This window comes from Psittacula echo (genome assembly GCF_963264785.1).
Source record: "Psittacula echo genome assembly, chromosome: 4".
Lineage (NCBI taxonomy): Eukaryota > Metazoa > Chordata > Aves > Psittaciformes > Psittacidae > Psittacula > Psittacula echo.
The window spans coordinates 87,773,886-87,918,064 of NC_137738.1; the positions used below are offsets into that span (position 1 = coordinate 87,773,886).

The following is a 144,179-nucleotide window of genomic DNA, read 5'->3' on the forward strand; positions in this document are numbered from 1 at the left end:
GTGGAGTCACCATCCCTGGATGTGTTTAAAAAGAGATTGGATGTGGCACTTGGTGACATGGTTTAGTCGAGGTGTAGGGCATGGGTTGGACTCGATGATCTTGAAGGTCCCTTCCAACCTGGTAATTCTGATTCTGATTCTGATCATATAACACCACCTAGCTGCTGATCTCCACTGCTCCCAGCCCTGGGTGGCTCTTATGGGACCAGGCACCTCTGAGATAGAAAAGAGCACAAAGTGTGGGCAAGCTGCGTGGGAAAGTAACTTCATATAAGATAGATAAAGGATGGGTTTCCAGAAGCACTGAAGGAACAGGAGTTTTCCCTTTTGGTTGAGAAGCTGCTAGGACAGGCTTCAAGTCACCTCCTGTAGACGCAAGCCACCTGGGAGGTCTAACAGAGCCCAGGAGCAAACCCAGCTATCTGCTAGCATTGGCGCTCAAGCAGCTCAGTGTGCTTTAGCTTTCCTAATTCTCAACATGTGATTATTTCACCACCGAAATGGAAGGACGAAATGCAAAAGAAGGTTAAAAATTTGAAAGCAGTAATTTTCCAGCCAGTGGGAATACATCGTGTCTCCAGAGCTAAAATTGCTCATCTGTTGCAAACCACCTTCATGTTTAAAGCAGCCGTGGTATTTAGTGACATCTAGGGACTATCTTCGAGTATTGCATTTTCTGGAAACCATGTATCTCCCTGTCTCTCCAAACAGCAACGAGAGGTTTGAACTGTAAACCATTACGTCCAGCCGTGGTGGTAAATACTGAGCTCTGTGGACGGGCACTTCCATTTTTAAGTGACTAGGAAATGCAATAGGTCACGACCTGTGGAAACAGATAAATGCTGATGCACTACTTTGTTTCCAATGGAACATGATTCTGAGTTACTTAGATACTGCAGATTTTTGCCAGAATCGGAAATTTTTGTCATAACTCTGCTTACACCCTTTTCCTCCTATGAAATTACATGCTATTCACCACTTGTGTGCACTTCTGCAGGCTGAGGCAGTGTGTCCACTGTGTCTCGGGGTGGTGTTGGTGGCATCTGTCCCTTGGTGTCTGTGGATGGCCAGGCATCCCCCATGAGCAGTGTCCCATCCTGGATGCGATGGCCCAGCCTCTGCTGGGTTTGCCTTGGGCTGTGCTCACCCCTCCACAAGGCACTGTGGTCAGGGAGAGACTTATTTACTAAATAGAAATAAGGGGGAGTGCAGGCAGAGTGTGCTAGATCACATTTTAGAGTATCTAAGTTATGAAATAACTTAAAGCATTATTAAGAAACAATATTCTTGTTGATGCACTTCTTATTTGCATGTGTTCAACAAGTATAAGTCACAAACATCAGTTTCTTCTTAACCAGCGTTTCTCCTCTTTCAATCCCACTTTGGTGAGTTGGGGAAGCTGGTTCTAATTCAGTTTACCCTTTGAGACCCCTGCCATTGGTATTGCAAGGCATCAGCCCCTGAGGAAGTGACTGCTGAGCTGGAGGACCAGGTCTGACCATCACATAACCTACAGTCTCGTACTGCATCACCAGCTATTCCTGGTGGCATGGGAGGAACTATGTTGGGTATTTCAGGACAAGAGGGAAGGGCTAGCACCAAGCTGCTTGTCCTGAGCAGTGGGGGCTCCTGGGGGTCCCAGCTGTGCTTGTCATGGGAGTGCAGCAGCAGCAGGTCATGGGCAGCACAGGAGTTAGGGCCATCAGTCCCTTGCTTAAACACACTGCTGTGGGAGCCAATGTGAATAGGGCAAGATATGGCCCAAACTAAGATACGTCTACTAAAGATTCCTCCTTTTCTCCCACTCATACCCACTTGGGATTACAGAAATTAATGCAAAAGCCAGAGACCTTTGTTCATGCCATTCTGCACAAAGAAAATACTCTGGAAGTTTAGATCTCACAACAGGATTCTTTCAAACTCGGTGTCGTGGTTTAAGCCAGTCGGCAAGTCAGCCACGCAGTTTCTACTCCCCCCCCCCCCCCCCCGAGGGATGGGGAGGAGAATCGAAAGAATGTAACTCCCATGGGTTGAGATAAGAACAGTCCCGTAACTAAGGTATAACACAAATCACTACTGCTACCACCAATAATAATGATAAGAGAAATAACAAGGGAAGAGAATATGATACCACCTGCCGAAAATGAGCCCGACAGAGCAGACAGCATGTCCTTCCAGGTAACTCCCAGTTACACCCCCCGCTATGGTATGGAATACCTCTTTGGCTAGTTTGGGTCAGGTGTCCTCTCCCTGCTTCCTCCCGGCTTCCCCTCCTCCCTGGCACAGCATGAGACTCACAAAGTCCTTGGTCAGGGTAAACATTCTGACCAGCAACTGAAAACATCGGCTTTATCAGTATTATTCCCAGGCCGAAAGTCAAAAACACAGCACTGCACCAGCTACTAAGAAGGAGGAAAGGTGACTGCTGCTGCTGAACCCAGAACACTCGGGATCACAGAACCAGATGTGCTGTAAAAGCAAAAGAGTCCATGCTTGGTGGGCTGGACAGTGGGATGAGCCATTGTGACATTGTGAGAACTTGCACTGTCAGAGTAATTGTGTTGCCAGCACCTGTGATTCCTGGTAACTGTACCAAAGGCTGTTCGTGAGTGGAAGTCTACTAGTTAAATAGAAAGAAGGGCAAGAAGATGCACAAAAGGCCCTTGTATTCTAAAGTTCCAGATTAGGCTCTAAGTAAGGGCACTAGATTCCATATCTATCCCCCTTCCCAAACTTAGTGAGGGATGTCAGAGCATCTCTGTGGTTCTCAGCTATCTTAGCCGTGGAGGAGTCTCCTCTGGTACATGATTTGGATATGTGGTGGGCAGCATTTTCTCTGGCTATCAGAGGAGCTCAGCTGAGATTATATGTAACTCTGGTACCTCAATCTCCAAAAATATGGTGTGAATTTCAACCTACATTGCTGGTGTGGCAATCTCAATAGCCAGCTCTACTGACAGTTCATTTCTCAGTAAGAGGTTACATACCAAGGAGTGGTGGTGGGTGACATGCTTACTTGTTTATTTGCTTTATTTTTAAACTTGGATGTGTTTTTTAAGTGTTGCCTGTAACACTACACGGTTGGGAGGGATCCCAGTGCCTTTCATTCCTTGAGGTTTTTGTATCTGTAGTTACTCTCCTGGTCTCTGGAAAGCATTTACTACACATGCTTATGACCAGGGAGCCATTTGTGCTATTGCAAACATATTGCTGACTAAATAACCCTACTCTGTTTTGAATTTCATATCACACATCTTCACAGGGATACCCTGGCTTTCAGTGCGCACCAGGCAGACCATGGCGATGCTGCCTGCTCCTGGACTGCTCAGCTAAGCACCATGGGTCCGGGCAGTTTTGCACCCAGTTTATTCTCCTGCTGCTCACTGAAAGCCGCACACAAGGATGTGGCTTCTGTACATTGCTAAGCAAAGCAGCTTGTGCCTGGTTGACCTTGGATGGAGGTGGAGAGGGCATGAGGCTGTTGCCACAACTCCACATGCCTTTGCCCTGCTGTTCAATGGTCACTTGAGGTTTCAGTTCTTCTCCCTTCTGCCATCTGCTTCATACAGGCTTTTCTCATGTTAATTACTAACCTAGTTATTTGCTTATGAATAGGATCAATTATATTTCTCCCTGGAGAAATCAACTGATCCCCATCTGAGGTTCCTTCAAAGAGAAACCTGTGTCCAGGCTTGACAGAAATAATTGCCTTTGCCCCAGTGTAATGACAAAGAGATAAGTAATCTCTATGGCCTGGCAGTTTAGTGAATCTATAGACTTTTCCTAATGGCTGGATTAGAGGCTTTGTGTTCCCAGGCTCTGGAGTAGTTTCCCTCTCTCAGAGAATACAAATAATTGCTAAGAACAAACCATGCTATCACAGTTGTCATGTATTTCTTGGTTGAGCTATCAGCAATAACTTATCTGTTGTCCAAGGTTTATTGTTTTGGCACCTTTGGGAAACGTACGCAAAGCACAATGAATATAAATTATGTTGCATTTTGACAGTATTTTAAGATTTATGGAGAAACTAAAGAGAAAATAGAACCACTTTGCATGTAGAAAGGATGGGAAAACTCTTGATTCAAAAAACACTTGAATGTTCTTGGTCTGGTAAGACAATGTGAGCTTAACTTCAGATCCATGGAATAATGCCAGTGACCTGAAAAGAGTCAGGGATTTTTAACCAGCTTCACGGAAGTCATTGGAGGGCAGGGAGGGAAATATTTTTGATTTCTAAAGTCCCAGGCAGACAGACTGAACTGACAGAGAATGCTTTTGAAAACCTGCCTGATTCGTACTGTTTAGAATCAGTTACCAGTCACAAGGAAGTCTTTTCTACTTGGTTTTCAGAGAAAAATGTTTGCCACCAGAACAGGGGGAACAGCTGAAATACAGGGAAGCTTGATTACACCATGAAGCTCTGTTCAGCCCAGATAACATGAAGCTATAACGACACTGCCATTTTCCCTTAAAAATATTTGAGTTTTAGTCTCTCTTGAGTAAATTCTTAATTTCCTCCTAGGTCTTATAATAGACCTCTAATCACTGAGATGATTGCCAGAGCATGGAAGTGAGTGACCTAATTCCTTATAAACTTTATTCAGCCCACCTGAGTCCTAGGCAAAGATTTCAACTTTTAATCAGATAGAAAATACCTTGTGGCAGAAGTAGGTGTTTCTGTTTCCCCAACACAAGATGAGGACAAGTTGGCTTTCAGTCTTGCCCCTGGCTGCCCGCCCAGCTAAAGGTGTTGTTCTCATCTCTGATGACAACACAAGTCTGCATCCTCAGGAAGTCACATCTTACCATTACATTATTGCTCCAGTAAACATCACCTAGAATACCAGGTGGGTGCACTTTGATTAATTAAAATTTTATTACAGCTGGAAAATGCCACTGTCATAAAACCTGGACAGTTTGAATCAAATTAAATGGCTTTGGGTTGGATTAATGCATAGTTTGAGTGAAAGTGCTTTTTTCAGTGTATGCCAATATTTCCACCTTCAAATTAGTAATTGTATTAGTCTGGCCATAAACTTTCATTAACCCACATTTTAAAGGTCAGCCATTAAACCAAGTTATTAATTAAGCACTTAGATATAATCCTTAGTTTCTAAAATAATGACAAAGTATAATTCAGAAAAAGAAGCCAAATGAAGAGAGGTTGATTAGAAAATTCTTAGAAAAAAACGTAAATCCGAACAGACAAATGTCTTAACTGGTGATTATCACAGAAAAACATGGCTGAAAATAACAAGTCCGTAAGTCAGAAAGAATACATATTGAGAAGAATATTTATATTAACAGCTAACAGGCATGAAATATTCTTGTGCTAATAAGGCCTTAAACACATATACTTCAATTTCCTGTCCTCTTAAAAAATACTGATGATCAACAACAGAAAAAGTGACGTTACAGATTTCCAACAGAACATTCAGAGAAGCACATGCATCACCAAGTATGGAACAGGTCCCAGGATAATCACTTCTCCAAAGGCTCTTGTACTGCATGAAACCAACAGTTTAGAAACACAAGACTAATGCTCCTTTGAAAAGAAATGATGACTGATGGTTCATTTAATGCACTACACAACCAGATCTTTGATCATCAGTGACAGAAGGTGCAAAAGTTTTCACTGCCTATAAAGGACAGTCTGAAAAGCAAACATCAAACATCACATTACCTACTCAATGGCAGTTCTGTTTACAAGATTATTCCCATTATTTCCACTATTTTATAATCCTTAGGTATTATAGGAACTAACATCTAGGTTTATCTAGACTCCTATTCTCACAAAAGATTGGACCAGATAGTTTTTCATGTTCTTTTCCAACCTCGGCTGTTCTGTGATTCTATGATGCTATGAAAACATTGTTTGTTCATTTTTTTCTTATACTTTAAGAAGTCCAGTTTATATGTACTATTAAAATAATGAAATTCCTCAAAAAAAATACAAACATCCTGGTTGTGTGCCATTCTGCAAACTTCTACACAGATGAAATAAACAAGCAGCACTTGGGATAAATAGTTTTTCTTTGGGTCTGAGGTAGAAGAAAATCTGAATTGAAGAAAGGTCAAGAACAGGTTGAGAAGTCTGAGAACAGAACAACTGCTCTGAGTATAATTTATTTTAATGAATAAGAAAATTTTGAAAAAAAAAGGAGTGATAGAGGATTTTAGAAGAGCACAGATGATAAGGTCATTAGTTTTGGTAGAATAAAAAGAGAAAAAGACTTGTGGGAGAGAAAGCTTGATAGCAAGAAGTATTTCTATTGTCTATAAAACAAGTGGAATTATTAATTTTAGTTTTCAAGTTCAGCCTTTGAAGGGGAACAGGGCTGATAGCTCAAAGTGTCTGCTTTATGAAATATATTCTCCCAATGCTAAACTGATGTTTATGTACATTAGTGAGGTTGTATTCACCTTGGTATATGCAGCTTGGTTGGTTTTGTCCTCCTAGCACCCACCATTCTCTGCTGGATGAAGCATTTCACATTCAGAAAAGGATCAGTGAACTGTCTATATATTTCTTTGGCTCTGTTGGCAAGGGACAATTACTGTGATGGCTGCAGGGTGGTGTTGACTGGTTTTAACACTTAAAGGCATAATTTGGCATATCTGTTAGGACTGTAACAAACAAAATGAGAATAAGATATTTAGTGTTTTTTCTCAAAGCAAATCCAAATATTTTCAGGTCAGCATCTCACCTTGTATCAAGGCATTGCAAAGAGAATAAGAGAGGAGCCAGGATCTGTCCTTACACATTCAGTTTGTTCTTGGAGAAGACAACAATTAATCAAAAAGCAAATCTTGATGTAAGACAACCCCATACATGGTCTCATTGTTTTAGGGGAAAACCGTATTTGTAACCCTTTTCATCAACAGTTTGAGCTATAAAAGCTGCATGCGTATTCATGAAACTCCACACAATTTACACATCCCATAGAGACTGGGCACTTCTTTAAAGAACCAAATCTTTCTCTTTTTCCACTAAACAGCACTAAGGATCTATGCTGACTTTGCTATAAATGGAAACCATGATGTATAAGACAGTTACAGCCTTATATTTGAAGAAGAATAATTTCTCAGAGGGGAAAACCCCAACCAAACACAAGTAGCATTGTTTCAGGTTAGGCTGTGCACTTCTGGCACAAACACTGTCCATTTGCTTGTAAATATTACCAGAAAATCCTCCCTGTGATGTAAACACTATGATTATTAAGTACTTTAAGTCTTTTATTTACATATGTCTGCACCAGGTATTTTTTTCAGTCTTTTTCACACCTCTACTTCCATTAAACTGTGCTCTCAATTCTCCTTAATTTTAGGCTATGAACTGAATTAAGATACATGTCTGTTTCCTTATGAGGCCATGAAGGACTCTTCGATGCCTCAGGCACAAGCCCAAGCAAAACTGGATGACTCTGGTTTAGTGCTGAAGTTACAGGGGAAGAAGGGACAGGGGTTGGGTTTTTTCCTTTCTTCTACACAAAACCTTTCTTTTGAGACTCTTGATTAACTCTGTAGTTGACAGCAGGCAGCATTTTCCTTCTTTAGACAACTGAAGTAACAGATTTCATGTGACCATGGAGGAACAATGTATACATAACTGTTTTCCTTCATTACCTCTTTAAAACACAGACTCCTGATGGATTCCTGATGGAATGGAACTTGGAATGGGGAGGAAGGGGAGAAATTTAAATGCACAAGGGATTCTAAAGACTTTTTATGTTCACTGTAACTTGACCCTCTTCAGGTTAAGCAAAAGAGCTGGTAAAGCTACAATCTAGTGTTGAACGCCTCTACATACCAGCCTGCAAACTTGCAACCTTCATTCAGGCTATGAATCAGATTGCGAAAGCTGATGTTCACATAACTAAACATTCTCCAAGCCAAATGCCATCCCTGGCTGCTGCCTGCCTCAGCATGCTGTGCTGGAGGGAATATTCATAGCACTGGCCCCAGGAGGGGCTTGGAGGGGAAAATATTCCCAGCAGCTGAGGAACAGCAATACAATTTCTTAGCATGAAATGCTATGTTGGTGCCTTATCCCTTTGGAAGGAACAACGGGGAATTTCTATAATAGTGGGTCCATTACCTTCATTCTCTGTGGCCTGCATTTCCTCCCACTTATAAAAATGAGCAGAGAATAGAATAGCAGTAGAGCATTACAACAGCTTGACTTCTGGGATGGGAAGATTTGTGTTTCCTTGCCCAGAATCTCACATTCTGGGTGCAGTGTAAACAGTGCCTACAGTGCCCTCTGCTCTCAAATGTGGTCCTGAGGCTTTGGTGCTCCCCTGTGTCTGTTGTTCCTGCATACTCCCAAATGCTAGGATGCTCTTTGTTCAGTTCCTTTGTCCTTGTGGAGGGGGCAGGATGAAGAAACTCAGGGCACAGCTGAATGCCTGAACTGTGATTTAAACTGAGGTCATTTGACTTAGAGCTAGGTAAACAAACTGGCTGAGGCTGTTAATAGGTCTTTTAAATGTTTGTTTATTTACTGCATTCCAGTGGTGTGGCTTACACACTATCAAATCTACTTTTGTCAAAAGCAAGAAGAAAAGAAAACCTTTCTCCTCTGCACCAAGAGTCTGGAAGCCAAGTTTCTGTCTGGAATGATCCTGAGGGGCTGATTTACACACATCCAGAAATACAGGCTTAGAAAGAAGAGGCAGAGTGTCCCAATGACATACATACAAGTGGGGATTGCTACATTGCCTTAAAAAGCAGAAACACAACACACAAAGTCCTCTAGAAGATGTTAATAATAAGTTTTAATCTGTTCAGTTTGAAGTAGTTCTTAAATGAAAAGGAGTGAGGGAGATCCATTATCTTGCTAGCCATCAAGCTTTCCTGCCTAAAAACTACTTTCATAATATTTTTGTTAGGGTTTGCATATCCTTACAAGTGTAACTGTTTTTCTCCCCAAAATGCAGTCTTTGGGTAGCAATATCACACAACTTCATGGGATGGTGTATGTGAACATAAATTCAGAATTGATTTTTCCCATGCTGAGAAACTTCTAAAATGAAGTGGTTCATCACTTTTCAATGGGAAGATCTGATAGAAAATGGAGAGAGCTGAATTATGGATATGAACATTACCGTATACAATAAGGCAGACAGTCTTCAATAGTTCACCACGGTTCAGCCAGAGGGATCAAATGATCCCAGAACACTGAGACAACTGGCACATGGAGCTGGAAGTCTGGTAGAAACCGTTATAAATACACTCATCACACTGACTGTGGTAGCTTTTGACTAGAGAATAATAAACTTACTAGCTATATTTAATGAAAGAAAAACACAAACCAGGCATCTACAGATCTATTTGTCAGTATTCATGAATTCAGAACAATTTTGAAGAAAAACATAAGTAAAGACATGGAAGAAGTGCAACAATACTTACCAAATATGGATAACGCAAGCCTTATCTGGCAGCTTTTGTGATAAACTATTCCTGGGTAAGGGTGATGAACCAGAGACAAACTGTCCAGACTTGTCTAAAACACTTGCTGTAGCCTTTGGTTATGTTCTACTTGAGAATTGAACTGAGATGGACAAGATGTGTAAAACTGAAAATGATCGTCAGAACAGGAATACTTACTAGGGAGAAAGTGAGGTGTTGCTTCGAGCAGGTATCTGTGGGGCTAAAAAGAGCTTTTTTTTGACAGAGGTTGGTCATGAGATGGTGCTGATTTAATATTTTAATTGATGGTCTTCCCATAAAATGGGTACTTACAAAATTGGCTAAAAAAGCGTAACACTAAGAAGCATTCAAGCATAGAGGGAGTCAGAATCTGGATAATCTTGGGACTTGGGTTTATAGAAACAGGGTGACAGTTAACAGCACAAAGTGGAACTTAGAGCACCAGGGAACTGTGAATCAGCTTCAGAAGTAACGTCTTTTAAAGATTAAGCAGTGGACGGTCCACTGACAAAAGCATAATATGACATATTATGACAAAACATATATGACAAAACATAAACTGACTTTAAAAGCCCAAAGGTGTGTTTTCTTTCTTGCTAAACTCTTCTCAAAAATGTGGTTTTGCTGAATAAGCTTGTTTTTACCTGCTATTCAGCTTTCCTTCTTCAGCAGTGTATTTTTCTGCTTCTCAGCTTCTGAGTGTTTTGAAGCTATCCTCATGACAATTACTGGGAAGGAAAATGGTAACCATAAAGAAATAAAAGGAAGAGCTTTTGCGTTTCAAGCTAGCAACAAAATAAGTAACACACTCAGTGCATTTGCCTTTTGGCAGGATTATGCAAAAGGCAGAAGAGGACTTTTTTTAAGAGGTCAGGCAGATGTTTGCTAGAAGAAGTAGCTCCTACACAGGGTTTCAGGCAGCTCGATGCGGTCACGCATTTTCACTGATGCACAAAAAGAAAACCTCAACATGGACCAGTAACACAGTTATTAAATAAGGGTGCCAATGAGTACATTTGACGTGCAGATGGGCCTAACCAGCAGCTTGTGCAGGGTGAGACTGAGGGAGTTGGGGAATGATCTTGCCACATTGTCCAGCTCTCATGGAACACAGTTCCTGGACCTCACTTGTGGGAAAACTAGTTTCTGGAGGTACCCACAGGCAGTCAGGAGGATTACACTAATCAGTGCAGGTGCAGGGGACAAGATCTGAGTAGCTTATTGAAGAACAAGCTCAGGGAGAATCAAGGGAGTGTGTTTTCTTCTGGTGGGGATTTTTTCAGGGCAACCTGCCAAGCATTTCAGCAGCTAATTATATTGGTCGTTTATATTTTGAAGTGTGTATCAGTGATCCAAAAAGAGGGAGGTTTGATTCTTCCACTTGACATGTGCCAAATATAATTGGAATGATCACACACTGGTCAATCTGTGAACAAATTGGATTTGCAATTTTGGCAATCACACGGCTTTTGAAAGGCCCTCTGGAAATCAGGATGGTTTGTTTCATGCAATGCTGGCAGTTTGTGCACAAAAAAAGAATAGAAAAATAAGCACTTTCTTGCTAAACAAATAAGATCAAGGATGAAATCTTACTCTTTTGAAGTTGATGGCACAATTCCCATTGGCCATGATTTCACCCCAAATCTTTCAACAGTGAACCTAGGAGATCTGCAGAAAAAACACTGTGAAAAGTAATCTGATAAAGTTATCTTTTCTCCTTGCAAACATTCTCAACTGTAAACACTTTGCATGGTGAAGCTGACATTGTCCTATCTGTAAAACCCCCATAATTTATATAAATTAGGAAGTGAAGGAAGTTATTAGGTTCTTTAAGTCAATAACATAACGGCAGGAGAACTGTCTAAAAGTGCTTAAAACAAAGGCTGAGTACTTTTTCTGTCCTTTTTTTGATATTTTTTTCTTGTCCATCTGTTCCTTTAACTTTAGCAGTCCATCATTCTGAAAAACTGATTTAAGGTCAGTTGTTTCTAGTAATTTCTTTGCTTGTACTCCTTATGCACTCTTCTGGATTGTTTTTATCCTTTCTGCTTTCAAAGTCTGTGGGGCTTACTTTTTAAAAACCTAGAAGGAGAAATCGGAAATAAGTAACAATTTCTTGTTCTAAATTTTGTCTATTTCCCCTTAAAAAAAAAAAATAAATTACAATTTCCCCAGTATCTTAATTAGAGATGAAAAATCTACAAGACTAAAAAGCTCTTTTTTTTTATTTTTTAGAACAATTTCATTTAGGTCCTCATTCAGCAAAGAAACCTAATTCTCTGTTAAATGTAAGCATTCATTAAAGTCTAGTGTGACTTAAGCATATTAAATGTATTTCTCAAAAGAAATGGAATATACCTATACATCTTTCACCTATACAGCATCAGACTATGCATTTTAGATTGCTACTGCCACTATCCAGAACCTTCACTCTAGATTCTCCTACTATCTGCTTGGTTCTTTTAACTCCAGTGGGGAGGTAGATACATTTCTTTAGTTACTTTTCTTCGCCAGATGTTAGTTGTTAGAACTCAGGACAAAATCCAAACTTCAAGAGAGGTCATTTAAACCTTTCTCTCTGATAGATATTTGTGTTTGTGACAAAAAGCAAAACTTCAACAATTACTTAGCCATGCTAAAAAGTGGCATTTACACATGGTATGCTCAAAACAAAGAAAATATACAAGTGTTTGTTCAAAGATAATAAAGGGAATCCAAACCAAAAAATGCTGTTTTAAATGCAACATATTTATACATCGACAATACAGACAGGACGATGCAAGATTCCTTTCTAATTCAAACTTTCAATTTCAGTGATCGTAAGTTTTTGTCAATGTAACAGTAGATAAAAAATGCTTTCAAAATTGTTTATTAACCCAGCTGGCTAGCAAGAAGCTCTATCTGTCAAAAGCTAAGTTAGCTATTACTCTGCTGGCTACCACTGACAACAGCTTAGACCGATTGAGAGCAAGGCTCCCACTGAAATGAACTGAGACATCAGAATTCGGCATTTTTGAATGGCAGCGAAACTATACTCAATATTTGCTTCTTTCGTAAGACTTTATCTCTTCTGTATATTATTTCCTTGGTAAATTTTATTCCCTAATGTGAAGTATAGATATGCAGTTAATTTCTAGGTAAACATAAAAATTCAAAAGCAAATTAAAATCTATGGAGCTCATACCAGTGTTAGCATTTTAACATCACATAAATTTGCAGAAAGGACTATCAGGTCATGTAAGCAAATAAATTGTGTTAATTTTCTGTAGTTATAGAATCATCTGAGATGTCAAGATACTCTGTGCTTCTCTTCCCAAGAAAATGTCTGGGTAGCTCGGTGTGGCCCCTGCAATCATAGCAGTGATGTGACACTGAAGTATCTAAGAAGAAAAGTAACAATAATTGCCTTTTTCCCTCTCTTGTCTGTGTGCTAAATTTTGTATTGAGCTTTAAAGCGTAATTTGCTTTGACTCTGAAAGGAATCGAATTGATATACCAGAAGACAGTGTGTGTATGAAGAATTCCAGGACAGGGAATGTGAAGAAATCAGACTAAGACTTTCTACTTAGTTCTCACAGGTTTTGGAAATGACACACATTAGGGATAGATGCACAAAGGCTGAAAGGAGAAGTGCTTCTTTGGGATTACTACAGTCTGTTGCTTACATATTTTCCCACTGCTGAACACTTTCTACTTACTGCTCATACCATTATCGTGGCACGTTCACCTTGGCCAGCGCTCAGAGCAGCTATTAATAATCCACAGGAGGGAAAGTTTTGCTATCAAACATTACAAACATTCTTGCTTGCGACATCACTTTTCTTGACAGGGCTTCCAAGTTTTGACCATGTTTCTGGCTTAGTAGAACACTTTGCAGATTTCTGTGTAATCCCTGTGTGGGGGCCTTGCTAATGTTTGTGTTGTGCTAATTTTATGCTTTTGGATTTATGGGAAGAGGATAAGGAGAAATAAAAGGATGTTTAATATCACTGGTAACTTAACAGAACAACAGACATCTTTTCCATTTATCCTTAGTTTATGAGAGCACATGGACTGTTCTTCCTCCTAAAAGACAACTCCCAGAATAAAATGAGGCTGACCCACCAACCACAAAACATTTGTGGTTAATTGGTGATGCAAATCACAGTATCACAGTATCACAGTATGTTAGAGATTGGAAGGGACCTCAAAAGATCATCTAGTCCAATCCCCCTGCCAGAGCAGGAACACCTAGATAAGGTTACACAGGAATGTGTCCAGGCGGGTTTTGAATGTCTCCAGAGAAGGAGACTCCACAACCTCCCTGGGCAGCCTGTTCCAGTGTTCTGTCACCCTCACTGAGAAGAAGTTTCTTCTCAAGTTTAAGTGGAACCTCTTGTGTTCCAGTTTATACCCATTACCCCTTGTCTTATCATTGTTAGCCATTGAGAAGAGCCTGGCTCCATCCTCATGACACTCCCCCTTTATATATTTATATACACTAATAAGGTCCCCCCGCAGTCTCCTCTTCTCCAAACTATAGAGACCCAGCTCCCTCAGCCTTTCCTCATAAGGGAGATGCTCCACTCCCTTAATCATCTTTGTCACCCTGCGCTGGACTCTCTCCAGCAGTTCCCTGTCCTTCTTGAACTGAGGGGCCCAGAACTGGACACAATATTCCAGGTGCGGTCTCACCAGGGCAGAGTAGAGGGGAAGGAGGACCTCTCTCGACCTACTGACCACCCCCCTTCTAATACACCCCAGGATGCCATTGGCCTTCTTGGCCACAAGGGCACAGTGTTGGCTCATGGTCATCCTGCCATCCACTAGGACCCCCAGGTCCCTCTCCCCTACACTGCTCTCTAACAGGTCGTTCCCCAACCTATACTGGAACCTGGGGTTGTTCCTGCCCAGATGCAGGACTCTGCACTTTCCCTTGTTATATTTCATTAAGTTTCTCCCTGCCCAACTCTCCAGCCTGTCCAGGTCCCGCTGGATGGCAGCACAGCCTTCTGGCGTGTCAGCCACTCCTCCCAGCTTAGTGTCATCAGCAAACTTGCTGACAGTACACTCAATTCCCTCATCTAAATCATTGATGAATATATTAAATAATACTGGTCCCAGTACTGACCCTTGAGGCACTCCACTAGATACAGGCCTCCAACTGGACTCCGCCCCATAGACTACAACTCTCTGGCTTCTGTCCTTCAGCCAGTTTGCAGTCCATCTCACTACCTGATCATCCAGGCCACACTTCCTCAATTTAGCTATGAGGATGCTGTGGGAGACTGTGTCAAATGCTTTGCAGAATCTTCTGATACAATCTTTTTTCACTCTGTTCGACAGCTTCTTCCCAAGCTTTCTCTTCCTATCTTCCCCAACCTCTCATTTTCTCACAAATTCCAGTGTTGTCTGGCAGTGCCACTGCAGTTACACTTTACTGAAGCAGACTGGTAAGACCACCTCAGCTGGTGCGATACTTATTTATTTATTTGGAATCACAAGATCTTCTTTCAGGAGTGACATATCCCTTTTCTCCTTTCCCTTTGTCCCTCACCAAGTTGGGCATTGACTCCTCCTGTTCCATATGCATGATGGAACTGGTATCTGGGCAGTAGTGTCTTCTATGTCACATAAATGCTTATCAAGAAGCCTTGATCAGCTTCTCATGTTGTCCCAATGAAATTGATTTAGAACATTTAAAATATCAGAAAGAAAACCCAAGAGGTAAGAAGATGGTAAACATAGCTACTCTTGAGCTAACGTACAGCCCACTGCTGTTCTTGCTGACATTGATGTTACCTTTTAATCTGTGATTTGCCTGGGGCTGTGACCACTGTAACTCTATGAATGTTGATACATTAGCCCACAGCTCTTCAAATTAATGCTTTTCATTTCACCCCAACCTCTTCAAGTCTGTTCAGTGAGGCAGCTCATTTATTATAAGAATGTCCTTAGGCATTCAGTATGAAACTCTCTAAAGTTAATTCCTTATGACTTCAAGAGCAATTGGATCAAACCTTTTTAGCATATAAACTGTTTTAATCTAGTCTCCGACGTTGAGTTTTTTTTTTTGTAGGGTTGTGTTGTTTTTTTTTTTTCCACTTGTAGGACCACAGTGGAAAAGCAGCAAAGAAATCAGCCTTTTCATTCTCTTTTTTTTCATTTCTGCATGAGAACCTCCTATTCTGTATTCATCGTTCATGTGTTACTTCTACTTTCCTCAGATGTTTCAAGTTAGATAGGATATGTAGCATCTGTATACTCTCACCAGCAGACAGTCCGCACCTAAACATGCCAAACTAGAAGGTGCATTTGCTCGGCCTGGTCTGCCATTGGCTCTGGACCTAGAAAGCACAAACTAAGGCCATTTTTATGGCCTATTTGCTGTCAGGTTGCTTTAGGGTAAGCCAGGCAGATGCTCAGGAAACAGTGCCTTTCTAAAGGATATGGACACGTATGAACCAGAACCTTGCAGAGACTTGCACTTTGCTGCGAAGGAGAGCTGCTGCCCTCACCACTCCTACCCCACCATATTCCCACAGTACAGATGCTTATTTTAAACCTTTTTTTTCCTTTCCCATGTTCCTGCTTCTTTTTGATACCATACATATAATTATGAAAATATAAAGGGGTCAAAGGTTTGCTTTTGGATTGATGGCTGCTCAGGACAGCTAGGGCTTACCCAAGATGGCAAGTCTTCTCCAGGATACAGCTTTGATTACTTTGCAGACACATAGCAGCATTACAACTAATTTGCTTTCAGTTTCTTTAACACCATAGAGACCAAAGAAAGCTCAGCATATTACTGTGCTGTCCCCTAAAATAAGTGGCTAGTCCAAAACAACTCCACACAAGCAGTAAGTTTAACCTTGCTGCCAAGTCACCAACATGGAGAATCTAACAGGAGTGGTTTAGAAATACACTTCCATCTTTTCAAACGTGCCTGTGTTTAGTTCCTTCCATGTACGAAGTGCTCTAAACACACAATATTCCCTCACATTGCACATGGGGAAGAATAAGCAGCAAGGCTGGCTCAACCAATAGACTGCACTCAGCAAGGGGCAGACTGGTGAGCTGCATGGGCACAAATGCCCAGCTTTTTTCTCTCTGCTTGCTGCTTTGCCATTTTCCCAGCCTGGCAGCTTGGTCCTTGATCACTTCTGCTTGCAAAACATGTGTGACCAAAACTTCAGCTTCTGGCTTAAGGAGATGATGCTTTATCTCATGCCCACTCTGAAGTGAAAGCTGCATATAACACCTCAATTCAGGACTATAAAAGATAAGGTTGTCAGACTTTGAGAACAAACTTACCATTTTTACCCAGAGATGACATAATTTTACTAATAGGGGTTACCTAAATTTCTATGCTGACTTTAAAAAATCACTTTATTCTTACTTAAAGGGGGAACTTTTCTGTGCCAGTTCACTTGACCTCCTTGCTGAGTACAATAACCTGTCATCTATGGGGACAAAATATACTTCTTATAATAGAAAGCAATATTATTTGTTTCCATTCTGTTTTGGATTCATGGGGTAACATCAGTGAAGGAATTATACCCAGGCACTCAAAAGCAGTCCTACATCATATCTGCACCCTGAGTTATATTTGGCTATATAGAAGTAATTTTAAAGTCATGGGAAGTGAGCAGACCTTGAGAAAAAATATGGATACTCCAAATGCTGATATCGCTGCTGTAAACTGCTCTGGTATTTGGAGTACTCTCCACTGTTTAATTTGGGCTATTAACATTCCAAAAGAAAGCAGCAAGAACTCCACCATAAGTTTATCTTTCTCTGACTAATCTTAACATGCACCCAAGTGTCTGTCTAGCTTTCTAAGAACCACATGGTACAGTTATATTTAAGAACCACATTATCTACGCTGTCTGCTTTAGCCATTTTACTGACACTGCCTAAGTGGCTCCCTGGAAGCACTTACCTCTCTCCAGTGACTATGCAGGGAGTTTGCTCTTCTCATTTTTCTCTTCTGAATCAGAGCAAAAACAGATCTTTCAGTAGATTAAACCAAACGATGCCAATATGTCCACCAGTGTCAAGTTAGATCCTTTAAATCTTATTCATGCAAGTAAATCAGTGGTTCTGTTTGTGGAGTGGAAGAGAAACTAAGCTATGTTATTAAAGGTCACAGGACCAGGGCTTCAGAATATCTCTAGCTTTTGCTGCACTAAGCCTTAAAATTCCCATGCTCAGCCCTCTCCCTCCATGGCTGTGTTTTAGCCAATTTCTAATATTCCTAGCACAATATAACCCTGAATTTCAAAGGAGGCTTTTATTTTTTTAGAGATGTAGTAAAAGACTGGTTATGAAAATAAACATTAGCTAATAATATAATAATGATGGAAAGGGCAAGATGCAATATAATCCAATCAACAAGGTTCAGTCCAAATACTTCTTCACCAAATCCTACTTCTAGATACATGCACATGCAGAGGCACACATAAAAACTTCTACACAGAATGTACCCTTATCTTACCCAGTGCCTCCACTTTATTACCTAGTGATGCAGTAAAGCTTTTTGGCATTAATTTAATAAATGAAATAAATACTTATAAAAAAGATACCCAATATCAGGACTCAGAAGAATATTCTTTCTCTGCAACAACATTTTCAGCTGGCTTCAGTGTGTGTTCCTCTAACATTTAAATCTGACACGTCAGTGCATAGGGGATAGTTTGCATTTTCCTTATACAGACAATTACTAGACTGCTGTACTGTTAATGGAAGAAAAGTAATGCCAGGTGAAGAAAAAAGGAAAGAAAGAACTATTATTACAAAGTGCACATTTACAGCTTCCTGTATCTCCGATGCACACATTGTACTGCAGGGATTTCAATCCCTTTTTATTTCAGTAAAGTTTCTTTGCTCTGAACAGCCATGAAATGCATTACACAAATCTAAGACCAGTATGTATGAAAATTACAGAAATACTGTAGGATGACAAAACTACTGGGAACTGTAGAAGAAAAGTCTCAAGGGGTTGGAACATGTGAAACATATTTGAAGAAAAATTAAATTTGCCTGATTTTTATTGAAATTATCCTTCAATCTTTATTTTTTTTTTTTTTGGGGGGGGTGGGAAGTAAATCTAACCACATCCTTTTTCAAAGAGTTAAAAAAATAGACAATTCTTGTGAAAGGGTGTATTTTGTGGAAAATTCCATTCTGCTGAAAAACTGACTTCTGGCAAAAACAAAAACCACAGCTGTGATTCAAAGAATCAGAGAAGACCACATACCAAGAAAAGCACATAACCCTTTCAGCACCCAGAAATTGGGACATTGGCCTCCATACAGTTCTCAATCCTTATGCAAGAATCGTTCCTTGTGTCATCATTTCAGTTAAGCAGGTCTGCACATGGTATGCAGATAGCTGTACATGTGGGGTGGTGCTTAGGTAAAAGGGGCAAAAGATCTGTGGATCTCAAGGTCCTTTCCAACCCTAACTATTCTATGATTCTATGATTCTATGGTTGGCCTAAGTGCTTATAGCATGCTCAGCTTATAATTGTACAGCTTTTATTCTGAGGAAACTAAAATTCATGAGCTGGGAAAAACAGATTTGAATAAACAGTAATTAACACATTCACCTTTCACACATAAATAGCAGAAATTCATGCTAACATACACTGACTTGTTTCACAAAGCACAGATACTATTGCCATCCCTGCGTGCAGTACTTCATTGAAGGTTACCTTGTTTCAGTACTAAGTAATGTAATAGATTCTTCACAATCTTTTCATTTAGATTTGGCCATCGTTTGAGTGGTACTTGGGCAAGTTTCATATACTTTCAGTAAAGGCTCATTGTTTTGCACCTCCTGAAGCATGTATGGGACGAAGACACTTCTAGCTTCCCTGCACTCAGAATACCTGCTAACCTCATCTTCTGAACTAAGGATCTATTCAAAATATATTGTCATTTAGATTAAAGTTAATTCTGACACAAAACAAAAACATACAGTATTATTCAAATTCCTTCTAGCAGTAGAAAGTAGTGGGATGCCCACAATATTATTTTACACAGTTATGCAAACTGAAAGGTTTTGTAGTGAGAAAAAGGTAACTATAGACAACTTCAGAGTTAAGTACAAGTGCTAGATTTAAAAGGGAAGATGCTGTTTCAGGATGCCAGCTATGTTGGGGTTTTATGTTTTATGTCTTCCAAGAAAAGAATGCAAGGGTTGAAAGGACCATACAAAATCCCCTTGTGAAAGAAAGGTGAATATGTGTCCACTGCCTGAGAGGAAATGAGGAGCCCACTTAATTAGGAGGAAAGGAAAAACGGCAGGCAGGCAATCTGACAAGCATGAAGGCAACACTACACAGACTGTGCAGAACATACAAGCAAAGGATAAAGACTTAAGTAAAAGAGAGGAATAAAGATTTCTTGACTTTTTAACCATTTCGTGCATGTATCTCTGCATAAAAGTCTGTCTGAAGAAAGCCAATTCCACATCACTGGCCATCAGTTCTTAGATGAAGAGACATTTTTTGCAGTGTCACATACACTGGAGTTTATCTTGTCACATGGGAGCAAAGAAGTGCAACCATGGGATTCAGTTTAAGTTTAAAATAACTGTGATGATATTCCTATTACAAAAGGATTAGAGTGTAGACTTCCGTGTAGCCCAGACGATCTTCAAAAGCCTTCCATAATTTTCATTCATCGCATTAAAATGTACATTGTTTCCCTAGACTTTCAGGTCGCACTGCAGAGGAATGATTCCATTTTCCTTCCTTATTCCAAAAATTACTAAGGGATGTAATATGTATTCAGGACCCAAGGCACGAGGAGGGATTAACCACATTGTCAATGCTTTCAATTGACCGCTTACTCTTTACCGAACCATGTAAACAAGTAAAAATACAGATTGCAAAGGATAATTCTATCATGGAAGCTAGAATCTGTATTCAGTTCCTCAGACACCAAGAAAATATCTGCATAGGAAGAAGACATCTTTGTGGTTCAGTAGAACGTGGAGTCCTCTAGTTTTCTAGCAACAAACAGGACAATTACAGAAATGTAGATCCCTGATGATGCAATTCCAGAAGAAAATATGAAAAAAGTCTTGAGGAAAACCTGCAAATCGTATTTTCTTCCAGGAAATCAGCTGGAAAAATCTTTACCAATTTTTCAAATAATCACTGATGTGTTCCACTGCCTCAAATCTACCAAAGCCAATGGCAATGGTCCTGAAGATTTCAGTGGCTATAAAATGAAGAGGTGACTGTTGATACAGAAGGCAGTGCTATATAATTAATTTTGTTCTTAAGAGATGTCAGATTAGACTTGTTAAGATACTTTCATTGCTCAGTTGCCATTGAACTAAGTAGAGACAGGGAGTGGAATAATACTCTTCTGTAACAGCTGAATCAGATTAGAGGATTTAAGTATTAAAGCCATTGTATGAATTCTTATGATCAACTAATACTTCAGATCACTTAAACTGATCATGTTCATATTTTTAATTCAAGCAATAGCCTCAAACATACAATGATTTTTTTCATCCAAAGTTATATATTTGCTATTGGTATCTATTTTCTTGGTTTAGCTTTTGCTACCTGCAGAAAACTTTGAAGAATGAACACAGCGCATCTATGGAAATGATGCATTTATTTAGATCTGTCAGAATTTTAAGACTTATTACCCTGGTAATTCCATTAACCTTTACTTACCTCCTAGTCTACATTGCTCAGACACCTATTCTGGTTTCCACGACAGCTTATAAAACACTTTCATTAAAATCCAGAAAGGTACTCTCCATATATCATGGAGGTGCACAACTTTCTTTAAAAACAACAGCCTAAGCTTTGCTAAGGAAGAATGTCTTTTTATCTCTGTGACACAAATCCCAGCTGACAGCCCTGTTTACGCTACAGAAAATAATGACTGCTGACAGTCTCTAAGACCACCCAGTGGGTTATTTACATTTGAAACATTTGAAATCAACTCTGTTTAGATAACGTTTCAATTTTGCATCTGGCTTGCCTGCATATGTTGCTTGTACACTGTATGAAAGTCAGTACATCTCATTGGAGCTGTAATCAATAATGTCCAAGTTGCATACTGTCAACCAGGATCTACTAATGTGAAACTGCTGAGTTTCATGTTAAATATTTTGTTAATTTGGATTTTGGAGCCCAGTTGTTAACAGAAAACTCTTCATGTTTAAGAAAACTGGCATTTTTAAAACGAAAGTGAATAACATTTAGGCTTTTTATTCTGACATGACCCCCAGGAGAATATAATTTTTTAACATAATAACATGTAAAAGAAAGATACTCCAGGCTATCTGAGCTCCTTAGTATGTATACTGTTGTTAGGTATGATCAACAATTAATACTGGTAAATTAAGAGTCCTAGATGAAGATAATCCATTTAGTAATGTATGATTTGAACAGATTTAAGAAATAACTTTTCATGAGATTTGTATTTTATTCAGTTCAGGGAGTTCTCTTTTCAGATCATTATTTTCTGTCTCTTTGTTTTGCCAAGACTATTTCTAAACTGATCAAAAGAAGAATAATTTAAAGGCTATTCTATTGATCTAAAACAATTCTCTGAAATTAGATTGACATGCATTTTTATTCAGCATTTGTCTTAGTACCAAAAAAGGGAATGATGAAATAAGCAGATAGCTTGGGCGTGTCAAAATTAGCAACTAAGATTAATATTCCGTATTAATTCCTATTACCTAAGTAGATATGAACTTAAATTGCTGTTAATTATATCTTTCCCTTTCTTAGATTCTTCCATTCTTCATTCACAGTGGCAGTCAGTGATCCATAGTTTCAGTTCATGTTCCAGTTTTGAAACTTTCTGTTAATAGGATTTGAAATTGTGTCTCCTTGCTTAATTTAGTAGGTCATGGAGAAAAAATCATCCTTATTTCTGAAATGAGAGAATAAAGTATTTATATACAGAGATCAGTCTGAAGGATTGCCAACAAAATGACATTAGGATGACAGTTTCAAGGAACAAGTTAATCTTCTCTAGTACATATTCTAGAAGGCATTTCATGCAACCTACCTCTCTTGACTGACTGCTTTGGAAAAACAGACATCTAACTTGGCAGTACTCGTAAACCTACCTGAACAGGTTCCCAAAAGCAGATGGCACAAAAATAGATATATTTTTAAAAATAAAAATGCTCTTTGGATGATGTGTTGGTTGGTGCTGAATAACCTTACCCTGCATTTTAACATTAATCAGAAGTGTGGCAATAAGAGCTACCCTACAGAAGGGGACCTCTGTGTATCAGAAGAAAAAGCCTTGCCACAAGAGGAAAATTCTTGACATCATGAAACACTCTAACTTAAGCTGAGGTAATGTTCCAAACCTTGAAAAGGCAAAACAACGAAATAGCTATAGGCTTTTACTTTTAATACAGCATTTATTTGTTTTTTAATATGCCATCCAAAGAGCAGTTGTGATTTGGAATCCTCACAAAGAAAGTCTGTTTCCTTTGGTTGCCATGTTCATGCCATGCTTCAGAGCTTCAGTTCTAACTGGCTTCAAACATGTGAGATGTATAGGGTGGCCTTTTCAATGACAGAAGTAAATGACCAGAAGAACACATAGATGGCAATACAGGAAGAAACCCCATACTTAGCATGGACTGATTCAAAGTCAGTATTGTTTCTGCTACAAATGTGAGCTACTGGAAAGCTACATTCAGAGTATTTATTGCTTCAGAGTGTGATGGCCATGGAGAAAATATTAATTGGATTGTTTTCAGAGGCATATATCAATAATCTGTTTTATACACAGTTTCAGCAGCAGCCTGGTTCCTAGTAAAGTCAGCAGAGTAACGTAGGTTTCAAGTAAATGTAACACCATGTAGTATTTAAAGTCTACCCCAAAGCTACCAAAAGAATCCTACTGATGTAAAATCAGATGGAACAGGCCCAAGTATTTTCAGCATTGCCAGAAGGAAACAAGGGGTTAGTATGAAAAGCATGAAATCAGATATGCAAAAGGAGTGATCCAAAGCACAACAAATACAATCTTTGGCTGCAAAATCTTAAAGCAGCTTGTCCTGGTTCACATTTGTAAGAATCTGATGGCTGACAAGAAACCAATTAGTGTAAGAGACTGATGTTTTGAATTTCTAGCTTAACTGTGGCCTTAATTTTGACATCAAATATGACAGAAGGAAATTTGGAAGATTAAAATACAAGACACACTGAAGGGAATACCAAGCTGAGAGCAAGTAATAGCCTGAGACAGTTTTAAAAGGTAATAGGTAGACCTAGTTTCCATTAAAAATGACCACCACAGAATGTATAACTCAAATCAAAACCAGTATTTTAACAGACCACCTTTGCTTAAGAAAAGTTCATTTTGCCCTGAATGTCTGCAGCTGATAAAACCTTACAGAATGGCACCTATTTAAGTGACTTAATACTTTAGTAATCAAAAATGTCTCCCAAGCAGCTGGAACTGTCAAGCTGTGACAATACTTTTGCATCCAGGTGCTTTATTTATTTCCTTCAACAGCATTATCTAAATTTATTGTGAGGCGTAACCCATTTAACTGCATGAAAATTAGAGTCTAAAATGATTTTTAACCCTTGGAGACAAGGATTTGACTAGTATTTGCATTTGGAAAATAAAATTAAAATGTTTAAACGAATAAAAGGCTCTTCAAATATTGTGAAAACAGGATGTTCAGAAACTCGGAATTCTAATGATGTTTGTTGTGAGACCATATATCTCATTTGACAGAACAACAACTCTCATTTACAGGAATGACGTGAGAATTTAGGCTGCCAAAGCTGGTCAAGTAGCCTCTTCTCCCCCTTGCCCCACCTATTTGATACAGTAGCTAGCATTACTCAGATGTTTCCAGGGAGGCCACAGGAAGGTCAGGTTTAATTGCCCTGGATACTGTCAAACATAGTCCTGAAGCATTCAGCAAGTCAGATACTTAAAGGCCATGCATAGCACAGGAGTAGTACAAGACTGGAGGAGGATACACAAGCAGAAAAGAAGAGAGGAAGGGAAATTTGCTTCAAACTTCTTAACCAATAAAATTACTTTAACTACGATTATTGGTTTTGTGAATTGAATTAATTGCATTACAGTAGTTTATGGAAACATTTCATATACTTAAAAAGACCTTCAGGCTTATATTACCACAACAGACAACATCCTCAGATTCAACAAGCAAGGAGCTCCTGGTCCTTCAGCTAGACAGATCTTCCATGTGGTAGACAGCTATGTTCTGTTCCTCTATGCACTGCCTGGCCTGCCTTCTCTGCTTCTCATACAGACCTTTGTATGAAACAAATTCTCAAGCCAAAAGACAGAAGTATGCATAAGTGTGCTAGGAGTATTTGCCTTTTCCATAACATTAAATGGAATGTGAACTTTGCCAGGGAAAAGGTTCAGGAACCACTGAAGAGAACTCCAAAGCTGATACTACCTACAAGCTTTATAAAGGCAGATGCAAAGTCTCATCCTAATGATGTAGATGGCAGAATTCCTCTGCAGTCTACAGTTAATCAGAATTTTTTTTTTTTCTACTGCTAAAAAACAGATGTAGGTAAAAAATCACAGGGTGGATCAAAAATATAGAAGAACACATGGATATCAATCTAGTGTTAGGGTTAGCATGCATTAGTTCATGCACTCCTGACATTTAAGGAACTATCTGCACTTAATTTTAGATGAAATTAGCTAAAACCTTTTCCAAAGAATGAAGCTTGCTATTTCTTTTTATTTATTTTTCTTACATTAGTTATGGCATGGGAAAAGCCCAAAAGATTTTTTCTGCAGTATTTCTAATTCAATTAAGAGCACGAACCAATTGAAAAGTCACAAATATTTTCCCATGAATGTTCAGACTGAAGATTTGGATAAATTTAGACTCTCAATACAACCCAATTTGATTTCAAAATGTTCTGGCTAAGTTTCTTAGAAATAGATGCCTATAGGTAAGATGCTGTGTCTAAATTTAGGTAATACAGAAAAAAGGTCTACATTTCAAAAGTTCTATGGATCTACATATCCACAATAAACCAACATAAACACCTGCAGTTCAGCTTCCTCTAGATCAGACAATTCTTTAAAAAGATTTACTGCAAAGGCTAGTAAACACTATTTTTGTCTTCCTTATGATCCTATTGGCATAAGTTATATATAGAATTCATAGAAATATATGTGATACTCATTTAAGACCGTAAAGTAGACACAATTGGTAAAAATCTGGTTTAGAAATTTGTGCAAGCATGATTAGAGCTGCTGTAGAAATTTATTGAGCTTTTCAATGAGAAAATAATTGTTCAAAGAGATACCAGTACTCAAACTTGAGGAATTTCCTCCTGCCATCCTGCTCCCAATTTATGGAGGCAAACAGAACAGAACATCACTGAGGAAGACCTTCAGTCAGGCTGAGCTGGCCCTTATCCAAACATGGATCCAAAATAACCACCCAGTGTGTGTGCATGTGCGCATGCGTGTACATACAGAAAGAATGAAACAGAACAGCTAATCAAGAAAGACTGTGCTGAGATGTAAAATGAGTGCTTTGGGTTTTCAGCTAATCCTAATGGTTTAAAGATAAACTTCAAAATGTACCATCCGGCCCTATTACCAAAAGCTGAATGCTTTTCTTATTTACATAATTTGTTGACAGATGGTTGCCTAAATACTCTGAATATTGAAAATTTCGGAAGCATGGAACTGTCAGATATTATTGTTTCACCAATACAAACTTGGTGTATTTAGTGATTATGATTGTTCGTTTTTGTTTTTGTTTTGTTTTGTTTTTTCTTCTGATTTCTTTCAATGGATTCTTCTTGCAAACCTGACAGAACCTGTAGTCAGCTAATGTAAATTTTGCTACATCCCAATATAAACCAGATATAATGTCATTTGAAGTTTTATTCCCTGGAAAGGACAGATTTGAAGAAACTAAGTTGTCATATGACTTGAAACCACATAAAATACAGAAGTAGGACAGCAAGTCTGGATCCAACAGCTGGTGAGTATATGCATTAGGATCTTCCTGTGAGTTGAACTCTTGCTGAGTAGACTTGGTAGATATAATTACCATCAACATATATTCCTCTGGTAGTAATTATCTTTTATTGTGGAAAAAGAGAATTTATGTGATGAACAGTGAACAGCCTCACAAGGAAAAGCTTGCATGCACTGAAAAAACTCACATCAGTGGAGAAGATCTGTCATCTTAACATGTCTGAGGCTCTACGAGTGCCTTCCTATAGGTGATAGAGGTTGCTTAGGAATGAATTCAAACTCGGGTTTGAAAATATGGGTGGGGGAAAACAGCTTAGGGAGACTATGGAAACTGTTAAAAGAGGATAACCACTATCTTCTTCCCTTTATCTTTTTCAAATTTAAGTAATGAAAGCTATCATAAATGGATAGAGATGGGAAAGCTTCAATCATCTTGGATTTACCTCAAAAAAAACCTTAGCCCTCTAAGCTATTATGAGGAATATCTTTGAGCCCAATAGAAACCAAGAAGACCCAAAATCATGCTAAGGGTGAGAAAGTTTCTATTTGTTTTGTCCTTCAACTGTGACATTTAATCAAGCATCTGGGTTTCTGAAAGGATGAACAGATACAGATAGCAGGGAAGATGCATTCAAATGCTTGAAACAGACAAATAATTTGATATTTATAAAAGACCAGAGTTGGTTAAAACTTGTAAACCTGCTATCAATATGCATACATGTGTTAGTGAATATACACCAGCAGAAGAAAGAGTCTTGGTAACGCACCTGTAACAATACTGACCTGCCCATCCAGTGAACCATCAGTAATCATATGCTGAGGAAAATGCTTAGATGCAAAATACTTAGACATACAGAGGAAAAAAGTATTTCTGGGCACCGTGAAATTCAAAATTTGAAGTTTACAATATGGTAAGATTTCCTCCAAGAAAGAATTCTACTTTGACTACTTAGGATGGTGAAACATTTAAGGTTAAGATGAATTATGATTAAGTTACCTGCTGACGTTGAACACAGAGCATACAGTCCTAACTATACTCTTTGGGAATTACCTTGATCAAAATAAAGCCTATGAAGACTGACAGGAAATTGGGCTGCCATATATAAAAATATAGTCCCAAAATAAATATGTAAAGTACTTGTATTATATATAAATTACTACTGTCCGATTAACTGCACTTCAGCAATAAAAACAGTTGGTTTATATGCTGAAGATAACTGCTTCTAAGAGTATGATGACAAATGTACCTGCTCAATGCCACAGCAGTACTTTGCCTGCAATCTCTGTTACTTTCATTAAAGTATTTCCTTCAGGGAAGCCCAGGGCTCTGTAACTCATTTTTTCTCTTCTAGTACAGATACCCACTGATTTGGTCCTATAGACATCTATTCTCCCAACTCCCCACCAAAAGCCAGATGCCAGGCCATAGCTGGTCTACAAACACAGTTAATGCTTTGCGCTAGAGGCACCACCTTCTTCAATATCTTTTTCTTCTGGATCTGACCAGGCATCCTACAGCAAAGGAACACATACATAGACTTTCTTTCATGGAAAACCCTCTCTTACCAGAACACAAGTGTCTCTTGGGTGACTCTTTATCTCTAGGTTTTTGTTTCTACACCTGCTTCAGGGAACCTTCCTATATAAACTACTGGTTTCTCACACATCTCTTAAAGTTTACTGAGTCGCGCAGACTGCCTTTTACTGTAAAATATTTTTAATGTAAGAACACTTTTGGAATTAGCCTGAGCCCACTGATGTGGGTTAATCCAGCCTGTGTCAAAGGCATGTAGGATCAGACAGTTCTGTATTGCTTTAGGAAGGTTTGGTTTTGACAGCCAATAGCTTTTCTTGCATTAGGTTAATCCACTGAATCCTCTCTTTCCTACATTATATTTAGATGAAGAAAGGAATGTTTCAGGTATGAGATGCACTTCCCATTCAATATTTCCTCCTAAAAATGCAGTTTGGATTTAGTAATTAGTTAATGCTATCCTGCAAAGTCTATAGACTATCATGAATACTTAGATTAGGCAATCCTCATTTTTCCCCAAACTCAGCTAAGGCAATCCAAGAAACTGAATTTACATAAACAATAAAAAGATTTTACTGTGCTAGTTCATAAATACTGACAGTTTCATGGAAGAAAACACTTGAGATGAACTAAGAAGCTTTAACAACCCCACACAAAGGCAAGTATACTGGTTGAAAAAGCAGCCAGCATTCTGGAAATGAGTAATGAGGTACTACAGCACAATTCAGCTAGTGGATGCTTCAGCTTTTACTGCACAACTAAAGTGCAGCAACATGGTATGATAAAGGCAGGAGTGATTCTTCATGAATATGAGGCATATTGAGCTTCTGGGACTATGATATTAATTCTGTTTGCTGAGTCTTCATATTGGACAATTTACTGTTTCCTTGCTTAATAAGCAATAGATGCAGCCTATGATAGGTAAACACAGAATTTGCTTTCTCACCTCAAATTGGCACATGCTACAACAGTCCTTCTAAAGCCATATATTAACACTTCCACTGAAGCTATGTAAGCCTATATAACTTTTTCCAGCTGGTTGGAAAATAACTTCTGAAAAAAATACCTGCAACAGTATGGATCTGTTTGGTGGCGGCATCTGTCTGAAGACAGATCACATACATCTGTCCTGTCTGTGAGGCAAAGAATATGAAGGATTTTCATTGAAAGCTAGTAAATACATTTCACTGTTCCTTCAGTCTCCTTTGTCTCATTTTGAGTTTCTCAAAAACCTGTGGCCCAGTCTGAAAGAAATCCAGAAACTTTTGCCAATGAGTGTAATGGAATGATTTCCTAATGATGTCTTCCTCTCTACAAGGCTAGAGGAAGTAAAATTTTCTGGGAGAGACTATTCATGCATTTGATTAAGCAAACTTTCAGAAGTGCTTAAATTCTCCAAAGATGAGGGCAATATAAACAAGCTATCAGGGAAGCTGAACTGCTTAACTGTTACAGAGTTGTCTAAAAAAAGGTCTTTGTATGCCTAACAAGGACAAATACTGGGAACAGGACCTACAGTAGTTACTAAGAAATACTGCAATGCCTAAAGTGATTTTTAAAACCAAGTATAATGGTAATTTCTTCTGCTATACCTGTGAATAAAAGATCTGTGTTTACTAAAAGTAACAAACTCCAACTCTGAAATGCTTTAAAGCAAAATTGAGAGCATTTATTAGAGACCATAATTTATAATTTAATAAATTAGTATTTATGTTTAGTTTGAAATTGTTCATAATTTTTCCCTCACGTGAAAAATAAATCCATATAGCAAGGCAGAATTGAAACAAGACACAAATTGGAGTAGATTTATACAGTAACTTGCTCAAAACTAAAACTTTGTCATAAATGGATTATCAACTACCGTTTATTTAAGAAATAAATTTAGAGGAAAGTTAAGGTCATTTGATGCATTTCAATTTTATGTTAGAATAGTCTTGATCAAGAATCTCATTTTAACAAGATCTGAAAAGTTAAAATATATTTTTCAGTGTAAATATACTACTGTTTCAACATTTTATTCTATATGAACTTAGTTGTTACTTATGGCAACATAATTGGCTGGAAAGATGCCAGTTTGTTCTCCTACTCTACCTTCCCACCAATCAAACTGGGAATCTGTTTTGGTTGTGACCATTATTTTGTCTCCAGCTTTGAAAGTCAAGTCACCTGGCTGTTGTCCTTCAAATGAATAAAGTGCTGTCACTTCTACCGGCTTACTCCAAGAGTTACCTGAAATGACAGAAATTAAATACAATTATTAAACTACAGATACAATAAGTCCTTAAATACAATATTCTTAAATGACAGTAGAAAGCTGTGACAAAGACACCAAAATAATTTATCTGAGCATATAAACCGCTGGTGAAAAAAACCCTCCATTTCCACTACAAGTGAATGGAATATGGATTCCAGCCTATCAGCACAGTCTATTTAATAATGTAGTATTCTATGCAAAATAAAGATCAGCAATTTTTTCTATATGCCTCATATATCAGAGATAGTGGGAACAGAAGCAGTGGGTTGAAGAAAGCACGAGTATTTTCTGAAAGACTGCTGAAAAGAAGCAGTTTTGGATTTTAGTTTTGGTATGTGTTCTCTGTGACATTTTCTTCACAGAATCTGCAAAACTTAAAACAGGGATTTGATTTTTTTATCAATACTCAGGATAGAAAATGGCAAAATACAACATCCACAGCACTTCCCTTCTTTTTCCACAGGGTTTGCAGCATCTAGATTGTGGTATACCTTGCAGGTTAAACAAAACACACAAAACATGCTAGCAGAAAGAACTGAGTACGGTTTGAGGTACGGGAAGTGACTTGGCTTGCATTGTGGCATTTTAGACCACATATACATGTGGCTTTTATTCTCTTCCCACCAGTCTCTTACATAACTCTTTCAGTCCTTAGCTGAGGTTGGAATCATGCCATGAGTTTTCTGATCTAGTTTTAAAGGGACCTAAATTCTTGGATACCATCATCCAGCCTCCATTCCTGCTGAGATATTTTAGCCAGCATCTCAATGTTTATTACTATTGAACTTTTAATCTAATTGAATATCTTTAATTTGCTAATAATTGTTTTTGCTATCAATTCCTTCAACTGTCTGAATTATAAGAGGTAGCTGTGTCTGCTTAATGTTGATGTAGAAAGCAGTTACATCTCTTGAATGAATGCATCTAAAAGTGAAAAATGGAAGGTGCAACGTAAGTGTAGTTAAGAGGAAATAATAAAGACGTTTACACAGTCAAGTGGAGAGATTTCAGGATGTATGGATTATATGGACATGATGGCTGCACAAACACTGAAGATTAAAGGCTTCTAGCATGACCTGCACGCGCTTGCTGCCAAAACTGTGCTGCAAGAGAGAAAATCCAAGCTCTTTTCAGTCTATATGTTGCAAGTACAGAGCAAGAAAGGATGGTGACAGAAGCACTGATACAACTTTTTTTTTGCTTGGAAGACTGTTGTCAACAACTGATACCCACAGAACTTTTCTTCTAGCTGCTTTCAGCATTTCAAATGAAAGAGGAAAAGTCCTTTCCCCTAGGCCTCACAAATATAAACTGTAGCCAAAACAGGACAGGCAGAGAAGAATAACGGACTACATATACATACATGAACACCACAGATTCCCCCCCCCCAGCATCTGTCAATATATATATTCATTCCATAGGCCAGTTCTTTGCCTTCATGATCTGCATTTGTAGCAATCATCAAAGATTTACGCAAAATTATTTGGTTGTGTGCTGGGAGAGTGCTGGTTGCAGAGAAGCCAAATCCTGTTTTCCTTGATCAGAGTCTGTTCCTCCTGATACCTATATTCATGACCTAAAGTCAGACACCAGTATTTATTTTAATGTGAAAACAAAACCAGATGAGAATATCCATGTTTATCAGGTCCTTACCTCCAGCAGTTACTCCGCTAAAAAAAAAAAGGCAGCAATACAGCTTTTCTAACTATCTTTTTTACTTTCATGCTTGAAACCCTGACAAGCTGAGTATTTAGCAATTTCATGATCTTCCTCCAAGAATTCAAGCACTTGATGCAGTCAGAATGATATACTGTGGTTCCACGCAGAGTGCAGTTTGAGGCTAGGTATTTTGATTGAGGAAATCACAACAAAAAAAACCAGGAATGTAAAAGACATTTTGACTTTTTACTCCTAGTTTTAAGGCATGAAAACCGCTATGACTTAGTTGCATACAAAAAAAGAAGAGGGGGTGTGTTTTATCCCTGTCCCATATTCAGGCAGCACACATGGGTAAAATTGCATTCTGTAAGTTACAATTAAGGCTACAAGTACTTATACTTTTGAGTTCTTAATCACATGTTTCCATCACCTAAGCATTCAAATAGATAATCACCCAAGGAGAATTAGAGTTATTATATATTTATAACTGCCCAAACTATATTAATATACTTGGAAAAATTAGATAATTGTCAGCACAAGAGACTGAAAGTGCTGAAAGTGATGGTGAGAGCTTCTTTTCATTACATTCAATAGAACAGTCACCACCATGTTAATATGCTGGACTTTTGGCAATGGCAGCAAGTAATAGGCATCTCATCCATGACTGAACTTGCTTTAATAGCAAGACTATAATTCCTCTCACACAAACTACCAAGTAACTGACATTGACTTGGTAAAAGTAGAGAGAAAAATGAAGGGAAACTAGACATAAGTTAAAGTGTGAAAAGGCAGAGGAAAAATGTGCACATGACAGATTAAAGTGTTAGAGTGCATTCAATGCACCACAATATTGCCTTCAATTATTATTTGCACTGTCATACTAAAAAGATTATTTTATGCATTTCCCTTCCCACTTTCTGCCTCTGTGTAAACACACAGAAACCTCAAAGCACTACAGCTAATTATGAACATTGAGTTCTGTGTCCTTGCTCCATTTGCTACTTGCTACCATTTAAAAGCATTTTCCAGCTTTATTCCTGTCAACTATTTCATAATAATTCCTATTTAATTTTCCCTAGCAGCTCTTTCCCATCCCATAGTTCATTTTATTTCTCAGAGATTCTAATCTCTGTGCTTTACTTCTGTATTTTTGTAGCATAAAACCAGATAAAATACACATTTATTCCCTCCTGATTGCAGTATCCCATGCCTCATATTTATGTGGATCACCCTGGCATATAGGTATCTTAAATGAATGCACTGTTATGAAATCTACCACATATATTATAAGGGGGGATTATTTCATGTTCCTGTTTCCCCAATTTCAGTTTTACATTAAAGAGTTTTAAATAAAATTGTTACAGTCAACATGAAGATTGCTGAATGCATATACTGAAAGCACATTTGCAGCTCACACAAGATGGTGCTACAGTGCTACATACAGGTTAAGATACTGAAATCATTGAGATTTATGAGTATGCACACTGAAATAAAAACAAATTACATTGTGGAAAATCATTAATTAATGATATCTGAATAAACACAGCACACTTCTACAAACAGTGGTCAAAACAGAAATACAGAAATTTTGGCTGAAGATCAATTAGCGCAGCTGCCAGCATACATACTCAATGCTCTAGCATACACAGGTATGGTGTATGCTTGATAACAAACTGCTTTGACCACAGTATCCTTTCATTTTTATTCATCTTTACATACCATAATGATTTGAACCTTTTGCTAAGGGCTACTGCTATAGATTAAGGACTTAATGGGGTATAAACTAGATTGAATTTACAACTTCTTGGCTGCGCTGCAGTACCAGTCCCAGAGTGCCTGAAAGAATGATAAAATTACCTTTAATTAGAGTACATTTAGCACAGAACAAAAACATTCTCTAGAAAGTTGCTATAGAACAGATACATGGGCTGCATTTCTAATGATCGGCTGAAGAGTGCCAGGAGCCTTTTTTTGACTTCAAGACCAATTGGCACAGACTGGCCGCATACCTACCAGTACACACTCACCATATAGGCGGGAGAGCCAAACTACCTACTGTTTCTACACTGGAGTAACTCCTAAATTACATCTGTGAATTATCTGGAAAAGTGCAAGGTGAGAATAACGCCAAAGAATTTTCTAACACCACAACCACACAGGTAACTGAGTTACAGTGCACGGGCCTATGCCTTCACACTCTTTAATTTAGTAGTAGATGTAGCCATTAGTTTCACATTCTAATGTAAACCTACAAAATATTAATAAAACCATCGGGTGTTTCTAAGAGTGTTTTTTAGAGAAGAACAGTCATTTTATATCATTTTAGGTTCAGCTTATTATGCTTCCAAAAACTAAATCTGAGTTGGAAGACAGAATAGTATAGCTCAGCTGTGGGTCCCAAATTTAATTTTACTGGCATAGATGTATATATACCCTAGCCACTGAATGTCTGATCTTGAAGAGCTTGCAGAAGAATTATATAAAAACTGTAAAGTGCTGCTTTTAGTCATTGGCACAGCAAACTGAAACAAATTTCACGTGCTTGAGATTAGTGGTGAGATTGCTAAACATCCACTTTGCAAAATTTACTAATTATTAGCAATTAGAGAGTTAGCATGATTTTGTGGGTCACGTGTGCACCTATGCCATGGTTCAACCACAGCTGGCAACTAAGCACCACACAGCATCTCACTCACTCCCCCCGATGGGATAGGAAAGAAAGAAGGGTAAAAGTAAGAAATTATGGGCCAAGAGAAGTTGTTTACTAGTAGAAATAATGATATAATGATAATAATTGTAATGAAAAGGAAAATAAGAAGAGAGAGAAACGAGCCCCCAAAAAAACAAGTAATGCAAATGAAAAACAATTGCTCACCGCCAACCGACTTATGCTCAGCCTGTTCAGAAGCAGCAGCCCCCTGGCCAGCTTTCCCTCTAGTTTATATGCTGAGCATGATGCCACATGGTATGGAATATCCCTTTAGCTAGTTGGGGTCAACTGTTCTGGCTGTGTCCCTTCCCAGCTTCTTGTGCAGCCCCAGCCTGCTCACTGGCAGAGCATGAGAAGCTGTAAAGTCCTTGACTTAATGTAAGCACTGCTCAGCAACAACTAAAACATTGGTGTCTTATCAGCATTATTCTCATTCTAAATCCAAAACACAGCACTGTACAGCTACTAGGAAGAAAATTAACTCTATCCCAGCTGAAACCAGGACAATCCATATGATAGAAATGATAACTGTACTAACTCAAACTATTATTTCTGGCTTTGGGTTAATCTAAACCATACTAAACAGCTTGCACAAAAGGAGCCCTGGGACTCAACCGCTACTGCCAACAAGCCATACGATCAAGGCGACTGATGACTGACAGTGTAATCCTATTGTTGACTGTCCATGAATTACACACTTCCTGCTAAATCTCTCCTTTGGTAAATGGGACTGGTTTCTTTTGAAGCTGAAAGCTCATAACATTGCTTCTATTGGGATGCAACATACCATATGGAAATATGATTATCTAGATAGATATATTTTTCCTTGGAACTGAATAGTCTATCATACTCATTTTTTTGTGCAACCTTTAGAATGCATGGCTAGTAGTTTTGGATATTTAAAAAACAGTGTGGATTAGTAACATTCTAAATACTAAATTCTACTTTCTCTGCATTTTGTGAAGAAATAGAAGTGACTGGAACTGCAATACAAAATGTTAAAAGTCAGATGAGTCTCCAGAATCAGAGAGGACAGAAGTTGTACACTGCTGCCATAAAAGCTCCACCAAAAAGTGTCAGCTTACAGAAAAGCTACAATAGAATTCTCATTGGTTAAATGGAAACATACAAAATTAAACAACCACATGAATCCTGTTTGTGCAGCAGAAGTAAGAAAAAACTGACAAACAGACCAAATCAAAGAAAACAACTAATGAATCTAGGCAGATGCAAACATCTATGCTTTTAAAAACAAATATATCAAGTATCAAAAAGGTTTACTATCACCACTACCGTGTTCAGAGACATTGAAAGCCTCAGTATTGCTTGTAGACTTAGGATGAGAGCTGTAACTAGCAGAGAATAGATAGAAATCTTAGTTCTTTACCTGTGATGGGACACTGGGCTTTTGTTTGGAAAGAATTAATACTGAGTTTATAATTAGAGTTCAGGAAAGGATTCAAGGCAGGCTAAAGAACTAAGTTAATTATAGTATCCTGAAAATCTTCAAGTAAAAACTGATAGTTGGTGCCAGCAACAATGAAGAGTTTATAGATTTTATTTATTATCCTTAGCAAATGGTCTGGACAACACCATCTGCTAAGATACTATTGCGAATATAAATACTTGGACGACATGGTCTAGGGTGAGGCATTCCTGCCCATGGCAGGGGGTTTGGAACTAGATGATCTTAAGGTCTTTTCCAACCCAAACCATCCTATGATTCTATCAAATACATATATTGATTATACTAAACTGCCTGAAGGATACTTGTCCCAAATTATCATATTAAAAAGAAAGACTATTATCAGGCCCCAAATGGACATGTTAAAGTGGAAGACAAACATCAACTTGATTCAACACCTTTAAATGAACCAGCAACACATCATTGCAGCAAAGAAGGTGAACAGTATCCTGAGCTGCATGAAGCGAGAGTCAGTGGAGGAATGTAAACGATGGGCAAAGTGATAGGGCAGGAAATTAGCTTTGAAGCAACAACTGAATCTAAATGAAAATAAAGGAATATTGAATTTGCAAAGGTCAGACAGAAGGATGCTGTAACAATTGAATCATAACAAGACAAAACCCTGGACAAAAGTGGAGACGGAAAGAAACGGCAGCATCTTTCAAATGGTATTGAAATGGTAGAGAACAATCTATAAGGCTTATTGCTCAGAAAGTGAAATTCCAACTTGATGATCACATGTGCTCTGCAGTGGTTAGGAACAGGCAGTTTCAGATTCTATTTGATCATTTTTAGCTTGAATTCATAATTAATTAACAAAAGAGTACCAGAGTAAGGGTGGAAGAGATAGATCTGCAAAAAAGACAGTTATGAATTGTCTGCAGAAAATGTTATTTAGCAAACGAAAACAGACAAAGGACAGGTAGCTGGGAAATCTTAACAGAAAAATAGAGGGCTGATAAGAATGCCTTCTCATTGAGACATTGGAAATATATATATAAAGGCAATTATAGACATAAGTCAGCAATGGAATTCAGGGAGCACGAGTATTACTGAAGAAAACCGAAGGTGACAATTTATCTATTAGGGCAAGGGAGGATGGAATGTGATTTCGAATATGTGGTTATAAAGAGGTCACCAGGGATTTGGAAGTAACATTTACATCAGTGAATGGAGTAGTAGTGAGGCCAACTGCTAGTCTGGCCTTGTCCATGCTGTTAAATTCCATGTCTCCGAATCAGAGTAGTTTCATTCACATTGACTACTAGGGACAGCCTCTGGCACACGAAACTTCCAAAATACTAAGAACAGCCCACTACATTTCCTAGATCAAAATCACACTGGGAACTTGCTAGCAATTTAATGGAATAAATGATAACATTTCAGTGCCAAAGCACATTCTCTGGCAATGTTTAATTTATTGGCATAGGTAGACCTGATATCTTGAACCACATGCAAAATAAACTGTTTTAAAGAGGGTCTAGCATAGTACTGAAAAGCTCCAAACCAACAACATAAAAGAAGATTAGGTTAACAGGATTCTGATCAACTATGGGCTTTATAAGACGAAAGAGGATGAGATGCTAACCCTGGGAAGAGATATCGCTAGATGAGATTGAAAGCTCAAAAGTCAAAAGGAGCAACAAGATATGATGGAAATCTGGAACAGGGAGGTGATAAAACAATGAGAATCTCCTGAATCTGTGAAAACTCAAAAGTTTATAGAAGATATGAGTTGAGGATGAATAGAACCATCATATCTGTATTAGCATTCTCCTGAAAGATACCTGGTATGTACTGCTAAGGACAGGAACTGGCTAGGATCTAAAGAATGGTATAGTGACGCAAGACCTGCATGCAGTGAGACTGGGAGCATGTAACTAAATAAAGCACATTCTCTGAGACACAGGTTGGAGTCTGGTGTGTTGCCACACATTAAACCACCTTTTTGGCCTGTCCTCTTTTTGCCCCCTTTATTCATTTGGAGAGGCTATTTCAGAGCTGTATTCCCCCCTGCTGGCAAAATTGCTTTCTTTATGTCTAGCTTCAAGTAATGCACTACTAGTTTACATCTAATTTTTTGTTTGTTGACACTGGCCTTCAGCTGAAAACTTGCTTTCTTGACAGTTACCTTTCTTATGTTTTTATAGTCAAACCCCATTTTATTTTATTTTATTTTTTTAACCTACAGCTTAGACCTGGATTTTTGAGGAGATCACTAGTTATTACTACATGCTAGCTTCCTGCAAGCTGTTCAATCCTTTAATTTTACAGATCTCATGCCTTGTATCACTATTACATTTTGTAATTGCTTTTAACTAAGGGTTTTAAACAAGAATGACTGCTAGTTTTAAATTCCAGGTATGTGAATTAACAGTGGTTTTCATCATAATAGTTCTTATGAATCACACTTGAATGACTTGGAACAAAGCATACTTATGAAAAAACAGAAAAAGATACTCTAGGATGTAAGGAAATAAAGGTAAAAAAGTACATAATTTTGTGTTTATTACTAACTACATGCACACATTCAAGAAAAAAAAATACTTTTTTTCTCTCAGATTTCAGAAAGCAATCAAGATCATTAAAACTACAGCAGAAAACAGGAATCTGTTATTGAAATAGAAAATATATGGCTTGCAATGTATGGGACTACCAGTTTGAATATTTCCTCGAATTTAAAAACTTCTTGCATATGTAACTTCTTAAAAAGGACTGGTTCCTTTATTTGCTAGAATGTAAACCAAGAAAAAAAATATTTTAAGTTTTATATTATAAAAAAAATTATATCCATGATGTTCTAAAATATTGAAAAAACACTGTCTTAAAATATCCACTTTATTGACCACATGCACTAATAAAACCACAACAGATACAACATCTTATTTCATGTGACTTTTGGAAAATAAGCACCTTGGAGATTAAGACTTCAACAGGTATAGATCAGTGGATCTTCATAATGTTTTATGGATGTGAGAATTTTAATGCAACTAATAGTCCATGCTTTGATGATATTTGAATTCCAATGCTTTACTATTCTTAAGTATTTTCTAAAAAATATTGTTTAGGTAATGTGAAATTTGGCTCAAAGTTGGGGTTCAGACCCACAAAGCAGATGCTGAGTTCCAGTTCACAACTAGGTTGAACAGAACTTAAGTCAGATAACTGAATTACCTAGGTTACAATGTCATGATAAGCAGAAAAAAATAATATCTGATAAAGTTAGATTCTCTTATTAGGCGACACCAGCTCCCAGGCTTTATCATTCACCATTCCTATCGACAGGCCTAAACCAGCAGCATTTCTGGAAAGTGACAAGTGGTCAGTGTTTAAAGACCTCACATGGAAGTGAAGTAAGGTAAGTCAGAGAAAGGATGAAAGGAAGTGCTATATGAGTGTCCTGTGTTCAGCAGTAGCAGTCATTTTTCTCCTTCTTAGTAGCTGGTGCAGTGCTGTGTTTTTTGACTTTCAGCTGGGGAACAACGCTGATAACACCAATGTTTTTAGTTGTTCCTTACTAATGTTTACTCTGACCAAGGACTTTCTGAGTCTCATACTCTGCCAGGGAGGAGGGGAAGCCGGGAGGAAGCAGAGGCAGGACACCTGACCCAAACTAACCAAAGAGGTATTCCATACCACAGCACATCATGCCCACTATATAAACTGGGGGCAGTTACACGGAACGGTCAGATCACTGCTTGGGTCTGGCTGGGTATCGGTCAGCAGATGGTGAGCAGCTGTATTCTCTTCCCTTGTTATTTCCCTTATCATTATTATTATTGGTGGTAGCAGTAGTGATTTGTGTTATACTTTAGTTACTGGACTGTTCTTATCTCAACCTGTGGGAGCTACATTCTTTCGATTCTCCTCCCCATCCCTCTGGGAGCCGGGGGAGGAAGGAGGGGGAGTGAGCGAGCGGCTGCGTGATTCTGGGTTGCCTGCTGGGCTTAAACCATGACAATGAGGAGGTGCTATAACACAAAAACTGGGCAGCAAACTAGAAGATGTTCTGGGTTTCTTCTCAAGACAAGATGAAACATCAACCAGGGGAGTGGGAAAAAGTAAAGCAGCAGTATACTGTAGCATATTACACAATGGGACCCTCTGAAGAAATTACCTTTTCAGGTCCTGCATAGCAATCAAATATTACATGTGCTAATATACCAAGAAAGAAAGTCTGCATGTAGCTCTCATTTAGAAAGAAAAATAGTAGACCAACTGTATCTTAAATACTAGAAGTCATGAAAATAATTTCAGTTCCTGAATAATACCAGTATACAGATCAGTTTTTTTTCAACCTAAGGTACTTTATTTTCCATATTCTTGGATCACACCTCTCAGCCTTTAACCTAAAAAGAAGGGGTTTTATCTCAGCTTTTAGAGCAGAACAGACATATACCTACTTACAAATTTCATTTTAATTGTTTCTGGACAAATTACAAAGTGTTTGTTCAACCTTAAAAATGAAATCTCAAATGTCCTATCCACATTAAGCTACTAATTTTCTTAATGGCTTTTATTTTGTTTGTTATATGTAGATTCACTTCAAAAAACCCTCAGCATACGCAACACAACAACATCAAATCTCACTGAACAGATGTTTGGGAAGGCCTAAATATGCACAGTAGGTTTGACATTTTATAGCCACAGGTACTAATCTGCTATAATCAGATATAAACATAAATCTTTCCATACAGGTACTTGAAGCATGTCATATGCCACCACTGATTCAATTAATCTCCAGTAATGCTCATCTGATCAAAGGTCAGGAGACATGATACTCAGCAAATCATGCTCAGAATAATTTCTTGCCTTAGCTGTTGCTCTGTCATGAAGTATAGCTTGTTTTGGGTAAGTAAACAAAACCTCTTGTCTTTCTCTACTTTGTGAAAAAAACAAACAAACAAACAAAAAACCACAAAACCCTCAACAAAATCAACTCCTTAAGATTCTCCAAGTATTTAAAGTTAACACTGAAATTCAAAAACAATTCCTTCTTCATAGCTAAGAAAACAAGGATGGATTTTTTTGGGATACCTGAGCTTCACTGACACTGCAGTAAAGGAGTACTCCTAAATGCCCACAGAAATGCCTCTTTGTGCTGTCAGTTACACAAACCTGCTCTGAAAGGGAAGTCAGGCACTAGCTGCTTCGCTCTATTCCACAATCACAGGCAAAGAAATGTCCTATATCCAGAAGACCTGATGTCTGTTTTGTTACAGCAGCTGTAGCTTTAAGGCAATTTCAAAATGTTCAGCATACCTTGGATAATACCAAGGAAGGCCTGTATCATTCCAGGAACTACACTCTTTAATACCTCTTGATAATAAATGTACACCTGTCATGGAAAAGAGTGCAAAACCAAGTGTTAAGCCCTCTTCGACTTCCATGGGAACTGTCTCAGCAAACCCTATTTTCTGAATTAGTTACAGAGCTAGATGTTATGTATTACTTCAACTAGGCAATTCCTTCAGATTTCCAGTGTTAAAAAGCCCTCCAGCTGATTTCTGGAATAACTTAATAACTACGTTCTACATTAACAAAGAAATGGCGTCTGGAAAAAACTACTCCATGCTGTTAAAGCCAGTACAAAGCAAAGTTAGCCACAGCTGTTCCATACAAGGAATGCCACCCTTAATTTTGCTCCAGAGCCTCAACAGATTCATCATTAGCTGCAAATCTGTTATGCACAGAACAGAGGTATTATACACACTTCTACAATAGACTCACAAAAACGAGAAAAAGGATTAAGTATTTTTGACCTCTTTCACATAAGCTAGAGATGGGCAATTTAAAAGCAGCTTCCAGGTCATCAACTTGTGTCACTAATTGAACAGTGTCAAGTCTAGCAAACGAAACCGGTGGTTTCATTGGTGGTTGAAACAAACCTTACTATATTTAAAGTTTAAGTTACTGTGCAAATTAAGCTCATTCAGTACGAAACATATTCACTGTTTTTGAGTTTCTGGCCCAGTAGGGAACATGCTGGCTCATCATCTGCTGATGGAATGCTTTCTATCTTTGTTTCAGCACAGTCAGCTTTTGCATTAAAGAAGTGCCTTTTCTGTTAAGCATCTGTGGATGTATTTGATATTTAGGGTACAAAAACCCCCCACCTCCTGCTTGCAAGAGTCAATTCCATAATAGTACTTCTGCTGACTACTTTTTTGATTTTTCTGTCTTTTCAAAAAGCATTTAAATTTTCATTCAAATTGAAATGGTCAAATAAACTGTATCAATACCAAGGGCATTATTATGTTCAAGACTACATTAATGCAAATAATGTCTGTGTTGAAATCATACTGCAAAAGCTGAAATGCAATGCTAAGTATAACCTTCATATTTTGAAAAGAAATAAGCACTCTTTTATTCAGGTCAAACTGACAATATAGGAATGATTTGTGGATCTTTTATTACATTGACAAGTTTCCCCATGTTTCCTCTACATATACTGAGTTAACATCTCAACTTGAATACACTGCCTCTGTATTTTGCTTCTCAAATCTCTATATTATTAGATTCAAAATTCTGATAATTAGTTACTTGCACATGATTCTTGATGTAAGTCTTAGCTTTTACCCCAGTCTGGGAAAGAAAAAAGAAGCCAAACCCAAACAACCTCATAACTAAAAAACTCTCCAAATGCCTAAACAAATCCCAAACCAAAAGGAGTAAACTCAAATTAATTCTATATAGTTTCTGCCAGTTTCTTAGGGTAATACCAATCTAAAATTATTTTCAGCCTTTCATAGAAAAAAACTTCTCTGCATTGGTTAGAAAAAATAGTTAAAAATAGCAAAGTTATATGAGACAAAGAGGCATCTCATATAGAAATATAAAAAAAAAATAAAAATAATATCATTGTACAAGGCGTCATTTGAAGTGCTGTTGACAACCCCCATTAACAATGTTTAAAACTGGACAAGGAACAGGATGACTAGGAACAGAAAACCTGTTTTCAAGGGGAAATGAAAATGAGCTTCACAGAATAAAACTCAGACGAAAGAGGTTACTACTACCAGATAAAGAAATAAGACAGAAAAGTATTTTTGTGAAAGCACATGAAACAGAAATGATTTAATCTTCCTAAGAATAAATTTAAATGAAAACCATAAAGACATGTCAAGTCATTCAAAATTAAAGATTCAGAAACTGCTTTCTGTGAAGAAAAAAAAGGAAAATTAAAAGAAAAAAAGCAGGAATCTAATCCCTATTTTAATTTAACTTATGTGAACACCTGCAATATATAGAAAAATCTTGTTAATGTTAGTTGGGTTAAAGGGCTCAGGGGCTGTTGTGATCTATGCTAGAATTTATTCTTGCCACAATTACCTATTCTCATTGCTGTTACATTACTCTACTGCAAGTACAGCTATTATTAACTCTACCTATACCATAGTCTCCATCAGCTTCTAAATTCAAAAGGTATTCAACAGATGTTTCCTTCCTTTGCCAAATGGTGACACAAGCAATTGTACTTCCACTTACAGCATCCCATGGCACAATCCTGTATCATCTGATTACTGTGTAAACTTGTAGGAGAAAGGCAGACACCCCTACTTCATCACAGAACAATTTCTGTAAACTGATGCTAGAAACAGCACATATCCATGAACTGATGCCTAAACTTGTAAGTGCAACTCATAAGTGCAAACATCGCAACTTACAACATTCACCCTCAGGATGAAGCATCTTGGACTGCCACCATCACCTAACTTGTGTTCACACTACGCTTCCCAAGCTAGCACTGTCAGCCTTCGCTGAATACTCACTGCATCAGTCTGGCCAAAAAGTACACAGCTATGACAAAGTTCACGAAATGAAACAGCAAACAGTTCTGAAGTTTTCAGTTAAAATTAAAAATGGTATTGACAGTTGTCCTGTGTTCAGCAGTAGCAGTCATTTTTCTCCTTCTTAGTAGCTGGTGCAGTGCTGTGTTTTTGACTTTCAGCTGGGGAACAACGCTGATAACACCAATGTTTTTAGTTGTTCCTTACTAATGTTTACTCTGACCAAGGACTTTCTGAGTCTCATACTCTGCCAGGGAGGAGGGGAAGCCAGGAGGAAGCAGAGGCAGGACACCTGACCCAAACTAACCAAAGAGGTATTCCATACCACAGCATGTCATGCCCACTATATAAACTGGGGGTAGTTACACGGAACGGTCAGATCACTGCTCGGGTCTGGCTGGGTATCGGTCAGCAGATGGTGAGCAGCTGTATTCTCTTCCCTTGTTATTTCCCTTATCATTATTATTATTGGTGGTAGCAGTAGTGATTTGTGTTATACCTTAGTTACTGGACTGTTCTTATCTCAACCTGTGGGAGCTACATTCTTTCGATTCTCCTCCCCCTCCCTCTGGGAGCGGGGGGAGGAAGGGAGCGGGGAGAGTGAGGAAGTGGCTGCATGGTTCTGAGTTACTGGCTGGGCTTAAACCATGACAACAGTATTCTTCATACTTTTTTGAACATGATGCAATGCTACATATGCTTTAGGTCAAGTGAAATATTGGATGTGTAGAGGCTCCTTCAAAAGCAAAAGCTTATAGTAATTACATTTGTGGGGGAAAAAAACCAAACTAAACCCCCAAAAAACAACCCACACAAAACAAATCAACAACAAAACCCAAACACAAAACAAACAAGCAAAAAAAAAAAAAAAACAAAACAACAAAATGAACCAAAAAAAAAAAATCCAAACCAAAACCAAAAACCATCCCCTAGTACAAATATGAGGAAATTCTGACTTGCAGGTGGGATTCAGCCACTAACTCCAATTCATCCAACGTGCAACAAACATGAAGGCAGATTTTGCCGCAACTCTACCTCCAAAGTTCCTCTGCTGCCCCATAGCTGTACCACTAATCCCAAATTCTTCCTCATCCTTCTATTGTAGTTGACAAATAACAGAACTGGTGGAGGGACTAGGGAAGAGACGGTCTTAACTTCATGGCAAGGGACCAATACATGAAATTGTGTACCAGAGCAAGTTTTTCCCTTCTATTTTTCTTTACAGAAGAGTCTATTTTCTTATTTTTTTTTTATTTTCCTTTGAGATCTTCCTTGCTAATAGCAAAGGGTCTGCTAAGAACACAAACATGAACCACTGAGAGGAAAGAGGGAAGACTGTTTCAAGCCTCAGTGTATGAACAGATTAATAATACCTCACACTTCGTTTCCATTAGAGGTCATTTCCAGTTGAGTTTCTTAACGAAACAACCAACTGGAAAAGGACTATTTGAAGGTTGCCTAAGATGGTGATAAAATTGTTAATGAGAAAGTGAAACTCAATGGAATATAACCACAGAAGTCTCAATTAAATCCCTGCCAGACCTCCCCATGATCAGGTAAGAAGTTCTTGAAACTGTAACTTTTTTCAAAAGTGAGAAGCATTATTACACCAGTTCTAGAACAGTTATTTGTCACACTAATTTAAGTTTGTATTAGTGTTTGCCTTATTGATTTATTTTTGCAAGGACTCCTATTTCTTATTCAGAAACAGACATTTTTTTTTTTGCAATATGTGAATGACCTTCTTGGGGCAATCAGCAATATCCAGCTGGCTGATCTGCACAATCTAACATTGAACTAGCACAGCCAAAGTAGAGGCAGGACCTCAGGTCCCTCCATGACAGAGAACACATCACTTTTTTGGGAATCATGGCACTTAATTTTACTGGTCATGGAAAAATATATTTAAAGTGGTTTTACCATCACGGCAAAAACTAATGAATTCCCAATGAAAGGAAAGTAGTATCAGAGTTTTCCCTTAGCACTTAGTATAAAGTAGATGTTCAGTATCCTTCCAGGAACTTATACACAGCATTTCCTTCCATCTCCTTCCTGCCTCTTAGCAAAGGGGACTACGTAGAAAACAAGATGTTCTCAAACATGCAGTTTTCAGATGTAGCAAAACTTGTTGTCCCTGCTATTGTGATGGATCTGTAAGCATCACCTTACCGTTATTGCAAAATTATCTCCGTTTCTTAGATCAGTGTTAGCTTTCATCTCAAGTTGATCAAAAACATGGCATTTTGCCAGAGTCTGGATAGAAATCCTGTATATCCATCACTTCCTTGAGGTACTTGAAAATCCTGTTTGGCTTCTACTAGTATTAATGAAGCAGAAGCTCCCATACTCCCAAAGACTTTTCCAGATAAATAGATAGGAAACCAATTTAAACTTGCCTTTGTCCTACTACTTGAATAATAAAGAAAATACTATCTAATGCAGGACACAGCATTGAAACAACTTTTTAAGCATCTATTTCATAAATATGCCAAAACATTAAGCTGCCTGATTGACAACGGCTTCAGATAAAGACTTTAACCCATACCATTTAACATTTATATGTTCACATGAACATTTTCATATTTTAACTGCTGTGAACCACACTTAAAAAATAAGTGTAGATTGCACTGAGATTTTCCTGTGATTTAGCTCCAGTTACCTAATTTTTATTCCAAAATGCCATGAAAAAATACTGTTCCCTGTGCCAATATATCTGGCTCATATTTAGCACAACAGCTCTCTGCCCCTGCATGCTCACATCAGAAAGACACCGATTTCATCCTAGCATGTCTGACCTCAATCTCTCTGTGCATTGTTGTATTTTGAGTTAGTTGATTAAACACAGTAATTTATTTGTTTCAGTGATCAGTGAAGTCCTGCATGCTACATATTTTCCTCTCAGCTTGCCACAACATAAGCCACAAGCAGCTTGATTATCTGACTTATTACATTCACATTAGTAATAGTATGAACCTAGTAAAAGTGAATCAGGGATAAAAATAGTCTCAAAAATAATTTCCTGGGATTTCCTAGGTTCGGTTAGTATTAAGAAAGAGCTCATAATAGCAAGAATATTAATACTGTAGGGGACTTCCAGATGGACGTTTTATTTTTCTAAAAATAAACATGTCACAAGCCTTGCTATGAAAAACAAAAATAGACCCAAGCTTAGCTAAAACTCTTAAAAACAAGCAAATAAACAAAAAAAACCCAAACAAAAACCCAGAACGAAAACAAATGGAAGTTGTTTTTTTTTTACTTTTCTGGGAGTTAACTTCTTCACATTTACTAAATTATTAGACAGTGTCATGAAGGATTATGACAGATACATCATGTATCTTATTTTGTAAAAATTTTCTACAGTAAATATCTATTAGTCACAATGAGCTGTCTTAACTGATTTTACAGTTTATAATCTCCTCGACTTTCTCCTCAAATTATAGCATAGAAGGAGCAGATTTCTGCACAGCTTGATGAGGGTTCTTGCTTACAATGTGAAATAGCTCAACTTGATCCTACAGCAAATCTCTGCCTTTCCTGGAAATGGAAAAGTTCATGAACTGAAAAATGAAGAGTGGCTTTTTATCAGTTCCAGATACACAGCATCTAAAGGAATATGCACCCATCTGATTTTATTATTTTATTCAGTTTTCAGTTAATTATTGAAATAATTATCTTTTATTCACCATAAAAAATGTCTACTCCACCCCATGAAGACACACAATGGGAGAATAATTTCATTAACCAGTTAACTTCCTTATCTACAAGGAGTGAGTAACAGCTCAGAAATAATCACAGGAAAATATGGAAAATTCAACTGAAAAGCTTCCTTTATCAACACTCCATCAGGTGGAGCAGATTTTTCTATTTATCTCCAAGTTATCATACATCCATTACTGAATAGACTTTTAAAGTGTACAGTCTAATGCCTATGAAAATGACTCGGGGCCAACATTTCTGAAATATCAGCTAGTGACAGAAATAAAACATATTTCCATGGATGACTTTATTTCCAGTTCAAAACCAAAATGCATTTTTTCCCTTATTGTGAACCATGCAGCCTTCCTTCATCCTTAAAACCAACAGATTTTGGATTCCTTGTTCCTTCCAGGTCTATACAGATAGCATGGTACAAACCTCATCTTTTATTCTCGCTTAACTAGAAGTTAAAAGCTTTGATTCATTTTTTCTTCAATTCAAGTTGGCAAATGAATCTCCAGAATGATGACACTATTTTAAATCAGCTTGATTCAGAATATACAGAAAGAAGCAAGACCTGCAATATTGTCAATATTCTAGAAAGACAGGCTTTAAGTATATGTTTTCTGACAACAAAGGAAAAGCAAAACTTCAGGTATTACAACACAAGAAAAGCAAAACTTCAGGTATTACAACAAAGGAAAAGCAAAGCTTCAGGTATTACACCAGAGAAAAAGTTAGCCTGAGATCACAGAGATACCTGATTTTTACTGACTTCCAAACTGATGAGATACTTTTACTTTACTGTTGCAGTGTTTAGTTTTAATTACCATAAAAATACATAACTCAAAAGTCACTCATCAAGCGGAGATTTGGGAACACTTACATTTCTCTTATAATTAAGTTGTCAGAATTTTTTTGTCAGTGGGAATTTCTAAATATGGAACTGCATAGCTGACATAAATAGCCGCATGTTAGATTTCCAGTTAAGTTTGCGTTCTTCTAAAATAGTATGAGTTTTGTTAGAACTAATTTGAGCTGCATATTAGAAAAACAAAGTGATTGCTTCAACACACATTATGTGCTTGCAACTTTAAAACAGTCTTGCTTTGCTTAGAGTGATGCTCTCTTTCAGCAGTTCGAACTAAAAATTACATCTTTTCACTACACTGTTTTTACATAAGCTCAGCAGTACACATGATTAGAGGTACTACTTAATGAAGAGATTGCTAGAATGCTGTCCACGTTCCAGGTTATATTTTGTCTTTTCCCTGAATTTGATCAATATTATTCTACAGGATAACAGCTCTAAGAATAACAAGATCATAAGTCAGATGGAAACTGAACTGCAGAACAAGCATGCATGTAAAATAAGAAATGGGAGATGAAGTTACAAGTAAAAATTATGCTATTGCCCTCAAAGAGCTGCAAAACAGAACAATAATAATGAAAAGAAGCATCTCTGAGAGGGTTTGAACAAATTGAGTTTACCGCAGCTTCATGGTACTGCCTAATCAAAAAGGGTTTCTTCACTATAGGAGTGGAGAGACACTGTAACAGGTTGCCCAGAGAAGCTGTGGCTGCCCTATCCCTGGCAGTGTTCAAGGTCAGGTTGGATGGGGTTTTGAGCAACCTGATTTAGTGGAAGGTGACCCTGCCCGTGGCAGGGAGGTTGGAACTAGATGATCTTGAGGTCCCTTCCAACCCAAACCTTTCTATGAAGCTGTGACATTGTCTCAACCGTTCTAACATAGAGTAGCAATATGTAAGAAGGTTAAAATTAAAAAAAAATTATAAATAAATAATAAAAAAGGTAAGGACTGGAGTTTTGTCCTTATTCATTTTGGCTTTTCAGAGCCCAAATCTTACTGAGCTTACATCTCAGATTTGCTATTCGTAACACTATTTAAAACTGGAGAAGAAAGAGAAAATTACTTATGACAAAGAGCTCATCAGTGTGTTTAGCAGTCAAAAGAAAGACCAAGGAAGATCAAAAGGTGAATTGATTACAGCACAAGTGTCTCAAAGGGAACAAGAGGGGAACAAAAAAACCCTGGGTAGGAAAGGACTCTATAATATAGTGAAGAAAGCCACAACAAATATCACTGTCTAAAAGATGAAGACAAATTCATATGGGAAGGCATGAATTTTCAATAATGAGGTTGGCAAATCACTCAAACTATCACTGAAGGAAGGAGGGAAACCAGTAACATTTCTCATTTGCCTCTGTGTCTTCATCAGTAGGCTTGATATAGCACTTCTTTTAGCATGTAAGAATACAGGCATATGCCTAATGGGGCAGTAACAATCTCTTAATATTTCCATGGTTTTTTCAAAGTAGAACATTTCTGCTAAAATATTAGATTTTTTTTTTGTTTAAGTTTTACTGTAATCAAGCTTGGGTGTGATGACTTTATGCACAATAATAATCTTAAGAGTTCAATGGCTGCAGATAAACAATTTATTCAGTTCAAAAATCAAAATCAGAGGGCATATATTCTCCCCAAGATAAAATGAAATTTAAAACTACTTAGTTCAATTAATTGTGGATGGTAAGAAAGTCTTCTGAGAGAGTTTGAGAGAAATCTAAAGAAAACCTTGAACACAGGCGTTAGAGCACAAGTTCTTCTGAGTTTCTTAAGCAAATCATATGACTGCTTAAAAGATACAACAGCATCATTACTTTTGCCAAATTATGACAAAATTATTACTTATACTGTTATAAAAATAACTGCCTTTGTGTTTACGATGAGCATTTGGACTTACAGTATTGTAGCCATAGGCCTTGTTATAAACATTTTTGAAAGGAAACACATTACTGAGCAAAGGCAGAATGAAGCACTAAGCAAGCACACATTTGTGAGGCCAGAGAACTCAAGCCCATGATGATTTTTGATAACTGCAAATAAGTAGTGAAAGAACAATGTTTGGATGGAAAACCTGGTTTTGCATTTTCATCCCCTTTCCTGCCTCATGTCTGTTTCCTGATTGTTTCTGCATCTTGGCAATTTGAAGGGATTTTCTTCCAAATATGTGAACCAGTCCTTCCCTGATTAGCTGAGCTAAAGAAAAAGTGAAAAAATACCTGACTTCCGATTCTGAGCAATTTGCCTGTTCATGATTCGCTTCTCACCAACATTCACTTTAACCCAGCTCCTACTTTTACTAGAAGATTGCTACCCCTGTTACTACCAGTTTGCTGGGAAATCATGTCACTAATGTTTTCAGAATCCTACAGTATTCAGCAAACTGTTAGGAGGATAGAAAACTAAGTCAAGTAACCATTTATCTACATTTTTGGTTACTTGCTGCTCCATGGCAGTACCCCAAGCAGAAATAATTAGAAATCATAACACTAATGAAAAACTACCATGTATGAATAGATACTCTAGTGTGACAAGCTATCAAACTAATGTATCTAAAAAAAAATGTTCTAATAAAATAAACTTCTCCTGAGTCTACAATGCCCAATTAGTCCACTGAAGAATGATGGGTCATTTACATTACAGATGTAGTACAGAAACCTTCCATCCAGATAAAGTAAAGCTAGATCATGGTAATAAAGCTTGTAATGCCACGTCAACCCTTTTGTTAGAATGTACAGCATAGAGAGGGCAAGTAGTAAAACGAAGCTGCAAATCCCTAATTTTAGTAATGGAGGAGGTATGAACTCTCATATTCATAAGCAAATCTAATTTCTTTATCTGAACAATCACCAGAAAAATCTCTGCTACTGTAGAAACTTCATACTTCACTGAATCTCAATAACTCTATAAGCTATTGGGTTTTTGTTGGTTGGTTGGTTTCTTTTTCCTCAGAATTGTAAAAGGCTTCTGCAAATTGTTAATTAAAAAAAATTAATAAATTGTGGTATTTCCAAGTTTCTGGAAACATTTTAAAGCATTACTGAACCTAATTTTACAACTAAATGCATTACCTTAAGTACTATTCAGTTACATGAAAACAATCTACTTGCATCTGAGTTCAGGTATTACACTGTCAGTTAAGAAAAACATGTTTTTCATTTAACATTCTTCTTCTGTTTGAAATAGGTTATATTACATTACCTATCTAGATAATACAGCCTACATAAAATAATTAAAAATGTTTCATCCATAGGTCTAGCTCTTCTTCCATCTAATGAGAAAAATTAATGTTTCAACCTTTCTACTACTTTTGTAAGTGTTGCAAAACCAAAGCTTCATAACACAATGCCATCCTCCTCCCTTCCTACCCAAAAGCAAATCCTTACTACTGGCAATCCAGACCAGCTTGTTGCTCAGCATCAAAACCTACCCCTGCATCAGCCATTACACACAAAATGTAGCTTCCTAAAGGTTATTTTCATACACTCTTCTATTAGTTAACTAAAATATATAGTTTTTTTTAACTAGGAAGATGCAAAAAAAATGCTGAAGACATTTTTTTTTTTTCAGATCACCACAGAACATCAGTTGCAGCAAGTAATCCTGCAATCAAAATTGGCTAGTATGAACCATAGCTGCTAGGCAGCTCTATTGAAATCATCTGGACTATAAACATGCAGAAAGAGATTATTGACAGGTGGTATGGCCTTAAGCCTCCTTCTATTCCACCATCCAGCATTAATACACTCTTATGTTACTGCCGTAAAAGGGGCTTCAACTCTATTCCAGCCTCCCATCAACATGCATATAGGCTATAGTATTGAAACACTCAGGGTAAATGACTTTAACCTTGATTTTTTCCCTGTGATAAGAACAATTCTCTAGCCTTTAGAAACATATAGTACTTCTGAGGATTCAGTTGGTATTTGAACTGTTTCCTATGGAAATACAGTCTGCAACAGCAAGCAAAATATACCATGCCAAGCTTGTAAAGTAAACAGATTTACCGTGAGACATCATTTCTTGCAGGGAGTAACGTTTACACAGATCCTACTGCCCCTTGCACTCCTCAAAAATAAGCTTGTGTATTTCTAGAAACTGTTAGGAATCTTCAGTAGTAGACTGATCAAGTCTACATATTTATTTCAAAGAATCCTGAAAACAATCAGAGACAGTTCTTGAAGATTTCCACTTTGTCTCTTGCACCTGAGAAAGAACACTCCCTTTAACAGAGCAAACGTGTGTGCAAGATTTTCCTACTGCTTTAGTAATCTCTTCTCAACTGGTCCAAGGAAAGTGAGAAAGTTTAGTTTTAGTGGCCAGAAGACTAATTTTTCTTTGGTTTTGGATGACAGCTGCTGAGTACAGATCATTAGAATCATCATTCTTTTCCTGGTAAAAGTCATAGAGGACAACAACAAATTTTGATTCTCGGAAAGTCTCTAATCTGGAGAAGTCACATCAACAGCTGAGCTTAAGATCCTGCTATGTCGGTCCCCTCAAGAGATGCACACATCAACAGCAAGTATACAGAGAAGGTATGAAGGAGAATGTAAAGCCAATGACACATATAATTTATCTTACTTTTTTTAGTGAAAAACCTCTAATTACATTAACCAAGAAATGAAAAATACAATGATGATTTGACCTTCAGACAACTATTTAAATACTGTGTTAAATCACAGTACTCTACCTAAAATAGACTTTTCACTGTGATCTATTATCAAGCTTGATTTTAGCTCCATTTTCAAAAGTTGGATTTTACTTTCAAGCGGTGCATGCAATATGTGCAACTGTGTGTACACATTCACATATATATAAACATATACGTACGTAATATATAATGCTTGGTCTTGGTTTTGATCATAGAAGAGACCATTAAAACATTTGTTTATCAAATGGACAATATATTTCATGGTAGAAATAATTTATTTCACTGACTTTAAAGAGCTAACAGTATTTACCTGTGAAAGATGAGATCCTGGTGGGAGAGAACACTACAGCAGCCAAGTGAACATAAGCACTTTTTATTAAGATTTTTTTTTCTAACAGATCACGAATTTCCAGACGATAGGCTCCACACAGTTCAAGAGTACTGCACGAGTACTACACAGTAAAATTCTTCCATTAGAGGCAAAACTGCTTTAAACTTAAGAGAATCACAACAAAATAAAAAAAAAATAAGAAAAATAGTTCTGAACTCTGTACATAAACCTGAAGGACTATAACTGCAAGAAAATCTGTGTTTATGTCAGCATAATCAGATATGACCTGTGGAAACATTTTTTAATTAAAACAGCAGTTACAGTACCTTGCATAAGGAGTTGGGCACAAGCTTGTTATATCAGTTTTCTTTTTCATTTCAATTAGGTGGTAATATAAAGCAGTTTCACTTCTTTCAGTTCATTTTTCAAGCTGACTGAATAAAGCAAAATAACTTACGCTGTTCACAAAAAGAACACTGATATTGGAATATAAGGCCAGGGAATAAGATTCACATTTGTGAAATATTTTCAGAAAAGCATACAAGATCTGAATCTCATTTTAACATATGGACAATGAAGAAAAATATGTATGGCCAGATACTGTTAGATGTCTTTCAAAGTACTTTTAGGATTTCTCAGATTGCACATTGCATTAGTAAAATCTGTGTAATCTTAGTACTTACCCACAGAAGCATAATCATTTGGAAGCTCAGGATAAAGTTTGTTTGTACTCTTTTTAGCTGAAAGAGAAAAAGTAACAAGTTATGTAATATACTGTCATATATTATTATATTTCATATACTGCTTTTGTAATACACGTTCAATAGTTATAAAATGATTGCAGTTACCTAAGGAGCAGTATCAAGAAAGAAATAAGGACTTTGCCTTCTATCCTTGTCTGGAGAAATAAATCAAGTTAACAATAGGAGATGCACATTAAAGCCTCACTTTCAATGATAGCACTTTGGTAGTCAAACTGTGACAGAGCCCAAACTCTGCCTCCTCTGCTTTGCTGTGAGACAGCTACCTATTAAAAGATAATGACAACCTAAAAGAGAAACTAAGTTTTCTAGAAACCAGAATTTCTAGGAGTAGGACTAGCAGTTCCTAGTAAGACTGCTGTTTTAACTGAGAAGCTTCATTGTATCATGGGGCTTCTAAGCATGCAATAAACATGAATGGTTCCCTTTGAAGACTTACATGCTTAAGTAACTACACAAACACTACATATAGCAAATCAAACAAAATATTTACCTTTTAGTGCTCATGGCACTATCCCAACATGCTTTCAATGTTTGCCCAAGTTTCTATAGAGACAGCTACTACTATAATAATTGCATAATATTCATTAGCTTCAGTGTCTAATTTTATTTAGAGAATAAATTAATGATTATCAAAATGTTTTTAACCTGGTGGTGTTGGTCTAACAGTGGGTTTAGGTGGTTCAGGTCTCAACGATGGTCTAGCAGGTGGGTCATTTACCTAAAATGTACAAATTTTAATAAAAAATTTGTATCACACCTGGAAGTAGACTGCAACTTCAGAGCCTAGAGGTAGGACAAGTTACACTGGAAAAAACAACACCATAAAAATCACTCTTTCTCCACTGAAACTGTGTGAACTCCAGAAGCACACTGAAGAACTAGTGACATACATAACTGTAATGTAATTCACCATGGTTTAACAAAGATGGAAGTAAATTACTGTCTATCTGTACCATCAACATCTACCAGAAAACATCTACAGTCTTAGTATGACCTTGTAAATGTGACTGTTTAAATGGAAGAAAAGAAAAATAGAAAAAGTATCCACATCAAACCTGGTATTAACTTCATTATTATTAAACTCACAAGTTATTTGCAGATTAACTGGATTAGGAATAGTTGAACAAACTTTTCTAAACGTCACCTCAGATCTGATTATGCACCATTGTGAAACCAAGGATGTACTTTATTATCCTGGAGGATACAAAGCAAAACCAACAACATTCTTGTCCACAAGAGACTACCAGGGCAATACTTGAATGAATATATTACTCATCTGAAGTATCTGCAATGTGTTTAAGCATCCAATAGTGAGCACATAAACATCAACATTACCACTGACTAGGCACAGCTCAGGAGCAGAGAAAGCCTATGCAAAAGAGAGGTGCACAAACCCTTCTTTGTTCCCTTACAGCTTTTCCTGGATTATTTTTTTGCTCTTCATTTTCATATACTTCAGTGAAGGATGCTAGAGTTTCATAAAGATCTTCTGCTTGTGCAGGAAAAGGCACATCACCAAGCAAGATGGCACTAGCACGAATATCCTGGCCATAAAACCTAATACAGAAGAAAAGACGCCAGATATTTGATCATCATTACATTTCAATGTCTAGATAATTTAATCTTGTGCAAATGTTGCCCCCCTCCCTGCCCCTGCATTTCTCCTACTGATCACATATTGAGAAGCGACAGAATTAATTCAGTGATGTAAATCTGGAATAACAAGTAACTGCAGCAAACCTCAATGCCTACCTACCATCTTACTTCTATCTATTCTGTGTGAGTAATATTTTGTTCCTGGTCACACAGTATAAATCAAGTAGACCTTTTGAAATCCAATCACATAGCAAACTGAATAGAATCGTAGAATCATAGAATAGTTAGGGTTGGAAAGGACCTTAAGATCATCAAGTTCCAATCCCCCTGCCGTGGGCAGGGACACCTCACACTAAACCATGCCACCCAAGGCTCTGTCAAACTTGGCCTTGAACACCGCCAGAGATGGAGCATTCACAGCTTCCTTGGGCAGCCCATTCCAGTGCCTCACCGATAAACACCACACCACTTTTCCAAAACACTGTAATAGATTCTTTAATGAAAAGAATTCCTGAATGGAATTTTATGAAGATAGCTAAAAGTTACTGACATGCTGTGATTAAAATCAGTGCTAAGTCTTTGCTGATATTACCAGAATCAAAGTTTTCAGAAACACAGAACATAGAAGTGCAAGACACTCAGAGGTTCTGTGGATTTTAAACTTAACAGGATGCAAAAAGGAAGACCATTTCATAAACTGGGCATTTTTTCCAAATTCACTGATGCACTAAACCAGATATTTTTTTTGTTTCTTTCAAGTTGCCTAGAAGAATATTATTATGCAGTAAATACCTCAATACCTATCTTCTACAATATCGTGCTGGGTTTAGATGGCAAGGTTTTGGTAAGGGGCAGGGCTGCAAGAGTGGCTACTCTGAGAAGCTGCTAGAAGCATCTAATATATAAATAATCTCTGAACATTCAGCATCATCTCAACACCCATTGCAAGATGTCCAAATTGAAGAAACCCTTGTCCCTCAAGAAACTCTAAACTCAGCACAGTATGTTCTCACAACAAAGATTTTTCCAGATTGAACGTGTCCTAGTCAATTTTATCACTGTGCATTCACTGAATCTTCTAGATTTAAAGAGAACTTACTTGCGATTTGTTTCTTTCCTTTCAATTAAACAGGTTCCTTCCAGGGATACACCTGCAAACAGACCTCGAGATTTGCAGTATGTATAGACAGCTGCAGAACTTCTCAGGGCAACATCCCCTTCTAAGTTTCTAGGAGGAAAAAAATTTTGATTAACATTCTTCTATATGGCTTTTCAACAAGAACAGCAATTGTCTTTTTTTTTTTTTAATCCTACAAAAAGACAGCAAAAGTTTCACTTCCCTCTGTTCTTATAAACGCTATTGAATATATTAAAGTGGGTCAGACCTGAAATCCATTTTCAGTTCTTATTTTAGACAGGACCCAGTACAACGTAATTTAAGTTGGTTCCTCTGAAGCGCAGAACAATGTTGTCTCATGTGAATGTTCCACATTAGACCTCCTCTTGCATTCAGAAGTCTGAAATATTAACCCATGTTTTAATCATGTTTCAAAATTATCTGATTATGTTTGTGCTGACGTGGGACCCTATCCAATATATACAAATCCTCCCTGATTTTATGGTGCCCAAAACAGCACAAAATAGTCCAAGTAAGACCTCATCAGACCTCAACAGAATTGGAAGATTACAATTTTTGTCCTACACAGGACCATATAATATTCTAGGTTTGGAGATACTTTAGGCAGTCAGCCAGTCCAAAACAGATACAACATCAAATTGAGAGTAGGCTGCTCTGGGCTTTGTTTTGAAGACTTTCAAGGACAGAGGTTCCACAGACACTCTGAGCAACCTGGATCAGTGCTCAGTTATAATCATAGAATCATAGAATAGTTAGGGTTGGAAAGGACCTCAAGATCATCTAGTTCTAATCCCTCTGCCATGGGCAGGGACACCTCACACTAAACCATGTCACCCAAGGCTCTGTCCAACCTGGACTCGAACACTGCCAGGGGTGGAGCATTCATAGCTTCCCTGGGCAGCCCATTCCAGTGCCTCACCACCCTTACAGTAAGAACTCCTTCCTTATATCCAAACTTCCCCTGTTTACGTTTTAACCCATTACCCCTTGTCCTGTCACTACAGTCCCTAATGAAGAGTCCCTCCCCAGCATCCCTATAGCCCCCCTTCAGATACTGGAAGGCTGCTATGAGGTCTCCACGCAGCCTTCTCTTCTCCAGGCTGAACAGCTCCAACTTTCTCAGCCTGTCTTCATACAGGAGGTGCTCCAGTCCCCTGATCATCCTGGTGGCCCTCCTCCGGACTTGTTCCAACACTTTCATGTTCTTTTTATGTTGAGGACACCAGAACTGCACACAATACTCCAAGTGAGGTCTCACGAGAGCAGAGTAGAGGAGCAGGATCATCTCCTTTGACCTGCTGGTCACGCTCCTTTTGATGCAGCCCAGGATACGGTTGGCTTTCTGGGCTGCGAGCGCACGCTGCCGGCTCATGCTAAGTTTCTCACTGGCCAACACCCCCAAGTCCTTCTCCACAGGGCAGGGCTGCTCTGAATCTCTTCTCTGCCCAACCTGTAGCTGTGCCTGGGATTGCTCCAATCCAGGTGTATGACCTTGCACTTGGCATGGTTAAACTTCATAAGGTTGGCATCAGCCCACCTCACAAGCGTGTCAAGGTCCCTCTGGATGGCATTCCTTCCTCCAGCGTATCAACTGAAGCACACAGCTGAGGGCACACTCAATCCCACTGTCCATGTCTCCAACAAAGATGTTGAACAAGACCAGTCTCAACACCGATCCCTGAGGGACACCACTCGTTACTGGTCTCCAGCCGGATATTGAGCCGTTGATCACAACTCTGTGTGCAGCCATCCAGCCAGTTATCCACCAAGTGGTCCACCTATCAAATTGATGTCTCTCCAATTTAGAGACAAAGATGTCGTGTCGGACAGTGTTGAAGGCTTTGCACAAGTCCAGGTAGATGACATCAACTGCTCTACCCCTGTCCATCAGTTCTGTAGCTCCATCATAAAAGGCCATCAAGTTGGTCAGGCAGGATTTCCCCCTAATGAAACCATGCTGGCTGTCACTAACCACTTTGTTGTTTTTCATGTGCCTTAGCATGCCTTCCAGGAGAATCTGCTCCAAGATTTTGCCAATAATGCAATAATTTTGCTCCTATTATTTTTGTCATAATCATGTTGAATTTTTTTTTTGTCTCTCATATCCAGTCAGAACCTTCCTTGTGTCAATTTATGACTATCATCTCTCACTGCCTTGACATGCACCTCAGTAAAGAATTGGGCTCTGTCTTCTTGGTGATTCCCCTTTGGGGAAGACCTAAAGGTCTTCTCCAGGTTAAATAAGCTGAGCTCCCCCTTCCTCATTATACATGTACTCCATGTCCCTGGCCATCTTGGTAGCCATTCACTGCACAGAATCAAATTTATAAACACCTTTCTTGTACTGCAGGGCTGAAACTGGACAAAATATTCTAGGCAGTCTATGAAATGCCAAGTAAAGGGGAACGATCATGTCCCTTATCCACTGGTTAGAGCTCTACACTGTTCAGGGTGCTGTTTTCTGTTCAGTACGCTTTCATGTTCAACTTACTGTCGACCAGGATGCTGGCACCTTCCCAATAAGGCAGCTACCCAGCCTGGCAAGCTTGCCTACATAACTGCAGAGGGTTCATACAACCAAGTGTGCAGAACTTTGCATTTGTCCTTGCTTAACTTCATGAAGTTTCCTGTTGGATCTTCCAAGTCCATCACTCAAAATAGTGGTCCTACCCTGAAGTTCACCCCTTGATTTGGTGTCATCCACAAACTTGAAGAGAATGTTTTGCATCTGCTCCTCCAGGTAACTGATAAAATATCAAGCAGGAGCAGTCTCGTAAGAGTCTTCTGAGGAATTCCACAGAAACCTGGCTTCTGAGTACAACATGAATCATTTGCCACTGTTCTTAAGCCTGCTTATCTGGTTTTTCACCTATTTGCTAGTCTGTCCCACCCTGACACCTAGGCCACAATGGCCCTGCTTGGACACAGAAATGTTGCAAAATGCTATAATGAATGCCTTTGAAAGGCAGATGACATTCGCTGCTCACCATAGATCTCTCTCATCTGTGGAACAGGAATCATCTTATCCTATTATTTTGTCAGACAAGATGGAAAAAAAAATGGTCAGTAAAAAAATCATCATAAAAAAAAAGGCATAAGGAGGCACATGTCCTATGAGAACAGTCTGAGGCAAGTGGGCTAGGTAAGCCTGGAGAAGAGATGACTTAGGGTGAACTTAGCAGCCTACAAGCATCTGTGAAGAGGCAATCCAGAATATGAAGTCACCAGCAGTATATGGTGGAAGGATAAAAAGGTATGGACATAAATTGAAGCAACAAATGTTTTGACCAAATGTAAGGAAAAAATTTAACCATTAGAACAGCTGAACAGTCCAGCAGGTTGCCCAGAGAGCATAAGCAGTCTCCATCTTTGGAAGTTTCCAAGACCCAGCTGGAATAAAGGCACGAGCAACCCGCTCTGAAGTCAAAACAGACCCTGCTTTGAGCAGGAGGTTGGAGTAGAGCTCTCATAAGGTCCCTTTCCAAGTTAAAATTATCCTGTGATTACATCATCTTAACCTTCAAAGTGAGCTGGCTTAACCTGCTTTAAAGTTTAAAAGTGATTATTTGGTGAATTTTTATTTACTGTCAGGCAGATTTGTGGTGACAGAAAGCACAGACCTGTAGTTAAAATGATAGCTCAGTCAGGCACAATAATGCCTGTGCTCTTTATTAAGCCTACTCAAGCAGTCTCCTGCAAAAAGAGAATAAACCTTGGAACACTTTCCTTCTACCAATAAGTGCCTTTATCAAAAAAAGAAACCAAACCAAACAAACAAAATCCCCACAAACAAAAGAGGGCAACAAGTGACTTAAAAGGTGTAACGCTACAAGAATATGATCCAGTCAACATACAGGTTGCCCAGGTTGTTTTGTAACACATCAGAAAAAGCCATATTAATGTCTATATATAGATTCAAAAACTATCTTCCTTACTTAACTCTACCCTATATTTAAATCTATTAGGAAAGTATTTCACTCACCTCCCCAGAGGTCCAATTGCCACAGTAAGATTTCCTCCAAGTGTAAGATTACCTCCTTTGGCAAAAGCTTCTACTGCTCGTTCATGATTCAGTATTATTACTAAGTCTGAAACCTGTAAAATATCAAATAAAAGTAGTATGCTTTTTAAGAAGAAAATTAGAACATCATGGGAGGAGTATCTTCAGTTTTGTAGGAAAGGAGGTGGAAGCCGCAAATGAAAACTAGCACCAGCTTTTTTAAGGCATTAATTCAAGCAAGAATCTCTCATTCTCTCAGAGAATTACTTCTTTACTTGTAAAGGATTCATTTGAAACAGTTTTCATAATAAATTTGATTCTTTTTCTGCAAGGTATTTTTAAACTAAAAATCAAATTTGACTGATTTTTTTCCCAAGCGTTGATATGGTCAATATGTGATAAGCAATAGCTGCAATAGAAACCCTGTTTTAATTCAAAATTTCCCAATTAACAAATTTTTATTTTCTATAGCTTTTGCAAGCAGTTATGAAGGTATTTTCAGATGAGAAGGGAGATTAGATTAAGAAAATAATTTTGATCCTTCGATAATGGAATCAATAATAGCACGACAGATCTTAGTAAACAAAATTACTGTTCAAAGAATAAACAACAAAAAGGATACAGGTTATCCCATTATTGACAAAACTTTATTTTCTTGAGAAAATTAGCTGTTTAATATATGTATATGTATATATAAATACATATACATATAAGAATGTATATTTAGTTTTTAAAGACTTGAAGCCAGTTTCTTCAAGAAATCTAACTAAATAACTGAAAAGCTAACAAAGTATTTTTGAAAGGTTCAAATGCAAAATGGAAAAAAAAAAAAAAGAAAAATCACTATTTCTAGAAGACTTTATTTGCCTGGAGTGTGACAGAAAATTACATCAAAGAACTCTTACTAGTATTTAAGTTTATGCCAATTACCATCAGTACTGTAAAACTATAACTGTCTTTGGTTACAGAGCCTTGGGTGACATGGTCTAGGGTGAGGCGTCCTTGCCCATGGCAGGGGGGTTGGAACTAAATGATCTTAAGGTCCTTTACAACCCTAACTATTCTATGATCCTATGAATCTATGATTTAACAAATTTCAATAAAAGTCTCCTACAACTCTTCTCAAACTAGAAAGCGTTTTAAAGAAAGAAAAAGTCCTTCAAACACACGCATGATCCTATAAAGATCAGTATCTTATCTGAGAGCTCAGTAAACACATTACATGTATTAAAAAACATACCAGCCTGATCAACAAAGTATATTACACTACTGTAGCTTATTGTGTTGGATTATCTTTTCAACAGATACCTTGATTATCCAAGAACTGCCGTGCTTGATCTTTCATCTGATGGACTTGACTGAATGCCAGCTTCAGAAAATCTTTAGACTTACCCCACATTCCAAACAGTGACAGCAGGGAATACAAGAGAAAATACCAAATTATTTGCAAAACAAAGCTGGCCCAGAAATATTACACAGTGTAAGACAGGCCTTTGTTATTAGCCCCCTGGTAACCTCCACCCCATCCCAAAGAAAAGATGGCTGACATGAGTACTTTCTGAATCATCCAAGGATGGAAAGAGAATGTCATTCATGATGCTGTTACCTCCTCTAACCCATTAAGAGGCTGAATCCACTGCTAAAGCTAAATTAATCTAAAGTGAGAAAACCTTCAAGGAAAGCATCTAGATGAGTTTAAAAATTGGTCTTTAATTTGAGGTACCAAGTTGTTTACAGTGACTTCTGAAGTCTGTGATTTCCTTGTTGTTTAAAACCACCCATAATTACCACTACAACTATGCCAACTCTAATCTCTCCTACAGGAATAAAATTCAACTTATTTCTACAAGGTTTAAGTTTATATATGACTGATATTGGATGCTGCTGTTGGACTCTGGGCTCCTAAGCCACTTAAGTATTTCTGAATAGCATCTCTTCTCTAGAAGAAATAAATAAGATTGTGTTATTATAATGCCAATAAGGAAACAGTATTTTGTAAGCTGACTAAAATTTCAAATAAAGGGCACAATATTGCTCAGAAAAAACACACCCTCTCAGAAGTAGCTTCTGTATCGAAATTATTTGAGTAAGTATCAGTAATGGTTACATTATCTAAAATATCAGATGGAGATGATTAAGGGAAATGTTTCATAAATTAATCAAAGCATGAGAAAAACCTGTTTCATTGTCATAAAAGCAAAACTAACCCTCCCCCCACAAAACCCAACAACCCCTCCCCCAAACCCCCCTAAACCCCTGAACGCTGTGGTTCAAACTCAATGTTTTGTAATGTGTTCAGAACCTGTAGTCATGAACACTGAAGAAAAATTCCTACCAAAAAAAAAAAAAAAAAATCATATTCACACCATCCTCTAAAAAGTGCACAGCAGTAATGCCCGAGATCACACAGCAAACAAGGAGGATACAACAAAATATTTATCCTTTGCTCATAATGTGACTGCTGGCTGACTGGCTGTCAAGAGCTGTTTAACTGTAAGAGACACACTGGGAGCTGGTGTGGACCATGCATGTCAGCTATGCATGGATTCTTCTGAAGAGCAGAACACCCATAGCAAGAGATCTCGCTGGCAGCCTACTGTTACTTTGATTTTCTGTGGGAATGGCAGAAAAGAAGCTAAATAGAAATAAAAGAGGGCAGGACTGGAGGCTAGGGTGGAAAAGGGGAGGAAAGATGGAAACAAGCAAGGGTGAGATCTGTGAGGAAGAAGAGACAGGAAGCAGAGGCAAAGCGCTGACAGGGCTCAGATCAACACGATTTCTCTGACCATGCTGACAGTCCCTTACTTGACCATTTCTGCTGGCTGCAAACTGGCTTGTTTTCTGCAGCATTCCTAGACAGGAGGCCCAATCAGTTTTGGTGTTCCCAAAGGCAGTAATCGCACGTTTGAGTGGGAAATGTATGAAGAACAGTAACATTAGCTAGGCTCCATTTTACTTAACCTTCAATTCCTTTCACTGTTTCTTGCCAGATGGAGTCCTTGCACACTTTCATAAAGCATTTGATACTGTATTAAGTCTAGGATACTTTTAATTAATTCCAATTGGCTTATATGTGAATACTGAAAGGAAGCTTTCCATAAGGGAAAAATTCAGTCTTTTAGAAGTGAGAAATCAAGTAAATAGCTGTTACGTCACTTGTTTTCACTTAAATCTCTTCAAGCAATTAGACTGATAGGATCAAAATGCCTATTTTGTCTGTCTTATATATATATGAATTCTGTAATAGCTTTTTAACATAGAAAAATAGATTCTATTATCTCACTAACATTTAGATCTTTGTCAATATATTTTTATTTCTTGCAAAAAAAGTTACCAACACGTATTTCAAATGAAAAATTATACCTCAATTCCAATTTCAAATCCACCACCCAGGCCAGCAATTCCTATTGCAGAAGGAGCAGACCACGCTGTTATGCAAAACAAGACAAATTTAAAGAATTTTTACCACATGTTACAAGGAATACTGATTTTACTATTACAGTTAAAAACTACTGACAAATTCTCTCTTTAAAACTATGTTCAAAACCACTGTAATGGAATCACATAACTATACTAGTTTACCCCACGTGAATGAATTTAAGAAATACAAACTCTTGTGATCTAAACAAACCTTTATTACAAATTATTTATCATACAGTTGTCCATAATTGGATATAATTCATTCTTCTTATGAATTTTAATCTATATGCTTTTATATCTCACCCATTTCTACAAAGATACTGATAGCATTTACATCTTGTAAAAAATACGTACAATATTTTGAAAATAGCTTTAAAACCATACATTGTCACCTACTGGCTTGACTTCTCATACAGCTTGTGTTTTATGCTATGAAAAAAAATACTGAAGATTTTTTTTATTGTTATTATTCTCTTTCAATTCTCCCATGAAGTACAAAAGGAAAATATCCACTTACTTCCATTAGGAAGACGAGCTAATACAATTCCACTTCCGCCTCGAGCAGTCACCAAAAATCCAGCTTTGATAACAGACAAAACCGCAAGGCCTTTGGCCTTAGCTATTACATGAGCTGAAACAGCAAAATAATTTGTTCAAGATCTTGCAAGAAAACTTCTAACAGAAGGGGAAAATAAAGCTTTACATTTAACGATTCTGAACACAGAAGAGTCAAATAATCAAAACAAAAGCCTAAAGAAAACTGCAAAAAGAGCTGAACTGATAATGAATGCTTGTGCTGATTTTGGCTGGGATAGAGTGAATTTTCTTTATAATAGCTACTATGAAGCTATGTTTTGGATTTGTGCTGAAACAGTGCTAGTAATAGAGGGATGTTTTCGTTATTGCTGAGCAGAGCTTACACACATTCAAGGCCTTTGCTTCTCCTCACCTCACCTCACCAGCGAGTAGGCTGGGGGTACACAAGGAATTGTGAAGGGACACAGCCAGAACAGCTGATCCCAACTGACCCAAGGGATATTCATAGAATCATAGAATAGTTAGAGTTGGAAAGGACCTCAAGATCATCTAGTTCCAACCCGCCTGCCATGGGCAGGGACACCTCACACTAAACCATGTCACTCAAGGCTCTGTCCAACCTGGGCTCGAACACTGCCAGGGGTGGAGCATTCACAACTTCCTTGGGCAACCCATTCCAGTGCATCACCACCCTTACAGTAAAGAACTTCTTCCTTATATCCAATCTAAACTTCCCCTGTTTATGTTTTAACCCATTACGCCTTGTTCTATCACTGCAGTCCCTAATGAAGAGTCCCTCCCCAGCATTCTCGTAAGTCCCCTTCAGATACTGGAAGGCTGCTATGAGGTCTCCACGCAGCCTTCTCTTCTCCAGGCTGAACAGCCCCAGCCTTCTCAGCCTATAATTCCAGACCATACCGAGTCATGCTCAGCAATAAAAGCTGAGAGAGGAAAAAGGAAGGGAGGGACATTTGGAATTTCAGCATTTGTCTTCCCAAGCAATTGTTACATGTAATAGACCTCTGCTTTCCTGGAGATGGCTGAACACTTGCCTGCCAATGGGAAGTGAATGAAGTGAATGAATTCCTTGTTTTGCTTTGCTTGTGTGGGCAGCTTTTGCTTTACCTAAAGAACTGTCTTCATCTCAACCCATGAGTTTTCTCACTTTTACTCTTCCAATTCTCTCCCCTATCCCACTGGGAGGGACTGAGTGAGTGGCTGGCTGGGGCTAAACCCACATCTCCACAGTCAACCACAAAACTTGTCACAGGTCATGTTAGCCTGTGTACTGACCCCTAAACTGTCACAACTGCTCATACAAAATTAGTTTGCATACTGCCATGAACACTGTGAGTACCCTCTAGCAAGACAGTTGACATCCACGTCTTCACAGATTTTGGAGGAAAGGAGTCTGAATTTAAATCACAATGACATACAGAAGCCTAATGAGCTTATATCGTTAGAAATATTGTGGCAAATAAAGTGTCATCATATTGCAAGTCTTATTACAGACCTTCTGGAATATAACGGTTATTAATTCAAAGCCACAACCAGCAATACCAGATGAAGGAGGCCACTAGCAGAAACACAGAATAACAACTGCAGAAATAGAGAGGACAGCAGAAAATAAGAGTATCAAAGGAAAAAGAAACCCTGATCTCTCTCCTTCAACTTATTTTCATCTAGCTAATTCTAATAAACACAGATATTCTCAAGAACTAGAGCTAGTCTTCCAGGTTGTCCCTTAAAAACACATTCACAGGGTAAGCACAAGAGACAGTCTGTCCACACTGGAGGGAAGCTTTCCTGTTCAGATATCCTGTGGTTGTAAACATACAAAAGATCTTTCCCAGCAAGTAGTGTCTGATTAAAATACAGCAAAATGAAACTGTTCACTTCCAAAATGCTTTCATAAGAGGTATGGCACCCCAGAACTTCATTCCTCTCTAAGTTATGGTCAGTGAAAACAGAAGGAATTAGTAAAAAGAGCATAAGTGCAACACAGGGGAGTGCTGGAGGTTTTAGCTGAATCAGAACATTTTCTTTACTCACGAGGTATGATTTTATCAGGTCCATTTCTAGAAGTTATTTCAGTAAATTCTCGCAATATTTTAGCTGCCTTTTTAGCTTCTGACTTCAGGTTGGAAGGTATAGGGTTATTCACTGTAAAACATGACAAAAAGAAATTATATCTATGGTCAGTTCAGTGCAGCTCATATAAAGATAAAAGTGTAATTTGTAAGAGAAAAGTGATTCTTTACAAATAAAGGGTAAACCAAACAAATGGGAAACAGCAAATACAAGAAATTATCTTCTGCATCAGCTACATTTTGTCTCTGACGGTTGTAACAGAAGATGCCACTTAGAAAGAACACACAAGCCCAGTTTTTTTCTTCTATCTGTTCCCCTTGTAATTCCCCAGCGTCCACACTGGTAACAGCAAAGGATGTAGGAGATATATCCTGTTCTTCCCGTGACTATTGATGTGCTTGTTGCATATGAATTTGTCTAATACCTTTCAAACTGCTGATACTCTTTGCCTCCAGAATGCCTGCAGCAGCAGTTCACTACCTTATACAAGTATACTTAAATACTTGATTTAAAATAATCTACTAGTGACAGTGAACACCTGCTAGTTCAAATCTCACTAATTCTGGTGAACAACTACCTTATTCAACTCATCCACTATCTTCATGCTTTTACAGAAAGCTACAGCCCCACAGCCTTCTCCACTTCTTCAGCCCAGCCTTCATAGTCTCTCCTCAATGTAGTTGCTCCAGCACTCTGATCAATCTAACTGCTTTTCTCTGTATCACCACCAACTCTGCTGTCCTTCAACCCAGCAACTGTTGAACAATGATCACCAAAAGGTTATCATATCTTCAGGGAACTTCTCTTACAGAGCTAAACTTGCAGTATGTTCTCAAATTGAACAAAATTCTGTTTCAGACCTAGACATCTTCTTTAGAAATCTACTTGCTCTTGAAGGGCTTATCAATATTTTCTCTCCAGTGTGACCCAACATAAGCACCTCTGTAGATTTCAGCTCAGGAAAAAAGCAGGGATTTGGGATAGATTGTTTGCTTTATAAAGCTAGAGACTACAGCAGCAAACACAAAAGATCTTGAAATTTACCTCCAAAATCCATGAGATTATAAATTCTACAGAAAAGTGTTGAATCCATTTAGATCTACCAGATCAGCTGTCATTAATCAAGTAGTGAACAGAATCAATTATGATAAGATAGTAATACTCTGCTACAGTATAAATACCACTTTATATATGAACAGTAACGTTTCACCTGTAGATTGTCAAAAAGAGGACTAAGTGCAGATAAAAAGATATGAGTTAGTCTTGGTTCTTCTATCTACTAAAACCCACCCAATCTACGACTTAATTTATTCTTCTTGTCCTGTCTGGACGTATCAACACCCACAACTTCAAAGTTTAACAGCAAGAAATTGTCCCAGTAATATATTAATATATTGTCAGACCAAAGATGCATCTAGCCTCATGTCTTGTCCCTAAAAGCAGCTATCGACAGTATTTCCACTAAATTCCACTGTTCTTAAACTCACAAAAGCACAGAAAAGACTGTGCATAGAGAAATAACTTTCAGTCAAAAGTGGCCTAGTTTTTTTAATTGGTATTCCCTGAACATTAATTCAGCTCTTCATTCTAGGCAACACTCCCACCCAAAACCATGAAGGTGAGGCCTAAATACATTTTGAGATTAAATCAATGAAGCTTGAAGAGCAGCAATTCAGCTCAGACTAAGTGAAACACTTGGCAAGTCAGCCAAGTTTCTGGCCAGGTTCCATTGCCTAGAATAGGAATTACACCTCTATTTTTTAAAATTAGCTATATTCCTCAGTATGTTTTCCAAGCAAGAAGGAAGACTTCCAGAACAAGAAAAGTTTTGACAGTTGAATCTCTGAACTAGCTTCCCCTGCAAAAGCTTGAAGCAACACGTTTGGCTTTGGTGAAAATGCGGCAGGTATAACATTGGAGAGTGTGAAGTGACAGCAGACATCACAAGGTTGTGCAGAAATACCAGCCTCTGGGGAGGGAAGGAAATAAGTGCACAGCATGCCACAGGCTCTATACTGCATTGCAGTAACAGAGAGAAGACATACTAATTCTATCTCCTAATAAGCCCTTCTGTTTTCAGGAAGTGTCCTGGGTTCAGCAGTAGCAGTCATTTTTCCTCCTTCTTAGTAGCTGTTGCAGCACTGTGTTTTTGACTTTCGGCCTGGGAACAGAGCTGATAACACTGATGTTTAGACTGACCAAGGACTTTGTGAGTCTCATGCTCTGCCAGGGAGGAGGAGAAGCTGGAAGGAAGCACGGACAGGACACCTGATCCAAACTAGCCAAAGAGGTATTCCATACCACAGCATGTCATGCCCAGGAGGTAGAACTGAGAGTTCCCGGAAGGGCTAGATCACTGTGGGGTGGGGGTGAGGTACCGGTTGGTGAGCGGTTGTATTCTCTTCCTTGTTATTTCCTTTATCATTATTATTATTGGTGATAGCAGTAGTGATTTGTGTTATACCTTAGTTATTAAACTGTTCTTATCTCAACCCATGGGAGTTGCATTCTTTCGATTCTCCTCCCCGTCCCTCCAGGAGTGGGGGGAAGAAAGGTGGGGGGGGGGGGAAGTAGACTGCGTGGTTCTAATTTACAGCCTGGGCTTAAACCACGACAGGAAGTTAAGATGATAGCCTGACCTCCATGTGTGAAAGGACGTGGGAATACAAAGCATTAAACACTGAAGCTTTTGAGGACCTTCAGAAAAACCTATTGGCATATGCAATTTTCTCTTAACTGTTATGACACAAGAATTGTAAGTCAGTTTGCAGGAGTTTTGAACATGTGTTTCCTCTTTGTTTGGAAGCCTTCTCCAAGCTGGATCCTGGCTACGCAGACACAGGAAAGAGAGAGGCCAGTGTAGCCCAAACAAAACATGAACAATTGCTTTTGATTTTTTGATTAACAAACTGGGCTGGAGAAAACATCTCCATTACCTTTACCTTTTGTACTTGACATTGGATTTTCAAGGTCAGAGAGAAAACATTACCAATATGTCATAAGAGAAAAAATAAGATTTCAGCTTTTGTATGGACATACACCAAGGCAGTCAAAAAGCATATTGCAATGCCATTCTTCTCAAGAACATACAAAAGCTACACTTTCGGTATATCCTTTTGTATATTATTATTATTATTTAGTAAATTATTTGGTGGCCTTCTACGATGAGGCTACAAAACTGATGGACAGGGGTAGAACAGATGATGTCATCTACCTGGACTTGTGCAAAGTGTTCGACACTGTCCTGCATGACATCCTTGTCTCTAAATTGGAGAAACATTAGTTTGATAGATGGACCACTTGATGGATAAAGAACTGGCTGGATGGGCGCACACAAAGAGTTCTGGTCAATAGCTCAATGTCAAGCTGGAGACCAGTAACAAGTGGTGTCCCTCAGGGATCGGCATTGGGACCTACATCTGGGTTGGAGCAATCCCAGGCACAGCTACAGGTTGGGCAGAGAAGAGAGTCAGAGCAGCCCTGCCCTGTGGAGAAGGACTTGGGGGTGCTGGTCGATGAGAAAATAAGCATGAGCCGGCAGTGTGCGCTTGCAGCCCAGAAAGCCAACTGTATCCTGGGCTGCATCAAAAGGAGCGTGACCAGCAGATTGAAGGAGGTGATCCTGCCCCTCTACTCTGCTCTCCTGAGACCTCACTTGGAGTATTGTGTGCAGTTCTGGTGTCCTCAACATAAAAAGGACATGGAACTGTTGGAACAAGTCCAGAGGAGGGCCACGAGGATGATCAGGGGACTGGAGCACCTCCCGTATGAAGACAGGCTGAGCAAGTTGGGGCTGTTCAGCCTGGAGAAGAGAAGGCTGCGTGGAGACCTCATAGCAGCCTTCCAGTATCTGAAGGGGGCCTACAAGGATGCTGGGGAGGGACTCTTCATTAGGGACTGTAGTGACAGGACAAGGGGTAATGGGTTAAAACGTAAACAGGGGAAGTTTAGATTGGATATAAGGAAGAAGTTCTTTACTGTAAGGGTAGTGAGGCACTGGAATGGGTTGCCAAGGGAAGTTGCGAATGCTCCACCTCTGGCAGTGTCCAGGTTGGACAGAGCCTTGGGTGACATGGTTTAGTGTGAGGTGTCCCTGCCCATGGCAGGCGGGTTGGAACTAGATGATTTTGAGGTCCTTTCCTCAACCCTATGATTCTATTGTAACTCATAATATTGTAACACACAGTTCATGTCCACTTGCATAGTCAGATGCACGCTTCTGTATGTAGGTTTTCACTGAAGACATTTTAGAGGTATAGATGTCTTGAATACACATTTTATGGTAATTAATGTAATTAAGTACATTTCATAGTACTTAATTATTTTTACAGTTTAGGAAGGTTAATGTGGAAGATATGCTTCACTTTTACTGTTGTAGAATGGACAACTACATGCCTGACAATGCATGATTCCTAGCAGAGTTATCAAGACAATGAAAATAAGATGTATACACTGGATATAAACAAACAAACAAAAAAAAAAACATGGCTAAGATAAAAAACATTCTGTGCAGCAAAAGCAAGCACAATCCAGCTTCTAGATTACAGAGAAACTTCGTGGTATTCTCTCTCCTCTTCCTTATCTTCACATGTATTCCTTCTTCCCTTTGCTTCTCTTTGCCCAATCTCAGAACTTGGAGGAATATCTCCATTTTTGGTACTATTAAAAAAGGAAGAAAAAGCTCGTATTTCAAAAGGATTAGAAGAGAAATCCCTTAGCTAAGTCTATTAAGAAAACATGAGATGCTTTCAGACCTAAAAGTCTGAAAGAGTAAAAAAAAAAAAATATTTAGAATTGCTTCAGAAAGATTTGATGGCTACCAGAAAACAGCGGGTGCATGTTTATGTGCATGCAGGCCTTACTATTTAATTGAAGACCATTCAAAGTTGAACTTCATGAGCCATCAAAAGTAATATTGTTACCATCTCACCATTCCTTCAATTCTCAACACAGAAGTGGTTTCAAAATCAGGTTTTGGTCACACCTTGGGGCAGGAGGGAGGATGCCACAATAACCCTTCTCAGTGTACTTTCAAAGTTTCACAAGATACCTAGGACGACTCCATAATTTTCCTACCTGGCTTATTTTTTATCCTGATGTTGCTATTTAAGAAGAATTTTTTTACTATGAGGATGGTGTTTTTAAAAACAAGTTGCCCAGCAAGGTGGTAGATGTCCCATCCCTGGAAACATTCAAGATTGGGCTGGACAGGGCTCTGAGCAACCAGACCTAGTTGAAGATGTCCCTGCTCATTGCAAGCAGGTTGGACTAGATGACCTTTAAAGGTCCCTTCCAACCCAAACTATTTTATGATTTATCTGCACTATGATTCCAAACATTGTACTCCCAAATGAAAGCATTTCATCTAAAAATAGCATTACTCAAGCAAACTGAAAATTACACATTTTCAACTCCAGTATCTTTCCTTGTGCCACAAGATGTGGAGTTCCTTTATTACCAGGAAATAGGGGAGATGGAGAGAGATGCCTCATCTACCTGTGCAATGTAACTAAGCATGAGAATAGCCTAACTTCCCATTCTCACAATAATAGCAGAAACTCCATTTTCTCCCTATATTATTTGTTTCCAATATCAATATTGCTTCTGCATCCCTGAGTAACCACAGGAATTCACACTTCCATTGTTCCTTGCTTCTTCCCTTCCTGCCTCAGACTGAAGCAATGCAGGATTATTTTTCTGGACTAAACCAGCAAGCAGATTTGACAACAACGTTCAGCCAGTTACTTTGCATGGAGCCAGATCCATGTACTTTCATAAGTGGTCTAAGAAACAGGCGATCGTCCTAAAGCATAGAGGCGGGGGGAGAGGCAAGGAAAAAAAGGAGGAAGCTAAATGCCTGCCAAGTGAAGAGCTTAAAGCTACACCTTGTAGAGAAGGATTACAAGAAAGATGACTTACGCCCCAATGTAAATTTAAACAACAGAATGTATAAAAATTAAAGCGACTTTGATTGGTAAGCAAGCATGGCACAGAAAGGTTTCAACAACAATTGACAGGATCAGTAGGCCAGCTGATTAAACACTTTCATTGCTGAAAACCAATAGTTACTCCAAGTGGCTACCATATGATTATTTTCATAGCTGCTCGTTTTGAGTTCCTTTATTTCCATAATGTTACACAGACACTAAGGAACTGGCAGGATGCCTACAGGGGTCTTGAGGAACTGATGAATTGTCTAAAAAAACCCACAAACAACAAGCCAACACCCTGACCTTAATCATATACAATATGATGTTTGATAAAGCCTGGCTGGACTCCCATTTTTGCTACAAATGCTAAAGCAAAAGAAATCTAATATTTTTATCACTGAAGAAAGGGGGAGGCTTGGATTTCCCTCTTGGGCTATGCCACACAGTATTTTGTTGACAGAATTAAACATTAATTAAGGACATAGACAACAATTAACACTTAAAAGGCAAAGGTTAATGGTTAGCTATAAAGCATGGATGAGGCCCCACTTGTATTATTAAATTTTAGATCAGTTTCATAAAACCTTGACCAAAACCAAAGAATATTATGCTTTTTCAGTAAAAAGAAAAAGTGGAAAATCGCACAAATATGTCAAAGGCTTCAAAACTACTTATTTAGTTAAAAAAAAAAAGTGTGGTGGTTTGCACTCTGAAATGGTGGTGTCTGCCCCAAAATACAATACAAATAAAATTACTAAAGATGATAGTGAAGGTTAGGAACAGAATCTCGTTTCTACTTATTTTAATCACTGTATAAACAGACAACACTGTAAGTGGGATTTCTGTGACATGAAAAATGGATTAAGCTTCTGTTCACCTATTAAATTGTCCTCCTCCCCTCAAGCTTACCTTAAAATTTAAACCATGAAAATCTTTCCTTAAAAACTGATTTAATATTGCAAGTTTATTCAATAGATGTTATAGAAATATCTGCTTTTTAATAAAAATACTGTATGAAATATTTAGACATAAGCATTAGTTCCATGTTTAATTTACCCTTCAGTAACATAAGGAATAATCCTGTAGCACTGTCTTCACTATTAGCTTTTAAATATGCATATATAATTGTCTGTTTTGTATGCAAGTAATGCTCAGGAAAGAGGCAACCAGGAGCAATACGACAATAATATCTATCAGGAGGATATACGGACTGATGGATTTGGAATACCATGACCAGTGAATGTTCAGCTGGGAGCAAGCTTCATTTGCACTCCTGCTTGTTGTCGAAAGGAGAAGAGATTAAGCATATGTGAGTCAGCAACACAAACCCCATGGGGGAATATCACACCAAAATTGATTAACTGCTTTATTTGTAAGCTGATGAGGCAAGTGCGTCAGCATCTAATTTACATTCTGACTAACAGTAATAATGTGTTGGCTGAACATTTGGTGAAATTATCTGAGCAAGGTGTAATAAGGAATAAATAAAGCCTTTTTACTTTAAAGGTATAACTTATTCTGATATAATCAAAATTCTGCTGAATACAAACAGATGAAATAAAGCCTGGTGGTATTATGAGAACCTGAACATCAAAAATACAGTTTCAGAGAAGATTGATGATAAAGTGGAGACAACGCCTCACATGCAGATTTCATACATACATTGCTCATCTATATAGGAGCTTTAAAGTATTCGGTGGGTGGGTTATGATTTTTTTTTTTTTTATTTTTTTTTTTTAGCTACAAAATAAGGTGGTATTTGATGTTTTCTCTATGAGCCTCAGACAGTAATTCAGCCTTCGCTTTCACTTCACTAAAAAGTTTAGTAAAAGCAAAGAATACATTAAAGCATAGCTGGTTTGCTAATACCCATGGTTACAGCAGCAACATCAATGCTAAAAAGCTTGTATGAACAGAGACCATTCAAATCTATAATTAAGAACATTCATAAACATGAGAACTAGCATAGTCAAGAAAGGTTACAGGACATCTAATGGGAAAGAAGAACCTGAAAAGCAAGATAGTGCAGTGATAGAAAAGAGCCTAAACAAGAGATTTCAATTCAGCACTACAATTAAAGAGATTAATGTAATTTTGGTTTCACAAATGTGTAACATTGTGGTAGCCAGCTCCAGCCTTGGGATCCACCTGGTACTTGGAATTCCTAGAAAAGTGTGGAAGATGTGCATCATAAACATTTTGCCTAACCCAAGAAAAGTGAGGCAAAATAGAGGAGTGGATGACAAGGAGAAGACTACGTTAAACATGTCTCCATCAGTCTCCCTCCATTTACTACTTCCAACTCTTGAAGCCAGTCATAGACAGCAAAGAAGCAAAGTCAATGAAATGGCAAGAAAAGAGTCTGTGGAGTCCAAGGAAATAGTGGCAGAACTTGAAAAGAAATTTGGGGGAAAAGGACGGAATAAAATAAATAACCACTCCCCTTAGTCAAAACCCAGCAGACTTCTGTTGTCAGAACCTGAGCATCTTTCTCCTGGTTTTGGAGCCAACAGCAACAAGCAGATACTTCTTCCCCAAGACTCCAAGGAGCATGAAAAAGCCTTAGAACACCCACTTTGATCATCCTGCTGGAAAACGCTAATTGTATGGCTAAAAGGAGTCTAGGAAAGCAGTAGCAGAGAATGAGAAAGTAATAATTACTAACACAAAGATTCACGCCAGTTGTCTATATGTACAATTCTGCCATAGGCACCTGGAGAACAGCAAGTGAGGCAGAAGACAACAGAAAATGCATCAGTGTAAGGCAACGTAAGCAAAGTCGAAAAGGCGAAAATGGGATCTCTCCATACAAGGCAGCCTTACGCTAATGCCATGTATTTCTACCATGTTCCTCTCATCACGTAGATGCCTGAAATTTTACTAGCTTTCATGCAGTACTTTCTTCAACAGGCTTGGAGTGCATAGTCAGTGCTGTGTCAGAGGTAATGGCAGGGCCGTTTATGGCCAGTTATGGCAGGGTAAAAGTACCACAGCAGGAACTACACGGCCTTGCAGAGTGGCAGCTGAGCTGAACTTGCCTCATAACCCTAGAAGTCTCTGCACTGTTGATTACTGTAACTACTTTTCCCCCCCTTCCCCAAAATAACAAGTTTACTGGATGGTATGACATTAAGCCAGTGCTGGTAGGAAGGTGGTGGGAGAGGGAGAACAGATTTGAAAGTTCTGCAGAACCTGCAGCCTTCAGCATACAGAAAACAAGGAGTTGGAAGCATTTTAAGATTTACGTAAGACAGATGGGAATATAAGAAATCATTTTTATTCCCAAACACTACATTGAAAGGAAGTGAAATGGTACTTAGACCTTAAAATTAACACCACCCCACCCCAATCCATGTTAAATCTAGCCTGTTTTAACTTGGTGTACCTGCAATAACCTACTAAAGTTAACTATTGATAACAGCCTGCGCACAGGAAAAACCTCATGAGCAAAATAAAGTTGCAACTAAATTCAGCCTTCAAGAACTCAAATACTAAAAAGGAATGTCACACACCAAAAGTCAGCACCTTCTCTAAAAGGAAACTAGACCGACATTTATATTTCTTAAACCCAGCGTCTCACAGATATTTCTATCACTACATAAAGCTTTATACAGTATTTTGAAGATTTATTCTTTTTACTGAATTTGAGAGAGGGCTATAAAAAGAAATCATTCTTGAATTTATGAAGCTTATATTTCCAAAGTTACCTCTGTGCATATACTTACGTATTTACAGTAATTTGAGGGGGGGAAATGACAAATACCATTTTAAAGATTAGTACTTTTGAAAACTTACATGGAATCTTGCATTGCATCTGTGTGCTTAATTCATGACAGCTAAGAATTCAGAAAATGACAAGAAACCTACATTTGGATTTTGGTATGCAAATACACAGTATGAAGTCAAATCAAAATTTACAGAATCACAAGTCTTTATTCAAAAAGGAACTACTTGAAACACAGAAGCCGTTCCACTGATAGAAATGAAGCAATGGAGATAAAAAGCAGATTTCTTCCTTTGTTCTCATCTCTGTAAGCCTGTGGGTTTGTTTGATTTTTCTGTTTGGGTTAAGGTTTTGTTGTTTTGTTGGGTTTTTTTGTTGGTTGTGGTGCTTTTTGGCAATATATTACTTTGAGTTATGAAAATCAAAATACCTCTGAAGATAATTTGAAGGAAGACAGTATTATTGGAAGATTCTAAACGTAGTAACTCTGAACCTGGAGATGGAAAGTGCCACACCCCTAACCCGCACCTGTACTACTTTTACTATTAGCTGGTATTCTGAGGCAAGTTGCTCTTTGATGCCTTTAGAAACACATAACTTTGTGCTTTCTGCTATGAAGCTTTTAAGGGAGAAAATTTCTCCTTCCTGGTCAAGTCTTTAGGCTGCTGTCCTCTCAGCACAGGGGTTTTGTAAACTCAAGCTTCCAGACACGCAACTGAGATGTTAGTCAATGACATATCTGAAAGCAAAGAAACTTTTATTGAAACACAGTAATTACATAAAATAATACATCCAAAAATAAACTTAGCCTCTGCATGGGCTATCTGAATAAATTAAATTGTATGAAATGTGATAAAAGTATTTATGCTAGCTATATTAGTGTGAATATTGCCATGTATAGTGTCCAAAAGCATACAAGATTTTTGGTCAGCTGCTGGTGTTGACAAGCTGCCTTCTTGCATTTTGCTACCAACTATATAAGCACTTCTACAGCATGGAAGCTCATTATTTTTCATGTAGAATACCCATTTTTTATTGCTAAAGAAACCCTACAACAGGCAAAAACTCCCATGCCCACAGTTTCTTTGTGTGCATATTCTTAATTACTTTTCTTAATAAAGAGGAAAGGACTTATCCAAACACAAAGTGTATCACTTAGTAACTTAATGGGGTATCAATCCTGAATCACAGAATGTTTGGAGCTGGAAGGGACTGTAAAGATCATGTAGTTGCAACCCCCCTACCACCCACAGGGACACCTTCCACTAGACCTGGTTGCTCCAAGCCCCATATAACCTGGCCTTGAACACTGCCAGGGATGGGGCAGCCACAACTTTTGTGCAACCTGTGCCAGTACCTCACCACCCTCACAGGAAAGAATTTTTGGTTAGTATCTAATCTAAATCTACCAAATTTGGAAATGAAAAAAACAACCCCAAATCAAAAAACTGTAACATACAAAGCCACCGGCATCATCAAAAGCATTTGATAAGTTGGGTTCCTAGCTGTTACTTAAGCCATCTTGGAGGAAATTCTAGAGATGGTGAATTTCCTCTGATCTCCTAGAACGATGAATTTTCTTATGAGAGCTAAAATACATGAGGGTAAAATGATACTGGGATAGCTGAACAATGCATTTTAAAGAAAAATGCATTCCCTTTGTATATGCAAGATGTTACAACTAGGTAATGCCTCCTAATTTCTAAGGCACTGTAGCATATGAAGACAGTCGCTAACTGCAGGAGGTACAGCTGAATCAGAGGATTTGCTCCAAAAAACATACATCTGTTCAACTGTATTTTCTCCGAAACAAGGCAGAGCAGTGAATACCTGTAGCTAAAAGTCTTCAAAAATCCTTGTAACTTAGCAATTTCAAGAAAGCTAAAATCCCGAGTCCAACTGAATTGTAGCCTTTGCACTAGGAAAGAGGATAAACACAAGGGTCATGAAGAAGAAATCACTCAGTTTGTACAAAGATAGTCAGAAAACAACATTTTCAAGAATATAGAGCCAGTGGTATGCTCTACAACAAGCACCAAAGGCAAAGTTACCCTGGGGGTTGTCTGAGACTAACAAGTGAACTCTTCCAATAGTCTGTACTATTAAGAATTGCAAGCTTTTGTTCAAAACATGCCACCACACCTATTCATTCTGCCACCTAGGCCCTGGGAAACTGTCTACGTGAAACCCTTTTAGCAAGTCTTTCATATACACTTGTTGTAATATGTTTGATGTGTAAACAGTTAGTACCAAAGGGGTTGGGTCCTGCTCACCAAACAAGATACATAGCATAGCCAAAGCTAAATTAGAGCTAAGAATTCAGTTCTGCCTGTCTCTCCTTGTGTCAATACAAGAGTTGGCATGATATATGAAATTTATATATGGGAGGAAGGGAGAAACACCAAAGGAAATCCCAACTTATGCTTGCTAACTTCATTTTAATCATGACGAATACACTTCAGGGCAATCCAAGCCCGTAAACAAGTACATTAACCTCTGCACAAGAAAGCTCAAAAACAAAGCCTTGCTTTTCAGAAAAAAAAATCCTAAAAAACCATTTTTTATATCCTCACCAGGGATAGAAGCATAGAGAGAACAAAAATGTAACTTACGACAACCCCAATGTGTACTACATGATAGTCCCGTGTGTTACAATAATAACCTACATGAAAAAAAATTAGCTACATTAAGAAAATACAGACTCCAGTCACTTACTGCATAAAACATTCAACACTTCTAAAAGTAAAACCATCACTATCATCCTGACTTTCTCATGCCCCCACTTCACAGATGTCCCAATTCTCTATGTGCACACATCAAATCTAAGAAATTACCAATTCCCACAATGAATTAATTTCTACAATTAATCACATAGACAATTTCTTCTAACTAAAAGGAATAAACATTAAAGAAATGTAAGCGCTTGATATTCGATATTCAAGAGTTTGAAGAACCCTCATTCTACCTAAGCTTTTAGATTGTCTTGTTCACAATAGCACTCCTCTCCCACTAAGTCATACTGCCTGTTCTTCATAGTAACCTTGCATTACAGGCTTGTTTATAACAATGTAATGGATGTCTAAAAAAACCCAACCAAAACACAGAGAGCTTATAACATCAGATATATGAATTCTTAGTGGTGAGAAACCATGATATAAGACAAAGAACAATAGTGAATTCTGTTACAGTTCATTCCAAAGGTATGAATTTGACGTTAACTGAAGAAGGTACAGACTATGACTCTCTTCCTCTGCTGAGGGCTGAGAATGCAGGAGAATGCTTAAGATAACGATCCTCCCCAGGACTGCAAAAAATGAAATACTTCTTGTCAAAGTCAGAGTTAAGCTTATACCTACACATTACATACACACACAGATACTGGGGTTTAGAAGACCTCCAGAATGGTCTTTCAAAGCATCTGCTTCTATATACAGCTTCAATCTCCCCTGACCCACACATGCATAGAAAGCTGGTGGTGGTGAATCTGCTTCCTCTATTGACACCTCAAGGCACTCCACCTGATAGCAGAGGTAAAGGCACTCTATGCTGCTCCGGTTGTATAACATGGCAGAGCTACATGTGAGAATTACACAACTGACATATCTCACCCTTCCCTTCTTTGCTGAGGCCACATCTGACAACTGAGCAGTGCCATGGCCCCCTTTGGGTCCACCACCTCGCATTCCTCACACCAGCAAGCAGGCCTGTGAGACAGCAAAATGCTGCAGCACAAAGGAAGGGGAACGATGGTTAGAGAGGCAATGTTTCTGATTACAAGTAATTGCACTTCAAAGTAAAATAAGTACTTAAAAAATGCAGTTTAAAAAAAAAAAAAAGTGACATACGCAGGTTAGCCTATGAAGTTGCATAAAAGGAAATGTGCTATCTGTTCCACTCAACTGAAAATATGTTATATAAGCTTTTCAGGTTATAAGGTTACTTAATCATTGCTTTCATGTGTAAGTCAAAGATTTGGCACAATTTTCAGAACCTCCAAAGAGCTTCATTTTGACTGAAAACCATGGTAAACAAGCCATAAAAGCAGCAGAGGAATCCAGTCCTGGCCACACCTTACTATTGTAAAGCCAGCGTTGCAGAACATAGCCAGGTACATGGATAACCCTACAGGAGAAGCCATGTACGAAAAATCCCGAACACTCAGCCTTTTCTGGAAAACAAAGCATTTGTGTGTTCTTAACTTCACCAGCAGCTTGGTGAGGTCTACACCATATTTGACACCTCTGAAATTTCTTCTTGGAGAATGTGCTACATGCCACAACGTTGGGCGGGATGGCAAATTAATGAGAAAACTACTTGTTGCTCGCCTGTTTGCTTGATCTGTGGCAAGAGCCACCCAAGCTGCTCGCCAGGGGCCGACTGGCCCTGTAGCCTACTGGCAGCCCTTCTGGGTGCCCCTCGCAGCTACAGGGAAGGCGAGGGGCTTCCACCCAGTACACCAAGCCTGGCCTGCCGAACAAACGATCAACCCACCCGGCTGCCCGGGAGCAGAGCGAGGGAACCGCAGGCAGGACGAAGAGAGCCGCCGCCTCAGCGGGGGAATCCCGGGCAGCAGCCGAGGAGGGCGGAAGCCCTCCGCCAGGGTTCCCCCGCTGAGGAGCCCACCTGCCCCCCCCAACGATACTCACTCCTGCCTGGGCCGGGGCGCCCTCACTTCCCTTCGCCTCGCTCCTCCTCAGCGCCGCAGCACTGCTCTGTGCCAAGGCGGCCCTGCCAAGCTGCGCACCTGTCGCAGGTGAGACGGGCGGGGCCGAGCAGGCCGCCAACCGCCTGCCTGCCTGCCTGCCTGCGGCTCTGTCCCGTCCCCCCGTCACGGTGCCGGTCCTGGTTCCGCCCGTGCACGCGCGGGTGCTCGGCAGAGTGCCACAGTTCACCCCTTTTAATTTTGACTCAAATCAGGCAAAAAGCGTAGACGGCTGTAACGGCCGGTACCGTAAAGTGCAGCGCAGGCGGCACGACAGTTGGGCAGTCCTCTTTGCGGGTGGCTGAACGAAGATGGCGGCGGGGGAGGTGAAGTCGGTGCTTTTCGTGTGCCTGGGTGAGTAGGGCGAGGGGACAGAAGAGTCGGGTCTGTGCTCTGCCGCGTTTCTCTCGGCCTCATCCCGCCGGTCTTCGGTCAGGGGTCCCGGGTGGGGGTGTAGGGAGCGCGGTGAGGCGAGGATCGGCGGACTGCGGGTAGGCCCGGCTCGCAGCTCAGGCGTGCAGGATGAGGGTGGCTCTGCGGGTGTCTACTTTCTCGGAGAGGGTCGGAGCTATAGCCGAGGAGGGAGGCACAGATCAGTATCCATCGTTTTCCTGTGCGTCTTTGTGGTAGTAAAGCAGCAATCAGTAGGAAATAGCACGCGTAATTCAGCATTAATAAAAGCGAAGGTTATGTATGGGGAAAATCAACGTGAGCCCTGGGTTAAATACTGCTGCACGGAGTGTGGTGAGGAATAGCCTTCTGAAATAAGCTGCTCGGTGCTTTGCTTCTAGAACAGCAGAGGGGGAATACTGCAGAAGTGCCACATGGACATATGGTTCTGAGCATCTGGCACTGAAAAGGGAGCTAAAACAGTGATAAGAATGACCGAAGTTAGTGGAACAGTCTCTGTAAGAAGAGGGTACGTATGGTAGGACTTATGTAAGAAAAGGAACTTGATGGAGGTGGAAGTCATATTGAGCTATGGAATTCTGACCATCATGAAAAAAAAAAAAAAAAAGACTTTTTTTGAAGGACTGCATAAATGAAGAACTAGGTTGTTGGGGTTTTTTATGTATTTATTTACTTTTTTTAAGATGTTCTATATGTTTTAAGTTGTGACTCTCATGTCATAAGAAATCATGAAAAACAGAAGTGTAAATGCGATCAGAAATGTTTTGGATGCTTTCCTAAGGGTTAAGACAACTGGTTAATCATAAGCAAGATGATCTGCATCTTCAAAATCAACAAATTGCTAACTTGACTACCTGGATTACAGATCCATGGCCCATTTTGTACATGCTTTCTCTAAACATTTGCTTCTGCTCCCTCCTGGGGATAACAAGCCAGACAGCTCTTTGCACTGATCTAGAAGGGATTTTAACATTATCTGCTTCCTAGTCCTTATAATCTTACCTATGTGCTGAGAGTTGATCCCTATGAATCCCTGGCATTTTGACATTTTTGTTACAAAACCATTGGTTAATATGTTTGGGGGTTTTTTTAGTACCTGCTTTTCTGTTGTAATAGGAGAAGTGCAGATTAATTAAATAGCAAAACAAAAGTTTAGTTTTGTGAAATATGTTCTGATGTTAACTTACAGAAAAATCAGCCCCTAATAATAATTAAGGGAAAACATTCTTTAGTAAGGCATCGTCAGTTGCTTTATCTTTGGGAGCCAGTGGCCTAGACAAACATGTTTTGTGGAAAAACGTGTAATTAATATGCATCTTTCTTTCCAAACACTATGTTCTAAAGGCAGCAGTAATCACCATCCACATGTGCTGAAAGCTGAGCCAGCAAGGAAGAAGCCTGGCTGAGCAGAGCTTTGGCTCACACAGCTTTGACTGCGTTAGGGAGACGCTGCTGACTGAGCATTTACACATGGTTCAAGGAGTTGTCCTCACAATACCTGGAACTTTAACTGCTAAGACCAGAGCTCCTTCACAGCAGGCAGCTCCAGTGAACTGAGGAGTGCCCGTTTCCACTCCTCACTCACATACATACTCACTTTTGGGCGTGATTCCTCCTCCTTTGTGCTTGATCCTAGATTTCCTGCAGCAGAGTCTCATTCATTTGATTCCAGGAAAAATAATTTAATAATTGAGTGGTATAGAAAAAACAAGCAAACAAACAAAACAACAAAAAAACCCAAACAAAACTGGGTACCTCCAGAGATGGACCCTGAACAAAGACGTCACTAGGCAATTGTACCATTGTGATTTATGCACCTGCTCCGCATGTACCTTTTTTTTATCCTACGGTTATATTTTGTTCTAGGGTCTTATGTTACTGTTGTCTTTGTACAGATACGTCATTAACTGTTCTTACCTTGTTAAGTTGCAGCTTCTGCTGACAATGGTAGCCTCTTTCTGATTTGTGCTTCTTGTGCACCTGCTTGTTGCCAGAGCACAAGACACTAAAAAAGTGCTATGTCTGGGATAAGCATTACTTAGCAGTAGCTAAAACATAAGTATTAACAAGATTCTTCTCATACTAAAGACAAAACACAGCACTGTACCATCTTCTTTACTGAGAGGGTGGTGAGGCACTGGAATGGGTTGCCCAGGGAGGTTGTGAATGCTCCATCCTTGGCGGTGTTCAAGGCCAGGTTGGACGGAGCCTTGGGTGACATGGTTTAGTGTGGGGTGTCCCTGCCCATGGCAGGGGGGTTGGAACTAGATGATCTTAAGGTCCTTTCCATCCCTAACTATTCTATGATTCTAGGAGATTACTAAGAAAGCTAACTCTATTTCAGCTGAAAGCATATCTAGGCGAAAGTCCACAGCTTACGGCCTAAGGCTTCAGCAAATTTAGCTGCTCATACTAAGCAAGTAAAGCTAAGCAAACAGCATTCTAAACCACACAGTATAATAACACTGACTCAAACTATTTAAAACTTACTTATTTAAGGTAAATAATTAATGTAAATAATTAATGTCTCTCAGAAGACTGAACCCAGGACATGAGGGAGAAACGAGTTTATGACCATTGGAAGAAGGGGCAGGCAACTCAGGATGACTACAAGGGTATTATGAGGTTCTGCAGGAAGAAAATTAGAAGGGCCAAAGCCCAATTAGAACTTAATCTGACTACTGCCATGAAAGACAATTAAAATGTTGTTATAAATACATTAGCACCAAAAGGAGGGCTAAGGAAACTCCATCCTTTACTGGACATGGGGGGAAACGTAGTAACAAAGGATGAGTAAAAAGGCTGATAGACTTAATGCCTTCTTTGCCTTGTTCTTTGATAGTATGACTAGTTGTTTTCAGGGTACTCAGCCCCTTGAGCTTGCAGACAGGGACGGGGAGCAGAATTAAGCCCTCATAATTCAAGGGGAAATGGTCAGCAACCTGCTACACCACTTAAACACACACAAGTCTGTGGGGCTGGGTAGGGTCCACCCAGGGGTACTGAGGGAGCTGGCAGAAATGCTCACCAAGCCCCTTTCAGTTATTCATTAGGAGTCCTGGATAACTGGGGAGATCCCAGCTGACTGGAAGTTAGCAGACGTGATACCCATCTATAGAAGGACTGGAAGCAGGATCCAGGTAACTACAGACCTGTCAGTCTGACCTGGGTGCCAGAAAAGGCTATGGAGCAGATCATCTTGAGTGCCATCACATGGCACATACAAGACAACCAGGAGATCAGACCCAGTCAGCATGTGTTGGTAAAAGGCAAGTCCTCTTGATCTCCTTCTGTGACAAGGTGACCTGCTTAGTAGACAAGGGAAAGGCTGTAGCTGTTGTCTGCCTAAACATCAGTAAAGCCTTTGACACTGTTTCCCACAGCATTCTCCTGGAGAAATTGGCTGCCTGTGGCTTGGACAGGTGTACTTTTTGCTGGGTAAAAAACTGGCTGGATGGCTGGGCCCATAGAGTTGTGGTGACTGGCGTTAAATCCAGTTGGCAGCTGATCACAAGTGGTGTTTCTCAGAACTCAGTATTTGAGACAGTTCTGTTTCATATCTTTGTTAATGATTTGGATGAGAGGATCGAGTGCACCCTCAGTAAGTTTGAAAGTGACACCAAGCTGTGTGGAAGTTTTGATCTGCTTGACGGTAGGAAGGGTATGCAAAGGGATCTGGACGGGCTGGATCGATGGGCTAAGGCCAATGTTAGGAGGTTCAACAAGACGAAGTGCCGGGTCCTGCACTTGGGTCACAACAAGCCCATACAATGCAGCAGGCTTGGGGAAGAGTGGCTGGAATGCTGGCCTGTGCAAAAGGACCTGAGGGTGTTGGTGGACAGATGACTGAAGGTGAGCATGCAGTGTGCCCAGGCTGCCTAAAAGGCCGACAGCATCCTGGCCTGTATCAGAAATAGTATGGCCAGCAGGGTCAGGGCAGTGTTCATCCCCATGTACTTGTCACTGGTGAAGTCACTCCTTGAATACTATGTTCAGTTCTGGGCGCCCCACTACAAGAGAGACATTGAGGTGCTGGAGCCTGTGCAGAGAAGGGCAATAAGGCTGGTGAAAGGTCTGGAGCACAATTCTTATAAGGAATGGCTGAGGGAACTGGGGTTGTTTAGTCTGGAGGAAAGGCTGAGAAGAGACCTTATTGCTCTCTACAATTACCTGAAAGAAGGATGGAGCAAGGTGAGTGCTGATTCTCCTCCCTGGTAACAAGCAATAGGACAAGAGGAAATGGTCTCAAGCCTCCCTGTGCCAGGGAAGGTTTAGATTGGATATTGGGAAATACTTCTTCACCAAAAGGGTTGTCAAGCTTTGGAACAGGCTGCCCAAGGAAGTGGTGGAGTCACCATTCCTGGTGGTATTTAAAGGATATATAGATGTGGCACTTGAGGACATGGTTTGGCAGTGGACTTGGCAGTGCTAGGTTTATGATTGAAGGTGATAATATTAATGGTCTTTTCCAACCTAAATGATTATAAGATTCTATGAAACAGTTCATATGCATGGGTCTGTAAACCCATGATGGTGATTTGCACTGTTAAAAATTCCTAATCCAGTTGAGTCTCTGAGAAACTGTTATTAATGGAAGGTGATATAATAATCTAGGTATGGGAGTGACTTTATTACTATTAAGTTTGAAGAAAGGGTGAATAGGTGAGGACCGATGTTAATCGGGGTGGATTTTTTTTTTAACAAATGTTATAAATACCTTTTAAACTCCTATGTTACTGTGTTATAACAAAATAACCATGACAGTGTATGATGACAAGCACTTCTTTTTCCAGTCATGTGCATACTCTTTTCAGTTAAGTTTCAAAGGCAACTTTTTCCTGCTTTAAGTTTACTCTTGGGTTTTTTTGGTTAGTTTTGAAGAGTGATACTTATGCCCTAATAGTCTCTTTCCTCCTAAATTTTATTAAGAAGAGTACCTATGGTTATTGCTGAAATGAGTACTAAACAGATTTCTGGAATTGCATTTATCTATAGTACTCTTTGCTGGTTAATAAAGCACATTAATTCTGAAGTTTGCTACATTCAGTGAGAGCTGATCCCCAAAACTGAAAGCCTTTATGAAAGATTGTTTTATTCCTTTGTTATTTTGGAAGAAACATATTACTGGGGTATCTATTGACTGTATTATTTGTTTGTAATGAGATAAGTATATATTCATTAGACAATAAAATACAGTCTAGTTAATGTATATTACTACATTAATTATAAGGATTCCTCATCACTGAGAAATAAATGAACATAGGTAATTACAATATATGAAAAGTCACCAGGAAATGATATTTTCCATGTAAGGCAAAGAAATAATTAAAACTAGAGGTGAATCAAGATGCAGTTTGCTCTTTTTACACTCAGCTGGCTTATTTAATTAAAGGTTGAGGTCCAAAAGTGAGCTTGATAGATGCTCTGTTACACAAGTCAGTCTCTTTCTCTCTGCTGACTTGTCTGCTGTAACGTAATAAACTACATGGGCATCTTGGAACAGGCTCTGGTGTACTGATCTCCTCCAGGTGTGGAGGAGGAGCTGTAAGGCAGAGTGGGTTTGGCTGGGTCCTCTGAAAATTGATGTTTGTTGTGAGCCACTGAGTATGAGTATTGCCATCAGTGATTTTAGGCTGCACAAATAATTTCTAAAATGACAGTTAATTTATAGGTTGTAAGGAACCTAGGTCACAGTCACAGAGAGATTTGAGTTCTTAGTTGTTATGGTTTAAGCCTAGCTGGTAACTCAGAACCACGTAGCCACTCGCTCACTTCACCTTCCTTCCTCCCCCCCACTCCCAGAGGGATAGGGAGGAGAATTGAAAGAATGTAACTCCCACAGGTTGAGATAAAGAGCAGTCCAATAACTAAAGTATAACACAAATCACTACTGCTACCACCAATAATAATAATGAAAAGGGAAATAACAAGGGAAGAGAATACAACCACTCACCACCTGCTGACCGATACCCCCCAGTTTATATAGTGGGCATGATGTGCTGTGGTATGGAGTACCTCTTTCATTAGTTGGGTCAGGTGTCCTGTCTCTGTTTCCTCCTGGCTTCCCCTCCTCCCTGGCAGAGCATGAGACTCAGAAAGTCCTTGGTCAGAGTAAACATTACTTAGCAACAACTAAAAACATTGGTGTTATCAGCGTTGTTCCCCAGCTGAAAGTCAAAAAGCACAGCACTGCACCAGCTACTAAGAAGGAGAAAAATGACTGCTACTGCTGAACCCAGGACACTAGCTCAGTTGTCAAAATCCATTACATGCATTTAGATACAGCCAAATACATGGGATAAGATGCCGTTTATAGCTGCAGAATGGGAAAGCAGTAGGTTGGATAAGACATTGAAGATGTTATGGAAAACGGCTGCTGTAATGAGGGTTCTTTGCAAGCTGACAAAAAGAAATAGAATCATAGAATAGTTAGGGTTGGAAAGGACCTTAAGATCATCTAGTTCCAACCCCCATGCCGTGGGCAGGGACACTTCACATTAAACTATGCCACCCAAGGCTTTGTCCAACCTGGCCTTGAACACCGCCAGGAATGGAGCATTCACAACCTCCCTGGGCAAATAATAATAATGCCATTTTTTTTCTAAAGAAGAGAATGTTGGATAAATATAAGAAAAATACTTTTCTTCTGTGGAGTGCTGGTAAAGGTAGCTGTAGGAATACATGCTTTATTTAGTCTGTGTTTCAGTGATGCAGAAGTACCAGAGATTTTGAAAGCATGGTTGTAAAAGTGATCTTGGTATTGGAGAATACGATTAAGATGTATGCTTAAAAAAGTGTGATAGTTGTGAGTAGGTGCTTATGTGTTAAATCTTAATTTGTTACTGGGGAACATTTAGGTTGCTGGGATAAAGCTTAGTATTCCAGTAGCTGGTAACTCAGTATCATTAATCTTACTGCAAGGAAAGATTTTAGAAATGTGAACATGAGCAAATTAGCTGATGTTTTGACTACCATGAATCCTGGCAAGTCATATTGCTGTTTACATTGGTTACATTTATTAAGCCTTGATTGGCAAGGGACTTTGAAACCTAGTGCTCCTGTAGACATCCCTATTTAGATCTCTTGAGCCAAAATGGAGTTCTTCTTAGATGCATATACATGCATTGGCTAATATTCTACTTCTGAGAGAAATCCCACTGTGTGTTGATAGTGGGAGAGATATATGAAAGTCAGATGTCATTTTGGTAGCCGTGTTTTAGATAAAGAATGTAAGTATTCAAGGAAATTGACTGTGAATGGAAAAGCCAGGGGATCTGTACTAACATCAGTCTTGAGTGGTTCCTCACAAAGCTAACTGAATGTTAAGTGTGATGTGATGTGATAGACTTAACCATAAAGAACTAGGACTCATGATGAACTTCAGACAGGAATCTGAGTACGAAACCGAGTAGAATGAGTAGTAAGTTTTAAATGCTTGTTTACAAAGGGAACCTGATGGATCATGCAAATGGCACTGGGAAGCATTATTACAGGCACTCAGATGAACTGTGCATGGAAAGATAAGTAGAGTTAAAAGCAGGTTTTTAAATGTGAAAGGATGAAAGCTAGTAAAACTTCTGTAACACAATAGAAAAACAAGGGAAGAAGAGAAAAACCTTTGTTTGATTTAGGGAAGCTCTGAAAAAGTTAGCTGAATAAGGAACAATGAAGATACAAAAATGATTGAGAGAATAGATGATTAGATCAGCAGTACCTAGAGATGAGTTATGGACCTGAGCATGAGATGGATTCAAGTTGTCTTTCCTGTCAGTAGAAGCAGTGCTTCCATTTCTGTATGGGAATGGGTCAAAGCAGAGACTGGAGTAAGAAGTCTAAAAATGAAGCACTGGCTTGGATAGTCCTTGTTCCTAGCAAATGAGTGAGAAAGCATGACTCCTTAAAAGTGATCAACAAATGGTTCCAGTATTGATTCTGTGATTGAAATTTAAGTCTCTTATCTTTGAAGCATCATATTTGGAGATGTTTGTAGGATTTATTTCAGTGGGCAGACTGTCTGGTACCTTAGGTACTGTCTTTCTATGATTGAAAATGTCACTGCAACTTAAAGAGGTCGAAATATAAAAAACAAAGAAGATGGAGATTCAGAGAACTTAATACTGTTATCTTCTACCTAAAAAGAGCATGAGCACATCAGTCAGAAATATGACAAAGGAGAAAGGAACACCAGAGGAGGACAGAGAGCAGAGATAGGGTGTAGATAATGTTTAAGGGAAATAAAGTTCAATACCAAGGAGGAAGGTAATCTCCTTATGAATATTTTTGCTGAGATTTCCCCCTTCATTCCCCAGTTACAGCTGTCAATCCATAGCTTTGGAAATACTGTGCACCTGTAAAGAACCTTGGCAAAGCCTGGAAAGACAGATATGGGATGTTAAACAGAATCCAAAATGGATAGAGATTATAGTTGGAAAGGGACAGGGACTGGAAAACAAAGATTGAGCTTTGCATACGTCAGTGAGAAAAGATAGGCATTTGCATTAATGATGTGCTGAACGGTAACAGTCACAAGGAGTAGCATGAATAGGCAGAGTTGGTTAGGATGAAAATAATACTGCAGAGCATGAGGAAAAAAGAGGTTTTGTTAAGTCAGCTTTAGGATTTGGGCCGTAGTCCCCAAGAATAGATTTGAATGATGACTGCAGTTCCATAATAGTGTTAATAATTCTGGTAATACTTGGAATGTGTCATCATGGAATACATTAATTTTTAAGTCACAAACTAGGTTACGTGTTTGTTTCAGAAATAATGTAACTACAGTTTCTAGTTATTACTAGAAGTAGTAGTAAATACATTTAATCAGTCAGTGATCATGGTTCCATTCATGATGATATTTTTTTTATCTGATATCATCAACGATGATATTTTAATAAGTGAGCAGGTTATAGAAGGGTGAAAATTTGGAACAAGTCATTCTATCCAGGTAAAGCAGAAGGCTAAACAAATAGAAAAAGCAATGAAGGATTTATTCCAAAAATACCATTTTGGAATTCTGGCAGCTGGTTAATGAATTAGTATGGCCAATAGTATTAATCATTGTTTATTACTGAAATTTTGAGTGTAGTAATAAAACTTACTGTTCATGCACAAGTTGTGTGGGATCATTCATACAGAGGAAAAATACTGTACAGTGAATGTCCTCAACAGCTGATGTAATAGAAACAGAATTTAATAGGTTAGAAAGAAGACTTAAATGTCACCTGTTTGACGCGACAGGAGAAAGAGGGAATGGACAAATTAGAAGTAGGGGATTATGATCACAGATCTGATACTCACGAAGGAGTCAAATGTAATTGTAGAAGTTATCTCAGGTTGTTTTCAAAAGACCTAAGTAAATATTTAAGAATTTATTTTTTTTTTAATAAAACAAATTGATAAAAAACTTTGCTTGTAGTGTAGCCTGTGGCTTTATTTGCTTGTATTCAAGAAAAATAAATTCAAATTAGAACAAGCGCAGAGCTGGCTTAATTGGACTGACTGGATAAGGAGTCAGGTAATTTCATGAGGAGACCAAGAGCTTGGTTTGTTTAGTTTAGCACAGCTATGCTGTATCTGTTAAAGGAAAGAAAGGTTTTTAACATAGATAGTGATGTTAATAAAAATCAGATGAGTGTAGACTTGCAAGAATAGATACTAAGTGGGAATTTGAAGGTTTCAGGCTACCGTGGGGAGTATTCATGTATGTTACATGTTCCTTCTGTTTCCTTTTAAAATTATATTGGTTAATGCTTAACTCGCTTATTCAATTAAAGAAGTGAGATTAACTTTTTAATGTATTACCACATTCTTTAGTGTTTTTATCATTAAATGCTACTCTGTTTTCTTGCTTACTTTATAAATAAAACCAACTTTTCCTGCTTTATTTTTCTTGTAAGACAGATTTAGTTTCTCTGCTTGGAATAAATTACTTCAGACAAAAGAAATAGTATGCTTTCTCCTGGAAGAAGATTTGCTGCCATCAAAATTCCCTTAATGTTTCAGCAAGATCTGTTTCTCAATGGTTAGCCAGTTCCTTTTGCTCATTTAGTGATTTGATGTTTTCTAAAACTTTGACAGCAAACTTCTATTAGTGGCTCACTTCCCATGTTGGGCTTTTTTATAGGTGGTATGATTGATGGCAAGTTATTAAATGTCCAGATCGTAGCTGCTTCTTTCTCTTTAGCACTGAAGTATCTACCTTGATACTTAGTTTGAAAAATACAGGCATGAAAATGAAAATGAGGCCAAGTGCCTGATCTGATTTTTTTTTTTTTTTTTTAGTGTTTGAGATTTGAAAAGACCTTTATCAATAGTAGCAGAGTGATTTATTTAAAGGTATAGAAATGAGTGTTGCCATTTGTGATCTTTTATACTTACCTGCTCAAAAGTAAGAGGTGAGCAAAGTCATACATTCTCTTTGGTGGAAAGTGAAGATTTGTTTGCATGATTCACTTTGCATCTGGGTGGCGTACCAAATATTACGAATAGTCATCTAGTTACTCAGTTTCTGAAGTATGAAAATGTAGGAGGTAAAGTAATAGTTGAATAGACTTTTTATTTTTGAGATACTTCATTCTTTTTCAAAGACTGTGTATTTTTGCATGCATTTTTGAGAGGCCTACCTTAGGTGGTTAACTTATTTACACCTTCAGCAGTAGAGCATTTCTACTGCAGGTTGTTCAGCCATTTCACTGCATTGGTCTTTTTTGTGCTAGTGGTCTCACCAGAGTGGAGTACAGTGGGGGAATCACCTCCTTTGACCTGCTGGTCATGCTCCTTTTGCTGCAGCCCAAGATACAGTTGGCTTTCTGGGCTGCGAGTGCACACTGCTGGCTCATGGCCAGTTTTTCACTCACAGGTATCCCCAAGTCCTCCTCCACAGGGCTGCTCTCCATCCCTTCATCCCTCAATCTGTATTGATACTGGCGATTGCTGCAACCCAGGTACAATACTCTGGGCTTCCACCCTTACAGAATCTCTTGGGTTATAATAATGTAAGCAATCCACGTTCTTCCTAAGTAACTAAAAATCTTTGATCTGTGCTGACAAATCCACACAATTGTTGATTATTTGGTTTTAATTGTCTTAAATTTCACTTTAATCTCCTGTTTCTATAGGAAACATTTGTCGCTCTCCAATAGCTGAAGCAGTTTTTAGAAAGCTTGTAACTGACGAAAAAGTTGAAAATAAGGTAAGCTATTTATTTCTGTTCCTGCCTAAGAAATAACTGTCTTCTAGCCAGTTTAGTAGAAATATAAACAGTGAGAAAGGAAACATAAAAATATAAATCTGTTTTTCTGTAGTGGAGGATAGACAGTGCAGCAACATCTGCCTATGAAATAGGAAGCCCTCCTGACTATCGAGGACAGAGTTGCATGAAGAAGCATGGCATTACCATGAATCATATTGCCAGGCAGGTACTGTACTTTAATTTTCTTTAAATATATGTGTATATTTGTTTTGTTGTTACAGTGGATGACAGACAGTGCTGCTGTTTCAGACTGGAACGTGGGGCGCTCCCCAGATACAAGGGCTTTAAGCTGTCTAAGAAATCATGGCATTGAGACAGCACATAAGGCACGGCAGGTAGAAGAGAGTATATTTTCTTTCTTATTCATACCCATGCTTTGTTTAGTCCTAACCATTATAATCACAGAAGTCATTTGACCAATGCATGGTGAAGGACCAAGTAACAAATACTATGTTTAGTTTTTCAAAGGACTCTAAAGTGGCCTGACTCTTAAAGTTGAGGTTAGTGAGTTTCCTGTTACTAAGCTTCAGTGGAAGTATAACTAGGGAACATCGGAGCAATTGTGGAAAAATCCTGCCTTCAAGTATTTAGGGAATTTTTATGAAACACTTTTTTTAATACTTTTTAAAATGGACCTAATCTAGTAATCTGTGATGCTGCCTGGGGACAGGAATTGTAGTTTTATTTAGCAGGTCCAAAAAGGAGTAGAATACCTGTTCACCCATAACAAAAAGTTGCTGCTCTTTCATGAAGACCATTTACAAAAAAAAAAAAAAAAAAAGAGTGCTAAGTTAGAATGAAGGCACTCAAACCCCAAATTAATAGCATGATAGGTGGTAAATTCAGAGGAAAATGTACTCTTGAAGCATTCTTAGCTCAAATGCAGGTTTGTCTTCTAATGAAATCATCTCAGTTTTCATGAACAAAAGAATGTGTATTTACATGCTGCATTCCAGAGAGACTGGAAGTAAATGTGTCTGCTTCTATTTAAATAATTCAGACATTCCAATAAATGCACATAACTTACTTCAGTTAACTATTCTCTGGATATAAGATAGTCCTTTAGGGCTTGACCTTTAGTTAGCTTAAGTTTGTGCCACTAGTTTTTGTATTGACAAAAAGATCAAGTAGTCTTGTTATTATCTTCCATTTCTGTTCCCTTCAGAATTTTCCTAGACCTCACTGAGGTCATATTTATTTTCTTCACTTTCAAAGACTACATGTTTAGGTTTTTAACTTTCAAAAATAAATTCCCTCAATTAGTCAATTGCCCTCCGCTGACCCCTCCTACGTTGATCTCCGTTATATAATAAGAAAGAGGATTGAGCACAACATTGTTTCAGATGTTCAGTGTTTTACTATTGAAATAATCATAAGGGAAGTCTGTTCTGATCTTTTCCTTTTAGAAGTTCTGGGCTTACTATTTATCAGTGCTTTATTTATTATTACATGATTGTGTAATGATAAATGATACACAGTATTATTATTACACAAGCTAAATGATACTGAAACTAATCAGTTGGTGTTTGTCAAAACAGTGTAATTTGTTTGCATTCTTAAAAGACAAGCCTTGGAAACTTGAGAACTGTTATTGGGTATTACTAGGGTGGTTTATAAGTAGTTAAATTAAACCAAAGCACCCAAAACTGGTTGATCCTCTGCTTTGAAACATATTTATGTAATCTCCTTTGGCAGAGAGGGAATGAAAACACTAATGAAGACATTTGCTTAAACATTCTGGCAAATTAGGAGATTCTTAAAGCAGAAGAGCCTAAAATGTTACATATAAAGGGATAGAAAACTAACAAGAATGAGACAATAGAATGAAAGACTAAGAAGATGAAAATTTTTCTAAAACATTCCAGTAGAAGCAGTTTCTTTTATGAAGAAAATTTTGAAATCCCTGAACTAGAGGTAGCTGTTAATTTTTGCACTGATGTTAACTGTGTAACTCAAAGAATTGTTTTCAAACCTCTGTCAGATGGTCTCTGCTGATTCTCAAAACTGTGGACCTGATACGGTCTTGTAGTTCTTCTGGAAAGGGGGGAGACTCAACAGTGTAGAATACGAGTTTTCAAAGTGGTCAGGTTAGTACAAATGGAAGTGTATTTGTTTCACCATTGGAGACAAACTCAAGGATAGAATTTTGTATGTGGCTTGTTTCAGAATAGATTAAGAAAGATTTAATACAGGAGCTGCAAGAGTAGAGAGGAGGGATTTATCCTCTGTTGCCTTCAAAATACTGTCATAAGATGAGTACCTCATACAATTATCCTCTTTGCTCTGTGGAAAACTGTTACCCATCCAGTGAAAGGCATTTTCTTTCATGTAATTTTGTGCATAATTATGATAATCATGGATTGTATCTTTAGTTCAAAACTGGCATAAATGCTACAAGAACGATTTATGTAAGAGAGAATGTTAGATTGGTTACATCCTACCATCATTTACAGTGATCAAGTGAATTTTAAGTGAAAAGTGAAGTATAACAATAAATGTATACATTAATGTATAAAATTTTAACATTTTAGTTGATGGTAGGTTGCTCCATGTTTATGCACTGGTTGAAATTCTCTAAGCTCTTATTCTTCATGCACAAAACAGATAGGTATTAATTAGTTTCACTTTTGTTCATGCTGAAACCAAAATTGATTTCTATATGACTCATACCATGCATTTGCCTTATCACAGCCTTCCTCTAATCTCCATTTGATATTTAACACTGTTTCACAACTGGATAAATTTGACGACTGCTGCCTCTGTTTTTTAGACAGAGAAAAGATTTCCCTTCTCTAAATAAAGGGAAATTTTTAAGACATAAATTAGAATGATTATGTGTTTCTCCATTGATGGTCTTTAATAATGGTTATGTGTTTGGGGGTTTTTCTGAATGTAAAGTTATTGTTGTCTGTGTAGTTCCATCCAAACTTGACTACTTGAACTCTCCACTACTCTTTTCAAATTTTTATGTCCTCAATTTCTTCCCCCAGAGTACTAGTTTCATAGTTTTGAGGAGTATCTTCAGTTCACTGAAGTTTGCTCAATTAAGCTTTTTGTATCTGACATTACTATGAGGCTTATGAGCACAAGTGAGCCAGTAGTCTTGTTTTTAGGGCTGTGCTAATGCTGGTTCACAGGGAAGTAACTATCAAGTTGTCAAGTACACAGGGAGTGTGGGAAGCGTGGCAGGTATGCTTTTCCTTTTCACCGGTTTTTATTTTATTCCTACTGTGTCTGCACTACACATATTTTCATAGGGGCCAGTGTTTAGCCCTGTAGAGTGATCAGAAGAAGCTTGTAGAGGTATTGCTTAGAGTTGCCAGGAAAACAGAGCTATTTCCACTGCAAAAATATTTTCGTAGGTCAAAGGCACTGCATGAATACAGCAAATATTTTTACAGTGAAAATAAACGAGTCTGCATTAGTTTCCACCATTAACCCTTTCTTTTCAAATGTTCCCTCCCTCACACCTCACTCATTCAATTCTCCTTGTGTGGAATATTTCATTTAATGGCTTTAGTCTGGTGGTGATTTCTGTGTGTCTTTTCTCACTGCTTGTTATGGGAGCTTGGTCAGTATCTATCTGCTGTTTGCACAAAAAAACGAGTGGGTGTTTTGCCATCTAAAACTTTTCTTAAAATATGTAAATCATTTTTACAAGTTAAAACTCTGACTTAGAGGATAAAATGTTTTGCCCTTTTGTCTGTTCACTTGCTCACTCACTGTCTGGCACATCCTTCCCAGAGATGCCTGCCAGAAAAACCTGTACTGAACAAAATTCCACAGACTATGCATGAAATGCGTCTTAATGCGGACTCATTACAGATTTTATTCCATTTATGCATCCTCATTATGGACACTTTGTTCGGATATCTTATACTAGCATTCTCAGACATGGTCTGAGGAGGCTTTACCCTATGCTAAGGCTTAAGTGTAAAATAAATATAATTTATACTGGTAAAATCTGCACCCATCCTTATTCAATACAGATAACATTAGTACTTAAGTTAGTGATTTATCTGCAGTGTTTACCTACCTGACTCTGAACTTGGATCTTGAATTTAGAATTCAGTTAATATTCATGTTTAGAAGTCGATAGTCCTGCTACAGGAAAGAGAAAGAACATGGTACATCTTCCTACCATCATACAATGGATCCAAGGGTTTTTCACATCATACTATAAATTTTGTGAACTTTATTTGGCCTAAAATGCTATGAATATATTTGTTTTTAAGGGATTATTATTCATACCATCATACTTTAGCTTTGAATTTTATTTGGTATCTTTTTCTGTGTGACAAATTTCTAAATCAGAATTATTGCAGCTGATTCCAGGTCACCTTCATTTTTGTTTTCCTATCAAGAAAGTAATTTGTCTACATTTTCACTGCATGGTTTCCATAACCGGAAACCTACTTTAGTTTTAGTAATTGGACAGCATTAGAAATGTCACTTGTAATGACGCTGTAACTCGGGGGATTTTGTAGAAAACTTGCAGAAGTGGGTAATTACGTCAGAGTATACTTAAAAAGTCTTAAGTTATTGTAAAAGTTGATGAAGGTACACAGTTTTATTCTTTCCATCTGTGTTTCTTTTAATAAATCAGAACTACAAAATTTGTAAGTACTTGCCCCTTTTTATAAATCAAACACAGTTTATAGGCTAAAGCACATATTTTTAATTCTAGGTTACTAAAGATGATTTCCAGACCTTTGATTATATACTTTGTATGGATGAGAGTAATCTAAGGTAATGTATGAAGAAATGAAACAAATTCATGTGGATTACTTCTAGTGATGCCTTGTAAGTCACTTTGAAGGCAGATGGCACATTTTACTGTTTAGCTTGTCTTGTGGATTTTTTGGAGGGAGGGGGGTGTGGTTTGTTTCTTTGTTTGGTTTGGGGTTTTTGTATGTTTGTGTGGATGATATCCTAATAGATTCTTTACTTCTAATAAGTGCAGTGAGCTAGAATTCAATGGTTTATTTGTGTGATCCATGCCACTCAAGGATTAAGGATGTGGAAACTTAGTATGCTTTGTGCTATACATGTGCAGCTGATGCCTGTACAGTTAAGAATGAGGATGTACTGTCTTGATCAGTGATCTGGCTTTCTAATTGCACGGGATTTAAAAGACACTGTGTAAATTTGGAAAGGATTAAATATGGTGTGGGGTTTTTTATTTTTTAATAGAAATAGAATAAGCTGTGAGATAAGTAAGGTTGTTAGCTGAGGAAATCTTGTTTGTTGCTGTTAGCCATGTTCTAATTAAGTGTGTCTTTGAGACAATTTATGCTTTAGAAAGATTTGGTGAAGTAGCTGCCTAGTGTGAGAATTTGAATATCATTATTTCTACTTAATTACATGCATATTGGTGATTGGGGTTAAGGAGCTGAGCTTTAATAAAGTACAAATATCAAAGTGCTTGTAAGGACTGTTACTTGTAAAATCAGTTTGAAAAACCCCAAGGCCCAAATAAAACCCTGTTAGTAGCACATAGACTTTCGGAAGCAGCACTACTTAACTAAGTATTTTGTTGAATCTTCTAGATGGTTGTAATGACCTCTCTTACACAGCCTGCATGAATGAAACACTTTGCTTGATTGCAACGTGTCGGGCAAAGACATGACTAGGCTTACTTCTATTTTCACTTGAACTCTTGAATGGAAACTTATTCTATGTAACAATTTATATGATATGAGCCATAGAGCAGAAGAAATGTCATAACTATAATAGGGATATTGCTACTGCTACACTTAAGTTTCACCGTAAACTTGTACCCACTTCAACCATTTTCCCTGGGAAATGTGCCTTTCTGTAGCTCTCAGAGGGCAGTCTGATCCCAGGTGTTGATGGAGTGACAGAAAAGAAAGATTTGGGACATCCCTCTTCCTTAGTACCATAGCCACTTGGTCCTCTCCTGTTCATTAAGTAATATGCCAAAAGCCTTGAAGAAAATGGTTAGACATTATTTTAATAATAAAAGACTAGAGAATTTAATGAGAATCTGTAAATTAAAGCAATAACTTCATAGAGGAATCCTGATTTTTCAAGGAAAACCAGTATTTTGGTCTCACTGCTATTCTAGACTTTCTAAAATTATTTTCTTACTCAGAATTAATAATTAGAATTTAATTTCTTAAAACTGATTATGCTTATGAATAAGTATTCACAGGGTTTTTCACCTTTTTTAATGTTGGGTAAGTAAATGAGCTGCTATGGAGATGTGTAATCTTTAAAGAAATTTAATATTTCTGGCTGTTTAGCATTGTGAAAATCATAGTACTGAGCTGCTTTTAATCTGAAGATGAGAGGTACATTATAACTGCATTTGGGTTAATAGACTGCTTTTTATAAGTAGGTGGGGAGAATACCATCTCAAAACAAGTATGTTTTATCAATGGGAGGCAATGTAAAAGAAACAGGATGTGGCAACTGACGGAATGTTACAGTATCTCAGAGGGAAGACCAGTCTAGCTCCCCAGTTTACCATTTTCTGATAACCAAATGCAGTAGGACTTGATGGGAGTTACAGAGGTAGTATTGAGAGCAATACTTGCAGCATGCCAATTTAAAACACTGGTTTTGAACAAATGGGAGAAGCTTACTCATACTTCCTGAAAAATATCTAGATAATTTCCATTATTTTTTGTTCAGTAGAAGCTAAAGGTGTATATTGAAAGTACAAATAACTGATTTGCGGAAGAAGTTGATAAACATACTGTTACAAAGTTCTGTTAAGCCTTAAGTGACTGACTGACTGCTTGTTTATGCTTTGAATTAAGTTTATGTACAGGTTACTCCATACTCGGTTAAAAGAAAAAAAAACAACAAACTCAGTTAAAAGAAAAAAAAACAACAAACCCCACAACAAGAAACAAATGAAAACAAACAGCAGTGTAGAAAGTCCACAGAACTGACAGAGTCCAGATGCATATTGTTTTCCTGTGTTCTCTAGAAACAGTCATTGAGCATCTCATGCTGATGCCAGAAAAGTTCTGAAGAAAAATTCACAGGAAAAATTTATTTTCTCTTTTACAGAGATCTGAAAAGGAAAAGCAACCAAGTTAAAGACTGCAAGGCCAAAATTGAGCTGCTTGGGACTTACGATCCACAGAAACAACTTATCATTGAAGATCCATACTATGTATGTATAAAAGAATTCTTCTGGTGGCTTGATTAAAAATTATGTGTATATGGCATATGATCTTTTGAGATCCCACATATTGACATGTGATATATGATCTGATGCTACACAAAACCAAGTGTAGACGTGTTTTTTAAATGACTTAACAAAACAATATGAATTATTGGGATAGGAAAGGAGAGCATGTCTATGCTTGTAACAATTGCTTAAATTTAAATAAGGCAGTGCATCTATGTTTTCAATATTGGATGACGCTCTAGTTGGTCAGCCTCCTTGCAAAGAGGACCTAATCAAGACAGAGACAAAGACATGGACAGAGATGGTCAAAGAAGTTGAATAATATCAACTAAGAGCAACCAATTAGATTAAAATTCTTCAGTTTAGGAAAGAGAAGTAGATGAAGGTGCAGGAGGGTTCTGTAAAATCTTGATATTATGGGAAAAGGTGGGTAAGGAATTGGTATTCATTACCCAAGAAGAACAGAATATCAAATGGCATATGTGGGAAGTGGGTTCAAAACAGAAAGAGGGTGGGGGTTTGGGGTTTTTTTTTGGTTGTTTTTTTTTTTTTTTTCCCCAACCATTTCATTAAACTCTGAATCTCAAAGTGACAGGTTACTGTGAAAGTAAAGAAAAAAAGAAAAGGCTTATAAGGGCTCAAAAACTGAATGGAAGAATTGCTTGGAGGGAAAGTTTATCCAAGACAGCTGAGTACAGAGTCATAGTGCTTGGCTGTGGAAACTCCTGAGCTGCAGGTAGTTCAAATTAGGGAGGAATATGTATAAAGTATCACTATGTATTTGTACTGTCTTATTCTCCCCTAATGTCAGTTATTTACCATTGCTGACCATGGGGAAACCAGTTTGCAAAAACTTTTTGTTTGAGCCACTATTGCTGTTCTCACTGGTTTTCTTTTCCTCTGTTCTTTTCTAGGGGAGTGAAAAGGACTTTGAAACTGTTTACGAGCAGTGTGTTAGATGCTGTAAAGTGTTTTTGGAGAAGTCTCATTAATGCTTCGTCATTTTATTTCTAAGAGAAAATAATTAGCTTCTTCTGAAATATGTAAGGTTTACTTGATTGATGTATTTAAATTGTAAATTTATGCCTCACTGGGTTCAAAACTGTTTCAGTATCATTTTATATTTTAGGTTTTCTGTCATTAATTAAAAAGCATAGAAAAGTTTTAATTGGATTAGATGATCAACCATTTTATCACACATCAATGTTGTAGTAAAGTATGTAATTCAGAATAAATTTATCGCTAAACTCTTCCAATGCTTTCTCAAAAGCACTGCAAAAGGAACATCTTGCTTCTTTATCTGCTATACTAACTAAACTGCGGTCTTCTTATTGTGCTGTTAGTGAGTTAATTCAAATGACTTTCAGTGGGAGTCTGTGAGATAATAGTTCATGTATGATAATGTAGGCATGTCATCCTAGTGTTGTTAGACAGCCTTTGGACTAATGCTGTTCCGTATTGAGCCTACTAGACTAAAAGAACTGCCTGCCCCCAGACAGACGCGGTTCTTAGCACTGTTTCAAAGCTTAAGCAACCAAAACCTCTGTGTGTGTCAAGAGGATCCTGTGAAAATGCATTTTTTTGTGTCAGTTTAAATGCTCAGTTACTTAAAATGTAATATTTGTTCTAGTGCATTTTCTACTAATTAAGAAGAACACAGTTCAGAAATAGTGATTGATGTTAATAGGACTTCTCCAGCTAGTCTTCCTTTGGTCTTTTGGTCAATTCCTAGTGCACTGACACAAGCACATGTAATATTGTATTTACTTTAAGGACAGAACAAGTCAGTGTAAAAGCCTAAATGTGAAACATAGTTTGTATCTCACAGTAGTAAAATACTCAAATCCATGCAATATATTCAATGAGATTTGCTGTAATCCTAGTTCCTATGTGGGTGTCAGACAGTATTTTCAGATTTACTCAGGAGAATTGATAATCTGTCAGAAGTGTTCTCTGAGAGCATAGCTCAGCCCAAAGACAGTCCATCTGTAATATAATACAAAGTTAACAGAAGGCCAGTAAGTAGAAAGTTCTGCTTTTGGACAAAAATTGAATGCTTTGTTAAAATCCATGTCTTTTTGTCTGAACATCACCTTTCATTTCTTCCTAGAAACGCAAGTGTACTGCAATCAGTAAGATCAGTAATGTAACTGATACCAGGAGAATTGTCCTATTTTCAATAATGTCAACATTGGTATGAACTCACATTACCACATTGTAAAACTGGATCTATAAAACTTGCTTTCTTACTTACGGAGCAGTGTTTTTCCCTCTGTCTGCCTTCCTTGCTACTAGAGTAGCCTCTGTATTTGTCACCCACTTTCTCCTCTGAGAGAGGGTTGCATTTTGATAGAGGTCCCTGTTATTCCTGAGGAGGAAGGAATCCTGTTGCCACTCTGCCTGTGCAGCAGCCTGCTCAATGGGGATGATCCATCCTGGGACTCTTGCTTGTAGAACAGCTGTTTGTGTTAGTGAGGTTTCTGTTTTGTGCTAAAATTTCCATCAGACATAAAACTTAAGAACCTGCTTACAGAAAGGCAAGTGGTAGGCGGAACACTTAAATACAGAAATCTGGATCTTTGTGCTTTTTTACATTACTTTAAAAGAACAAGCTGGGGATTTGCAAGTTAATAGATGTCTCATTTCAGGACAAAGAGTAATTGATATATATAATATTTCAGGTGAGATCAAGCACTGACTCTGGAATAAATTATTTTCCATTTCTTTTACAGATGTTTTGATAAAGTAAATGAGGGAGAACGATGAGCAGCTAGGGACAAACCATCTTAAATGTGGTTTTATGCACTGACCTCAGAAGTGGAAGTATTTAGGTGTAATCTAATGTTATTCTCTGGTATAATGACCACCTAAAATACTCCAGTGAAAATAAAATAATTAAGAAGATTGAGAACATGATGGTTTGTGCTTTCCTATTCATGGCTAAGTAGGACCATGATGGAATTGAGCCTATAGTTTCCTACGTATTAAACGTAAGATTTAAAAGTCTTAAATCTTTGAGCTGCTGAGGTAACAGAATCACAGAATCCCAAGGGTTGGAAGGGACCTCAAAAGATCATCTAGTCCAACCCCCCTGCAAGAGCAGGGTAACCTAGAGTACATCACACAGGAGCTTGTCCAGCTGGGCCTTGAATATCTCCAACGTAGGAGGCTCCACAACCCCCCTGGGCAACCTGTTCCAGTGCTCTGTCACTCTCACAGTAAAGAAGTTTTTCCTGATGTTCACATGGAACCTCTTATGCTCCAGTTTACACCCATTACCCCTTGTCCTATCACTGGACATCACTGAGAAACACCTAGCTCCATCATCCTGACACTCACCCTTTACATATTTGTAAACATTGATGAGGTCACCCCTCAGTCTCCTCCAAGCTAAAGAGACCCAGCTCCCTCAGCCTCTCCTCATAAGGGAGATGTTCCGCTCCCTTAATCATCTTTGTCGCCCTGCGCTGGACTCTCTCCAGCAGGTCCCTGTCCTTCTTGAACTGAGGGGCCCAGAACTGGACACAATATTCCAGATGCGGCCTTACCAAGGCAGAGTAGAGGGGGAGGAGAACCTCTCTTGACCTACTAACCACACCCTTTCTAATGCACCCTAGGATGCCATTGGCCTTCTTGGCCACAAAGGCACAGTGCTGGCTCATGGTCATCCTCCTATCCACCAGGACCCCCAGGTCCCTTTCCCCTTCACTACTTTCCAGCAGGTCAACCCCCAACCTGTACTGGTACATGGAGTTGTTCTTCCCCAGATGCAAGACTCTTCACTTGCCCTTGTTGAATTTCATAAAGTTTCTCCCCGCCCAACTCTCCAGCCTGTGTAGGTCTCACTGAATGGCAACACAGCCTTCTGGTGTGTCAGCCACTCCTCACAGTTTAGTGTCATCAGCGAACTTGCTGAGGGTACATTCAGTTCCCTCATCCAGGTCGTTGATGAAAATATTAAACAGCACTTGCCCCAGCACCGACCCCTGAGGGACTCCACTAGTCACAGACCTCCAGCTAGATTCTGCCCCATTGACCACAACTCTCTGCCTTCTTCCTTTCAACCAGTTCTTGATCCACCTCACTACCTGATCATCAAGCCCACACTTCCTTAGCTTATCTATGAGGATGCTGTGGGAGACAGTATCAAATGCCTTACTGAAATCAAGAAAAACGACATCTACCGCTCTACCGGTAATCATCCATCCACCTAGTTACTTCCTCATAGAAGGCTATAAGGTTGGTCAAACATGACTTCCCCTTGGTAAAACCATGTTGGCTACTCTTAATGACCCCCTCATCCTTGATATGTCTAGAGATGGTGTCAAGAATAAGGTGTTCCATCACCTTTCCAGGGATGGAGGTGAGGCTGACCGGTCTATAATTACCCAGAAGGGGTAAATAAAAAGGTATGGTTGGTTCCCCAGAAGGGAAATAAAAAGGTATGGTTGTTTAACTTCACTAGGCTAAGGAATCTCCCTGCAAAGTAACATGAAGTCAAAACTGTGTTAAATTCAGTTAAGATTTTAAAAGTTTCAGCCTTAAGGTATATTTTCAGCAAGTAATCTATTGGCTAAATCATTCACCATCTCTACTGGGAGGAAGAAGCTGATGGATTGATTTTACCCTTAGTGGGTTCCTTTTGGAGAAGGGAAAGGAGAGCACTATGGTATTTTACACCACTGCAGAATACAAGAATACAGAGCAGGGATTGCCTTCAGGAGGGACAGTTGTGCAGTACCGTTATTTGGGTTCCAAGAGAAGCAGTGGACATTGGATTAATACACAAGTTGTGTATCATCCAGATGACTAAGCTCTTACAGGTCTAAAATACCCCTCATGAAAAATGTAATGTTGAATGAAAAACTACAGAACAGACTCCTCCTTCCCTCTCTTCTCCCCCACGGCTTGTTTTTACGTCAGGTAGTAAGGTTATATGCAAGACTAAATACAAAAAAGTGTGCTATAGTATAGTTATATCTTCTTTCAAAGCACACAGACCTCTGCTAAATCCAGAGAAGACTTCCATGGGATTGATTTATTTATATTCATCTATTAAATAATTAAATAAATTACTTTTTTCCTTTTGCAAGATTTTCTAGAAGATTTTTATTGAACTGGATTTCAGGTGTCGTACAACAGAAAGAAAGATTTGTACTAATTTAAACTCCCATGTTCAGTCATATGCTGTGATCTGATCTCAGCCCATGGAACCACAGAAAAGCAGAGTTCCACCCACCCTTATGTTTACCGTGGGTGAGCAGCCCCGTGAATCCTGTAGCAGTAGATTCCTTTAGCTACCAGTTTTTCAGTATGCATGCGTTACTCCCATTGAGCAATGAAACTTCAGCATTTAGTGATCACTGAAACCAAGTAACAAATATGTACCTCTCCTTTACTAAATACAGTCAAGTTCTAGGCTGGCATTTTGTACTTCTGCCTTTTCTTTCTTCTGAAAAGCCAGATGCTAAAGCTTCTGAAGTGTGCATTTCCAGTATCCCAGCTTCTAGCTGTTTCTCAGGGTGGAGAGGGGTGTGTTTGGTTCTGTTTCTACATTTTGTGGTTTGAATTGAGGGTAAAATGGAAGCTAAATGCCAGTATTAAGATAAGAGTATCTGAGGTTCATCTACAGTTCACAGATAAAATTTTTCTTCCTGTTTAAAACTGTTCTATTATGACAACTGGATTAAATACCTGATTTAAGGAATAAAGGGAAATGTGTATTAAGGTTTCTTGAGTTCACTAACGCCTTAAAAATGTTATGACACTGAAATGATTTATTGGATGTTTACTGATTTTTATTGCCTGGCAATAGCATAAATAGACTGCAGATTTTTTTTTTTCTTTTTTTTTTTTATTTTTTAACATGCAAACAAAACCCCGAAACAATCATTGGTCATAAAAAAGATTATGAGGCTGTAGAGAACTGGAGCAGCCTCATGATCTGGACGAACACACAGATTGGTCTGTCCTCACAAATCCATACGGAGTGTTCACATGACCAGACTCCTCTGAGGTGGGTACACCTTTCTTTCTCATTCTAGGGAAACTCTATCTACATTCAGATCTCTTACAGAAAGAGGTTTGAGTGTGGATTAATGATAGCAGCTACCAGAAGATAGCTTGTTTATCTGGATTCAGTGAACAGAAAGCAAACTGAGAACAACTTAATACCAAACACTTTATTACTTACGCTTATTATTTACAGTATTTACATATTGCACGTTCGCTGGAATGTTTTATACATTTATTATATAAAGTAAATTAATGGCAGCTTGTGTTTGTGTACAAAATCCATGCTCCACTGTCCCAAAAAATATGTCTGCTTGGAATCTCGTTCCTGTTTGTCATGCAATTTGTACTCCCTAGGGTACAATGTGACCCCAATGCAAGTCTGTTTTAACCAAACTTTTAAAAAATTGCATAAGCATGAAGGATATCAAGTGACCACAACTACTGTGGAGCAGATCTTTAGTAGTTCTAGATATACAAACAAACATTCCTTGAAATTGTAGAATTATGCAATAGAACATCAATTTTCTTGGTGAAATATTTGTGTTTACATAATTTTTGGCAGCATTACACATCAGTTGTAAAGTGTGTTCTGTAAAGAATGGAGCATTAAGTACTACTGGCAGTTACGCTACTGTAAAGAATGTCACTGCAAACTGTTGATGACATACAAAACGCATGTTAAAAGAATTATGGGAAGTAGTCTGTCAATCTGCAAAAATAAATCTCTTGTTCACAATGGAATATGTTATAAAGGTAGTAAGTTCTATTTCCCTGTTGGTTTCCAAGGCACTTCTCTTGGTTCTTGGTATTTCTTCTCATGGTAATAACATCTGGTGGACTAAAAGAAAGAAGAAAATTGCCTTTCATCATTTTTATACTTGCATACATGTGTTTTAAGAATGTATTCATCATACTGAATCAATAGAACTGGAGAATTCAGTAGTAACTTTGGAAAGATCCAGTAGTGCAGTTCTCATTTAGCTTAGTTTAGTTCATAGCAGCCTGACTGCTAAATTACTGTTTTGCTTGTTAATCAAGGCTGAAATTTTGGAAAGGGTCCCTTTTTGCACTGGTTCATTTTAGGTAAATAGATTTGGAAAATACAGTTCTACCTATTGAAAATGTGCTTATGGTTATGTTTAGCCTTTTCTAAAAATGCAGCTGTGAAGTCAAAAAGCCTCAAGGATAGTATTAACAGATTGCAAATTTCTGTCTTGGTGTCTTGCAGCTGATGGTATGATGCCCAGTAATATAAGTTTGTCAAGGTAGGGCTGGAAGGACCTAGGAATCATTTCATGTTTAATTGGGCCCATTAGTGAAGAAATCTGGACTCATGCAGACAAGAAACAAACAGAACTTTCTACAATTTGATCATATAAATGCAGCCCCTGGGATGTGCAAACGCTAAGGCAGCACAAACTGAGTAGGAGTTGCAGGATTTGCTACCCGTTCTGTTAACTCTTCCCAGAATAGTTTCTTGGAATGAAATCAAAACCATTTTTATGACAGTGATATTAGAAACACTAACAGAAAATTACAGGTTTCAACCCTTTTCTCCCACATCTTTAAGCCTTCTGAGAAAATGTAGCATAACTGTCTATGCTTATACCTATCTAGAAATCCATGCTCCCTCTAGTAAGTTCTGAGTTTGTTTTCAGCGACTGCATCTTTGAGACTTGCAGCAAGTCTACCCAGTTTCATGTGGTTTTAAGACAACCTGTTAATGCCATTATTTCAAAGTAAAAAATGCACTATGGCTTACTGGTCAACAGGACCTGCATGGGTTCCATGCTTTTGCATGCCAAGAGATTTCAGCTGAAGCTTGTGTTTCATGGACCCCAAAAGTCCACGCAGGAGATAAAACAGAGCTGTTCTCTGATAATAGAGTTCTGCTGATGTCACTTTTCACAGAAAAAGCTTTCATACTGTCTATCTGACTATATGTAACCATCTCTCCCAGGATCAGTGGGAATTCTCTGATCTGGGTTTCTCTATATTTTCTACTGCTGAAGTATAATTTGTAACAGAATCATTTGAATGCAGAGTAGGTTGGACTTGACATAATCCATTGGAAATCAAGCCATTGGTGCATACAGAAATACTTTTTAATAGTATTTAAACATATTTAGTTTTGCAATTTTTAAAAGTTATTAAGAAATGTAATGTTACTGGAAAGCTTAATGTAATTAGGGTTTTTTTCTGGCTTTGCAGATAGAACAAATACTTTTTTTTTAAATATCCTTCCTTAGAGGGGAAAATGACATAAATTTTCCTTGTCTTGTATTTTCATCTAGCTTATTTTCTGTGTGTGTGCTCCTGCTGTACCCTGTTTAATGTATGATGCTTAAAAGTGATGCTTAAACATGCTTTTGTTTTGATCAGTGTGTGGTACAACTGAAAAGTTAAACACTAAGAATTTAATAGGGTTTTTTTCATTACTAATACTAATGGGAACATGCAGCTCACTGGGGGTGAAAAGTTGGAAGTAGATAGGATGCTCATTTGTCATCTCATCCATATCTGCCTTTGTATGGATCAAAAGTTGTGGGTCTTAGATTCTCAGCTAAATTGCAGTTTTCTAAATCCCTGGCATTTTCAGAAACCCTTGAAAAGGCCCCAGATTTGTTAGCATCAATCAATCTGTTGTACTTTTTTCACATAGTTATGTTATATACGTCAGTCTAGGAAAATTAGACTGGAATTTAGCTGAAGAATGGCAGGTAGTCTTAGTGAAGATCCTGAGTGCTATCTGACTAAAGTCTCTGTTGGGAACCTCTATTATCAGCTCATGATGATAGAATTAAACTCTCTAAGATAAAGCTGATCTACAGTAGAGAAGAATTTAGTGGTTTAAATATTACTATAAGCTTTAAAATATTGTGCCAGTAGGATTTTGTAGCTCAGCTTCCATGTGCTATAAAAAAAGTTCCTTCCCTGGGTGAACATCGAGGTGGAAGTCTGCTCTAATGTCAACAGATCGCAGAGATCCATGCGTTGAAGCTCATAAAGCTCATAATTTTACATCTGGTGCTAGCCACAGAGAGACCCCATAGTAAGGAAAATGCAGAATTGCCACTTAAATTAAAAGTTGGACTATACCAAACTAGTAACCATGTACACTGTCTGCCTCTTTAGTTCAAAGCAGTAGTTCTCGTAAAAGACCTAAATTTGTTACTCTAGGCACTGCTTCCTGTCACCAAGCACAGGTGATAGAACATGTCATGGGAGGTAATACGTGATGGATCTAGAAAAGGGTCTGCCTTCACTGAATAGTACGCAAACCCCACATCTTAATTTTACCTTCACTTCTTTTGTGAAATGAAAGCATCTGACATTTCTTGAGGGCACTTGATACTAGTTTGAATTAGAAGCTGTGTAAGAGAGAAAGCAATTAAGGGCTGTTGGTTCCATTGGTACAAAACACCTGAAGCAAAACATAAGAGTTGAAATATTATTTTGGTTTAAGAATAGTTTGAATTAATGGCTATATTAAATGGTGTACAGGAATGGGATATTTATTGTGGTATTTCAGTTTTACCTATAGGCATTTAAAGTTTCTAAGTTTATCTTGTATTTTCAGCTTTTTTAACATACATTACTGGTATGGTCAATATATCCTGAGGTGTTTACAAAGATTGAGTTCCAAAGGCAATTTCAGTTATCAGAGTGTTTTAGCTGTCCCTGCGTTGCTTACAGCTATGGGACAGGCAAAATGTGAACATATACTCTTAAAGAGGGAGCCCAGTTACATATGTGTAGGATAAATGAGGAAAAGTGAAGGCTCCGTAATGCACATTGTATCACATATACCTTTAGGTATGTACTGTGACAGTAACAGATGCCTAATTCCTGTTTTTACTTCTTCCCGTTTGATCTTAACAGTTAGTTTCAATGTCTTGAGTGCTTTAAAGCTATGATAGTCCAAAATACATTTAAAGTACAAATAAAAACCAAATCCATCCTTTTTTTTTAACTTTTCTTCCCCCCAAACCAATGGGCAGATATCTGTGTTTCTGAAAAATGCGTCATCTTAGTTTGCTTAAGTATCAGAAAGCAATAATTCATTTGTAGCCCAGCCCACTCATAAGCATCCAATGAAATGAAAATCACATACTGAGCAAAACAGGAAATCTAATTTAGACCTTTGTAGAGCAGTATCACATAAGAAATTTTTGTTAACTAATATTCAAGCATTAGTCTGAGCTTTAGAGCTGATACTAAGTAGTAACCTTATAGCAAAAACCTGAAGTGTTTACCTATTGCCTTACTACAAATAAACTTAATATACCAGAAAGCCATCTTAAGTATGAAATGGCTTTGAAATCTCTTCTTGCTATGTACAAGTGGTACCATGTTCAAAACTTTGCAACTTCTTGAAAATATTTTGGACTAACGACAACTACGTGCTTCATGGTGAGAAAGGTAGATGGAAAAATGCAAAAGAACCCATTTTCCTACAATTCAGGCCATGACATGACAAAACCAAATAAGGCCTGCATTATACTTCTGTGTGAGAGGAGATGTCTTACACACATAAATTGAACTGATGCAGTGGAGAAGCTGTGAGAAAGAATGGTGATTAATTTCATGAAGACACCTGCAGATATCAAGGCATGTGTGGTAGGTAATAGCCTTCCTCTTTACCAATGGAGCTTACTTACAAGTGCTGATAGTATTAATGATTTGTGCCTGTTTGGAGAATAACAGAAGTGAGGCTTGCTATTCATGCTGAAACATGTCTGCTAGTTGAGCTAGGGCATTGTTTGCCAAAATGAGGTGAACTTTTTTTTAAATAGATTCCCAACTTGAGCTGTGAAACTACTTTAGTTACTGTTCCTTCATATTATGAGTTTGTGTTTACATAACAAGATGTAAAGGTACAGATAAAACCTTATAAGAAAAGGGAGAAAGGAATTTCCTAGTCTGATGTATCTGCTTATTAGTATTGGCAATAACATCAGTCACTTTCACAGGTGAGTATCATTACATAATGGCTTGTTTCTTGCTTTCTGGATTTCACAATTGAAAGGTTGAATCACTAGCATTTCTCCAGTTAGATAAAAAGAGTTACCTATTGCTAGCTTTTATTTGTTCAAATACTGTATGCAGTTGTTTCCAAAATTCCATCCCTGAACATATGATGTATTCACATCCCTAGAAGTGTTCAAGGCCAGGCTAGATAGAGCTTGAGAAACCTGAGCGACTGGGAGGTGCCCCTGCCCATGGCAGGGGGGGTTGAGCTGTATGATCTTGAAAGGTCCCTTCCAACACAAACCATTTTGTGATTCTATGAGTAAGAGATTCCTCTCCATGACTGCAGGCTTCAAATTAAGACAAGCAGTGTAAAAGTTATTGAATGTTAGAAACATTCCACATTGAAGCTGGGCTAGTTTAGGTTTATTTTAGGAAGTCAGGCAGAAAACACTTAAGGAAATGATGAGTTTTGTGTAAATTCAGGATGCTGAATTACATCTAATGTATTACCTCTGCCCTAGCCACTAGAAAAGTCTTGTCTTATGTCTAGCTGGAATCCTCTCTTGTTGCAAAGTTAAAAAAAAGTATGTCTTTTTTATCAACACTGGATATAAAGAATGGCTTGTAGCTACTTTTTATTAAACTGAATAGCTCCATCATGTTTTCCTGCAATCATCTTGTCTTTAGATTAAATAATCCCAAATCCTTTTAGCTGTTCTTGTAAATTGAGTTTTCTAGGTCTTTGGTCATCTATGTTGCACTTCTTTAGACTCTCACAAGAAGCACCCATAGGTCTTCAAGTGTGGTGTCCTTAAATGCAGTATTGCAGCAACACTGATTATTTCAGGTGGTTTATAAACAATTATTCTATTCATGAATTCTAGTATGTTGTCTTTTTTCAAGTGTGACATGGTTGTCACACTTAGTATGTGATTTACTACAACCCCTACATTTTCTACAGAACTGTGTCTGCCTATTCACAACATCCCATGTATTTCTGCAGTTGATTACTTCTGCATGACTTCATAATTCTGCTCTTTAAATTTTATCCTGTTTTAGACTATTCAGTCTGAACAGTGTCAATGCTTTAAAAAAATAAACTAAGATGCTTAACATTTACTGCTTTTTCTCACAGACTCCCTACAAGATGTGTATTTTGTGACGAAGTATCTTAGTTTGATAGCATTTGTTACTGACAAATCCACAGGGGCATTATTTATCCCTTTGTCAGAGCTCACATTTTTGTCTCAGGTAAAGGCTGAGGACAGAATGTAAATTAGTCCTCTTGTAGTCTTACGTGTTGGTTTTCTAGAAATACAGATAGTTTGAAAGGGGGGTTTGGTTTGGTTTTTTGGGGGTTTTTTTGTTTGTTTGTTTTTGGTTTTTTTTTTTTGGTTGGTTGGTTGGTTGGCTTTTGGTTTTATTTTGGTGCATGGTGAAATTCCCCAAGTATTTGTAGGAGATAGAGGTACATCTAGGCAAAAAGGGAATAGGTAAACCCGTAGATATGAGAGGTGAACGCAATGAAAATGCCAAAAATTCTGAGTAGCTTAAAGTTGGTTTATCAATGCTACTAATAATACATTTTAATGGAATTGCTTGAAAGCACCTGCAACCTATCTGCATTTATAAAGCTTTCATGTGTATATCTATGTATATATTAACTCATCCTAAAATGCACGCCATAGATCTACAGCTGCACACATAAAAGGGCTGCTGCAATTGTGTACTGAGTCAACTCTTGAAAAATAAGCTACAGCTGTTGTGTTTTGTTCTGTAACAACACATTCACTCTGATAACTGTATGCTGCTATGAGTAATTCCCAGCTGAGGCACATGGACTTCTCTATAAAGACTTCCAGTAGGGGGTACCCTTTACTTATTGCCAGTATTTGCCAGATTGAGACAGTTACTTCAAGTACTCTGAAAGGGAATACCTTAGCCAAAGGACAAGTGTAATTACACTCCTATAAATTTTCATGTATGTGTAAATTTTCAGTGCTTTGCTATGCAGTAGAGTGTCATTACTGCTATGAGAAAGCTTACCTTTATCCTTCCATGCACATTGGGCTTACTGCCAACCGAGTAAGAAGCCTGGCACATCTTTTATAGTCTGTCATGAGAAGAGAGCATAAATAAAATTACTAAAGTAACCAGTTTTGCCTTTAAAAATAAAAAATTATAACTGTTCAAATTATTGTTGTTGTAAATGAACACCTTAGTTTACAACAGTATAGAAATCAGATCCTAAGACTTAGAAATACAGTGTGTAAAAATTGCATTACTGAAAGCCATGTCCAATAGCACATATAACTATGCAACTGACTTCTGCACATGTACTGTCTATAAACAAATAGCATGAATGTGCTTGGAGGATCTCCAAATGTATGTACCTATGAAATTTATATATCCTTGTCTGTGCTTAAATGTGGGATGTAAACATGTGACTGCAGTATTTCCATGCTAGAGGAAGAGTAAGTAGTGCACATCCATCTTTAAAATCTAGCCCTCAAGGAGCAAGTCTATGAACTTAGTAATGCAACTCCAATAAATTTTCTTCATGGAAAAACTGTTAAATTAGACAAATAACATCTAGCCACAGGAATGTTAATTCCAGCATGAGTAGGTGCCCACATCATACAAATTAATTCATAACTTTATGGAGCTTCATTTTAAAACTAATAAAACTACTTTTTTTCCTATTGTTAGTAGTCCTTATTTTGGGTACCTTCTGCTTTTTGATGCACCATAATAAGGGGCAGAAACAATGTAAAACTAAAAAATCAAGAGGGTTTTGTTTTGGTTTTTTTCTTCAACATGGCAAACTGAAGGCAAGTATTGTGAAATTTAGTTATGGACAGATAGCAGAGTAAATTACTTTTTAGGTGCAAATGCTGCTATGCTGTACAAAGTCCTAGTAGGTATGCTTTTGTACTGGCTACCACCATGCTGCAGTACCATAAACACTTAATTTCTTTGGCCTTTGAATTTCTACACAGAATGAACAGAATTACCTGAAATCAGAATATTTTCAAAAAGTAACATCATACTGTGTATGATGCTGTATGAATGCAGAATTCAAGCAGGTTGTTTACCTCATTTTCCTAGAAGAAACTTACTTTAAGGGGATGCTAGTCATACAGTCTGGTGACTAATGTTGATTTTCATTAGGCATTATTTCATTAATGAGTATCTACATCTAATGTTTCCTAGAGGTGCAGTGTTAAGAATCCCTAACTCACAGCATGGGTATGCTATAATTGCCATTCATATAAATTATTCTCTATTATCCAGACATGATGGTGGGTATGTCACCTGCTAGGAGGAAAAGGCGAATTCAGCCTGTAAAACCAACTAGATTTTAGCTTTGAGTACTCATTAGTGCTGAGTCAAATGGTGTTTGTGTTGTGATCCTTAAGAAAAAAGTAATGTGACCATTTGATGGTTCAAAGCAGACTAGTTATGAACAACTTCCGTCTCCATCCCTGTAAACTGAATGTGATCTGGTTAGCCATTATGTGTAAATCCTTATCTTTCCCAGGTACTCCTCATGTGAAGCCTTACAAATAAAGTCTGCAATTCTTACCAAATATGCCTTTAAAATATATTGGGCTGAAATATTTATTAATACTTAGAACTTGGAATCTCTAACGCTGTTTCTATTCTCAGCTCTGCTACTGACCCAACTGATTGACCTCAGACAAGTAAAATAAAGTGTGCTTCCATTCTGAAAAGGCTGTACTAAAATAGCATCTGCTTACTCAACAGGTCCACCTCAGTATGAGTCTGGAGTCACATCTACTGACTGATAAATGTCAGTGTTTGATTTTATTATTTTTTTTTAATTCTCTTGTGCTGTCAGCACTGATGAGATCTTGTAAGTTGCATTTGTTTATCTGTGTCCATCAGCCAAGCCTTAGCAAGTTATACTTTTCGAATGCACTAAGACAAGGGTTGCAAAGATTCACTGGCAACATCTCTGGTAGATTGGTAGCTGACCAGTCAAAGAATAAAATGTCTATAAAACATATTCAACTTAAATGATCACTGAAAAGGAAATAGCCCCACTTGGACTTCCTATCCTACCTTGAACTTGCAGCACTAGAAATTAAAGGTTTGTGATAGAGGTTTGTGAGAGGAGTTATGTGTTCCTACAAAAAGCAAACACCTTTTGAACCAGAGTCATGTACAACAGTACTGTGTTTATAGCCATTCTAAGCCGTGTATCTGCAGTGAAAAAGCTGTGTTTCCATTTTCCTCACTGTAATGCTGATGCTGTTTTGGCAACATTGTCAAGCATACCTGGTGCATTTTAGAGCACTCCAAATTCTTCATTGCACAGAACGTAATGTAACATTGTATCACTACTGGTACCTTGTAGAGCTATTAAATTTTAGTTTCTAGGTTTTTTTATGAAGGCCTCTGGCTTTAGGACTTACATGCTGGGATGGTGCAATCCCTTGTATTGTGGTAAAGCCGATGAAAGTGTTTACTACATTTTGGGCTAAAGTAGAGTGGACCTGAAATAGAAAGAAAAAATATGTTATGAATCAGCAGAACTCACGGGAAGAGTAGTGCAGCTTATGGTATGTACATGAAATGATGGTTACAAATGCAAATTTAAAACATACCTGTTAAATGCTTTAAGAACTTGTCTTTCATCCTTAGATCTCTGGGGACTATTTCTGTCAAGACAAAAAAAAAAAAAAAAAGAATAGTCACTCTGCTGCACTGGAACTGTGCTTGCCAAGCACAGGATGGGGACAGGGAATAAACTGTCCAGCAAACATCACCGCTCCATCTTGACAGACACACAGAGGTCAAAAGTCCTTTGCATACAGTAGGCCAGATTGCAAACATTTGTTTTACATAAGAAGCCACAGTAAAATGCAATGTGAAATAAGCTGTGATGATGAAAGAAGTTATGTCTGTTAGGTGTGCACTCATTAATGATGATGACAAGTAAGTAAGAATCAGATTTTAGCTCTATAAATTACATTATCAAGACTACCTAGATTTAAATTCCTCCACAAATTTTAGTTCATGGTTGCATATACTGCTAGTAATGAAGACTCAAAGGTATATTCAAATATATCCACTGTTTTGTCACAGGTATGTTTATACAAGCGCTGTCCTGCTGCAGTCATGAAGCTGGATTGATCTACTTACAGGAATCTCCCCCCTCCTCCTTTAGCAGTAAATAAAATTCACAGGAAATGATCCCAAGCAAATTGCTCTCTTCTGGCTCCCTGCGTTTGTGGTTTACCGCCATGTGTTTTGAGTTCGGCAGATGGCAAAATGAAACTGGTTTACTGAAATCCATTTTAGCTCTAACCCTTGCTTGTGTCTTCCTGATTTACAGCTTTGACTGCTTTCCGTTACCAAGTGTATGCTGATAGCATAGTGCTGATTGTGTATGATACACTACACGGTGCTTTATTTATTTGACCAAAAATGCCTGAGCAGCCTTTTTCATTCCCCTGGCACCTCTTATCAGATATAAGGCAGAGACCATTTCCATCCAGATCTGAATCACTTGTGAGGTTAGACACTTCTCGAAAGTAATTCTTCATTTACTTCTAACTTTAGTCAGTGTAAGTAAAGTTGACCTTATCATATTTGACCTAATTATGTCGTGAAGAGCATTAAAAACACACATGCTTTACTCAGAAATTTCCCATGGGACAGGCTTACTGGGAAAGTGATGCCAAAACTGAAATGAAAGACTCCAAGCAGTAGTTCCTTTTCAGAGTTGCTGGGAATAACTCCATTATAATAAGAGAATGAAAAATCCTGCTTAGGAGTCAGTAACACCACTACTAAATAATGTGCTCTCAAGTAGGTTTATTATTTACATAGATAACTTAGCACAAAGCAGATGTTTCACACCAATATGCTGATGCAGAGTGACCAAAAACTATGCTCATGTTCCAGGTTGAGATTGAGAGTCCTGCAGATCAGGGTTCCCTGCTTAGCTGCGCCTGCTTAACTTTTCAACGTTTATAAAACAAAATGTTCTCACTCTGCTGATCTTAAGTGGAACAAAATTGTCTTCTTTTGTATATTCATTGATCAACCTGATGAAGAAGTAACATTTTCATGACAACCACCAACAAATGCAAGTCATGAGGATATTTGAATATGAATGAGAATGAAGAAGAAGTACAATGAAGCTTCCTGAGATCAATAAAGGCAAAATAAACAGCACACTAACAATTGAAAGCCAGTTTGGGAAAAGGTGAGTAGACATCTTCTGGAAAATACTCCTAACATCCCTTTCAGTAGGAAAGGTAAGATGAGCAGCAGTAATGCTGTAGGGGTTTGAGAGAGAGCAAATGGTACATTAGAGGTGGCAGTAAGAGAAGCCACATCAACTTTCAGCTAGATGCCCAGAAGCACATCACAAAACTGAGTGGTAATGATCCATCACTGTGTGGCTTGGTATGACTTTCCGAACTGCTCTATACAACCGTGAACAAGGTCTTACAAACCAACTGGAGCTTCCACTGAAGGTACAGAAGAGTCATTCCAGCAAGTAGGAAGATGACTGAGGAGGGTCCCAAAGCGGTCATAGCTTGCACTGTGACAGAGGAATATTGTGTTTCCCTTCCTAGTATTTCAAAGGTGCTATCTCTGTCGTACAGAAGGGACTCATAAGCAGGGCAAAAAGTTTTAATGAAGCTGAGCTGCAGGAAAGACTTCTAGCGTGAGATCTATGAGGACAGACTATAGTCCTGCAGGAGAAATTCTTACTAGGGTTGTTTCCAAGAAACACTTAGATGAAGCACATTTTAAAAAGTGGTAAACTTTCAGGAAAAAGAGTGGTTTCATCCCTTACTTCTTTATCTCAGCCCATTTCGATTTTTTTCCCTTATTAATAGGTTTTGTTCGAAGCCAGCACACAGGAAGTTGGACTTGCAGTTCAGCACATTATCCAGAGACTAAGAGATTCTGAGATGTGAATGGAGCTTTTCTATCCCAAATTGCCATCTGTGTCTCTTTCTGGTACCAAAGGGAATCTGCAGGTATTTTGAGCAGTGAATTCTTGATATAAAATTAGTAACCTGATGTAACGTCTCATTCACCAAGGCACCCTAGGGAAAAAGATCTCCCAAGTCATAGACTGTGACTTACCAACTCTCTGCTCGTCCTGATATCCTCCATAGTCGGCCACTTCCCTTCTATCTAAGTTATAGTCATGCTTGGAGAAGTACTGCATCCCACTGTCCTTCTCCAGGTGGTACCTTTTCAGTTCCTGAATGATTTCCATGATCAGATTTAGGAGACTCTGCCTGTCCTTCAAATCTGAGGAGTCAGTTTTCTCTTTGCAGTACCCTGCTGACAACATTAAGAGCACCAGCCCCAGCAGCCCAGGAGACCTCAGTCCACTCATTGCGGTCTGACCTGAAGGGTGCAGGAGCAGACGGGAAGGAAGGATCCGCTGCCGCGGGAGGCCGCCTCTTTCACTGGAAGAGAAAACCGGGGGTGGGTCGGAGGTGGGGAGACTCATGGCGGTGAAATCGGAAACGTTACAGGAGGAAAGCGCGGAGGCCGCTTCGCAGCTTACGAAGCGGGGAGAGCCGCGGGCAGAGCCGCGGCCCCGCGGGAGGGCGGGCTGCGCAACTGAGCAGAGGGCCGCGTAGTGGGCTGCCTCTGCGGGAGCCCCTTGCCCGGCGCGCTGCCGGGGCAACTCCCCGGTTGCGGCAGCATAGCGGTGCGTCCCGCTCCGCCTCGGAGTGGAGTTGAGGAGCCGGGCGAGGGGCGACAACTTTCCACGAAGTTTCTTGCCGGGGAGCGGCGGCAGCCGTGCACTGACAGAGTCCGCCGCCCTGCGGGGCTCCGCGCTGGGGCTGCGGGCAGGAGCGGCGGGACGGGCGGTTCACGGCTGGGGGACAGCCGTCCAGGGGCAGGGAGCGGCAATGCCGGCCTTGCCTTCGCCCGTCCTTTCTCAAGGGGCTCTGACGGTCCCGGCCACTTCCACAGGGAGCAGCAGTCAGCCGCGGCGGAGGGACCTCATCCCGGGGGCCGCTCGCCTTCGGCCGAACAGCTGCCCCCTCGCCAGCCCCATGCACCGGCTGCCCTGCTCTCCGTGCGGCGGCTCGCCGCTGCCAACTCCGGCGGAGGTCCGGCTCGCGGGCTGTCACCGGCGCTGGCCGGCCGGGCCGCTGGCCCTGCGGGACGGGAGGAGTGGGCACAGAGACGGGGAGGAACGAGGGCTGCTAGCCCTTCCCGGCTGCGTTACCTGACTCTCGGTTCCCCGGAGCAAAGGCGCTGTTCCCCCGAGCAAAAGCGTTGTTTCCCCCGGGGCCGCTCCCCGGACGGCAGCAGCCCGCGAGCGGCGCGGAGTCCCAAGTTTTCTGCAGCTGGCCCGCCCGCCCGCCCCCCTCACGTCCCTGCGCTTCGTCGTATCCACAAACTACTCCATCGCCGGCAGCCCCGGCGCAGCTGCTTATATAGGCTATAGGATGGACATGAGACGGCAGATAGTATCGACTTGGAAGTGGGTGGAAAACAATAAAAGTCCACTTGGCAACCCCGGGAGCGTCGCTGCTTACACAAGCCCCCCCTTCCCGCCCTCCCTTCCCTCCCTCCCCGGTCCCCCCGTCCCTCCCCCTCGCTCGGCTCTCCCGAGTAGGGCTCAGTCACTCCTTCGCCTCTCTCCGACGTAAAGAGACGGTCCCAAGCGTGTGTGTGTGGAGTGGGAGGGGGCGGCGGCGGGAAGATGGGGATGGGGGGGGGGGGGAGTGCGCCTCGCCCGAGCCTTTAATTAGAACCGCGTTGAGGAGCCGCTGAAATATTAATGTGCCTGGCGCGGCTCCCCGTCCGGCGGGTCCCCGGCCACGCTCCCGCCGTTCCCCCGCGGGGGACCGGTGGCGGGGGCTGACGGGGAAGACGCCTGTTTACCGGGAACTCCGCGCCTGGCCGCGGCGGGGAAGGGGAGGTGTTGGGGAACGGGCGCGCTGCCGGGGAAGAGGAAGGCTATTTTCTGCTCCCACCGGCCGGGAAGCCCGCGGAGAGGTGGCTGGAGCGGGGTCTGGGCGGGCGGACGGGAGAAGCGGGCGGGTTTCCCTCCTCGCCGATTCTTGGCACGGGTGGTCCCGGATGGCCAAGCGGCTTCCTGGGCTTGCGGCCCGGCGCTGCCTGGAAGAGCTCCCATCGGGACCGGGTGCGGTGGGGAGGAGGGAGAAGGCTGCACCACCGGCAGGAGAGCCCCGCCGGCCCCTCAGCTGCCGGCTCGCTCGGAAGCGGTGACAGCCCAAGGGAAGGGGAGGTGGTGGCCGCAGTGGGTGAGAGCCCCCCGAAAGCGTAGCGGTTCTGTGAGAGCGACAGCTCCCTCAGCGAACACCAGCGGCCCGACCCCCTGCCGCCCTCCTCGCAGAGCCCCTCGGAGCGGAGGGGCTGAAACACGATCCGCCTGAACTTTCCTGTTTACTTTGACTGTGTGGATAAACCTCTCCCTTGGCAGCCGAAACGGGCAAACACGGAGTTGGACCGCGCCGCGGGCGCGCTTCCCAAGTCCCGCAAGCCGGCGGACTGCGAGCAGGCGGTGCCCAGAGCCCGCCCCCTGAGAAGGCAGCGGCGGTGGGGCCGCGGCTGTGCTGGGCACAGCGAACAGGTAGCTCGCGCCGCCGGCCCCTCCTCAGGCAGAGGCAACAGCGGCCCCCAGCGGCCGGTGCGCGGCCTCGGCACGGCACTGCCGCCGGGCGGCGCTGAGGGGCGCGGCCACCACGAGGGGCCCGCCACCCGCGCGCGAGGGCCGGTTGTGCGGCCGTTAGCGGTCATCACCTCTCCACTCCGTCGTGGAGTGCCGTGTCCTGCCGGGCACAGGGTGAGCGGACGGAGCGGGGCGGGCGGACTGCAGGACAACGGCGAATATCGCTTCACAGACCTGCACGCCTCCATAGAATCAACCAGGTTGGGAAAGGCATGTAAGATCTTCAAGTCCAGCCATTATCCCAGGGCTACCAAGTCCACCACTAAACCATGTCGCTGCAGGCCTCACCCACACAGTGTTTGAACACTTCGGGGATGGTGACTCCACCAATGCCCTGAGCAACCTGTTCCAATGCCTGATCACCTTCTCTGTGAAGAAATTTTTCTCAATATTTGATCTAAACCTGTCTTGGCACAACTTGACACCATTTCCTCTTGTTCTATCACTTGTTACTTGAGAGGAGAGCCAGCATCCACTTCACTACAGCCTCCTTTCACGTAGTTATAGAGAGCACTAAGGTCCCCCTTGAGCCTTCCCCAGACTAAACAACCCCCAGTTCCCTCAGCTGCACCTCATAAAAATTGTGCTCCAGACCCTTCACCCTCTTACTTTATGCAGGTGTATTCTCTGACTACTGCTTTATTATTCTTACCTCTAATACCCAATTTCTCTTTCCTTTAAAAATAACGTATAAATGGCATGTATGTGTGTTTTTTGCAAAAATCTTTGCCCATGCTGTCACAATGAAGTTACTAAAGAAAAAGGGACAAATACAGCACAGGATGAAGAAAGACACCCAGAAGCAAGACTGAGTAAGAAGGCTCTGTCAGGAGTCCAGAATCCTTCCTTTTCTTTGGCTTCATGGTTTGTTTGCAGTCACCCTAAGGCTCGTGAAGAAACACTTAAATTGAATGAGCAGTTCAACAAATGGGAGAGAGAGGCCCTTTGCATGAAATAGCTTGGTATGGCTGTATTTACAAGTTAGTCATACCAAATATTGACACATTAGGGTCACCGAATGGAGATAGGGAAGGTGGAAAACAAGCCAGGTAGTATACAGCCTGCTGTTCTGTTTCTGTGATTACATTTCAAGTAATCCTTCACCCACAGTAATCCCTTTGGAAAAAATGTAGATACAGCTGCAGAACTGGAAGAGATGTTCAGGAAGTCGACTGAACACCTGGATGGGTTCTCACCTAGCTTACAGCTACAATTTCTGTGTCATCTTTGGTCACCACCCTATAAGGAAGGAGCAGCCTGTGTTTTGAATGCACACCAGTTCGACTTAGGAACATTAGGCTGCATCTTTCCTAGTAAGTTAGGTGTATCTAGACATGCCTATCATGTTTGGCACAGAGGCTAGCTGGCATGGAAAGACCTGTGATTTGTGAATAATACCGCTTATGTAGCTTCCTTCCTTTTGAGGTGACAGTGAGCATTATCAGAAACTGCATTAATCCCTCTTACGAGGTAACTCCACCATGAGTCTGGGAATGGGATAGCTGGCACAGGCCCAAGAGGCACCGAGGACAAATTAACATCATAGAAAATTTCATTCCAGTGCTCAGGAATATTCCCTTTACATTTACCAATGGACACGTAGACTCAAAGTACAATAGTAATACTGGGATAGGAGGCAGATAGATAAACAGTTTGTTGCCTTTTTATGCATGCAGAAACTGAGGCAAGGGTCTATTCTCATTTGTTTACTCTGGATTATATGAAGATGTGAAATAGCTCTCATGGCTTGAATGGAGTTAATTGAAATTCACACTGATAGATTTAGGATGGTACTTTGATGTTCCAACAGGTTACGTTTTCTTAAGGATGTTTTCTTAGGGCTCCATCTGAGCTAACCATCTACATGCTAATTACCTAAATGCTACCAAGCTCCTACTCTGCATGTATATTGCCAAAACTGCAATCGCTGAGACTTCCACCCACCATCTGCCTGACTCTTGTGGCTTCTAAAGTGAGTAGGTGCACTGTCTGCTGTGACTGCTCACAGATTCTTGGACTTCTTCCCTGGATACTGGGAAGCATCTGACTCTTATCAACACTGAGCAGCCAGGATGGCGAAGAAAGCATTCTTCCAGGGTTTACAAGATGTAAGTTTTAATCCCTTCAGGCAGAGATGAAAGATAAACACACCTTCCCAGCCAGGACAAAAGCCTGCTTGCTTTCCTTGAAAGAAGATGGAGGGGGAGATATGAGACCTAGTGTCCAAAAGCAGGATAAACCTGGGAGAGCAGATCATTGGAGGTAATGTTATACAATGAGTATTTTGGCTTGTCCTGGAGGGGTAGATTTCATTTTAAAACACCTGGTGCGACTTTTTGTCCTGTTTTTACAGGATGTCAAGTTAGTGAATTCTTCTGCAGTCAAAATTTGTGAGTAGATCAATCTACACTGTAATTAAAAATGCCCCATCTTTAAAGTAAAATTCATGATCCTCAGAATAAGGGCTTTGTGAAATAAGCATACATGAATGAGAAGATCAAATGCAGTATCTGGTGGATAGTTTTAACTGGTATACTGTCCCGTGTTCCCTTGCTGGTTATGAAACAGAGGCACTACATTTGGTATTCGGAGCAAATGCCAGGCAGAATTTCTAGCTTTGTTAAATAACACACATTAGTCACTGTTTTCACCAATTCTGTTCTATTACACCATGCTGAGACAGTAAAGGAAAAATGTCTTGACTTCTCTTACTTACATGGTGTACATGAAAACAAGAAAATGTGTTCTCCTCGGTTCTAAGACTGGTGAAATTTTCATTCTAAGAGCCCTACAGTTTCAAGCATGCTCTTGTTTCAGCTGATTATAACAGACATAAGGGTTCCTATCTATATTTAATAAAAGCAAGTGCAACATTTTCTGAAGTGATTGCAGAGCAGAGCTGATTGTCTAAATCGGGCTCATAACCAATACAGGAACTGAGTATATACTTAGGATAAAATTCCAGTGGGCATTCATATAGCTAGACTACAAAAATGCTGCTTCTGTTGCTCTTTACTGAATTCAGAACCTCAAAATGATATTTTTAAATAAGTTTTTTTTTCCTTAAACATCACATCAGCTTACAAAAATCTTAAAAAGTCAAGTTGCTCTTTCTGGTTTAAAATCAAGAGTTTCCACTTTTCACAGACGAAAACCAGTGTTTAATCTTCAGGTTACACATCAGTCCCGTTAGAGATAAATGTGATGGAATGAGATGTGGCTGGTAATTCTTTTGGGTTAGTTGAGTGGGTATCAGTGGGCTGACATGGCAGTTCGACTTCCGAAATACTGACAACACACATGGTTGTGTGTGATACATGTGTGACAGTTACTTTTCAAATCTATATAGAAAAATACATACATTGCATCCAACAGATGATACCTTCCAAAATTTCTGTTTCAAGTTATGAAAATGCAGAAGATGTTTTCAATATAATGTATTATACATAAGTATGAAATAATATTTATGCACCTGGCTCAGTCATCTTTGTGGGCCTCCAACTCTCAGAGGCAATGCCCGATGACAGCTGCTGGGGAGAGTAAAGATGAGACATTAAGAATTCCTGTATCACTAAAATCAGCCAGAGAACATATATAACTGAAACAAAAACTTGAACAGATGTTAGGGATATTAAAGCCAATTGAGCATTTTAAGGGCTTTCCCCACTTCCTACCTGAGGCAAATGCCAACAGGATTAAAATCTCATCAATCATTGCTGCAACCAAACCTGAAGAACCTTGATAGAGTTCCCAAATGTTTTATCAGTATTGTGACCAGGGACAGCTTGATGGCTTTATGTTTGGTGAAAAGTAAAAAAAAAAACAAACAAACAAACCAACAAAAAAACCCCAAACCCACCACAGAAACCCCAAACCAGATTTCTGGCTATAACTATTCTCTGCATGTAAATTCAAGGCTAAAGACAACTCTGAGTTTGCCAATGCATCAGTTACTGAGCCAGTTTCAGAATTGTCTTCAGTCAAGTTTGCAATGCTGCAGCAGTGTAAAGCTGGTGTGAAAATCCTACTGAACCAGCAGGAGACCATTTAAGTCTTACCGGAATAGTCTTGCTTTTTTTAGTTGCCTCTCATGGTCTTCAAAGTATCGCCTGAAATCTCCAGAGACCACCACTCTAAATTATTCCATATTTAGGTTTTCAGAGATACTTTATTTTGCACAATAAAATTAATGCCCCAGTGAAGCAAGTCAAACCTCTCTTGGCTGTAGACTGTTGCCTATGTGAGGACACTAAAGTAACTCCTAACTTTGAAGCGGCTAACGGATGGTAGGGGGGTTTGATCATGTTCTAAGAAACTGTCTTTCAGCCCATAAGCATCTCTACAGCTACAGTGCAGCAGTGAGCCTTCTATATGTGTGTTCACTGTTGACTCCTATCTGTTTGCTTAGAATTGTATAGCTGCAGCTGCAGAAACTGCCTTTCCCCATCAAAGTAAGATTATGAGTAAAAGCCCTAGCTGATGTCTCATTAGCTGATGAGTGCATTACACTTTCTGGCTCACTCTGATCTCTCTATGCCAGAAGGAGAATATCTTTAGTGTACATAAGAACTCAACAGTTTCAGAGGCAGAGTAGCTTCCTCTTTCATTCCCAGCCACAGTTCTCAGCTTGAGGAGACAAGTAGATCACATGTGTTTTTTAGAGCCATTGCTGATAAATGATAACATGTTTTGATAGTATAGCCTAAATTTGAGAATGTTATCTCACAGTATGTTTGCACCACTTAAAAAAATTATGCTGAAAAACAAATGCCATTTCAGGCAACATAAGGATATCCCATCTGACTCACTGTCATCATCTGAATGATAAGCAAAAGCACTGGGAACTCTAAAGAGCAGGGGTACATCTTTCCTTCTGTGGGTCACCAGTAGGCAGGCATGCTGCCCATTAAGCAAGCAAGCCCCATGACTGTTTGGTGGAATGCTGAATGGCTTTGTACAGATCTGATATAGAGTGGGCCTATTGGCATGATCATGGTCTAGTGACTGCTTGTAGGCAAGCATACCCTTTGCCTACAAAAGCAGCTAAGCGAGGGTGGGAGGTTAATCCAATTCTAAGAAACCATGAGCAGCTCTATAGCTACTGTGCAGCAGTGAGCCAGCTATATGTGTGTTCACTGTTCATCAGTGGTTCTCTCCTTCCAGAAACTAGCATTGCAGTCCCAACTTATGACCAGCTCTGTGATGAAATAAGCTTCCTCCCAGAGTAAAGTTAGAAGGCTTACTCAACAGCAGCAGATTACTATAAAGACCAGTCTATAAATTTAAGATTTCAACTCCTAGCCTTTACTGATTTTGTGCTTGAAATGATACAAAGATACAAAAATGCAGAATGTATTTTCAATATAATGTATTGTCCAGATTTGTGAATGATATCTCTTCTTGTGTGGAAGTCTGCTGTACTTTAGGGGGAGAAAAAATATCCTGAGTCAGCCAGACTGTGGGAGGTCCAGGACCTGGCATACCTAGTATGCTCAAGAGCATTGATAGTCTGTGGCACTTAAGCCAGCTGGCACAGGATAGGCCACATCTGTTCTGTCCATTCTTCTTAGTGCCTGAGAGAGGACAGCCTTACTCAAACTACTCAGTAGGAACAAATCCTGGACTGTCTAGCTTCCCAACAATACCCTGGAATCGATCGGGACAGTTGTCACAGGCTAACCACATGGCAGGTATTTATTTATCAGTTTCAATAGCTGGGTTCCAGTGCCAGGAGCCCTCCCTGGTAGCATTCAGTTTTGTCTTCTGGTATAGGCACAACCTTCCTACGATGGAAGGGATAGAGGCAACGGCAAACAGGCTGTCTCTTTGGGGACTTTTACCATTTGGTAGATCTGACAGGAGGGCTTTTTGCATCATGGCCTAAATTGGAATAAAATAAGCATCAGAATCTGGGAACTGCAGCAGCTTCTAAAAAGAGCTTAAAAACTTGAAAACAGCTTAAAAAGAAGAGTTCCATGTCTTTATGGTTAGGCAGCTGTGCAAGGCTTCCAGTGGAGGCAGCAATCAATCAATATAAATTGGGCCAAATCACAGTGAAATCAACTTAGTTACAGAACAGAATAAAAAGGTTTTGTCTGTATAAATGCAGGAGCTTCTAGATCTTGTATGGCAATGGACTAAAATTATCAATACCTTTAGTTTTAGCCCCAGAGAAGAGAAAAGGTTAAAAATAAATGTTGTATGACCTTTACAAGCTGGTCTTTCTCCTAAGACAGAAAATGGCTTTGCCTCATATTACATTATTTTTAACAAGCTATAACATACTTACTGAATATTTTGCTACTTGCCATTGAACTCTTCAGCGTCTTTCCTGATCTGATTTTTCCCCCAAAATTACAAGTCTATTTTTTAATAAGTTTTCACACTTAATAGTGCCATTTTGAGACCAGTGAAGATGTTCTATTAATTTGAGGGGTTGATTAATATTATTATTGTTGTTGCTATTATTCTTCACTTTTTTATCTTATTCTAAGCTAAAATGTCAGGTTTTTCCAAATTTGTCTCACAGAACATTAATGCCAAACGGTTCTGAAGCTGAAAACTGACTTGGATTTGACATTTATCACGAAGTGGGACCAATCTTCAATTTTTATGGGTTCTTCCATTGGTGATATTGAAGTGTCGTATTAAAAAAAATCACATTGTAGTAGCCTTTTCTGCAATTTTTGCTCTAACTTGTTCCTGTGAAGGAAACACAGCTAAATGTATAAGAATCAACAATAGGTATAGCTATGAGAAGACCTTGTGTTGCTGAAATAGTACCGATTTGTTATCATTAAAGATAAAAATCTCAGTGACAATTCAGTATTTATGTAATTCATTTAGATTTTACATTGAGCTTAGCCTGAATAACAGAAGCAGTGCAATTGTTTTTACCTTTTCCAGTTGGCACAGTCATCTGTGGAAGTCTTCATGCATTTTTATAATGATTTAGTGACAAATACCACAAGGGAAAGGTTTCTGTCTTAAAATGTTAATTTCCAATTAAAATATTCAACCAAGGGGTTATTTCTCTTTTATGCAAATTTTGTAAAATGTTGTTCTGATATACCAAAGAACTTGTCTCTGTAATTAAGGAAATGCAGATGGGCTTCTGTCACTGCCGTCAGGTATTGCACATAGATATGACTATTTATGCCCATCTTCTTACTTATTTTGCACTGCTAATTTAGCAAAAATATCACTTTGGTAGTTTCAGTTAAGTCAGGAATTGCAATCAGATGTTTCTGTTAGAGGCTGTCATTGAGGGAGAATGTTCCCTGGTCAATGCTGCTCAATGCAGCTGTGACCTCTGCAATTATTTTATTTAAACACAGGATTCAGAGTAAAAAAAACCCCTTCTTTCAGACAGAGCTATTTGTCTCCTGTTAGTTGTTCATTCCCCACCTGTTAAAGGATCAAGAAGGGAATACTCAGAGGAAAAGGGTTTTGAAAAATTAATAGTGATTAGGAGCTAGGTGAAATCTGGAACTTCCATTCTCTGAAAAAGTACTAACATTTCAAAACATCTTTCTTTTGATTTGAGACAACCTGAAAATCAAATAAAAACCCTTTCAAAAATATTGATAGTGGAAAATAAATACTAAAAGAATTTCAGAAAATCAGAATATCCTGTGATTTTTCCAAAATTAAATGGTGAACCCAGCTAATACAGAAGTGGGAGCACTCTTGGGAATTCTCCTGGATTGGGAGTAGTGTAGAGAATATGTGGAACAGGATGTCTTAACAAACTAAGTCTTGAAAGGCCTTCCAGGGTCTTTAAAGCTTGAATATAACTAGATCTCCCAAGGCTACGATGTTCTTGGCTCCTTGATGTCCTGCGACTCCTGACTGTGCCAAAAAACTTGATCTTGAGATTGGCTGTTAAGTCCGTTAAGTCCCCAGTTGCCTGTCTGTAGAGCAATCTGTTTGGTGCAGCTTACTAAGGAGCTGTGTTGTGGTTTGTCAGTGGTTGATAGAAAGTAAAATATTCCTGCAGAACTTTGTTTTTAACAAAGGAGTGCTCTTCTGATGAAATATTGCCTTGTTTGAAAACATTAGCTTTCTTCATGTAGTAGGAAGAGTAAGTTCTCAGTCTAAGAAATGGGGTGAAGGAGTAGAAATTAAAGGAACATGATCCATTTAGGGTGTTTCTTAGTAGCAAAATGCTAATTCCCGCACTCCCCCTCCCCCCAACAAGGTAAAATTTCCTGTGTTCAACAAGCAAGTCCTTGTGTAGGCAAGCAGTTACCTGCCAAACAGTGAGGCATGGAAAAACAACAGAAAAACTTCTGGGTTTTATGTGCATTGCAAAAATAGGTATTTCCATCTTATTCATAGTCATCTACATTCAAGGTGAGATGACCCTGACAGCAAAGCAGCTATCTGTCAGCAGTGTATCCCAGGAGAATGGCAAATGGATCTGGCAGTTTTCTGTAGTATACTTTGGAAAAGAAACAATATTTCAATATTGATCATATATGTGTCCAGTGTAAATAGATGCTCTGATTAGTTGCTCCAGATAATGTGGAAAACAGGTACATTTCTGTGGCTATGAAAGGAAAATTGCTTTGTTCTTTCTCATCTTACCCAAAGGAATACCTTCAGAAGATCAAATTCAGGTGATATTTAACTCAGTAGACACATTAACTTTGGTCCTAGTTCTCTCAGCTGATGAAATATCCATTTACTTTATTCTCTAGAAAAATTCTTAATGAAGCCAGCCCCAATTAACCATTCAGACATCAACAGATTAATAGTAGCTAATGGAAGAAAACAGACATAAGTTATTGTGTTTACTTGCCCATTTTAACAGATTTTTATGTTATTCAAGGAAAGAACAACTGACTTGTTCCAGATTCTGTTAGAATGTTTCTTTTGTCACTTCCTACAGTCCTTAAATTGTTTTTATGTTCTTTTCTTTGTGGTACTTCCACTTCCCCCCAGCACACATCCTTTTGTAAAAGGAAATATCAAAAGACTTCATAGCACAGAATTATAGAATCATAGAATAGTTAGAGTTGGAAAGGACTTTAAGATCATCTAGTTCCAACCCCCCTGCCATGGGCAGGGACACCTCACACTAAACCATGTCACTCAAGGCTCTGTCCAACCTGGCCTTGAATGCCGCCAGAGATGGAGCAGTCACAACCTCCCTGGGCAACCCATTCCAGTGCCTCACCACCTTTACAGTAAAGAATTTCTTTCTTATATCCAATCTAAACTTTCCCTGTTTAAGTTTGAACCCATTACCCTTTGTTCTATCACTACAGTCCCTAATGAAGAGTCCCTCCCCAGCATCCTTGTAGGCCCCCTTCAGATACTGGAAGGCTGCTATGAGGTCTCCACGCAGCCTTCTCTTGCATGCCAGTAACAGTCTCACTACTGCTGTGTCTGGATTTACAGCTGTATATGATTTGTTAGTAAACTCAAGTGACAATTCATTCTGTCATTTTCCTACAGGAAGGCATTGTTTTTTTGTATTTGTATACATAATTTAACTCCTTAACAATATATCTTTGCAGTTACTTTTGGCAACAAAAAATCTACATAAAAAATATCCGTCACACTTTGTTTGACAAAACCTTTTTTTTTTTTTTTTTGTAAAGTCTGTGTTGACTGAGATTCAGTAGATTCCCATATTTTAATTCTTTATTTATGAATTTAAAAATAATTTTCTATTCCTTTACCTCTGACTGGAATCAGACTAATCAATTATCATCCATATCACTCCATTTCCTCATCCTGAAGGGTGACAAAAAAAGTAATGAGTGTTTTCAATCTTCTACAGTTTTGTTCTCTCTGTAATAAATAAATCAAATTAAAAATCAGAAGGCCAGATATTTCCTCAGCAAACAATTAAGTGTTACTGGAAACATCTTACCTTCTGTAAGATGCTCATGTGTTTTTGATGTTGTCTAATATCTCTTCTCAGTTACCAGTGAATTAAGAATCTTTCATTTATTCCTATGTGATCCATGTATCTTATCTGCTTTCTTCTAAAGACAGAACAAAAGTATTAATTGAATAATTGTTCCTTTTCTGCACTATTAATAATTTAACAATTCATGTCTAGTTAAAAGGCCCATTTCATTGCTATGATTCATTTCTTTTTCAGTGCATTAGAATTCCTCACTCTTAGCTGTGCTACAAATGGATTTTTTTTCTGTCATGTTTGCTTTCCTATAGTTCAGGTGGTTTTAGCTACCTCTCATTTTATTTCAGTATTATTAACGTGAGTTTTGTAAAGGAAAATTATGCCTCAAAATCTACTGTGGTTTTTTTGAAGGAATCAGATTGCATTAGGGAAATCTATCTGATACAGTCAACAAAATCTCTCACAAAATAAACCATCCACTGAATTAGAACCAAAGTCATTATATGGGTAAATAGTTACCTAGAATTCAGAAAATGGAGATTGGAATCAGAAGTCAATTTTCATAATGCAAGAAGGTTATCTATCAGTAGAGCCCTTCAGGGATCTGTGCCAAGATTGGTAATTTCCAGCATATTCATAAATGAGGCATTCCTTGGAAAATGTGATGGTGTTTACGGATATTAAGTTATCCAGAAAATCCTGACCATGAAAAATCAAAAAAGAGTCTTAGAAGACTGAATGGTCACTGCAATGGAGATGAAACTCAGTATAGGTACATCCAATATTAAGGAAAATATATGGGGAAAATAATCTAAAGTTATTACTTTAATACTGTGCAGAAAGTAGTGTGAGGTGAGCTGATGCCAACCTCATGAAGTTTAACCACGACAAGTGCAAGGTCCTACACCTGGGTCGGAGCAATCCCAGGCACAGATACAGGTTGGGCAGAGAAGAGATTCAGAGCAGCCCTGCCCTGTGGAGAAGGACTTGGGGGTGTTGGTCGATGAGAAATTGAACATGAGCCGGCAGTGTGCACTCGCAGCCCAGAAAGACTGGGCTGCATTAAGAGGAGCGTGACCAGCAGGTCGAAGGAGGTGATCCTGCCCCTCTACTCTGCTCTCATGAGACCTCACTTGGAGTATTGTGTGCAGTTCTGGTGTCCTCAACATAAAAAGGACATGGAACTGTTGGAACAAGTCCAGAGGAGGGCCACAAGGATGATCAGGGGACTGGAGCACCTCCTGTATGAAGATAGGCTGAGAAAGTTGGGGCTGTTCAGCCTGGAGAAGAGAAGGCTGCATGGAGACCTCATAGCAGCCTTTCAGTATCTGAAGGGGGCCTACAAGGATGGTGGGGATGGACTCTTCATTACGGACTGTAGTGACAGGACAAGGGGTAACAGTTTCAAACTTAAACAGGGGAAGTTTAGATTGGATCTAAGGAAGAAATTCTTTACTGTAAGGGTGGTGAGGCACTGGAATGCGTTGCCCAGGGAGGTCGTGAATGCTGCATCCTTGGTGGTGTTCAGGGTCAGGTTGGATGAGGCCTTGGATGACATGGTTTAGTGTGAGGTGTCCCTGCCCATGGTAGGGGGGTTGGAACTAGATGATCTTAAGGTCCTTTCCAACCCTAACTATTCTATGATTCTATGATTCTATGATCTCTGAGCTGGCTACTATTCTTTTAGAATTTTTGGAATGATGTCTTGGAATTAGAAAAGATCGTTTTGTTAAAAATGTCATCCTGATGCTCAAAATCAAATCAGTATTAAGAACTACTTAAAAAAGAGCAGAGAACACAGTATAAACAACTCCTTCTCTCTCCATGGAATGGGGTGATCTGTCTGCAGCTGTTTTCCCTCCTCCCTCTGCACTGCAGAAATATATGCTCGTACTGGAGGAGGTTCTGAAAACTTTAACAAAGGTGGTCAGATATGTAAAATAGCTTCTATACAGGGGGTGACTGAGTGGCTTAGGACTTTCAACATAGAAATTATATGAATAAGGGGTATGTGATAGATGAAGTCTGTGAAATCAAGAGTGCTATGGGTGGAGTAGTGAATAAGAATGATTGTGCTTTCTATTGCAAGGTCTGGGGGCATTAGATTCAAAAGAGAAGATAGGAAGCGTTCTTAACAAAAAATCTGCTTTATCTGCAAAACACCCTGACACAGAATGATCCAAATGGTAAAGGTTTAAATGTATTCAGAGGTGACTGGAAAAATCTATGGAAAAAAATAAAACAAAAGGCTACCTAATTTTAAAAGCTGACACCTCTTTTCTCTGAAGTCTGAACAAGCTCCTGGGGATTCCGAGAGTAATTTTTTCTGATAAATCTGTCATTAAATGCATGCACTTCTATGCTATTTCCTATGTGCCCTATTATCAAAGTCTGGATGCTGGTCTGTGTGGAATCTTGGTTTCAACAGGCATGACCACTCTTCAGAAACGTTATGGGTGAGAGAAAATTCAGTGTAGGCCGTTACGAAATTTAATTAAATATATTTAAGAAATGTATTCATTGCAGTCTAGATCTATCAGAATCAAAATTGGCAGTCGTGACTGTAGTTTGGTGCTACATTTTAAATCTATCCACAGCCTGTTTACCTTCAGTTACCTCAGAATCAACTACAAACTGTGTCCCTGGCTCTAACTTTTCTCCAAGCTCTGAGGACACCATAAAAAATAGCAATTACTTATCATTTCAGTCCCTATTTTTATAACTATAACCTTATTTCCAACCTAACCATAGTTTTTAAATGGTTTGGTTTATATCAACTGCAGAATTTAGCTAATTCACCCTTGCTGGTGTCCAACATCCTTGCTTTGCAAATTTCATAGAATCTAATAATAAATATGCTTTCTGTCATAATTTATAAGATTACTTTAATCAGAATATCATGCCCAGTGTTGCATTTAACAAAAGTCAGTGAACCAGCTTTTCCCTATAGTTTTTGATAAATCAGTTGCCCACATTGCATACAGCCCTCATTTTAACCACACAGGTTTTGAGAGGCCCTGGCACGACCCCAAGCAAACCAACCATAACACAACAGCATGGGAACCTGCAGTCATAAACATTTCGGTCGTACAGGAACCAGCCCACTTGTAGGCTTTGAGGGTTTAGCTTCTCATTACTGCTGCCATAACCTGCAATCCCAATCTCATCTCTCACCTGAATCTCAATTACAAGCCTACAAAGCAATCAATCTGCCAAAGTGATAGACCTGAACAGAGGACATATGAGCGGTCAGCAAGGGAAGCTGGATAGTTTGTCTTCCAACTTGAGTCTGAATTTACTTCAAAAGTCTAGGCAGTGCTAGGTAGCCTCCATCAACAAGATCTGTTTCTGATTTATGGGACAGATGTATTGGGAAACCCTCTCGTAACTGAAGAAGAGATACTTCAGAGGTCTGCGTGTATTCAGTTCCTTTAAATTCAAAGAGTTCACCAGTCATGCATTCACATATTTCTTGTTTTGTTTCTTTTTTTTTTTTTTTTTGGACTGAGGCTAGTAATGTCTCCATTTTCAGTGGTTACTGTTTCTGCACTGGCTGTAATATTCTTTTATTTCTCTTCCCAAGGACACTTCCTCAGATTTTCCGTATCTTATTCTTTTGCTATTGTGTTTTGGGAGTATTAAACTACTTAACAGCAACTACTTTACTTATTTGTGAGGGGAGGTGGAGAAATGAAGTCATAGGTTATTTATGCTGCTACTCATGACAGCAACAAGTTACTTTATATTTATAAGTAGATTCAGAAAATGTTAACCATAAACCATTTTGTTAACTCCAGCCTTCACACCACTCAACCAAAGATCTTAATTGTACAGCACTGATCCATTATTTGTAGGCCTGAGCCCTAGCCTATCTACAAACCACACTGTTAGCTTAACAGTAGCCCGTGATCCCATCATGCACTGTAACCTATTTTGAGTTGCTGAAAACCAACTATTTTTCTTATGTGATACTATGATCATACTTGCTTCAGAGTTAAATATCACTAACGGCTCCAAAACTCCAGCTGTTCCTGGAGATCTCGTAAAATCTGTATAATAAACAAATAAAAAAATAGCAGCTTCTGTTGAGAAACCTTAATTGGAACCAGAGTCAACTCTACTGTAGACCAAAGCCAAAGACCTATGACCAGTATGATCTCTGACCGTCGTTATAATCCTGTAGATGCATATGCTTTGCTCTTCAGCCCTGTTACCCTCATAAACCACTTATCCATACTTTCTAGAAAATAAAATAAAAACCAGTATATGCCTGCTGGTTCCTCATTTTATCCTAACCCTGCAGGCTTTGCAGGGCTCAAGTTTAAAGTTAATCAGTCTATCCTTCCTGTTCCAAATACTTTCACTTTACCAGCAATGCAGTGATGACTCACAAGGACTAATTTTGTTAGCTCCCTCAAATAGAGTTCATGTGTCTTTTTCTGAATCTAGCAAATCGACTGTTTGTGTTCCGTACTAAAATGATACGCATGTGCTTGCAATAAGCCCCAGAGGTTAATTCCTACCTCAGTGAATTAAGGTCCAGGCTAGAAGGAGAGCGTGCATACCAATTTTTCAAGTATTTGTAGATTTTAAAAGAGCAGGGCTGCCAGTGTGTATGTCCTGATTCTTCCATAGTAACTGAAAAAATGTCTTTATTTGAGGAAGAAAGGCTTTGTTGTTTTGTTCCCTGGATAGAATTGCTACATTTGCACTGTTTTGAAGTAGTGATCAAGAGCTGTTCAGTGGAGTGATGCCACCAGTCCTCCTGCGATGGCTGTGGCTCACTGAGATCCAGACAACCTTTGGTTGTCAAGCCATCCAATTTGTGGAAGGCAGCTTGGGAAATCCCAGACTTGCTGCAGGAATTCTTGCAGGAATGGAAGATCAGAAGTCAAAATGTGGTCTAACATTGACTAAAACTAAAGGCTAGATCTTACTGGTTACTCCATATGAATATGATATGAAAAGCATTCTCAGGATCTATTAGAGTATCCATGAAACCAGTACTGTATTTTACTTCAGTAAGAAAGAGCAAGTTGTTGATCTTCATGGGATTCTGTGGCATGTTGTGTAGTATTACTATAATATACAGGGCCTGGCTGTCTTATGTTTAGTAAGTCCTTGATGTTTCCAGCTGGCTCCTGAGTTTCAGGACTGAGGCACAATCAAAGAAGCAGGGATTCTATCCTCAGGATAATAGGGGAACATAAGCAGCTGCCTGGAAATTTTTCAGAGATGTTTGTTTTGAGTTTAAGGACATGCATTTATTTGGACACTTATATAGAGGAGGTTGTACAACTTCTGAGTATAGAAAGCCTGCCAGCATACAGTAAAAGAGTAACAGAAGATAGGTGTTAATAACATTAAAGAGTTAGGCAGTGAATAGGATAGATCAACCATGTTAGTTACAAAGTGTGACAGATCTATTGACTATGACACATCTGGTGCCACAATTACCTTTTGTGGGTGTTGGAACATTTTGTTGCCTTTATCTCAGCTGAAGTATCAGTGAGCTAACCTTTCTTGCATGGGCTGCAACAGTGCGGACAGGGGATAATACTGCAAGCATAACTGAGAAATGAGCTGAGAGACTGATCTGCTTTTGTATGTGCCTATTCCCTGTTAGCATACATGCATTCAGCTTTCATGGTAGGAGTTTCCCACCTAATCTTGCTGTCAGGGCCATGGGTACACCAACAACAGCATTCTTTTCCCCTCTCTGAGGAGTTTGACTACCTGTGATCAAGGCCAGCTCTGATATAAGGCAGCCATATCACCTGGGATCAGACTGCTGTGAAAGGAGTTGTGAAAGGGCTGTCAGAAGCTCTGTTGGAAGCCTCAGCTGGCTTAGGAGCTGAATTTCAGTTCAGTCCCTGGTAGGTATTGAACCCTTACATTCACCCCAAATACACTTTCGCCATACCAAAGGGTACCTGTAGTAGCTAGAGAAACAGCTATAAAACATTTACCTGTGTCACATCCAGCACCCATCTCATTATGACTTTATGTCTGTTATGCTCCTAAGTGGAAACTTTACTAAAATTATAAACTTTTAATTTTCAATAAATCAATGATCCTAAGAATTCAATAGATGGGAATTATAGCTGGGTAGTAATTACGCTAGAGCCATCCGCCTCTGTAAGTTCAAGCTTTGCTTTTCCTGTCCTTTGAGAACTCCAAAAAGTTAAGTTTTTACTGTGTCTTACACAAGAACCTCACACCTTTTCCAAAAGCCTAGGCACTCAGCTGTGGCCAGGAGATTTCATTCCTCCCTAAATCCTCAGGTAAGATAAAAGCGCCAACCAGTTTCATATCATTACAAAGTGTTATAAAGTGAGACCAAGTGGCTGATAATACTTTGTTGGAATAAAGGCTCATGCTATTGGAATGAAAGCTGGTACCAACAGGAGTGGGGGTCTCATGATTCATTCTGTGCCAGTTATGACTAACAAATGCAAATTGAGAGCAAAGATTAGGAGCAGTGCTGCAGTTAATGCTGGCAGGATAGATACTGAAGAACTTGATCTTGCAGGCATCTTGCAAGCCATGCAGAGCTAGGATGAGTGTTGAAATCACCGAAGCAAACACTTTATTTTTGTTTCTGGCTAAATGTAGATGTACGTTTCGAGATCAGGTTCAGGTTAAGGAGAAAAAGGATATAGGCATTCCAGACCCAGCCTTCATCCAATTTCTCATGTTTAGCAAGATCCAGCAATAATCTTAAGAAGTCAATTGCTCCTATTCTTAAATTTAATCTCATACTCAGGGGGCTGAGGGGAACGCAAAAGGGATGAGAGGAGGGGAGGTAAAAGCACCATTCATAATATGGCTATATCCCCAGATTTCTACAGTCTCCTCTCCCCAATAATACTACTGACACTAAACTCAAATCTTCATTTCAGTCTTATTTTCAGCCTAAAATAACCTAGGAATTAACTGTTAAGACTTGATCTGTAACCTTGCCAGGCCCAGACCAAGTCCCAGTTTGCCAGCTAGCATGCCTTGACAGTTTAATGCAGTGAACTCTTCATTTTGCCATAACCGCAACCTTTCCTTTATCTTAACTGCACACTAGCAGGCTGGAATAGCCACAGGGTTATCTCCTAGACAATAGTCATTAGAGACTTCTTCCTACAGATCAGACTACTGTGAACAAATTTAAAAATAAGCAGGATTATCGTAACAGTGCCTGCAGAGTTGGCATAATGCTTTGTCTTTCCTGCAAGGTCTGTAGGACCAGAATTCTAGCTGGTTTTGGTCTGAATTAAAAGTTTAGTTCTGCAAGCGAAGGGGTCATACTTCTGTGGAAAAGGTAAAGTGTGGGGCTGATTTTATGGTATGGAGTAGTACTAGGAAAAGCAGGTAATGAAGTTTTTTCAGATGTATTTTGCAGAGGCAGAATGAGGATAAATGTTGTTAGAAAAAATTCTCTTGATTTTTTGGGTATGATGTTTCCATTGGAGGATTTACTATTTTAATCAGGTTTACAAATAGAATAAGTTAAGGTGAGAGAATCAGATGAAGAAATTAAGTTTATTGCTAGACTGAGCAGAGAATACCAGGGCGAAGAAGTTCTTTTAAGGAGTTTATATGTTCTTAAAGCATAGTTGAGGAAAGAGTTAAATATGAGTTCTGTACAAGAGGTGCTGAAAAGTTTTGAGAATTTTGTGTTTTCTAATGCCTGCAGAATTAGGATGATCCCACAGCTGGCCTGGATAAATGGTTTTATTTCTGGTTTGAATATGCTTCACAGAAATCTAGGACAGGTGCTGTAATGATTGTAAGGGAGTGTTACAGTTTATCAGTGACTGAAAAAAGTTAATGTTGCAGCCTGTGTAGACTAAAACAAAGACTGGTATTTAAAGGAAAATTGTGGTTAAAACTAGAGTAGAGGCTGATTTCTTAGTTGATGACTAGCGCAGAAGATACCCAAAATTTATGTTTATGCTGGAACTGGAAATACAATGTCTCACAAAGCTGGGATAAAAATTTAGCAATGGAGGCAAGGGGGTTTTCCATAAATTTGAGACAGATTCAGGTTGCATATTTATTTAAATGTATATTTATGCTTATTTTAAACATTAAGTGCTATAAAGCACTTAATGGCCGCACGCAAAGAGTTGTGGTCAATGGCTCGATGTCTGGCTGGAGACCAGTAATGAGTGGTGTCCCTCAGGGATTGGTGTTGGGAGCAGTCTTGTTCAACACCTTTGTCGGTGACATGGACAGTGGGATTGAGTGCGTTCTCAGCAAGTTTGCCGATGACGCCAAGTTGTGTGGTTCGGTTGATACGCTGGAGGGAAGGGATGCCATCCAGAGGGACCTCAACATGCTTGTGAAGTGGGATGATGCCAACCTGATGAAGTTTAACCATGCCAAGTGCAAAGTCCTACACCTGGATCGGAGCAATCCCAGGCATAAATACAGGTTGGGCAGAAAAGAGATTCAGAGCAGCCCTGCCCTGTGGAGAAGGACTTGGGGGTGCTGGTCGATGAAAAAATGAACATGAGCCGGCAGCGTGCGCTCACAGCCCAGAAAGCCAACCATATCCTGGGCTGCATTAAGAGGAGTGTGACCAGCAGGTCGAAGGAGGTGATCCTGCCCCTCTACTCTGCTCTCATGAGACCTCACTTGGAGTATTGTGTGCAGTTCTGGTGTCCTCAACATAAAAAGGACATGGAACTGTTGGAACAAGTGCAGAGGAGGGCCATGAGGATGATCAGGGGACTGGAGCACCTTCTTGAAAATGGAGTTATATTTCCCTTTTTTCAGTCATCGGGAACTTCACCTGACTGCCATGATTTTTCAAATATGATGGCCAGTGGCTTAGCAACTTCATTTGCCAGCTCCTTCAGGACCCACGGATGGATTTCATCAGTTCCCATGGACTTGTGCACATTCAGGTTCTTAAGATGGTCTCGAACCAGATCCTCTCCTACAGTGGGCCCAAGGTCTGTATTCTCACAGTCCCTGCGTCTGCCTTCCAAGACTTGGGTAGTGCGCTCAGAGCCTTTGCCAGTGAAGATTGAGGCAAAGAAGTCATCAGGAACCTCAGCCTTCTCCAAATTCAGGGTAGCCAGTTCTCCTGATAGCTTCTGGAGAGTGCCCATGTTGTCCCTAGTCTGTCTTTTATTTGCAATGTACCTGTAGAATCCCTTCCTGTTATAGAATCATAGAATCATAGAATAGTTATCTTTAACATCTGTAGCCAAGTTGGATTCTAACTGGGCCTTAGCTTTCCTAACCTGGTCCCTAGCTTCCTGGACAACATGCCTTTATTCTTCCCAGGCCGCCTGTCCTTGCTTCCACCTTTTATAAGCCTTTTAAGCCTCTGACATGTAACCTGTACTAAGTTTACTTCTGAAGAGCATCATGAGGTTTCCTCCCACCTGGGGTCTAGTTAAGAAAAAGCCGTATGAAGCAGGGGTTTTCTTCTATATACGTCTTTATTATATCTATATTATATCGAAAGAATGTAACTCCCACAGGTTGAGATAAGAACAGTCGAGTAACTAAGGTATAACAAAAATCACTACTGCTACTAATACTAATACTAATACTAATACTAATAATAATAATAATGATAAGGGAAATAACAAGGGAAGAGAATACAATACCACCTGCCGAAAATGAGCCTGACAGAGCAGAGAGCATGCCCTTCCGGGAAACTCCCAGTTACATCCCCGGGCATGACGTGTTGTGGTATGGAATACCTCTTTGGTTAGTTTGGGTCAGGTGTCCTGCCTCTGCTTCCTCCCGGCTTCCCCTCCTCCCTGGCAGAGCATGAGATTCAGAAAGTCCTTGGTCAGAGTAAACATTCTGATCAGCAACTGAAAACATCGGCTTTATCAGTATTATTCCCAGGCTGAAAGTCAAAACCACAGCACTGCACCAGCTACTAAGAAGGAGAAAAAGTGACTGCTGCTGCTGAACCCAAGACAATGTGCATATATATATCTTCATTACAAAATACGTGAATCTCTCTTTCCTAATAATACAAATAAGTTTTAAAATATTCCATGGCCTGAAAGAAACTTTGTCAGAACTTCTCACATGCATTAAACAACAGACTTTTCATCCCCAATTCGCCATATAAATGAGGTTGCTGCCCACCTTCAGAATAAAAAGTCAGTACTCTGTTGCCAAACCTAATTAAAATAATGTTATGTTTTCTGTGTCAGACTTTAGCGTTTATCTTTTCACAGATGCTTCCTTGTGTTTTCTGTTCATGAGTGAGTTCTTAAATGACATAATATGCCCAAAAGGACTATTTAGTCCAGAATTCGTGCTTACTAAAAATGCTTACATTCTTTTGCTTGCTCAGAAAAAAAGTTACAAAAATCTCAGAATTCATGGACAAAATAAATGTGGTTGGGATTTTTTTTGTTGTTTTTGTTTGGGTTTTTTTGATTTTTTTTGTTTTTTTTTTTTTTTTTGTTTTTCTATAGGAACTCTGTTGAAATTGTTAGTGGATAAAATATCAACATAAAGTGCTGCCTTTCACTTCTCTATGGCAAATTATTCACAAATATGTACTATGTGCTATGATAAAATACCAAGTTTTAAAATTATTCCTTAATTTACCTAAATTGTGTAGTTAAGCCAATTTAGATTCATTATCTGACTGTTCAAAAAGCACATTGATTTCTGAATAATTGAGAGCTAGAGCTTTAGATTCTGAGATTTAAATTTATGTTACCAATATATGTTACATTTAAAATGATAACTTACTGGTGGGTTGAACTAACTACAAGGTTTCTTGTAGATCTTATGAAAAATTATAATGCTTTATTAGCATTTTTTTTCTCCTTTTTTGTTTTACAATTACTTCAGTTATAGTGTTTCTCTACCTCCCTTCCCTAAAAATCATCCCAAACAACAGAACATAGTTGTAAGAATGACTTACTTCATACATAAATTCAGCATGGATGAAGCATGCTAAGAGGTGCTGAAAAGAAAGTTATCTTAAGACTAGTATTCTACCCTCAATTTCAGTGTCAATAAACAAGTAAAACAAAGTTACTACAAATATACATTAATTCTGTACCTAATAATAATTGGATGTATCATCGCGTGATTTACTCAAAACTGAATAAATCTGGGAAAAACACAAATGACCATTAATAAACATAAAGAAGTTAAACTGAGATAACACACGAAACTTTAATGTAGATATTTCTGAAATTTTTATGATATAACTTTGGAGCAGAAATAAGGTAATTTTTCTATAGCTCTTTTTAGGTACCTAAAAGTGAATTATTAATTTTTATTAGATCTCCCTTCCTCCTAGAATCTTTAAGTAGAACCAGTTTTTTGCACAACAGGGGGATTTATCTTGGGGAGCTATGAATACAATTTTTGCATTTAACTTAGACCTCCTAAGATGCAGCAGGTGCTTATTTATGTCTTTTTGCCTCTTAGCATGATGAAATTCAGTCATAGTTGGGGGCTCCTTAACTGTCAGTTATCTACAAAGAGTCTCTGGTCTTGAGAGCATTCAATAAAATATATAGCCCCCTTAAGTTCCATAAAAATACCCTTTTCTTGTCAAAGCCTATTAAAATATTTCTTCCAACCTTCAAAAGCCCCTTGGACTTGAGTCTTCTTCTTTAGAAATAAAAACATAGTAATGCATCTTTTTAATATTTACCCCAGACTTATTTCAAGAAATACTTGTGCTTTTTCAGTTGTATTCATATGAGATGAAGGGATTAGCATCATTACAGTCTAAATGTGCAAAGCCCTCTACTGAGAAATAATAACTATCAATCATAGTTAGTCCTTATTTGTAAAATAGTTGCATTAACTCTACCAACTGCCCTACGTCTATGCAACCAGTTTTTCTCCCCACATTGAACTTATCAGTTTTTCCTTATTTAAATGTATTTAAATTCACAGTTGTCCCCAGTTTTGCTGTCAGTAGCATGGTGCCAAAACTGATTTTTTATATAAGCTTTTCCCACATTATCGTATTTCTTTAGGAAAGACAGAGTTTAATGGCCTAAATGCTAAATTAACATGCAGCCTCCTTTTTTCCTACATTTTGCTCATTTTGTACATGCTTAAAGCATTTAGTTGAAGAGTAGAGAACTCTGAGCAGAAATCTTTTACTTCTGTTCCACCATATGGCTGGGATTGATGCTGAGCTGGCACAAGGCACCCTGTATAAATAGAAGCCTTTGTAAACATGAGCACAATTTTGTGCCAAGCTCAGCTGAGCTCAGTCCAATCCTTCTTCTCCTCTGTATAGTAGCACATAGTTATAGCTTTCATCAAGAAAGCAGAGAACCTGAATTGTATGCCATATGCAGCCCAAGGGGGGACCATGCAATCCAGGAGAATACATCTCCATGAGAATATTATTTTAAGGCTGCTTTGGGTGGTGTTGACCAGGCATTTCGCACCTCTTCAGAAGTTGCATTGCCATTCTAGAAGGAGTTCAAGATTAAGAGAGTAAGAGAGACAGAAAGAGAGAGAGCCAGAGGATGGACTGTGCTTTCATAGCCTAGTGACCAAGCATCTCTGATGAGAAAGCAGCTCTATTTTAATCCTCCTCCTCATTCACTTCCTACATTTTATACTAAACTGTTACCAGTTCGATAAACAGCCCTCCTCTTTCCCAGTAGATTGTCCTAGCCACCTGATAACAGTGCTATGTCTTTTTTTTTTAATAAATTTGAAAACATGGATGATTTTTTAAATCCTTCAATGTAGAAAATGTCTATAGGAGATATGAAAAGCATCGTTTCTTCTTGCAAAGCAACAACTCTTTGAGAACTACCTGAGTCACTGTAAGGTACATGTGTCTGTAAGCGCATGTGAGGCCCCTTCAGACTGAAGAACAAAGTGGAGTCTTTCCCACTCTACACAAGGGATGTTTGAGTGTGCACGCACATGTGTGCACTGATCAATAAAATATGGAAGGATCACATTCTTAATATTTCTCTGGAATAAAACATTAAATCCCTCTTAGCTCTTCGCACTGAAATAAGCATGTCAGGGACAATTTAGGCAATAGAGATGCTCAAGGACACATTTTCTTCCTCATATTTTTCCTAATAGCTGCTTTGACTTCGTGTCCTGTATGCTATTTGATTTGTGTCCTATTCTGAGGTGCCCAGCATCCACAAATACTATCAAGAGACTAGATGTGAGTTCAAGTTTCAAGAGTCTAAATGTTAGCTGCAACATGTAACTTTATTATTACCTAACTGAAGCTTGACTGTGAAAAATATACTTTTGTTTATCTAAATGTAAATAATCAACCAATAATAATTTTTTTTTGGATTCATGTATTTTTTTTCAAGCTACCTTGTCAGTATCACAAAAGGAGCTTTATTAACTGATATATCTACCTCCCTCAATACTTTATTCCTTCTGAAAGATTTTTTTTTCTACAGGTTTGTTTCTCTCATTCCTGTGTAAATTCTCACTGAGGTTCCATCATAAAAAAAGAGACAGATAATCCTGGCAAAGTATATGCATCCCTT

At 39.0% G+C, this 144,179-nt stretch overlaps 3 protein-coding genes across 7 annotated transcripts; 1 reads left to right on the top strand and 2 right to left on the bottom strand.

Moving 5' to 3' along the window:
• Window positions 1–29,983: 29,983 nt before the first annotated feature.
• SH3YL1 (SH3 and SYLF domain containing 1) lies at window positions 29,984–81,346 on the bottom strand (the record flags this gene model as incomplete). The annotated part of the gene is made up of 10 exons (XM_080614721.1): window positions 81,229–81,346; window positions 66,890–67,000; window positions 64,818–64,931; window positions 64,244–64,308; window positions 60,863–60,975; window positions 56,842–56,970; window positions 55,559–55,703; window positions 54,792–54,864; window positions 54,066–54,122; window positions 29,984–30,183 (listed from the first exon to the last, which is right to left on the bottom strand). Coding segments are annotated over exons 1-10 (1,008 nt in total). The 5' UTR covers window positions 81,230–81,346.
• A 155-nt stretch (window positions 81,347–81,501) lies between these two features.
• On the top strand, window positions 81,502–116,459 carry ACP1 (acid phosphatase 1). 5 transcript variants are annotated; one of them, XR_013956533.1, is made up of 7 exons: window positions 81,502–81,638; window positions 92,810–92,883; window positions 92,996–93,109; window positions 97,631–97,692; window positions 99,985–100,090; window positions 101,023–106,124; window positions 116,210–116,459. XR_013956533.1 is itself a non-coding variant. In XM_080614724.1 (6 exons), exons 1-6 carry the CDS (start codon window positions 81,596–81,598, stop codon window positions 101,098–101,100), a joined length of 477 nt encoding a protein of 158 aa, XP_080470850.1. In that variant the 5' UTR covers window positions 81,502–81,595; the 3' UTR covers window positions 101,101–106,778. The 5 variants fall into 5 exon arrangements, 2 of the variants coding, with proteins under 2 accessions (XP_080470850.1, XP_080470849.1); XR_013956534.1 differs by lacking the exon at window positions 116,210–116,459 and having other exon boundaries at window positions 101,023–101,151; window positions 102,219–106,778; XR_013956535.1 differs by lacking the exon at window positions 116,210–116,459 and having other exon boundaries at window positions 101,023–101,151; window positions 106,016–106,775.
• Window positions 110,257–118,784, bottom strand: ALKAL2 (ALK and LTK ligand 2). Its single transcript, XM_080614722.1, has 4 exons — window positions 118,232–118,784; window positions 115,729–115,782; window positions 115,537–115,617; window positions 110,257–113,210 (listed from the first exon to the last, which is right to left on the bottom strand). The coding sequence occupies exons 1-4, from the start codon at window positions 118,605–118,607 to the stop codon at window positions 113,146–113,148; spliced, it is 576 nt and encodes a 191-aa protein (XP_080470848.1). The 5' UTR covers window positions 118,608–118,784; the 3' UTR covers window positions 110,257–113,145.
• Window positions 118,785–144,179: the final 25,395 nt, after the last annotated feature.

Excerpts from the sequence above, each read along its gene's own strand:
- ACP1 (XM_080614724.1), top strand. The coding sequence starts at position 81,596 with ATGGCGGCGGGGGAGGTGAAGTCGGTGCTTTTCGTGTGCCTGG. Across the intron at positions 93,279-97,630 it reads CAGCACATAAGGCACGGCAG|GTTACTAAAGATGATTTCCA; the intron begins GTAGAAGAGAGT and ends TTTTAATTCTAG. Across the intron at positions 100,091-101,022 it reads TCATTGAAGATCCATACTAT|GGGAGTGAAAAGGACTTTGA; the intron begins GTATGTATAAAA and ends GTTCTTTTCTAG.
- ALKAL2 (XM_080614722.1), bottom strand. The coding sequence starts at position 118,607 with ATGAGTCTCCCCACCTCCGACCCACCCCCGGTTTTCTCTTCCAGTGAA. Across the intron at positions 115,618-115,728 it reads GTTCTTAAAGCATTTAACAG|GTCCACTCTACTTTAGCCCA; the intron begins GTATGTTTTAAA and ends TTTCTATTTCAG. Across the intron at positions 113,211-115,536 it reads GGATTGCACCATCCCAGCAT|ACTATAAAAGATGTGCCAGG; the intron begins GTAAGTCCTAAA and ends TTCTCATGACAG.